The sequence below is a fragment of the Mesoplodon bidens genome, assembly GCF_964165515.1.
Source record: "Mesoplodon bidens genome assembly, chromosome: 10".
Classification (NCBI taxonomy): domain Eukaryota; kingdom Metazoa; phylum Chordata; class Mammalia; order Artiodactyla; family Ziphiidae; genus Mesoplodon; species Mesoplodon bidens.
In genome coordinates, this window is record NC_138172.1 from 41,396,100 (window position 1) to 41,538,183 (window position 142,084).

Consider the following 142,084-nt stretch of genomic DNA (forward strand, 5'->3'; position numbering starts at 1 on the left):
AATTATCCCAATCTTATTCTACGTAAACATGTTTTTGAATAAGCCTATTAAATTCATGTCAAGAAAAATAATATTAGATCAGTTAATTTGCAATCCTTATTTTAAGGACTATTTACAATATTTTTATTTCTGCAGATAGGTGCATTTCTCTTCTCATAAAAAGAAAACAAGAGAAAGGATTACATGGTGCTGTTTCCTAGGAGAAATGTGGAGCAAAACTAATGTGCACTGTTTAAAGTATGACCGTGAAAATCATTTCCCCTCATGTGCTTAGAATTTCAAATATTGGGATTTCAAAATTAGAAGATAATTATATGGAAATAAAGTATGCTGCATGGAGCTTTGCTGTTAGATAATCTCATCTTTAGACACATTGGGGATAATATTCTGGTCCCCATGCAGAGAGGACTGCCTTGGCTGATAATTCCTACGCAGCAGTGGGGAAGGATTCACAGGTAAATCCCCACAGGATTTACAGGTGGGGGAAACAGTAGTATGGGATCTGTATGGGGTAGCAAAGGGACTCAGGGATTTGCACTGGCTTGTCCTGGCAGAGTGAGCTCAGTGCTTTGTATCCTCTTGTGTCAGTGAAGCTCTTGGCCAACATTGGCCCTCTTTTCTGTCTCATCTGAATTGTTCCGTAGTCTCAGCTTTGTTTCCAGTTTCTGCTTCCATTCTTCTCTGAGCCTGAAAATAGAAACAAGATATATACAAACGGAGTATTCATCTCCATGGCTTTTGGTTCAGGGAAGCTTCCTTCCTTTTTATTCTGAAGGAGTCTGTGTATGCATGTGTGTGCATGCATGTGTTCAGGTTTTAAAAGGTATGCAGAAGACGTGCAAATTTAAATATATACATATTTGAGCTCTCACTTCTGTTTGAGCACTATTCTAGTCTTAATTCTATGAAATTTCCCTTGAAAGTGCAATATCTTTAAAGTACAGGAAGGGGAAAAAAAACTTCAATCTAGAATTATTTACCCAGCAAAGCTATCTTTCAAAAACAGAGGTGAGATAAAGTTGTTTTCAGATATGCAAAAACTGGAAGAATTCACTACCAGCAGACTGTCACATATGACATGTTAAAGGAGGTCCTTCAAGCAGATGGAAAAATGACACCACATGGAAATCTGCACAGTGGAATGAAGAGCACCTGGAAGGACATCTGTGTGTGTGCGTATTAATACTTTTTTTTTCTTACTATTTAAATCTCTTTAAAAGATAGTCAGTGGGTCATGGGAATTCCCTGGTGGTCCAGTGGTTGGGACTCTGTGCTTCCACTGCAGGGGGCACGAGTTCTATCCCTGGTCAGTGAACTAGGATCCCTCAAGCCGCACGGCACAGCCAAAAAAAAAAAAAAAAAAAAAAAAAGATAATCATTTCAAAGCAAAACTGTTAATGATGTAATATGGCATTTATAACATATGTGGAAGTCAAACTGTACTCTGTATAATAACACAAAGACCAGGAGCGGAGAGATGGGACTATATGATTGTAAGGTTCTTACCCTCTACAGGAAATAATGTATCACTTGAAGGTAGACAGTAATAAGTTAAAGATGTATATGTAAATGTTAAAGCAACCACTAAAATAACACACAGAGATATAGTTAAAAAGCCAAAAGAGGAGATAAAATGGAATCATAAAAAATACTTAATTCAAAAGTAGGTAGAAAAAGAAAGGGAATAAATAACTGTTGAGAGAAAAAGGTGACAAATAACAAGATGGTAGATTTAAACCCAATCATACCAATTAATGTTAATGACATAAGTAATCCAATTGAAATGCAAAGGTTGACAGATTGCATTAAAAAATATCCAAATATATGTTGCCTATAAGAAACTCATTTTAAATATGAAGACACAAATAGGTTAAAAGTAAAAAGATGGAAAAATATCCCATCTTAACCCTAATCAATGAAGGCTGGAGTGGTTATACTAACAGCAGACAAGGTAGAGTTCATAGCAAAGAATATTACCAAAGAGAAAGAGGGTTGTTTTGTAATAAAAGGTTTAATTCATCAAGAGTATATAATAAGGCTTCCCTGGTGGCGCAGTGGTTGAGAGTCCGCCTGCCGATGCGGGGGACACGGGTTTGTGCCTCGGTCCAGGAAGATCCCATATGCTGTGGAGCGGCTGGGCCCGTGAGCCATGGCCGCTGAGCCTGCGCATCCGGAGCCTGTGCTCCGCAACGGGAGAGGCCACAACAGTGAGAGGCCCGAGTACCGCAAAAAAAAAAAAAAAAAAAAAGTATATAATAATCCTAAACATTTATATACCTAATACAGAGCTTCAAAATACATGAAACAATGTGATAGATCTGTAAGGAGAAATAGATCTGCAAATCTTCAGTACCCATATTTCAACCATCAGTAAAACAGATAAGGAAGTCAGTAAGGATATAGTTGAACAACACTATCAACCTACTGCTCCCCACTAATTAAAGGCAGTAACTCCCCAACATCCTTCTTCTGTCAGTGTTTGTTTCTCTATGATAAAAATAACAAGGAGGAAACTGAGGCACAGGGAGACTTGCTACTCATCCGGAGGGCTCTTCCTTCGGCATCTTGCTGCTGCTATATTCAATCCTGGGTTAAGTGGGAGTGTGGAGGAGGCAGGGGACCTGACATTTGTGAGCCCTGACCTTGGGCCCTGCTCCATGCTGGGTGCTTTCTTTTTTTTTTTTTTAAGATTTTTTTGATGTGGACCTTTTTTTTTTTTTTTTTTTTTTTTGTGGTACGCGGGCCTCTCACTGTTGTGGCCTCTCCCATTGTGGAGCACAGGCTCCAGACGCACGGGCTCAGTGGCCGTGGCTCATGGGCCCAGCTGCTCCGTGACATGTGGGATCTTCCCGGACCGGGGCACGAACCCGTGTACCCTGCATCGGCAGGCGGACTCTCAACCACTGCGCCACCAGGGAAGCCCTGATGTGGACCATTTTTAAAGTCTTTATTGAATTTGTTACAATATTTCTTTTGTTTTATGTTTTTGTTTTTTGCCCACGAGGCATGTGGGATCTTAGCTCCCAGACTAGGGATCAAACCTGCACCCCCTGCATTGGAAGGCAAAGTCTTAACCAGTGGACCATCAGGGAAGTCTCTAGGCACATTTTCTTATTCAAGCCTCAGAACGACCTAATGAACCAGAACTGTCTTCTACAATTTATGAAGGGACAACATGGAGTAGTGGTGAGGAGCAGAGAGTCTCTGGAGCCAGACTGCCGAGGTTCAGATTAGAAGAGGCAGGAGAAGGATAAATAAGAAGTTAGAGTTTTGTGACCCCACCAACCGTAAGTGTCTTTCCTGCAGTCTTATTTATGTGCGTGGAGAGATCCTGCACACATATATTTTAATGTTTTAATAAACCACAGTTTGTTTCAGAGCTTATTTTATTCACCCCTTGGCTTACTCCTTGCTTAGAGACAAGGTTTTTGCATCTTCCGCAGGTCAGTTTCACTCCACCTGAGGCCTTCTGTGTACTGCCCCGGGGGACACACACGTGGCACAGGCCTCAGTGTGGCCTCTGGTGTGCAGCATGCTGAGTGGTCTGGCCTCGAGGGAGGAAGATGGCAGGGACTCCCCAGATGACTGGCCACCTGACTCAGCTTCTCTGAGAATCCCTGGACAAGATGCCCTAACACAACGCCTCAGCAGGTAGGACAGCCTGCTTTTTCTTGCCTGTGGCCAGGAATATGGCTGAGCAGGTCTCTGCATGTGGAAGAGGTTGGGTTCGCCTCTAGGGCTCAGGACGGGGTTTTGGAAGGTAACAGTGAATATAACTCTTGTGAGTTCATGCATGTTCTCAGCCCGGCAACCATGGACTGACAGTATGGAGTCATGGGCCCTGCCATTGGGCCAGCACACACCTGCCCCACCAGCAACTGGCTACACACTAGCTGTGGTCTTAGTGAACAGACAGCGGCTGAGCTGTTCCCTATGAGGGGGTAGACAACCCGACCTGTCCTTCCCTGTGTCCTGTGAGTGACCCCCTGGAGTCATCGAGAGGCAGTAGGTGTGAGTGTGGTGAGATGCCACTGTTTCCAGAGACAGCAGCCCTGGTCTGCTCATGTGACTTACTGCTCTCCACTCAACTTGCTTGATTAGAATAGGGGTGCACACCAGAGGGCTGAGAGGCCATTGGCCTTCTTCCTAGAACCACGCAGGACATCCTATGTCTTTACCCAAACGAGCACTGAGAATTAATTGGTCATTGTCTCCTTTGCTCGATTGCTCTTCACGGATACATCTGCTGATCTGCTCCCCAAATTTACTGTAACCCTCACACACTAGAAATGGTGACAGAGAGGAGAGATTTTTCTGTTTATACAGATAAGAACTAGAGTGTACATTTGTTAGCTTAGAAGAATTTATTATTATTATTTATTTATTTATTTTTTGCCAGCGTGCGGCATGTGGGATCTCAATTCCCCCACCAGGGATTGAACCTGCATCCCCTGCAGTGGAAACACGGAGTCACCGGGGAAGTCCTAAAGAATTTTTAAAATTACTGCCCATAACCATAGATGGTGACAGGACCATATGCATGGAAAATCAAAATAATTATGTCCTCTAGGATGCCCATCTAGCATTCCTCTGTGGAAATCAATTTTGCTTTTAAAAAACAGACAAGTAAGTGTGGGTATGATGTATCAATGTGGGTTCATGGACTGTAACAGATGCACCTCTCTGGTGGGGCATGTTGCTGGTAGGGGAGGCTGTGTATGGCGGGGGAGGGGCTGTACGAAAGCTCTCTACTTTCTGCTCAGTTTTGCTGTGAACCTAAAACTGCCCTAAAAATTAAAGTCTATTTTTAAAAATTAATTATCAATAATAAAAAAGAGACAAGCCACATACTTTCCCAGTGCACTTCTTCCCAGGCGATGCTCTTCTGATTCTCGGTAGTAAGTCTGTTTGCCAATTTCTCTTTCCCAGAAGCGTTTGAGCTCGTGACAGGTGTTCCGGCAGAAGACCTCCCGGCGGACGTACTGATTGTTCATCCCCTGAAAAAGAAAATATCAGCCGAAACCCTGTAGAACACGCTCTCTTGGACTCTGGAAGGTACAGACCCTGCTATTTACCTGAGGGAGACCCAGGTCAAGCACAGGACCTCACGGGGGGATACACTGGTTTGTTGACAGGATCCAGGGATGTGAAGCAGATGCTCCCTGCTGGAGCCTGGCGTGTCACAGGCACCTAGCAAATAGCTCTGTCCTTCCTTCCTCCTTACAGATGAATGGCCCCTCGGCTTTTTATCAGCAAGTAGTGTGTGACAGGCATTTTATGTCTTTAGTTATCACCACATCCCCATGAGTCAACATTCCCTTCCTCATTTTAAAGGTGAGACATTTGAGGAGTGATAGAATTTGCTTGTGGTCCCACAACTGTAACTGGCAGAAGGCAGGCTGCACACTTCTGAATGTTTTCAAGCCCTTTACTAAAGAGGTTTGTCACAGAAAATGGTCCCAACATCTGACACAACCGAGCAAGCAGCTTTGAGGTGTGTGCGTGCCTGTGTGCGTGCACACGCTTGTGTGTGAAATCATACATATCAGATACTCAAAAATGGTCACTTTTTTACATGAAGAACCCCCTGCCCAACTCCGAGACCTTGGTTGGTCTAGCAGACAAGTCAAAAGCAGGGGCTGGAGGGTGAGAGAGGGTGCGGGAAAGGAGTTAGTGGGCTACTGGAAATGTCCAGGGAGGAGCTATGACCAGGTGGTCAAGGCAAGGGTAATGAAGGCATTCTGGAGGTGGTCAGCGCCACGTCGTAAACAAAGGTGAGGGATGTCAGTGGAGCTGCACTGGCTGTGCCTGTGCAAAGATGGGCAACCAGAGGAGGAGGGCCATGCAGAGTGACCTTGAGCAGTGCTGGACAGAGTTTGAGTTGCCTGGTCGCTAACATCCAAGGGGAAGTACTGAAGGGGCGTCTGGACACCTGGGTCTGGAATCAGCATGAAGGTCTGGATCACAGCTCTCCCAGAGGGACTGACAAGGGCAGTGGGGCAGGGTGGAAGCGGAGAGGGGTTTGAAGCCAGACATTCACTGCAGACCTATTTGTCCATTAACTTGATGCACCTTCTGTTTGACAATAAGTTCTCCAGGCCTCAGACTCCTCATCTTTAAAATTTCTCTGAAGATTAAATTTGATCATGAATATTCAGTTGTTTCACAGTTTACCAAGTTCTGAATAAATATAACTTTTGTAGTTCTAAAATCTCAAACTGTATAGGACATAGTGTAATAATTAACAATAAGTAATCAACACAACCTCTCCCAACTTTCTTTCTATAGACATGAAATAATTCTACTTCTCTTTTCTTTCTGGATCAGTATCTATTGACCTTGGCTGACCTTGGAATCACTTGGAGAGCTTTACAAAAAAACGAATGCCAGTCCCCAGGGAGTCTGATTTCATCAGCCTGGGATGTGGCCTGGGTGTCAGGATTTTTAAAAGCGCCCCCTGTGATTCTAATGTGCAGCCAAGGTGAGAACTCGGTCTTTGATCCTGTCCTCTTATGTGATGGTCACATCTGGGTCAGAGCTGGCCCCAGGGATGCTGAGGTAGTGAGGGCTGAGCATAGGGATGTCACAGCAACAGCCATCTTGAAAGGTAAGCATTATTCTGCAGGTAAGAAAGTTGAGTAGCAATTTGGCTTTATCGAGGTCATACAGCTGGTAAGTGGGGCAGCTGTCATACTCAGGGCCTAGGCCCCACCCACTGCCCCCAGCTGTCCCCTAGGGAGGAGGAAAGTGACTTTCTTATCCCCTGGAAGTGCTCAGTGATCTCATACTTTCCTGGCAAAAGAGCAGAGATCCAACTGACCTTGCAGTAAGCCCCCAGAGTTTTTAGGAAATGTGATTATCCTATGTTTTATTTAAATATATTAAAACATGTACTGGGGCTCAATAAATATTTGTTGAATTGAATAAATGCCCCCCATCTCCAAGTTGTCTTTATCCTGAAGAGCTGGCCTGGAAGTGGCAGTGGTCCCTGTGGCAGTGCTTGAGGCATTGAGGGAAAGTCTGTGGGGCCAGTGAGGGGAACCTTGAAATCACCGGCTTGGTCTGAGGGCTTCGGGGTGCTTCCTAGGGGCAGGGACACGCAGGATGAATGGGTGGGTAGGAGCACCCAGAATGCAGGAAGTGGACTGTGCAGAGGCCTGTGGTGAGAGCCCTGCAGAACCAGAGTGACAGAAGCAGATGGGGTGGCCTGGGGTTGAGGTGAGGGAGGGGACTGACTGCAAAGGGGCCTGGGGAACCTTTTAAGGTTGTGGAAATGTTCTGTATCTTGCTTCTCATGATGGTTAAAAAACTGTATACAATTGCCAAAACTTATCAAACTGTACATCTAAAGCAGGTGGATTTTATTACACACAAGTTATGCCTAAATAAACGTAGAAAGGGACTTCCCTGGTGGTCCAGTGGGTAAGGCTGCACGCTCCCAATGCAGGGGACCTGGGTTCAATACCTGGTAGGGGAACTAGATCCTGCATGCATGCTGCAACTAAGAAGTCCTCATGCTGCAACAAAAAGATCCCATGTGCTGCAACTAAGACCTGGCGCAGCAAAAATAAAAGAAATAAAATAAATAAATATTTTAAAAATAAAATAAAATAAGCGGGGAGAAAAATTGTCTTCTGTCTTTGGACTGGAGATTCATCCAAGCTCCCCAGCTCTAACCTCCTGGGAGATCCAGCATCTCATTGTTAGGGTTTAGCCCATTCCTTCACGGGTAATACATGTTTCTGGGAGCATTTGTGTTTTGGTTTTCTGGCTTCTAAAATGTGGACAACTTCTCTACCTTGCAGAAATGTGTTGAGAAAGATATCAATAGTTGGAAAGCCCTTCGGAAACAAAGGGGATTGTCCTTGATAAATAAATGGCTCTATTCATCTGTATCTGCTCAGCTAAGAATATCATCCACCAGACCACACTCCTCTCAAGAGAATCAATAGTATTCCTTCCAGTCAATCACCACCAACCCAGAAAAGCCATAACTTCAAGACAGTTATGAACTTTACTTCACAAAATTAATGAGTGCTTAAAGAGAACGACAGTGTGTAACACCTTCACAGAATTCAGTTAAACAAAGTGTGTTGAACTTGTCACCATCTGTCAGGCATTCGTGCTGCACAAAGTGCCAAATGATGTTAGTGAGTCAACTGAAACAAAGGCACATTTGTCCATTGTGAGCGCTAATTGCTGTGCCAACCATTTAATCTCCTAAGTCTCTGGTTACTCAGAGTATTAAACCCAAACTGAGGAATGTGAGAGTTATTTTAAGAAGAATTTTGACGTATCAATTATTCCTGTGACTCTCGGCTAGTGTGGCTCACTGCATACCAGCCGACTATGTGTGCCTCCAACGTACTTCTTGCATACCCAGCACCTCATAAGAGCAACTATTTCATGGTTCTTTTTTTTTTTTTTAACAACATTTAGAAAAGCTTCATAAAGATCATGGTTTGAAACAGGGTTCCAGTTCCAGATAAAATGGAGGAAGCACATTCTACCCGTCTCTCCAAAGAACGCAGCTCCAAAGCCTGGACAGAATACTCAGTGCAACTGCTTGTGGACTCCAAGAAGTAAACCGTAGCAGGTGGATTGGAGAAGAAGGCCAGAATTCCGATTACCATTGAATGGCGATACGTTTTCTATTTTTATTCTGGTATCCCCAGTTTAGACTCAAGTCAACAGGTAACTCAGAAGTGGGAATGTGGACAGAGAGAGCTCCAAGCAGTCCTCTGATTCTAGGAAGAAAGGAGACTCCTGATGCTCAGAGAATGAGGGAAATCACTAGTTTTCCTTTTCCCTATTCTTGCAGGTCTCCAGGAAATTCCAAGGCGAGGGAGCTTGGCAGCAGCATGGAATTGACCAGCAGCAGGGCCTGCAGAGACGCAAAACCCACCTGCTCTGATAGGAGGAGCTGTTGTCCTACTGGATGGAGCAGACCCTCGCTGCTTTTCTCTCTCTCTCTCTCTCTCTCTCTGTCCTCTCAGCACATAACCCAGGTGTGGGTGCAGCCTCCAGAAGTGCACAGCAGAGCAGGTAACTAAAGCCCTAAGTTTCTGGCCAGAGGATTGAAAAAGGGGGGTCCAGGGAATTGGAAATTACCAGGGATACCACAGAGGTGGGTATCCTTAAAAATTGCTCATGAGTGCCTAGGCTGGCCTGTGGGCTGCACATGTGTGGATCTGATCCCAAACAGCAGAACTTAGTAGAGAGGAAATCACCAATGTAGAAAAATTGGGCAGCAGCAGCAGCCAACTAGATCTAAGTGTAATTTATAGATCTCTATTCAGTGACGACAGAATACAGATTCTATTCAAGTGCCCATGAAACAAATCACAAAAAATAAATTCCTGGAACTAGTAAGTGAGTTTAGCAAAGATGCAGGATATGAGTTTAATGCATAGAAATGAGTATATGCTACCAGTGGACAATTGGAAATTGAAATTAAAAAGATAATACCATTTACAATAACTCCCCCCAAATTAAATACTTAGATATAAATCTAACAAAACGTGTGCAAAATATGGTTGCTAGAAACTGCAAAATGCTGATGAATGAAATAAAAGAAAACTTAAATAAATGCAGAGACATATCATGTTAATAGATTGGAAGACAACATAGCAGAGATATCAACTCTCCCAAAATTAATCTGTAGATTTTTGCAATTCTAATAAAAATCCAAATTGGATTTTTAAAAATAGATAAAGACAAACTGATTATAAAACTTATGGAAATGCAAAAGGACTAGAGTAACTAAAGCCCATTTGAAAATGAAGAATGAAGTTGAAGGAATTACACTACCTGATTTTGTCTTACTATAAAGCTACAATAATGAAGATGTGTGATATCGGCAAAAAAAAAAAAAAAGAGACATCAGAGATATGTCTCAACAAATAGTGTTGGAACAATAAGATACCAATATGCAAAAAAACCCAAACCAAAAACCCCCTAAACCCCACACCTTATATAAAAATTAACTCAAATGGATTATAGATCGAATATAAAATGTAAAGCTATAAAACGTTTAAGAGAAAATATAGGAGACATCTTTTTTTGTGGCTTGAGGCTAGGCAAAGAATTCTTAGACATGACAAAAAGCACACTTCATGAAAGAAAAATTAATAAATTGGGCTTCACCAAAATTAGAAAATTCTGCTCTCCAAAAGGAATGAAAAGACAAGATACAAACTGAAAAAAAAAATATTTGCAAATCATGTATATGATAAAGGATTTGCGTCCAGAATATATGAAGAACTTTCAAAACTCAACAATTTGAAAGCAAGCAACCCAGTTAAAAGATGGGCAAAACACTTTAGCAGACACTTCACCAAAGAGGATGCACAGATATCAATTAAGCATGTTAAAAGATGTTGAACATCATTAGCCACTAGGGAAATACCAATTAAATGAAAAGTGCAGAGATACTGCTACATCCTTATAAGAATGGCCAAAATAAAAATTTATATATTGACAATATCAAGTGCTAGAGGGGAGAGGTATGGAGCAATTGGAACTCTCATACGTTATAACTTATAAAGTTAAACATATTCCCACCATATGACCCAGCAATCCCGTTGCTAGTTATTTAGCTTAGAGAAATGCAAACTTACGTTCTAGCAAAAACCTATACACCCACACACAGTTCTATCTGTCATTGCCAAAATGTGGAGACAACCAATAGTCATTGAATGTGTGAATAACCGTTGAACATCCATAGAATGGAATACCGTGCAGTAATAAAAAGGAACAAACTGTTGCTACTTTCAATAACTTAGATGAACCTCAAAGGCATTCATGCTGAGTGGAAGAAGCCAATCTCAGTAGACTATATACCCTCTATGATTCCATTTATATGACATTCTCAAAAAGACAAGGCTATAATAATTGCCTGGGGTTAGAGGTAGGGGGAGAGTATAACTTCAAAGCCATAGCATGAGGAAACTGGTGTGTGGTGGGGGAGGGGGTGATGTAATTGTTCTGTATCCTGATTGTGATGGTGGTTACACAGAGCTGAATGTGTAGCAAATTCTTAGAACTGAGAACACACAGAAGAGTCATTTTGCTCTATGTTAATATAAAAATCAAAATTTAAAAACAGAACAGAACTACTTTTGACTTTTTGCTATTTGATAAGATTCAGTCATTGCAAAGTCTAAAGATTATTTACCATCCCTGAAACACCACTGAACCCTGCTTCTCATTTGTCGCATGGACCAGCAGCACTGGCATCACCTAGGAGTTGTTATGAATGCAAAGTTTATCAAGACCAAAATCTGAATCAAAATTTGCATTTTAACCTGATCCCTAGATGATTCACGTGCATAGGAAAGTTTAAGAAGCTCTGCTTCAGAATTACAAAGACCAGAATTTAGCACATCCTCTTAAGCATCAGTCTTCTGAGGAGCCCACTGTGGTTGAGAGTCTCTATCTGAACATTCCTTGAGGATGTTGGTTCCTCTGGGGATTTTAGCATCTCTCCCTCCATACGCACTGTTTTCATTTACAAGATTTCATCTTATCAGTGCCGTGTTAAATGAACACTGGTACTGATTTCTGGTGCTCTCACAGAGTTTAGCTTGTTTTGAATGCATCACTTAAATATATAAATTAGATATGGAAAAGCCCCATTAAGATTTCTAAGTCATTCCCAAGCAGATGCGAGGTGAGCGTTCAGAGGGAAAGATGAACCCCAGTGGCTGAAAAAGACAGGGTTACAAGGAGTCTATCCATTTGCTTCCCCCAAGAAATGCAAGACGAACTTCCATCCCAGGCACACTCAAGTTCAAAATCCTTTACCTTTGAGATGAATCTGCTGCTGTCTTGATACAGTGTCAAGGAGGGTGAGTATTGCAGCTCTAGGGTTTGCAAAGTCCACAGCCTGTACTGAAACCTCAGGCCCTCAACCCTTTATATGCCGAGTGGAGGTGTTTCAGAAATGCCTCAGCCTTTCAAGGTTACAGGCACCAGATTAGTAGCAGAATCACAGAGGTCTTATTCCAGGGACATGGTGACCTGCTTCCTGGTGAAAAATACCTCCCATTGCCTGTTCCCCCTACCCACCCAAGGGCAGGCGAGCTTCTGCCCTGGCAGGCCCTGCAGGGACCATGACTTGGCTGGAACCAGTTATTGTTCAGAACATGCTCTGGATTATCCGTGAGCTTAAACCTGCTGTGCATCAGGCAAAGCGGCCCTCTGCCCTTCAGAGGGTAAATGAGCCCAGGATGATGTGACAAGTCACACTTTGGGGTCACTTTACAGGACGACTTAGAGATGTGTGTTGCCCTTTGGAGCTGCTAATCCACTCAGGGAGCTTGGTGATGACATTTCGCAGTTTGCTTAGTTGTCCCCCAGCAGGAGCAAGAACTGGACACCCATGACCATCTTCCAGCAAAGGCATTAAACCGAGAAGGGCTTCTCAATTGAAAGGGGCCTTCAAGCCATTTCAAGGAGCTGCTTGTGTTCTTGGGTTAAACATCTGGGATGGTCCCTGTCTGAGAAGTCAGGTCACCATCAAACCCTGCTAGGGTACTAGTAAGCATGCTTATAACTTAGTTACATGAGTTTCGGTGTCAAAGGTCAAACCTCCACAGCAAAATCTGAGGGCAGTGAAGCAAGTGGAATTGCTGATGTTGAATCTGCAGAGGTATGCTAATAAGTCTTTTCTCTCCGAATATGAATGCCTAATGGAGCAGCAGAACCAGATAGTGCAGTGGAGGTTTTCTCACTGGGGAAAGAGGGAGGTAGATTTGGAAGCAACCCCTCAAAGCATCACCTATTCAAAATGATAGCAAGAGCAACGCTGATATCACTGGATTATATGTAAAGTAAAAATACCCATTTTGCTTTTAGTGTTTTTCTCTTGATACATGTTATATGCAAACAGAGAGGATAGGATAAAAAAGCTAGTAAAATATTTCTACTGTAAGTTTTTAATACCCTTTTCCTCTTTAAAAGAAATCCACAGTGGAACAATATTTAATAGGTGAAAGATTAACTTGAAAGTTTTGTTGTTGTTGTTGTTTTTACAGACATGTTATATGCTGGGAAAACCTTTTTGGTTACATGAGCTTCTTCAAGTTTTAGTGAAGCCATTAGCAAGTACTTTAAGAAAAAACTTATCAAACTAAGCTTCTGAAGTGTTGCTATTTCCTCTGTGCTCAAAAGTGATCTGAAAACCTACTTAATGCGCTGGCATGGAATTTCACAGCCTCTGTAATTTGTTTACTCCAAAGGACAAACATTTATGATTTCCCTAATTTGACTGAATTTTGAATTGACAACACAGAGTCGAAAGATAGACCCATATGATCCATGACTTTGCTGAGCCACTGAATTCACCAACCCTAGAGGCTCCCTACCTTAGGAACTCATAATAGTGGGAACGTAAATTTCCTTTATAGTGTAAGTCAGTTGAGATGTTCTTTCACATCTTTTTTCCTAGAATATAATCTATTCTTTCTCCTTTTCTCTGCTTTCTGAATTTTTCCCCTCCTCCTCTTTCTGGTAAGGCTTCCACACACACTGACTCAGACAGACATATTGGAAAGGGCATGCACTTGGAGGCTCTGGATTTGGATCTCAGCTCTGTCACTAGTCGATCTACACTAGCTAATTAGTTTTGCTAAGTCCCAGCTTCTTCATTGTAAAGTAGGAATGATTAAACCTGTAGAGAGATATAATAATGGTAAACAATTGTTTTTATTTGTATTATAAATAACAACTAACATTTATTAACTCTTTCTAGGTGTCTGGTACTGATCTAAGATTTATAGGTACAAACACAGTATGATATACATCATATACCTGTGATCAGGGACTATCATCACTCCCACTTCATAGATAAGAAAACTGTGGCACAAAAGGGTAAGCATCTTATCTGGGGCCTTATGGATAGCAAGAGACAGATTGGGATTTGAACCCAAGCAGCCTGACTTCAAAGCCCTTAATCCAGTGTGAGCTCCAGTATTGTTAAAGGTCATACCCAGATTTCTCTAGGTCTCTGCCCTGTGCTTCCATCATCTGTTCCCCAGCGATAGGTTACATAGTGAAGGGGGTTGAGACTTCATGCAAAGCTGTGGGGCTGCCAGATAAAGTGAGAAGAAAGGACACCACTCAGGCCAGACTCCCCAAGGGACATCTCTTAGAAGCAGAGGTCATGGCAGTGTCAGCAGGGCAGCCCATACAAGCTCTGTCGGGGGCTTGCTGTTTTCTTGGTTTGAACTTTTTATTTTGGAATAATTATAGATTCACAGAAAGTTGCAAAGAAATGTACGGGGTGGTACTGCACATCCTTCACCCAGTTTCCCCCAGAGTTAGCACCTTTCCTAACTATGGTACAATAGCAAAACCAGGAAACTGTCATTGGTACCATCCACACAGCTTCTTCAAGTTTCACCCATTTCACACGCACTTGTGTGTGTGTGTGTGTGTGTGTGTGTGTGTGTGTGTGTGTGTGTGTGTAGCCCTGTGCAGTTTTATCATATGTGCAGATTATGTGTCCACCATCGCGGTCAAGATACAGACTTGTTCCATCGTAAGGATCCCTTGTGTTGTCCTTTTATACTCACAGCCACTTCCTTCTTTCCCTCCACCCACAACCTCTGGCAACCACTAATTTGTTCTTCATCTCTGCAATTTTGTCATTTCGATAATGCTATATAAATGGAAATCATGTAGTGCGTACATTTTTGACATTGACTTTCTGCACTCAGCCTGATTTCCTTGAGAGCCATTTAAACTGTTGTGTGGATCAGTAGTTTGTTCCTTTGCTGAGTAGTACTCCATGATGTGACTGCATCAGCTCCTTTGATTTTTTACCCATTGAAGGATGTTTTGGTGCTTTTTCCAGTTGGGGGCTATTATACACAAAGCTTCTATGAACATCTGTGTACAGGCTTTTTATGAACAGAAGTTTTCTTTCTCTGGAATAAATACCCAAGAGTTCAATTGCTGGGTCATATGGTAAGTACATGTTTAGGTTTTTAGGAAACTGCCAAACTACTTTCTGGAGTGGCTGTACCACTTTATATTCCCATCCTGCATATATTTTTTTAGTATCTTCCTTTTCACTTGTCATGTTTTGCTTTGTTTTTTTTTTTAAACTTCTTGTTTTAAAATAATTTCACACTTAATAGAAACTTTGTAAGAATAGTACAGAGAATTCCGTATCATCACCAAGATTAACCAAATGTTCATTTTGCCACATTTGCTGTAGCATTTCCTACATCTGTCTCTCTCTCTATACCTATCATCTCTATCCATCCATCCATCCATACATCATCTCCTTTCTGAACTGTTTAAAAGTGACTTGCAGACATCATGCCCCTTTACTCTTAAGTACTTCGTACTTCAGTGTGTATTTCCTAAGAACAAGGACATTCACTTACATAACCACCATATAGTGGTCAAAATGAGGAAATTTAAAATTATCTTACATACAAATGTTTTTCAGATTTTCTCAAGGCAACTGATAGCAATTTGGAATCCAATCCCAGATCATGTGTATACTGCATTCATTTGTCCCATCTCCATTAATCTGGAACACTTCCTCAACCTTTTTTTTTTTTTTTTTTTTTTTTTTTAAAGGTGTCACATTTTTTTATTTATTATCTTTGGCTGTGTTGGGTCTTCGTTTCCGCGTGAGGGCTTTCTCTAGTTGTGGCGAGTGGGGTCCACTCCTCATCACAGTGTGCAGGCCTCTCAGTGTTGTGGCCTCTCCTGTTGCGGAGCACAGGCTCCAGACGCACAGGCTTAGTAGTTGTGGCTCACGGGTCCAGCCGCTCCGCGGCATGTGGGATCCTCCCAGACCAGGGCTCGAACCCGCGTCCCCTGCACTAGCAGGCAGACTCTCAACCACTGCGCCACCAGGGAAGCCCCCTCAACCTTTTAATTAATTTGTTTATTTGGGTCTTTCGTCACACTGACAGTTTTTAATTCTATAGGTCAGTATTTTGTAGAATACCCCTCAACTTGGTTTTGTTTGCTCTCCTGTCATTGTTAGAATCAGGTTATGGGTTTTTGGCATAAGTACCACTGGAGTGATGTTTCCTGCTCAGGGCACCCTAGCAGGACGCACAGATAGCCATTTGTTTCTATGTTGGTGGTGTCTCTGTTGATCATTGATTAACGTAGTGTCTGCCAGTTTTATCCACTGTAAAGTTATTATTTCTCCCTTAATTAATAAGTATTCTGTGGGGAACAAGTAGGAGACTGTAAATATCCTGTTGCTCATCAAACTTTCAGCCTCCAGGTTTAGCACCCACTGATGACTCCTGCCTGAAACATTTTTTGTTATAATGGTTGCAACTGTAATTTTCTAATACCATCTTTCCTTCTACATGTGTTAGTTGGCATTCTACAGTAGAGTTTGCTCTTCTCAACTATCTCTCAGTCTATTGGTCTGTCTATATATTGTCAGTATGGATTCATAAATTATTATTTTATTCAATGGATTATAATCCATACTACCATTTAAAAGTTTAAAAGTTTGATGCCCAGATTGTTGCAGATTTGGCCAGGGGGAGCCTCTTCAAGCTGGCTTCTGTGTCTTTTGACATGTCCCCATCCTTCTTTGAGGACCTCCTTACTTTTTGTCTCATCTTGTACCTTTCCTGCCCCTGCACTGGAATCAGCCATTTCTCTTTGCAGACCTGGCTCCTTTTCTGGAGAAAGGTGTTGATGCACCAAGACCTGGGTGCTGGGTGTGCTTGCAGTGGAAGAGTCACAGCTTCCGAGCCCTCTCAGCACCCAGGTTTCAGGCTTTCTGAAGCGAGTCATGGGGACGCTGCAGAGCCTGATGCTGCTTGGTTGGTTTCTAGTTGCATTTATTCCTAAGACAGCCCAATACAGTGGAAATGGGACATTTTCTGAGTTGAAGGTTTGAACAGCTCCCTCCTTGAACTTGGCCTGACCTAGTAGGGCAGCTGCAAGAGCCGTGTGGCTGAAGCAGTCCTTGGAGGACAGGAGGGAAGCAGGGGCGACAGTCCTAGAAGACTGCCACCAGGCAGAGCATTTGGAAAATGCAGCTGCTTTGCTCCTCACGTAGCTCTTGTCCCAGAGGAGACCCTGATAGATGGAGATGTTTTTGCTTCCGCTATTGTTGCTGTTGTCATCGCACACAATCTTTCTCCTTCCTTGGAAACAAGGGATTTGCACTGATTCAGTTTTTGATATGGGTTGTCCCAAAATGGTGAAGGAGAATTCCAGGGGTTGCCAGGGCCCAACTGAATCTTGAGATGTTTGCATTCAGCACAGCATATACTCTTGGCTCTGAGAAATGTGTTATTAGATGTGGTGGGGATGGTCAGGGAGAGAGCGAAATAAATAGCATGAAAACATGCCTTTCCTGCAGGAGATAACAACCCGGCTTAAAAAACCCTCCTTTCAAACAGTCCAAGGGAAACCCAGTTAGAGAGACCAGCCTGCACACCAGGAACCCTAACCATCAAGAGCCATTCAGCTGCAGGCAAGTGGGGACCTGGTCCAGCCATCAGGTTCACAAATGAGACTTTGTGAGACACCCCATTTATAAGGAAGGGGGCTGCTTTACTAAGCTTGGAGGCTGAGTGGAAGCAAAGAAGTTATGAGTCATTGGTCAGAAGAGGGCTGGCAGGAAACACACTTGCAGCCCAGACTGAGGAAGTGGCAGAGCCCCCAGGAAGGGCCATCTCTGTCCTTTGCGATGGGGCTCTAAGAAGCCCCTCGTTAGAGGAAGGTGCTTTCATTCAACGCTGAGCTGCAAGTACTGCCCCTCAACAATGTTAGGCCTTTTACAGGCAAGTTCAAGGTCAATAAGGCAGAAATTGGGGAGCCAATACATTTCTTTAGCTGATCCCAACCTCTAACTAACCTGGGTTTTGCAACACTGGAAGTATTTATGTGGGTTGCATGATGTTTCTAGCCCTTATTTGGCTGCTTTTCTGGGTTAAGCTGACTGGACCAGGAAAGGCCTTCCCAGGGCTGGTAGCCCCGAACTTTTCTGTTAACGTAATGATGGTCTCTCTTCCTAATGTTCCATGGAGTGAGTTCCATTCCCTGCAAAAGCTCACAATGCTTTACACATGACATATTAGTTATCCCATTGTTTCCTATTTGGAAGGAATGTAAAATTAGTAAGAAGATAGAATGTTTGAATTTAAGTAGAGGAGACTAATTTTCTATGAGAGAGGGTAGGGGAAGATGAAACTAATATTTATGTATGTTATATTGTGAAGTATTTGATGTTATATTGTGGTTCTTCACTGACGGTCCTCACATGAGGTTCTTGTCCCTGTTTTATAGACATGAAAACTGAGTCTGGGAAAGACTGAACAACATGACCATGATCCCACAGCTGTAAGTGGCAGAGCTGAGGCTCAAACCTATGTCAGTCTGACCTCAAAGCCTGCAGGTGCTCTTAAAGCTGGTATGTTTGTATCTGGTTCAAATTGGCCCATGTATTAGGCACACAGAATATAAATAGTAACTAGCCTTATAAAACACGATTAACATTGTGTCATTTGAGCCATACTTGACTAAGACATGTCAACATCCCTGGTCATCTTCACAGGAAGGAGGGTAGGGGATTCAAAGTTAAATCTTTGATACTTAAATAGAAAATGACTATAGCCAATGTGGTCAATTAAAAAAACAGATGACCAAATAAGTGTCCAAATAGAGTGGGATTGTTGGGGTTTGATCAACAGAAAGTGAGGGCTTGGAGTCTAACACTGTGGGTTCTGGAATCCAGTTTTTTCCAAGTGATTCCTGACAGCTCAACTTCATTAGTGGTGCAATCTCTGTTAGTATGTGGCCAAGCATTGAATGGGAAACAAGAAACTCTGATGACTGTACAGCCCAAAGACCATACCACCAAGCACAGACAGTTAAAATGGGTGCACATGGCCAAGATTACAAAGGTATGATGACTTTCCCACACAGCATCTTGAGGAAAGTCCTGACTGCAAATATTCCAGCCTATTATCCCTTGAGGTTGATGCTACTTAAAGATTATGGTCTGTCCTTTTTCGGTTTGTGAAATATGGTCACCAGAAGCAAAGAGGTCTCTGTATGGCTGGGCCAAATCCAAGAGAAGTCTGGAGGTTGTGTTAGGAGTCTACTGCAGGGCTCTGTCCCTGACTCTGCCATCTCTGGGTGGCTTTAACCTTAAACCTGTGCTCCTTCACCAGGACCCATGGGTTGTTAAATAGGAAGCAGCTGAACATCTTTCATCTCCCTCTATCTTCTCTCAGCAATTCCTTTCCCAGGCCTGATTCCTTACTTCCAGGCTCCACTTGACCTAGTGGAGCGGTCAGGAGCCCTGAGTCATGATTGTGATCCTGCATAGCTAAGCATTTAATACTGGTTTTGTAGGACATTTTTTAATTCACAAAGTGCTTTCAATCACATTGTCTAATGAGTTATCAACAAGGGTGAGGAGAAGTGATAAGAAGTGCGACAAAGATGACAAAAGGCGTAAGATGAGCTTGGGAAGTGACCTAAATGATGCCGCTCCTCTGGTGAAGGATGATAATGTTTGTGAGCCGGCCCCTGAGTGCCAGGCAGCCTGGGCAGAAGCAGAACAGGACTTGACAATCACTGACCCATAGGTCAGTGATTTTCCAAGACCCTTGCCCACAGCAGACCCCAAGTGATACAGAGCCGGGAACTGGAATTTCTCTAAGAGACATCCACGGCAAATGCTGACAGAAGCTTCTGTCTGAGGCTTCAATTGCCTTCATGTGGTCAGGACCACAGGCCCGCTTAGTGATGCATTTATCTGTCCTCCTGGAGGTTTACCTTTAAGAACCTCATTTAGAAACATGCCTTGCAGAAGATAAGAGTTGTGAAATTGACAGGGCCTGGGCTTGTGTCTTTCTTGGCCTGACCTTTTCCACCCCTTTATGCATCTGATCCATATTCCATTACCTTTGGAGAAGCTGTTCTTACTTGGCAGGGAGGGGGTGCCAGTGAGTGAGCTGCCCGGATTACACCAGCATTTTCACCAGTCTTCCCCGTCATTCTCTAAAGAAAAATGAGAGTAGGGGAAGATTTTCTGGCAGTGGCATGGGGAAGATTATTTTGGGCAAGGACTTTCTGAGGTCTTTCCAGACACTAAAAATGAGGCTGCTGAGTCCAGGCACCTCTGGCCAAGCACGTCCTTACTGTTTCAAGGGTACAGCTCGGGAAAGGTGGAGGCGGCCCGCAGAGCAGCAGCTCTCTGGCCAGCCCCTAGGCTGGCTGCATGGAGAGGGGGTCGGGCTGGTAACAGTGTGATGGAACTCCTCCTCCACTCCCCACCCAGGATGTGGGTGAGTGAGAACGTGTGCGGGGAGCGGCGTGCTGATGTGCTCTGTCAGGAGTGCAGCTGGTGATCCGTGAGCCAGCACCCAGCCAGGGCTGCCTCTGCACAGTGGTGATGCCAGCAGTTGGACCTGAGGACCTCTCTCCACCCACAGTCAGGACCCTGTGCTCTCCAGGATTTCCTGTCAATGGTCTGCTCACTGTAGTGATGAGATGTGACCTGCTGCATAAAATGGGGCTTTATACCCCACAGAGCGATAATACTATTGTTTCAGATTTGAATGGTGAACTTGACTATTTCCAGTTGCTCCATACTCAGCACCTCCTGCTCTGTGCTTCTTCCCTTTGTGTAGTTGTCTCTTCACACCCCAGGCTACGGGCACCATGGTCTGGGGGGGTTATGTCCTGTGTGTCCTGGTGTGTTTGCCCCAGGCACCTAGGACAATGCTTTGCATATAGTGAGCATGTTTTTTTTCCCCCCGTACTAAATGTTTTTTAGCTTAAAGAAAATCAGTAACAGTAGATTTACTTTGATCCAAGCCCACATGTTTGGGATGAGAATGGGGCTGGGGATGAAGAGTTATAATGTAGTATGGGATTTAAGGGCCTAGAATGTGGAATCAGTGTTGGAATCTATCTTCACCTACCAGCTGTGTGGTCTTGGGCAGGTTAGTCACCCTCTCTGAGTTTTAGTTTTTTTTTCTGTGAAATAGAGGTAGTAATAGTTACCCAACATTATCATTGAAAGCATCAAATGGGATCATGTGTGTACAAGTTTTCTAGCAAAGTTCCTGGCAGAGTAAGCCCACAATAGATGGATGAGTATTAGAAGCAACTATGAGAACATTAAGAACCAGACGGGTTAAATGAATTGCCCCAGTGAGTGGTATTTGTTCTATTACACTACATTGTGGGGATAAAAAGCCAATAGAAAAGCAGCACAGGCCTGGAGGCTACATACACACAGATAGAAGGTTAATGTAAATCCTTAAGAGATAATCTAATACAAAATTAGGCAAAGGACATGAAGGAGAAATATGGGTAGTCAATAAACACACAAAAAGACGCTCAGCCTCATTTTCAAACAATGCTAATGACAATAATAATGTAGGGCTTCCCTGGTGGAGCAGTGGTTGAGAGTCCTCCTGCCGATGCAGGGGACACGGGTTCGTGCCCCGGTCCGGGAAGATCCCACATGCCGCGGAGCGGCTGGGCCCATGAGCCATGGCCGCTGAGCCTGCGCGTCCAGAGCCTGTGCTCCACAACGGGAGAGGCCACAACAGTGAGAGGCCTGCATACCAAAAAAAAAATAATAATAATAATAGTAATGTAATATTAGGCTAAAGTATTTGCTGAAGATTAAAAGGGCTGATGCCCAATGTTGAGATGTGGGAAAACAGGCACTTTCAGAGTCATTTGGTGGAAAAGTAAGCTTAAAAACATACTATTACATCAATTTATTAGGGTTAATGAGTTGCTTTATTTTTTTAATAAGTAATATATGCGTGCTGTTTTTGTTTGTTTTTTGTTTTGTTGTGTTGGTATAAAATGTTGAAAGAACACAGAGATACCTAGAATTAGACATGAATGCCCCCCTTCACCACCACATCCTTTTGCCTCAACTCAATCCCTCTTTCCTTTTCAGGTACAACCACTCCTGAATTTGATGTGTCTCCTGGTCCTTTTTCTAGGTATATGTACAAATATATGTAGAAATAAGACATGTGGCTTTTTAAATATAAGTGCAATGTTATACATGCATGTTTTACCCTTAAGTTCTTTCCAAGTCTATACATATAGATTCACGCTCTCTTTCTAACCAGTACATGTTAAGATGTACCATATACCTTGTTATGGATACACGATCCCTGTTTAATCGTTCCCTTATTTATAAGCATTTAGGTTATTCCTAGAATTTTATACATACATGTGCAATTCTTTTGGGGGGGGATAAATTCACAGTGTAGCCCATGTAAATTGGGGGCAGTCCCACCAGGTTGTCCTAACAAAGGCTCTAGGAACTTATTTTCACTACAGACTTATAAGAAGGCCTACTTTTATAAGCAAAAAAATATTTTTAAGGATAATTTGGTAGTTCGTGTCCAACTTTTACAACTCCACTAAAGCAATTACACAAGTGTACAAATATACAGGCATAAGGATGATCTTTGCAGAGACAGTGAAGAGCTGGAAACCAACCAAACACCCCACAAAAGATAAAAATTCTGGGAGCCTCTGTCCTGTGTACAGGGTAAGGATGGTTAAATGTGTCAGGAGAGCCCCAGGGTAGGGAGGGGGTGTTTAAGCCCATGCACCTTACCCTCGCTGCACTCAGCTTCACAGAATCCCAGCACCTCTGGGTCTCTCCCTGAACACACCCAGCACCCTCTATGCTGAGATGGGGGCAGGGGGCCAACCCAGTGTAGATCCCACACCAGCCATCAGGGGCCACAGTTTGGTGACTTGTTGGGTGGGCTCAGGACTGGGCAGATGAAGCCTGGGCAGGGGTTCAATCCAGCTCTGGGAACTGCGGATTCGCAGAGCTGCAGAGGCCCCTGTGGTGTGTGAACAAACAGAGGGTCAGGCTCACCTGTGGTAGGAGCACCACCTGTCCTATTTCCACGGTCCCTTCCTCGGGATTTGCTGCAGCAACACGGCAGGGGAAGTGGTGAAAGCACTCTGCAAACCCAAATCCACTAGGAGTAGAGTCCATGCAGCTTGCGGAAGCCTCCCCACTCTGCCTTGCACGTCCTGCCTCGCGTACAGCCATGCACTGCAAATAGTGTTGGGCAGGCACAAGTTTTTTTGTAATTTTAAAAAAGAAGGGAAGTAGGAAAAATGCAGCAGGCACATAAAGAAAGCCCTGACCCTAAGAATAAATAGATGAAGAACACTCTCATTAGTTAGTCTATGAAGTTCTACCTTAAAATATCTGGGGAGAGAGGGTGTTAGGAACTTAAATAATTTGTCTTTATCTCCCATCACAGTGCAAGGCCTAGAGGAGGAGCAAACCAGGACTTCCTCAGGTACCTGGGCCTCACCTGTCCCAGAGAATGAAGAGACCAGTCTCACCGTGCAGTCTGGGCAAGACACCAGGGTGGTAAGTTAGGTGGGTGGTCAGTTTGCCCTGAAGAATACAGATGGCAGCCCTGGATTCTGGGAAGATGGTGACACACGTGTTTGTCCTGCCTTCCTTGTCCTCTCTGCACTTTTTTTGGGTAACACCGCTACCTCGAAGGCTATCTGAGCATCATGTTCTCCTTAGATGCACAGGGAAGGGAGTGGATCTAGGCTTCATTCTCTAAACTTCCAGGTGAAGGCAGTTGACCAGAAGCCATGGAGGGGGGGCTTGCCTCTCCTGTAGGTGTGGGACAAAGTCCAAGCTGGTCAGACCCTGTCTCTCCCTGACAGGTGACAAACTATCTGCTGCCCAGAGGGGCCTTGGTGACCCTGGGGGACCTGGAGGGGCCTGCGGGGCTGGACTGACTTGCTCCAGGACCTCACTGCTAGGACAGCAGCCCCTGGTCCTCACCACCAGGGTGCTCCTTCTGGTCCTCCGGCAGAGGTCCCAGTTTGCCAGGCCATGTTCAGCAAACCTACAGAAAACTGACTGGGAGAATTACAGACCACAGAAGGAAAAGGAAACCGCAAAACCCACTCGCCAGCTGATCCCCTTCTAGTTCATATTTTACGGCACATCTTAAAGGAGTCGGCAGGAACCAGAGACTCCTAGAATGTGGTTCAAACACCAGGCACTTCAAGTGAGGAGCAGTCGAAGAGCTGAAACAGAATCTCGAGGGTGAGAACAGCATCTTGATCTCACTCTGAAAAAGAGGGGGGGAAAGTGTAATGTGGATGGAAAACTCCAATGAGAGGAGTTGGGGCCATGAAGGTGCTAACATGAGAGTTTGGTAAAAGCACATCAAGTAGGAAAAGTGAGCAGCCAAAGAAGTCAGGAAGGAAACAGAAAGAAAAAAAAAAAAAAGCCTTGGGAAGCAGTGAGAAAGCTTGTCAGGTTCAGGAACTTGGGGAGAAGGCAGAAAGGGGTCTGTGAAGGTCACTTGGGGTCACTTGGCATTAGCTTTGGGCTCTTGGGTGACAAATCAGAAACCATCTTGCACTTAGTTCCAAACACTTTGAGAAATGCAAAAAGTCAGAGCCACAGAGATTTTGGAGCCCGTGTGTCAGCTGGTCTCAACTCACTCTTAAGAAATTGAGAAGTGATGTGATGTGCCCCGGGGCCTCATGGCCAGGGAGGGACAGAGGGGTCGTGAACTGGTTTTTGGTTTTGAGTCACTTCCTCCCACCCCCATGCTTCTTGCATCGGAGGCGGATCCTGGGCATTGCTGCGCATGAAGTCCCTTCCCTGCACTGTCCTGAGTCCTGACTCTGAATGAGGCATTGTGTCCTTACTGGGTGCAGGACTCAGTCTAGTGGGGCCCCTGCTTGCTCTTGCTCTCACGTCATCCTCACAATAATCCTTCGATTGTGGATATTGGTATCATCCCCAGTATAGACACAAGGAAAGTGAGATCTAGAGAACTAACGTCTGCCCACAGTCACGGAGCCACTGGGTTTTCTCCACAGCGAACCCATCACTGTTCAGAGTTTCTAGAGGTGGTTTGCCTTGTTAAGAAAGTTTCCATACAAGGCAGTACAGACTCGAAACTCTGATCAGTCACCACTGCCTGGCCCCTTGGTGACCGAATGCCTCCTTGGCTGTACGCCTGGTTATATATTTGTAATACCACACATTTTATCCAAGGCATTTGCCTAATAAAGACTGGTTTTATGTGCAATGAAGATAAAGACAAGGACAGCTGGTTTACCGATGACCGATGGGAACCCCAGGCACTTTCCCTGCTGGGCACATCTCATCTTCCCTCTGCAGGTGACAGCAGCAGCTCCAGCAGTTACCTTGATCCACTCAGCTCAGAAGCAGCGGGCAGTACCGAGCCCTGGAGGCCAGGCGGGCTCCGGATCTGGCCAACTTCTTTACTCCTCACCTGTGCCTGGTCCAGGCCTCTCCTGGGTCCCAGGGGACTTGGTGGATGCTCAGTCACTGCTGTACCATTGTCATGACAGCAGCTGGAGGAAAGGTAATGTGTGACTCTGCGTATGACCTTAGGCCACCTGCCTTGCCCCTTCAGCTGGCTGGGGGCTCTAGTGGGGCCTAACACTGTTTTATAAGGTAGCTGAATAAACAGCTGAAACCCCGATTAAAGAAGTAAAAGTCCCAAACACAAAACCTTTCAAGATAACAATATAGGACAGGGCTCCTTCACTTACTCTTTCAAAGATTTGTTTGTCACCTACTGTTACTGAACCAAACTTGGGTCCACTTGCCCTTGCACGATAAAGCCAATCTACTGACACTGGTCTGTGATGAAGGAAAGTGCAGCGTTTATTGCAGGGTGCCAAACAAGGAGTCTAGGCAGCTAGTGCTTAAAAAACCCAAACTCCCCAAAGGCTTTCAGGGAAAGGTTTTTAAAGACAGGGTGAGGGAGAGGGTTGAGGGGTGTGTGGTTAGCTCATGGACATTCTTCTGATTGGTTGGTGGTGAGGTAGTTGGGAGTCAACATTATCAACCTTCTGGTTCCTACGGGTCTAGGGTCTATGTGCTGGTGGTCAGCATAGAGTTAACTTCTTCCCTCTGGTGAGGTTTTCAGTGTCTGCAAAACAGTTCAAAGGACATGGCTCAGAATACTATCTATAGCCCTTGAGAAGGGACTAAAGTTCCCTGACTGTTTAATGGCTAAACTATTACTATTTTGTCTTGCTTGACTGTTTTCCTTTGTTTCTGCATTTTCTTACTTCTCTGATTAAATTTATTCTTTGGAACTCGGGGAGGGCCTGGGAGCCTAAAATTTTACTACAAACAAGAGGCAGGTGGAGGACATGGCGGGGTCTGTACTGGGAAGACCCCATAGGGTACTGCTTGGTTACATTACTATGTGCTAAGCATTTTTCTAGATACAGCAGTGAACAAAGCACAAGAGACCTCAGCCTCATGGAATTCAAATCCCTGTCCTTGTGGAGTGACACAGACAACACACAAGTAAGTATGATGACAATGAACCAACACTAGGATGAAAAAGACCTTGTGATGGAAGGTGTTGGGAGGGGTGCCCTTAGAGAGGCCAGGGATCTCTGAAAAGAAAACCTCTCAGTGGGGCCCCAAATGGTGAGGGTGAGCCCTCATTGAGGGGATCCCCATTCATGTCAAAATGGGGGAGCCCACAGTCGGGGTGCTGAGTTCAGGGAGGGAATGCCTGGGCTTTCAGACTCTGGGACACAGGGCTGCTATCCTGGTGGGTCAGAAGAGGCGAGCTGGGGCAGAGAGTGGAGTCCCAGGCAGCTGCTGTTCCTCCTGCCTCCAGCCTGAGAGCCAGGAGGTGGGCCTGGTCTTTGCCCTCACCTTGGGGAAGGATAAACCCCTCTACCTGCTGGGGCCACCACCTTGGGCAGGTGCAAATATTGTTTTCAGGCAAGAGCAACAAAGAATGAGCTGCCCCTGACATATTCAGGGAAATCAGCTATTGGATTTTAATCCAAATATCTCCCGAGGTGGAGGCGGGGCACAGAAAGGCTTGGGTGAGCCTGGCCACCTCCTGCCACGCCACGTGTCCGGCTCAGGAGTGGAGCAGAAGGGCGCTGGGAGCTGAATGAGTTGCCCTGAGTGTGAACTCAAGTTACTCAGCACTGCTCTGTGCGGGTTGAACTCAAATGTTTTGCCAAAACAACTGCAGAAGAATAAACAAAAGGAAGGAAAGTAGACCAGGGATACAACCCTCTCAATAATCCAATTAAAATGAGAACCTAATCTGCCTACTTTCTTTCTTTTGAATTTTATTTTATTATTTTTTTATATAGCAGGTTCTTACTAGTTATCCATTTTATAAATATTAGTGTATATATGTCAATCCCAATCTCCCAGTTCATCCCACCACCACCCCCCTGCCACTTTCCCCCCTTTAATCTGCCTACTTTCTAAAGCCATTGCTTTAGAACCGGGCCACGTGCTCAGCACTGCCCTGTGGTTTGGCAAGGAGTGTTCAGCACACGCTGCAGCAAGGCAGCCCAGGGGAAATATTTGGAAGAGACTCATAGGAAGAGAGGTGGTTACTGGGAAGCATGGTGGTAGGACCTCCCCCACTCCCTTCCAAAACATTTCTTGAGCACCACTTACATGCTGGCACAAGTACCACGGGGACAACGATGAACAGACTGCCCGGGCTCTCATTCTGCCCACAGCACGTGGAGGCACAGGCCTTTAGGGTGACTTGCTAGCAATGGGCGGGGCTGAGACTTGCTTCTAGGCTGTCAGAGTCCAAACCCACTGTGTTGGGAAAAAGACCAAGGTTTGGATGGCCAGCCCTTGGCAGCCTGAAAAGATGTGTCTGCGGTTTCCTGCTCTTCTCCATCCTGTTTAAAGGCCCTTCTTACTCACCACTCCTCCTCTTCCCAACAGAGGCCCCACCCAAGAAGGAGGCTTTTCTCCCTGTGTGCCAGGAAAGGGCTCACTTGATTTCTTCCAGTTCCAAAGGGGAAACTGGCCCTTCAAAAAAATTATCCAAGCCGCTACATGATCTCCAGGAGCACGCTTGAATGGGTGTATGTATGTATCTATTGAGCTACCTATGGCTCTGAACCTCCTTTTGGCCATTTTTCAATGGGCGTTTGGAACAACTTGCTTCCCAGTGAGAGCACCTGCCCCAGTGATTGACAGACGCCAAGGGAAGGGCCACATCCATCTCAAAGAACATCAGTCAGGTCTGCCCTCCTAGCAGTTTCAAGTTGGAAGGAGGCTGGGGACTGGTAACATGGCCATATGGGGAGAAGGGGCAGTCTTTCCAACTCTGCACACTAGGTGTGCTTGCTTGCCCTGCAGACCAGCGCACACCGGGCAGCTGTTATTCTCTCTCCTAAGAAGTGAGATGAGGCACAGCTGAATTCAGAACTAGCTCCAAAGAGCTGCTCTGAGTGACTCTTGCAGAGAAAAGAATAAGCTTCCATGCATTTCCCAGGCTGGAGGGCACATCACCAGTTGCAATCACCTGATGCTTCTCACTTGGGGCTTTTAGGGGCTCATGGAGTTACAAAGCAGTTAGTCTTATCTCCCTTTGTGGACTTCCCTCCTCCTTCCCCTGCCCAGAGACGGAGGAGTCTTGGACTTGGGGGTGACACTGACCTTTGGCTAGGCTGTGCCTGTGCTGACAGAGATGGAGCCAAGACTCAGCAACCGTGAGTGGAGAGAGAGCCGAAGCTTCAAGGCAAGGGTCTTACGCAAAGGATCTAACCATCTTTTGTCTGGTGAGACTGTCGACATTTCTGTTTATAACTGATGCATTTGTACAACTGGGACACACTTTAGAGGGGGAAACACCCTTTATCCAAATATCCAAGTACTATAGAAAAATGAACATCTTACTTTTCACAATACCAAACAAGATTTGATTTTCTTTTCATAGCACATGGGTTTTATTTTGACGGGCTAGTCTGGTAAATCCTATGATAATGTCAGTTTTTCTGATTGACTTTGATTACATGATTTATCATGGCTTTTTTTTTTTCTTTTTCCAAATAAAAACAAACTGGAGTGATTTGGAATTACAATAGATAATCTCTCCCTTGTCTTTTTCTTTTCTTTTTTTTTTTTTTTGCGGTACACGGGCCTCTCACTGTTGTGGCCTCTCCCGTTGTGGAACACAGGCTCCGGACACACAGGCTCAGCAGCCATGGTTCACAGGCCCAGCCGCTCTGCGGCATGTGGGATCCTCCAGGACCGGGGCATGAACCCGTGTCCCCTGCATCGGCAGGTGGACTCTCAACCGCTGCGCCACCAGGGAAGCCCCTCTCCCTTGTCTTTTTTTTTTTTTTTTTTTGCGGTACGCGGGACTCTCACTGTTGTGGCCTCTCCCGTTGCGGAGCACAGGCTCCGGACGCGCAGGCTCAGCGGCCATGGCTCACAGGCCCAGCCGCTCCGCGGCATGTGGGATCTTCCCGGACCGGGGCACGAACCCGTGTGCCCTGCATCGGCAGGCGGACTCTCAACCACTGCGCCACCAGGGAAGCCCCTCCCTTGTCTTTTGATTCCTAGTGCATGGATGGCTCCCTATGCAACTGGGACTAATCTGTGACGGGTTCATTTACATCACACATTGAACATAAGACATAATTGTGTGGCTTAGTAGTGCTGTATCACTTAGGAGAAGAATTGTGAGCTCCCTCTTCTGCTTTCATTTCTCCTTATTTATTTATTTATTTCCTGATCAGAGTTGACATAGTGGGTACAGTTGCCCAAGTCTGCTGGGAGATGCCAAGGCTCCTGGAAGCAACCAGAACTGGAGAGGACCCTCTCCTCTGAAGGAGCCCCAGACCATGCTGATGACAGTTTTGTCAAACAGCAGGCTGCCTTGTTCTTCCTCTCTTTATCATCTTCCCTCTATGTGGGGATGTAGGAGATGGTCTCAAGAAGTGTTAATTGTCTTTAACACAGCCATTAATGAGAAATGAGAAGATAAGGAACCAGCTCCCTTCCTGCCTTCCTCTCCCTCTTCTTCCCTCCTTCCCTCCCTCCTCCTCCTCCCTCCCTTCCTCTCCTGTCCTCCCTCCTCCATCTACAGCATCCACAGACCAGCTCTAGGGTCCCTGGAGGTTGGCATCCAGGGGCTGAGGATGCTGACAGACCAGTGGGGAAGACAGACATGAAAACAAATCAGGGTGTTGGAGTATTATGGGATCTATGAGAGACGTGTGAGGGGATTCAGCTCACAGAGTGGTCCTTCCCCCACAGTAGTTGGAGTGGGGGTGGGGAGATAGGAAAAGTGGGAGGTGGAGGAGGGGTGGAGGCACAGATTGTGTTCATCACCACCCCCCATGCAAGATACTTGTATTATACAGGCACAGCTCTATCTCTGCCAAGGTGGGTGTTACATTTTTTTTTCTTTTCCATCATGGATTATTACAGGATATTGAATATAGTTCTGTGTGCTATACAGTAGGACCTTGTTGTTTATCCATTCTATGTATAACAGTTTGCATCTGCTAATCCCAACTCCCAATCCATCCCTCCCCCACCCCGCCCCCTTGGCAACCACGAGTCTATTCTCTACATCTGTGAGCCGGTTTCTGTTTCGTAGATAAGTTCATGTCATATTTTAAATTCCATATATAAGAGATATCATATGGTATTTGTCTTTCTCTTTCTGACTTACTTCACTTAATATGATCATCTCTAGGTCCATCCATGTTGCTGCAAATAGCATTGTTCCGTTCTTTTTTATGAGTAGTATTCCATTGTTTATATGTACCACATCTTCTTTATCCATCCATCTGTCGATGGACATTTAGGTTGTTTCCATGTCTTGGCTATTGTAAATAGTGCTGCTGTGAACATAGGGGTGCATGTGTATTTTTGAAGTATGGTTTACTCAGGATATATGCCCAAGAGTGGAATTGCTGGATCATATGGCAACTCTATTTTTAGTTTTTTGAGGAACCTCCATACTGACTTGTTGACTCAGGAGTCCAAAGGCCCAGCCCCTTGCTTCAACTGGGAATGGCTCTGAAGGGTCAACCAGCCCTGGGGCTCCCATGGCATCAGCTGAGGCCTCCGTTACACGTAGTATCGCTGCTGCACTGCAACATCGCAATTAACTTCTCCTTCCCGGAGGCAGCTCCCTTCAAGTGTTATTCCTAGGAGCTCCCCCCAGGAATCCCCTCCTGCACACCAACAGCTCAGCTTCCTGGGAACCTGACCTAAGACTCATCCCAGAGCAACCATTTTCCCCTACACTGTTTCCTTTTATTTATTGACATCATCATAGCATAATTCTGTCATCATTTTCACTGAAAAAGAGACAACTCTTCTCCATCTAGCCATTCACCTTGAAGTTGATTTTCTTTCCTTGTAATTTCATAGTTGTCCCTGGCTAACTGCCTCACTCTCCCATGAATGCCTCCATGGACCTCACTAGGATTATTTGTAACCTCACAAATTCAAACATCATAAAGAAAGCTTGCCTTTAGTCTTTACAAAACCTTAATTTTCCAGTTATAAAATCAATTATATGCAATTGTAGATAGCTTAGAAAATAGGATGAAAAGTTACTCATAATCCCCCTACTTGGAAATGACCACTTCAGTATTTCCATGTTTCCTACCTTTTAAGAATTCTGGTTAAGGCCACACTGTGCCCTGCCTTTCTCACCTGACATTGTGTTTTATACATTTCATGTCATGAAAAACTCTTTCTAAAGATGGTATTTTAAAGGTGGTCGTATTCCAAGGTTAAGGTTGAGTCCTTGTGCAATAAACCCTTCTCCGATGTCAGGCCTCTAGGTCAGCAACAGTGATTTGAGTGACCCAGGGCAAGTCCACGCACATGGAGTAACAGGGTCAAAGGCCAAAGTGCTTTCCAGTCGGTGTGGACCCAGGTGTGTCTTTATTGGTTCCCATGTGGACACTTTGCTTTGAGAAGTCTGTAAGTTTTTTTTTTTGCCATACGCGGGCCTCTCACTGTTGTGGCCTCTCCCATTGCGGAGCACAGGCTCTGGACGCGCAGGCTCAGCGGCTGTGGCTCACGGGCCCAGCCGCTCCGCGGCATGTGGGATCTTCCCAGACCGAGGCACGAACCCGTGTCCCCTGCATCGGCAGGCGGACTCTCAACCACTGTGCCACCAGAGAATCCCCTGTAAGGCTTTTGAGGGTAGAATCTAGAGTCTTTTGCATCCCCTTGCACACCATTTCCCAAAATGTACCTCTGGTTCATGATTTTAGATGGCATACAGGTGAATGTTATTATTATTATTATTTTTTAATTTAAAGACTGGTATAAATTATCCAGGACTTCACAAATGCTATTGTTTGGGACGAGTAAAAAGCACTTAAGTGGATAGATGTTCAACGTCACCAGTCATTAGGGAAATGCAAATCAAAACCATGTAAGATAGTACTCTACACCCACTATGATAGCTGTTTTGAAAGAATAAAAGCAAAGCCCAGAAAGCAGTGAGTGTTGGTGAGGATGTGTGGGGAAATTGGAACCCTTGGGCACTGCTGGTGGGAATGCAAAGTGGTGCAGCTGTTATGAGAAACAGATGGTGGTTCTTCACAAAATTAAAACATAGAATTACCATTTGATCCAACAATTCCACTTCTGAGTATATAGATCAAAGAACTGAAAGCAATGACTGGAAGAGATATTTATACACCAATGTTCATAGCGCATTACTTACAATAGCCAAAAGGTGGAAACAACCCAAATGCCATTAATGGATGTATAACAAAATGTGGCATATACATACAATGGAATATTATTTAGCCTTTAAAAGGAAAGAAGTTCTGACACATGCTACAACATGGATGAACCTGAAGACAGTATGCTAAGTGAAATATACCAGTCACAAAAGGATATACATGACTCTACTTATGTGAAGTGTCTAGAATAAATTCATGGACCCAGAAAGTAGACTAATGGTTGCCAGGGGTTGTGGGGAGGAGGAATGGGGAGTTAGTGTTTGAGTTTCAGTTCGAAAAGATGAAAAAGTTGTGGAAATGGATGGTGGTGATGGTTGCCCAGCAATGTGAATGTACATAATGCCACTGAACTTAATACTTAAAAATGGTTGAAACGATAGGTTTTATGTTATGTATATTTTACTGCAATACACAAATGAGTTGATGTAAAGAAAACAATTAAGCACAGGTGATGTGGCCCGTATAAGGTAGAGTGTGAATGCCCAACTTTGGAAAACACGGTCCAGCCTTGCCCACAGTGTGGTTAGGGATTACAGTAGTTGCATGCAAATGAGAAGCCTTCTTTTAATACTCCATTTTTTTTTTTGGTTAAAAAAATTTTTCCATTTCTGGGCTAAAAAATGTTTTACACTACTTTGTGGGAAATAGGAAGGTAGAAAGAGAAGAAATGTGACATTTGTTGAGAAACTTTTTGTGCTAGCGTTTTATTTTGTTCACTTCATTCTAACAACACTGGTGTAGGGACTAACCTGGTTCAAACTGGGAAACTGGGCCCCACTGCCAGTAAGTGGACAGAACAGCTCTCCCCACTGGGTGGCCCACCCTCATGCTCTGAGCTCTCTGGGGTATCCCTCACTGCTTCCCTGCCTATCCCATTTTCACCTTCTGTCATTGGACATTGAAAAAAAAAATTCCACTCATTTGGAATTTTCCATCTGCAGGGCATTAATTTGGAAAAACATGAATTGTGGATCCAGCAGTACATAAATAACGGAAGCAAATATTGTCCCTCACAGCAGAACACACACACTAAAGCCAGAAACAAAACTGGGCACCACTCTGAGCTCTTGGCGCTTCCAGTTTCCTCAGTTTTAAGCCTGTTGTAGTCATCTCGTTCCATATGAAAACAAAAATACGCCCTCACCGTGGAAAACAGAGAAGTGCAGAGGAAAAAATCCCACCACCTAGAAATAACCACAGTTCACACATTGATCAACGTACTTCCCACTTTTACTGGGCAGACCAGATACACCAGATACATATTTACAAAATGGGCTTTACAATGTATAGTTTTATCATCTGGCTTACAACTAAATATATTGTGAACATTTTCTCTTTTACCACTGTTAAAACAATTGCATAGTATGGAGAAATCATAATGTATTAAGCACTCTTAATACATTGAGGGAATTTAGATATAATTTTTTTTCAAGGAAACTATTCTCTTTCCAAATCCTTGAGAAAACAGGTGTCCTTGTCTTACACAGCTTCCTACTGATGACAGAAACTTGCCCTTCAACTTAGCTTTTTAATCTGCTTCTCTGTACCATCTGATCAACCAAGTATTGCATTTTATTTTCTCAAATCTCTCATTTGCTCCCACTTTTCTACCTAGTCTCTCAGGGATACACAATTTCCATTACTCCAGCATCCTGTCTCTCACCTCTGATGTCTGCCCCCTCCCTTCTCCTTTGCTCCCCTTACAAATGCTTCCTTTCCTTTCATTTTCAGGATACTTTTAAAAAAATTAATTTATTTTATTTTGTTTATTTTGGGCTGCATTGGGTCTTTGTTGAGGTGCGCAGGCCTCTCATTGAGGTGGCTTCTCTTGTTGCGGAGCCCAGGTGCTAGGTGTGCGGGCTTCAGTACTTGTGGCACCTGGGCTCAGTAGTTGTGGCGCACAGGCTTAGTTGCTCTGCGGCACGTGGCATCTTCCAGGACCAGGGCTTGAACCTGTGTCGCCTGCATTGGCAGGCGGATTCTTAACCACTGCGCCACCAGGGAAACCCTTAAGATACTATCTTAATTGATTCTGATCACAACTCTATTCAATGCTTTATGCTCAGTTCCACATTGGGAGTAACCTTTAATAATCTGAAGATAGAATTCAATTATTTAAAAGAAACTATTAATAAGCCCTTGGTAGAGTTACATGTATCGAGAAACACAGGGCTTGGGAACAAGATATGGCATTTTTTTTTTTTTTAAGTAGTTTTTTGGAGAGGGCAGGGAAGAGGAAAGTAGTTGGTACTTTAAGGAAATGTTAGGGACCATAGGGAAATCTATTCACCATATCAAGGCTACCAACAAATGATCATCTCTCAGTTGGGACATTGGAGAGACAGCCTTTAAAGGTCATGAAACCTGCATGGCAAATGCTGCACATAAATGTGGGTTAATAATAACTTTGTATAGCAAGGCAGATGCCAGGTAGCATAAAAGCACATGCAGACAGTGTTAATTCTGGAGTCCCGGAAGCTGTGAGGTGCTCATCCATCACATGGCCATCTGGAAGGTAGAGACCCTTGGTCATTAAAGGAAATCCCTCTGGCACTTTATCCTGTGGCCCACACACGTGGCACATCTACACGAACCCAGAAGCAGTTAGGGCCGAAGATTTGATGAGTACAATGTGCTTATGGGATCAACAGTACCGATTATGTGTGATTAGACTCCCCTGAGAAAATATTTCGACAAACTGTTAACTTGATCTTCCCTGGATACATGCTCTCATACCTGGTAACCTACCCCAGCCGGTGACGCCTATAATTGCTGGCGTGTGGCAGAACTTGGTTAGGCTCTGATGCTAAGGAGACAGCACATTTTGCGTCCCGAATTCCAGGGAGAAAATATGGTCCCCACCTATCCAGCCATTGCACCCACACCTTCCAGTCACCTATCCTGGGCCTGATACCCAATGCAAAAGGAAAAGACAATTCCTGCCTAGATTGGGGTCCCATGTTGTACTCAAGGAAGCATTTGTTTTCATTTTCAATTTGTTGAACATTTTCAGTTTCTGACATCTGCAGGGTCAGAAGTAGGAGAGGCCTCTAAACTAAGGTGGCCCTAGAAATCTGGCTCAGGTTGGGGTAGGGAGCAAACCCTCTCCTCTTGTTCTCTTCTAGGTCCCTGCCCTTGTCATTGTTTTCCTCAAATCAGTAAAAATCAATGAGGTGAAAGAGTTATGAGACCAATCACCAGGGGGTGCCCTAGAGGGGCCTTTTAGGATCCCTGAAGAAGTTCCTAAGAAAGGAGAGTGGGGTCAGTTCCTCTGGTGGAATTTAAGGGCAATAATTGGAGTTGGGTACCCCCAACCCTGCTGTGGGGTGGGCACTGAGCTGCCCCCTGGAGCCTGTCTGGGTCTCCCTGCCCAAAGAAAGGAATGCCAGAGAGTGTCTCTTCGTGTTTAAGAGGCCAAGCCTTTTCTTGTTTATTTGCCTCTATAGAATTTCACATACTGTAGAACGTCAAATAGACTTGAAATTTCAACTCTCCACCTGAAAGGCAGCACAACTGGCCACATATTGAGGAAGTAAATATCAAGGACACCAGGGCGACCATCCCATCTGGAGTCCTCGATGCTCTTACAGGGAGAGCTTTGGCTGCCAGTCTTCAGCAAGCCATGAGGTAAGAGGAGAGACCCTGTTAATTAAGTGTCCACAGGCAACTAACTAACCTGAGAGGGCAAAAGAGGCAACCCTTTGCTTACCACAACCAGGTAGGAACGGCTGAGGAAAGCAGCGGAACTGGCCGTGCCAGCATTTACACATGGAACACTTCCTGGGCAGCCAGGTGTCATGGGGCACAGACCCACAGTTCCTGAGGGTGAACGGACATGCGGAGTTTAAATCCCCACCTCTCCTTCCCTCTCCTCTCCACCCCCAGCCCGTTTCAGTGGCTTACTGTTTGCGCATGTCATGCTCACAGTTCCGTCCATAGAAAGAGGGGGGGCAGGCACAAAAGGACCCCAGCATGCAGGTTCCCCCATTCAGACAGCAGGTTCTGTTTAGCTCCTTACCTGAAATGTAAGAAAGGGTGGCTGAGAGGGTGGAAGGATTGAAAAGCTGAGTTCCCGTAAGCCAAGGTTAATATGGCGGTAAGGACTTAATCTCCCCAAGTGTTGACAGATGTCTATAAACATTGTAAACCTAACAGAATAAGACTGTCCTTTTTAGTGTTCCTTTGGCTACCTGTGCTTTTGATCAGAGAAATCTTTTTCCATGCATAAGCCAGTGGTGGTACCTGGAGTCCCCAGCATGAAGTGGGATCAGGTGAGGGAAACTGCAATCTGCGGAAGTGAAGTACACAATGCCTGTCTGGCCCCCAGAATCAAAACCAGTCCAACTAATCATCTGCCCAGCTCCAGAATCAGGTGCCCGCTCTCTTAGGTGAAAGAGGGTCTAAAAGATACCCAGGAAACATGTGAAGGACCAGGATAGCAATACCGCACTGTAGATCTAAGGCAGGTATGTCTTACTGTTCTGGATTCCCGTGGATGGTACAAAGTGGGAAGGCCGATGACGAATTGCAGGCTCCTCCTGGGACTGAAGGCCGTCGTCTCTGAAGGCCAGGTCTCCCTGTGATGGACGGGCAAGTTCACAGTGGCCCAATCCTGAATGACAAAATTAACTCCTTGCATCTGTATTTCAGGCCACGTGAAAATTGCTAGTGATCAAAAAAGCAAAGTCTCTTACCAGTGACTAATCCCAGTTCAAATGCTCTGGAAAAGGCCAGGATCAAAATCATACTAGGAAGAGAAAATCAGACCTCCATTAGCAAAACAAAGCAAATAAAATCCCTTTGAATTAACACCTGGGTCTTCTCATCACAGGACCACAGACCACTAGGGAGAAATTGTAGAACACCACTTTCCTTTTTTTCTTTTTCCTTTCCTTTAAAATGGCTGACTAATTCATGTAACAACACAAAGAAAGATGATGAGAATAAAGCCCACCTAATCTCCAACTCTTTCCAATTACGTATTATTACTTCTTAGGCTCTGTCCTCATATGCACATAATTTTAAGTAGGTATAAATCTTTTATCTTCTATTTCACATGTTTTTTCTCCTGCATATAGTTTTCATATAGGAATTTTAAATGCCTGGATGACATTCTATGTAATTTATGAATCACATTTTACAAACTATTTCGTTTAAACCAGTCATTTAAAAGATGTTCAAGGTTTAAAACAATTTCCCATTATTCTTAACGGTTCCCAAATATTGAAAATCTGCCTAAACCTTTAACCTTGTCAGAAGCAGATTCTTAATTTTGTTGTAATATTGACCTTTTCTAACAAAAGAGTAGGAAAACAGTAGTCATTTCAGAGGCAGAGCCAGTAACCTGTGTGAAGATGTTAAAAGCCAATAGCAAAGGTGGATGCAACTTTAAGTTCCAGGTCTTTTGGAAAAGCAGCAGCACTGTTGGCAGCTCTTTAAGGTTTGAACGAGATGAAATCAAACAACAGAGAGGCGTAGGACATGTTTCCTAAGCTGGGAAACTAGTAATCAAAAGCTCACACTCAAGATTGGTTCATACCTGGAAGAAAAGCGCTCCATCTTTCTCTGGTCCATGGCTCCTAACAATTTAGAAAGAAAAAGATATTAGGCTGGCTTTAATTCACAGTCATTGCCAAAACACCCAAAGGAAAACGTTAATTTCTTGAAGTGAAAATGGGCATTTAAAGAGAAAAATATCCCAGATGAGAAATATGGTCTCCCCAGAAGGTCTCAGAAGCAGGAGCCAGGATGTCGGAAGAAACTGGGGGGTTCCTCAGACAGGTCGGTCCTAATAAACGCTTTGAATAAAACCTTCAGGGAGATTCTCCTTCCTCAGCCACAAGCCCCAGGGTGGCGGGGACAGCCCTCTGGTGGGCGGGGAGGCGGAGGCCCGTGTGCATTACAATGCTTAAACACTCGGGGGTGGAGGTGAGAGGTGGTGAAGCCAAACAAAGAGAGAATGGAAAAGGCCATTCTTGTAAAACTGTTGTTAATTAGCCCTAATGTCTCTATCATTAGTTTCGAGTTAAAAAGATCAGATTTACTCTTTGAAAGAAAGAAAGAAGAAAGAAAAAAAAAGAGCAAACCAATTACTCTTAACGGGGTGGTGATTCCAAGTTGGAGGAGTGGTGGCAAGTATTGCTGTAATCGGGAAAACCTGAACACCATGTATGGGTCTCCCAAGGCGTTTGATATTTTATTGAAAAGTTTTATTTCCCGAAATTTGCTTTCATCTTTGGTTTTCCAAGAAAGGTGTGTTGAGCCCCTGCTCCGCCCCAGGCAGACTCAGGTGGTCGAGAAGGGTGTGTCTCAGCGGGCAGGAGAGAAAGGCAAGGAAGCAGGTAGTCCAAACAGAAGTTCAGGGTCAGGAGGGGGTTCCTGCCCTCGCAGGAGTGAGTGGGTGTAAATTCCAGGCGCACCTGAATTTGCAAGCGAGACTGGAAGGAAGCGGAGCCGGCGCCAGGGGTGGGGTGTGGGGCGAGGGGAGGCGGGCAGCGAGGTGCGAGTGTGCGTCCAGGGCCTGCGCCTTCTTGGTGGCCTGCGCATCGGGGTGCCAGGCCTGCTCTAGGAAAAAGTTCTGGAAACATGGCAGTCCAGCCTGGGAAGCCATTTCAGCCTTGCTACTGGGTTTCACTGCATTTTAACAGTCTCCCAGCACCCGCAGTGTGGCCTCTTCCATCCCTTCTCCGCCCTGCCCCCAACAACACGGGAATTAACACCAGATTCAGCTGTGTCCCCTGTTACCCTGTAAGCATTTATTTGGTGGTTCCCTGAAGCCCCAGACACTGCTGCTGGAGAGGCATGTCACTTAGCCCATGGCCTCTTGAAACCAAGCAGAACCCTGAGGGGCCCTCCCAGGTACAAAAAGCCCCTCCATGTCCCTTGTCTCCTGTTGAGTCACAAAGGAGCAGGCTCAAGCAGTTAATGATTAGGACAATATAGCCACAGAATCTTCAGTTCCTCCCTGAAGGACGCAGTGTCTGATGCACATTCCTGAGCTGTGTTGCAGATACTGTAACTGCCACCAGAGGGAAAAAGCTAACCGCATGATGACCAGACCGTAGCCATGACATAAGCTGCTCCATCTTGAGCAGCACTGAATCTATGGCTAGCACAATTCCAAGAACTGGCCTCAAGAGAATGGGAAAAAACTGACCCTGGAGTTGAAGATTAACTGTGCTTAAAACAATCAAGATGACGCTGACACAACAGGCCACCTGGCTCCAACAGATCTTAGCCCACCATATTCCCCTATTTCAAGGTGGATGGGATTGGTTTATGAACCTATTTTCTTGGATTTCCTCTGGGATTAGGTCAATGCTTGAAGGAATCCTTAAGTTGGGATTTTATCTTCTAGTCATGGGATCATAATTGGCACGCCAACTCTTTGCAAAACAGTTACTTAAAACATTAGTAATGAGATGCCTCTTTTGGAATCTCAACAGGCACGTAAGGGAACCAAAGAATATTTCTTACACCATGTCAGATCCTTCCACTCTAAGAATCCTTCGTCGCCTGTGCTCAGCTTGAAGTTACAGAAGATGTCTTCACCCCTTTTCCCTAGACATGGAAGGAAAATCTGGCAGTGGGAATTGTAACTGAGGAAATGAGACTGTAACTAGGGACTGTCAGCAACTCAGCATTGTTCCAAATCTATTTCTTTCTCTTTTTTTGCCACACCACAAGGCTGGTGGGATCTTAGTTCCCCGACCAGGGATCAAACCCATGACTCCAACAGTGGAACCATGTAGTCCTAACCACTGGACTGCCAGGGAATTCCCCCCAATATAATTCTTAATTATTACTATGCCTGACTTCTACCATTAGCTTAGCTTAGCTTGCTGCTGATGGAGAAACTGCTTGCTGCTTGATGTGTATCGAGATTGAGGATTGGTTTTTCTATAGGCTTCACTCTTCTTCCTTATTCTCCAGGACTAAGTGACCAAAGATTTATGGGTCATATAATGTTCCAACCACAAGTGAGACCTTACGGCTACTTGGAACCGCGTGATGGAGACAATCATCTCTGAAAATAGAAGACTCACCCCTCCCCTGCACGTAACCCCTTTCCTTCTTTTCCCAAGCAAAACCTGGGGGTTTGGGTCTTTGTGACATGAGTCTACCATCTCCCCAGGGTTGCTGGCTTCCTCAATAAGGCTATCTTTCCTTTTACCCAACACTTGTCTTTCAGTACTGGACTCTTGAGCAAAGAGTCTCTTGGGGAAGAGGCAGGGATTTCCAGGAGCTGGGCCACCGCCCACATTTTGGCCTTTTATGGTCAGCCTTGGAACTGTCATGGCGCCTGTGGGTGTCATTTAGCATATGCTAATGTATTACAATGAGTGCATAATGAGCTCAAGGTCTACTGGGAGTCAAATCTTCCGCCATCTTGGGCCTGGTCCGCTCTAACCAGTTTTTTTTTTTTTTTAACATCTTTATTGGAGTATAATTGCTTTATAATGTTGTGTTAGTTTCTGCTGCATAACAAAGTGAATCAGCTATACATATACATATATCCCCATATCCCCTCCCTCTTGCGTCTCCCTCCCACCCCTCTAGGTGGTCACGAAGCACTGAGCTGATTTCTCTGTGCTCTGCAGCTGCTTCCCACTAGCTAGCTATTTCACATTTGGTAGTGTAGATAGAGAGAGTCCATGCCACTCTCTCACCTCGTCCCAGCTTACCCTTCCCCCTCCCCGTGACCTCAAGTCCATTCTCTACATCTGCGTCTTTATCTAACCAGTTTTTGTCGTCTCCAGTTTTTCTCAACCACTGTGTTATTCTTGAAGGGTTGTGCCCTGCCCCCTTCCCCCCTGTTTCAGTTCTCTTGTCACCCATCTCTGTCCATTGGATTTACACCGTGGCAAAACGAACTGGCAGCAGCATCTGAAGCCATTTCAGCATCAGTGTCTACCTCTGTGGAGGCAACAGGTCCACAGGTGCTAAAGAAGAGCCGTTATTTGCTTCTACACCTGCATCTTGGGAGAATTAAACTTTAAATTATTTTTAGTGGGAAGTAGGTCCCCATCAAAGCAATGGTGGGATGCGATGCAGCCCATTTACTTATAGCTGGTAGCATTTTTACTCCACAGCAGCTCACTAATTCCTGCTGTGCTTCAACTCCCTGTGTGGCCTTTCAACTTGTTAAAAAGCTTCAAGTGTCACGCTGAGATTCAGAGAGAATGGGGAGCTTGGCCTGAAGCTCTAGAAGCTGGATATGGGGAAGGCCAGTGCAGAGGAGAAAGCTAATCACCCAACCCCAGGAGTTGCACGGAGGCTTAAAGAAAGTACAGTACATTCTTAGTACACTTGGTGCTTCACAGTCCTCAACAATCCGGTGTGCTAAGTAGATAACAGCATTGGCCATATTCGTCTCATTTTATGGATGAAACAAAGAATCCCGTCTGTGGACTTAAATGTCTTTTTCCACAGAGGCTGGGCAGGTCTGTGGCAGAACTGGCAGCAGGACACCACCCCTGCATTGACACTTCCTTATTTAAAGGGGCTCTTGTGGAACTTTTAGGACTTGAATTAGGATCCCTGGAAATCACCTCCCCACTTTCAGGAGGGAACCAAGGCCCTGAGTCTGCATGGCTGGTATGTTCAGCCTGCAGCCCACACAGAATCTCTGTGTACCCAAAGACCGGAACTCACTGAAAAGATCTGCATTCCCCACGGGTACAGAGGGCAAAGAAAGTCAAGTGCATGCACTAGACAGAATCTGGGCAAAGTTTTGAGTTAGGAAGAAGATAAGGGGGAGGGGAGGGCAGAGGTGCCTGAATGGCCAGACATTTGCTATCGGGCTGGCAGCCCGCAGACTGTTTATTCAACAAGTATTTAATGAGTCTACTATGTTACCGGTCAAGGGCTGGGCTCTGGGGACACAGTGGTGAGAGGTGACCCCACCGTGTAGTGGGGGGATAAGGGACGATAATCAGCGATAGTAGTTGTGCGGCTGTGTCTGGGTGGGGAGTTGATTGGTGACTCTAGGATGGCCACTGGACACCTCTGCTCAGTCACTGCTGACTGACAGATGCCACCCAGCATCTGGCCAGTGAGTACTGTGTTAGAGACCCACGGAGGGCCTGGGGATGGGAGACCCTGGAATGGGGGTTCTCCAGTTACCGGCAGCCCACCTCCTCACTTATGGAGGGCACTGACAAACAAATGGTCTTGGTTTCAGGACGGTTCAGTATCGCCCTCTTGTTGTCAAACCCAAGTTTGTGTGCCAACGCACAAAGGGGCCAAACAGACCGAAACATGCATTGGGCACACGAACTTGGCTTCGACAACTCTGAGCTGTCCTGTGTTAAACACTGGGGCACGAGAGACAGAGTTGTGCGTGTTTAAAATATACAAGTAAGAATTTGCCTTAAAACCATCCAACCAACCAAGAATAGTCGAAACAAAAAAACATCATAATCAAAAGAGAAACTTCCAGTGTCTGTCTCAAATTCAAGGAAGAAAACACATTTGGAGGTAGGATAGTTTTAAAAAGCCAATTCGAACATTTCAGTGGTCGACACCATTTAGAATTAAACCCCCACTGAATAGTTAATAAACAGAGCAGCCATTTCTGCAGCACAATGAGGAGGTTTTAAGGTCAAAGCCTACTTTTATCATAGGATTCCTAGGGGCACGTTGTGTCTTACTTCTGTCATTGTCCCCTCAGGCCAGAAGATGGGGGAGAGCGGCAAGCCAGGCCGGGGAATTTCTCCAACTGAGGAATGCGATGCCTCTTATCCCACCAAGCTCAGCGCCTGACAGCTTCTGATAAAACTCAAGTAACACTCTGTCAGAAGTGGATCCCTCGCCCGTTCATCAAGTAAATGGCTTTCTGTTTTCACCAGTTAACAAACAGCCACTGGAAAACTATTCTGTATTTGCTACAGACCTCTGTGTGGGGTTTAGAAGAATAGATTCTTGCTCTCAAACGTCTTCAATCTCAGTAGGGAAGACTGCTCAAACGAGCCATTTTAGAGCTATCCTGTTACAGAAATTGAGTAAGAGGGACAGAGAAGGGCTTAAGAGGGGACTCCATTTGTGTATGTGTGTGCAGGGGGTGGGGATTATATCATGAATTTCTATGTAGACGTATCATAAACTATCTTATCAGGAATCACTTGGTGTGTTTCTGTGTTCTGCAGTGAACTCCCTTATGTGTATATCCTGGTGATTGCTTGGGAATATATCTAGCCGATAAACTTCTGGCACTGGAACTGCTTGGTTAAAGGGGGGACATTTCCAAATTATTTTCCAAGAAGGAAGCACCGGTCTCCTGTCCCTCCCTTCTCCTCCCTTCCCCACAGATCCTGCAGGTCCTTAACTGCTGGCTGCAGCAAGCATCTTAATTTTTGCCAATTCTATATGTGAAGATAGTATCCTGTTGTTGTTTGGATTTGCACTGTTATGTTTATTGGATGCTTGTATTTCTTTTTCTAGGGACTGGCAGGTGGTTCTTAGAGGGAACTTGAACTGGCGTTTCCCTCATTTTGTCAACACTGCGGTAAATTGCTGGTTTTCTTGTCTTTCACCAGCCCCTCCCCCTATGCCTTATCCCTCAGACTAGGAGATCCAGAAACCTGGTCTTCTGGAAATCTCGCTTCCTCAGCCTCTAGTGCAGTGTCTGCCTGTGCTGGTTTCCTTTTGGCTAAATCTTATTCCATCTGCCACATTTGTGGCTGACTCAGCGTTACATTTCAGCCTTACTTTCTAAAAAGGAAGCTGGGGCGGGCGTGGACTAGGTCTTTGAGAAGCTCCAAAGGAAAACAAATTGCGCCTCCTAGCCTGAGCCAGGAAATACAACAAAGAATACTTCCCCGCAACAGTAAAGGGGAAAAAAAATCAATCCTAAGTACTCCAAGCAGTGCCAAATTCTGGGCAACTTATTCAAGAGAGTTCACCATATACAAGATGAGATAGTCCTGATGTATCTACTGGAAACCATGTTAGGGTAGGGGATTTTGATTTAGACTTTTATTTATTTATTTTTTATTTATTTTTTATTTTTTTTCGGTATGTGGGCCTCTCACTGTCGTGGCCTCTCCCGTTGCGGAGCACAGGCTCTGGACGCGCAGGCTCAACGGCCATGGCTCACGGGCCCAGCCGCTCCGCGGCACGTGGGATCTTCCCAGACCAGGGCACGAACCCGTGTCCCCTGCATCGGCAGGCGGACTCTCAACCACTGCGCCACCAGGGAAGCCCCTTGATTTAGACTTTTAGACATGACTATAGTTTAGAATTCTCACCAAAATTTTTTTCCTTCCAACCTAATTCAGATATTTACTGACCAGCTATGTGTGCTGAGCATATTGGGGGAGACAGTGATCTCCAAGACTGGGCTTCTGCTCCCTTTCCCCTTCCCCCTAGATAAGATGAGCCCAGTAATCTATGCCAAGCGCCATTTTAGTGTTATGAAAAAACTGTTGATGGGGAAGGAGCAGTCACTTCCTGATGCCTGCTGACCAGGTCAAGGTCAGTGGCCTGGGCAGACAGACTTCTTAGAGTGAGACTTGGGAAGGCAAGCCGGGGTTCCACTTGGTTTCACAAGACCTGGAGGATCTCATTTTAAAGCGCTTCTTAAGTGGATTTTGTATCTGATTGCATTCAGGCATTCTTCACAGCTCTTAATGGTTTTGAAATGGATGAAATGCAAGTGGAGGGAGGAGGGAGGCCAAAGTGCAAAACCCAAGCTGTGTCAGAGATGGGTTAAGGTGCTCCAGGGAGAAGATTTCCTGTATGCAAATGACCCTGGGCCCTTTGAAGTGCACCCCACTCTGGAAACTCTGGAAACGAGGTATTTACTTGGAAGAAAGCTTCGTGGTGGTGCGTGTGACTCAATGTTCCAACAGGAATCCTAGACTCAGAGTGGCTGTGAGAAAGCATTCAGTCCCCTGTGGGTATCTGGGTGAGCTTGTGTGTGGAACCCCTTTGGATGTGAGGCAAACATATACACCTCCCCTTGGAGAAGCTGGAGCTGTGGTCTTTGGACTGTGTTTCATGAGTTTACAAGCCCAGCTGGAGCTGAATTGCATAAAAAAAGTGTTGAGCTCTGAGAAAGTGGCCAGGGTTGATAATAATAAGGCTGTTAGGAGTTGGACTGCTTCCAGCTGTAAGGGGACACTGGGATGTGAAGACCGCAGGGTACAATCCTATCTGCTGCCCTTTGGGAGCTCAGAAACTGGAAGGTCTTTCTGGACACACTTAGCTCAGCGATACAACAATCTGCACAGAGTGAGTTTAATGCAATAATAATAATTCCTTGCATGAACATGATACCTTTTGTATTTTAAAATATTTCCTGGTTCACATCCCTGCCTGTGAATCAGAAACAACAACTCCTGTGGAGCATGCTGAAAATATCGACCCCTGGACCCCTGTCCCAGACTTACTGAGTCAGAACTGAGGGGCAGAGGGGTCTATCCAGGCCATGCCAATGAGAATCCAGTACTGGGTATCACTGCACCAGATATGCTATGCTAATTCTAGATCCTTGCCACTCACAATATGGTCTCTGGACCAGCAACTTCCACATCACCTGGAACTTTTTAGAGATACAGACTCTCAGCCCTTCTCTGGCCTCTTGAATCAGACTCAGCATTTTAGTAAGGTCCTGGGTGGTTTGGGTGGAGGGTTGCCATGTAAAATACAGGCCACTCACTTATATTTAAATTTCAGAGAAACGACAAATAATTTTTTAGTATGACTCATGTAGTATTTGAGACACATATTAAAAAATTATTTGTTATTTATCTGAAATTCAAATGTAACTGAAAGTTATTTTCATTTGCTAAATTTCTCGATCCTGTTGAGTGCACATCTGAGGAGTCTGCACTATACAATGGCCTGTTCCTCCCATCAGCATCATAAAGGCATCCCATTGTATTTTTTTAAATTTTTATTTTTATTTATTTATTTTTGGCTGTGTTGGGTCTTCATTGCTGCACGTGGGCTTTCTCTAGTTGCGGCGAGCGGGGGCTGCTCTTCATTGTGGTGCGCGGGCTTCTCATTGCGTTGGCTTCTCTTGTTGCGGAGCACGGGCTCTAGGCGCGCGGGCTTCAGTAGTTGTGGTTTATGGGCTCAGTAGTTGTGGCTTGCGGGCTCTAGAGCGCAGGGTCAGTAGTTGTGGCACACAGGCTTAGTTGCTCCACGGCATGTGGGATCTTCCCGAACCAGGGCTCGAACCTGTGTCCCCTGCATTGGCAGGTGGATTCTTAACCACTGCACCACCAGGGAAGCCCAATCCCATTGTATTCTGAATGCATTTGTGGGAAAAAAAATTTTCCACTTAAATATGATTAAGCTTTTGAATGTTTCTGTCTCTTATAGATTGAAATGGTATTCAAGTAGAATCTGAACTGAAACTGCTTTTTCAATTTATATTCTTTAGTTCAGGATACCAGAAAAAAAAAGAAAACAAAATGCAAACTAAACATTAATTACCAAATAGGTAACTTACATTATTTATCAAAAGAGAAACATAATATGAAAATTCTATCCTAAGTAATAAAAAGCACATCTAACATTTTAGAGGTATGATTCAATATAGTCACAAAGATTTACTTGAGCCCCACTAACTTAGTATACAATTTAAATGGTAATTTAATTAAAATGTCAACAAACAGAAAATGTTCCATTATAGAAAATAGTCCTTCAGAAATCAAACTATTTTGTAATTAGAGTTATTATGTATATATTAGACAAAAGGTGTTTTTCTGTTTTAGGGTGAAGGTGTATGAGGAACTGGTGCCGTGAAGGGGCACCAAGGGGTTGTGTAGGCACGATTGCTGCTTATTAACTGTCATTTTGTCCCACTGTTGGATATCAGGAAAACATATTTGCCAAAATAGTAAAATCTCTAAAGAGAACCTAAACTCACATATGTTTTAGGAAATTAATTTCTCAAATTAAATTAAATTAAGAAAAAAATGTAAGGATGAAATCAAGACCTTGGACATCTGCTTCAAATACTGAAAAAAAAATTACATTTCCTTGGTCATATGGCTTTCTCATCCTGCTTTCAGTTTGGTTTCCAGCTTAGCGGGCTAAGAATATGTCACCCTTTGCCTTCTCTGACCTGTTTTTTTTTTAGCACACTTCAGGATGTCCAACGTTGAAAGCGCCCCCCCCCGCCCCCCCCCCCCCCCCCCCCCCCGCCATCTGCAGGGAGGTGCAGATAATCCCGGGTTATATGGCTCAGATTGGCCGGCACATCGTTTTTACGCTGTGACAAGCCCTCCCCGCCCAAGTCTGTTTTGTCTCATGCTGGGCTGAGTCACATAGAATAGATAGATAGTTTATCAGCACATGTCCTACAGATCATATTATCAGCTTACAAACATAGCCCGTTAGCGCACAAGCCGGGAAGCTGGGGCAGTTGGAGCGCTTCCGGCCCCGGTGTGTCACTGCTGCGGAGTAAACAGGCTCGGATTCCACTCGGCAGGCAGCGGCAGGGGCTCAAGGCTGCAGCACATTCACGGGTAGGTGGGCGTGGGGGGTGAGTGCGCGGCTGCTCCTGAAACTGGGGGATTGTGGGGAAGGCGAGGGTAGGGGCATGGGGCACCTGTGGAGGGGGCAGGGGACAGTGCTTCCTTGTTTATGTCTGTCCCTGCTGTGCTGAGGCTTGACAGGGGTGAACCTCCCAAACGAACACGGATTGAGGATTATGCTGGGCCTGGAATTGAATGGGGAAGGAGAGCCTGTGAGAGGGCAGGTCTGGGTAGCCGGGCTGCTGCTGCGGCCAGGTCTCCACACTCCGGCTCTTGTTAGTGGGTTACTCCCAGCATCACCCTTATTCCCAAGGCTGAGCTCAAAACTTTCTGGTCCACAGTGCTGTCCAGGGGTGATAAATCAACTCTGTTTGTGCTTCTTCAGTGCCCTGAAAGGGATGATTGACATCTGGCCGGGGAAGTCTGTCCTCCAGGAGAGGCGTGGGGCTGAGGGTGGGAAAGTGTTTAGAAACCTGGAAGAGAATTGTCTAGTTTGGTAAGCAGTTTGACTGTGCTGGCGGCCCTTCTTTTATATATATATATATATATATATATATATTTTTTTTTTTTTTTTTGGCTGCATTGGGTCTTCGTTGCTGCGCATGGACTTTCTCTAGTTGCCACGAGCAGGTGCTACTCTTTTTTGCTGTGCATGGGCTTCTCATTGCGGTGGCTTCTCTTTGTTGCAGAGCACGGGCTCTAGACGTGCGGGCTTCAGTAGTTGTGGCTCGTGGGCTCTAGAACGCAGGCTCAGTGATTGTGGTGCACGGGCTTAGTTGCTCTGCCGCAGGCAGGATCTTCCCGGACCAGGGCTCGAACCCGTGTCCCCTGCATTGGCAGGTGGATTCTTAACCACCGCGTGGCGGCTCTTCTGATGGACCAAATCCTCCCCCATAACTTAGGAGCTGGGTGTTCTCCCCAAGAGCCTCTGTAACCATACCTGATAGAGAAGAATCCCCAGATGCTCATGTACCTTTTGTTCTTATCTTATATATAACTGGGAACAATGTCTGTCTTAATTTCTTTTTTTTCTTTAAATAACTGACATTTTTTGAGGTTTACTAGGAGCCAGGTGCTGCCTTCAGCACGTGACACAAATTATCGCGTGTGATCCTTCCACTAATCCTGTGAGTTCAGCGCTGCTGCCACACCGTGTCCAGATGAGGACACCGAGGTTCAGAGAGCTGAGGTAGCCATCTCGGGGACATGCAGCAGTAGGCGGGGGAGGCAGGACTCTAGCCCTGAGACTGTCCTCTTAATCCTGTCTGGAGCCTCTGCCGCCCTTGGCCAGATTTTCTAGTTTAACAAATTACCGTAAAATAATGGGTGTCCCCAGGGGAACTCTGATCAGGTGACATAAAACGTAATTTAATTTAGAATTTGGCTGAAATATTGTGACTACTGTGAATGATCTCACTTGACTATTTACCCTCTATTTCCCCCACTGTTTCTATCAGAAAACTCACTCTGCGTTCCAACTCTGGGGTCCAGGCAGTGGCCTTACGTGAGGATAGAAAGGAATCTGTGGGCCGTTAAAGCCCCTGGTCTGTCATATTATTGCCTCCACTGTACCTTGGTGTCACCAGAAGTTCCCATTGGTTACAGTCATTCCCCTGGATCCAGCAAGGCTGATGATAGGTGTCTTCTGCACCTGGCGGATACACCTGGAAAATGCTGTGGAAGGCCTGGAGCTGGTCAGTCCAAAGGGAAGACGGATCTGGGGGGCTCTAAGGGGCAGGTGGAGAGGAGGGGAGCCAGGCCTCTCTCCCCATGGCTGGTCCAGGTGACCCCCCGGCACCAGCTCCATGCCCTTCTCCCCTCACCCTCTCTGCTGCTGTCCCCCTCCCAGCCTTGCAGAGGGAGCACCAAGGATGGCTTGGCACCTGTATTGTGGACTTTGTTGAGTCTCCTCCCAGACTCTCCCAGAGCCTTCACACCTCAAATTCTCTGAGATATAAGCCCTGTACCCCACCCCCGCCCTCTTCCAGCCCAGCCTGTCATTTGACAAGAAGTGAGAGGACTAGGTGACCGGAAGGTCCCCCCTCCCACCTGGAACCCTGGCATATGATTCTAAGTGGAGACTAGGGTTCTGCTGCCAAAGGATGTGTTTTCCAGTCATGTCCTCTGGCTCGGGATCACAGATGGTTCTGTAAAGTGATTCTGATATACCTGGCTTGGGGTGGGAGCATGGAAAACTATTCGATCAAACCCAGAAGAGTGGTCCTTTCGCCTTCCTCACAGTCCCTGCAGGACTCTCCCTGACCCCCTACTCCCACCCCCCATCACACACTGGAGGGCATCTCTCCTCTTCTGGCTCGCACAGCAGCTCCTTCAGTCTCTGTTGTCGAATCCACGTGCTGCATTGAAATGTATCCCTTTAAATGTCTGTTCTCCCCTCCAGATTGAGAGCTCAGAGGCAAGGACATTCATCTTTCTGCATTTAATGAGTGTCCCCAGATGTCAGTTATTTGGGGTTCCTGGGAATCAAAGAACAAAAATACACACCAAGTAAACTGGCTCCATACCCAGGGTTTCTGGGTTGAGGCTCAGAAGTGGGAGCCTGGCATCTGTTACTGCGTGACCTAGTGTCGGTGGCTGACTTGAGGGGCCAGGCTCTGAGCCCAAGTCTGGGGCCCCTCAGGTGGTTGCTACCGTCAGGAAACCGTGGTTCCGTCCATGGACAGATAAAGTATAATTAAACAAATGGTCAAATGATTCAGCTTGTATTATATGCTGTGAAGTAAGTAAGCAACAGTCTGAGAGAGAGAATAGCAGGGGGCTCTACCTTAGATGAAGAGGTAGGGGAGGCCACGCTGAGGAGGGAATGCAGAAGTTGAATTCAGGGGTGTCAGGGCAGGGAGAGTCGTGTGAATGGGGGGAACATCTAGGCAGAGGGAGCAGCGTTTGCAGGGTCTGAGGTGGGAAGAAGCAGGTGGTGGACGGGCTCGGAGGAGGAGAGCAGTGGGGGTGAGTGGGAGGGGCTGTCTGAGGGCAGGTCGTGCCAGGGTCTTACTGGGCCCTGTGAGGAGCTGCGATCTCCCTCTCATTCCAGAGGGAAGTCTCTGGAGGACTTGGGCCAGGTGGTAGCATGATCTAGTTCTCTTTGGTGATGGTGTTGCTCACTATCGTGTAGCAAATGGATTGGATGTGGGTGAGTGGGAATTCAGGAGACCAGCTGAGAGGCTTTTGCACAACTGAGGCCAGATGTGGCAGAAATTGGTGGTAAGAAACACATGCCCCTACAGAATAAATTAGATGTGTGAATGAGTGTGTGTTTGTGTGTGTGTGTGTGTGTGCATGTCCATATATTGGGTGGTCAGGGTGAGGAAACAGAAAGCATAAAGGAGTGACCTCCAGATAAATATGGAGTCATTGTCGAGATGGGGAATTAAGGCAGACAGGGATGGATAGATTCTAAATGAGTAAGTTTGGAGGGAATCATGTTTCTTTTGAGATATGCGTGAGATATCCAAGTGGGTATGTCAAGGAAGCAGCTGGATATAGACACCAGATGTCACTGTAAATTAAGACTGGTTTTTATAAGTGCCTCTTATTTTCCTGTTCACTTTATTAGTTATTTATTGCTGCATAAAAATTACCCCAGCACTTAACATCTTCAAATGATAAACATTTGTTATCCCACAGCTTCTAAGGGTCAGAAACCTGGTTTCTGGCTCAGGTTCTGGCTCAGGGTCTTTCATGAGGTCTAGATTTTGGCCAGGGCTACAGTCATCCGAAGGCTTGACTGGGGCTTTAGGATCTGCTAAGACAGCGTCCACCCACACGGCTGTTGGCAGGAGGCCGCAGTTTCTCTCCACAGGAAGCTTCTCCATAGAGCTGCTTGAGCATCCTCAGGACATGGTGGCTGGCTTTCCCCAGAGTGAGTAATCCGAGAGAGAGAGCAATACCTTATGGGACTGAGTCTCAGAAGTCACACACCATCACTTTCACCACGTTATATTCATTAGAAGTGAGTCACTAAGTCCAGCCCAAGCTCAAGGAGAGAGGAATTAAGCTCTACCTTTTTAGAGGGAAGAATGTCAAAGAATTTGTGCATATAATTTATTTTATTTTATTTTTTTGCGGTATGCGGGCCTCTCACTGTTGCGGCCTCTCCTGTTGCGGAGCACAGGCTCCGGACGCACAGGCTCAGCGGCCATGGCTCACGGGCCCAGCCGCTCTGTGGCATGTGGGATCCTCCCGGACCGGGGCACGAACCCGTGTCCCCTGTGTCTGCAGGCGGACCCTCAACCACTGCGCCACCAGGGAAGCCCTGTGCATATAATTTAAAGCCATCACATCCACCAAAGCTTTTTTTCCAGGAAAAAAAAAGGCATTTTAGGGAGCAGAGGAGAGGCAAATTCAGGGACAGATGCAGTTGCCACTCACTCAGCACCTTGGGGGAATGAAAGCTGCTGCCATTTATTGTTCACTAAAGCTGGGATTAGCAAGTGATCACTCTCAGGCCTGGCACTGCCAGAGCAGGCTAGCACTGTGAGCCATGGAGACCAAACTGGAGTAACCCCCTCCGTCCCATTCCCCCAGACTCTCAGCACCTGTCTACCTGGCCAGCTGTATCTCACTGCTGCCCAAGGCCCACGCTGGTTGCCATTCACATATTGGAGACTCTACTGTTGGCAACTGCCAGGCACCAAGCAGTCGAATCTCTGTGCAAGAGCTGGTGACTTACCAGCTGCCCAACTTGAGGTGAGTGGGAGGAGAGGACACACATGCACCTGGGTGTCACTGGGGCAGAGAGCGAAGCTGACTGTAGCAGGTCCCCCGTCGCCTGCTCTGTGCTCATGGCCTGCCAGGCCTTTCCCTCTTGGGCCAGTCGCTCTTGTCCTGAGAATGTCTCCAGTAGGCGGCAATTGGGCAGAAGCATGGACGCAGGGTCAGTGCTCAGGCAGGCCCACCCCAGGCAAGCAGGGAGGCCAAGCGTTTTCTCTTTTGTTATGTAAGTATTATACTTACATAAAACATTTACTATCTTGCCCTTTACTAAAAAAAGTTTGCTGACCCTTGCAATAAAGCAAACAGTTTTTCCAGGAAAAAAAATTTTTTTTTCCTCTGTGAATCCAACCTTTGAGAGTCTCTGATTGTTGACATTTCGTTCAGAACCTGAAACACTCGGCACTGGAGGGGAATGAACCTGACCACACTCTGTGCCAGTGTCCTTTCTGTTGCAGTGAGGGACACCGCGGTTCCCTCCTTTCTCATAGTCCCAAGTGTTTTCTTCTCTTGAAGATGCTCTGTGGCTGTGGACAGTACAGCCAAATCTAGGGAGGCTTGTTCTCGTGATTCTGCACTCACCATGGGAAGCCAGATCTCTAGCAAAGAACTGGAATGAGAGTCCTGGAACCATGCATATTTGCTGTCAAGTTCAGTGCAGGCCCAGGCTAAAGCTCTGCGTTCTTATGTTGCCTCAGAAGAGTCTCCTTAGTTGTAAACATTTTCTCTGAGAGGTTATTGTTTTCTTTGTGTTGAGGGCTTCCAGACTGGATCCTGGAGAGGGTAATTTTTCTCTCTTCTGCTTTGGTATAGCATACCATGGTGATATTTCTATAGCTCTGCAGAAAGTTAATGCTTAGAAAATTACATCTTATGTAATTGCCTGAAAGACTGGGTTGAATGGAGTTCATGCTATGAAGAAGAGATTAGCTTTGTTAATTTGCCAGGGGAATCTCCTTCCCCCAAGCTGCTAAGTGACTGGCATCTGCATCTGTCCCTGAATCTGCCTCCTCTCTGCTCCCCAAAGGGGCTTTTTTTCCTGGATGGAATGACTCACGGGCTCTTGTCATAAAACCGCTTTCCCAATCTCAGCACCTGCCCATGGGGCTACTATCTCCTGGGTTAAGGTCCATCCTGTCCAGTTGTCTAGGGAGGCCTGGACTCAGCCCTGTCCTGCACAGGATGCCAGCAGCTGGGCTGGACCTGGGATTTAGGAGATGGTATTTCTTAGCTTCGCAGGATCTCTGGAGGTTACAATGTAGATCCCCAGCATACATGGTCATCACTTACCATTCTTAGAGTCTCTAGTTTTCATTACACACATTTGTAAATAGAACATCTGATAGGCAAAACCCTGATTTAAATCCTAGCACTTTCAAAACCCCCTTAGTTGAAGGATAGTACCTCTTTCTCTGCTTGGCAAAAATACAGAGAAAGTAGTGAACGTGGTTAGATGACAGACAGGATAGACTCTTTTCCACCAAAATACTGAGACTAATGTTGGTTTACAAATATTTAAAAGTAGAACACAAAGGCATCAAGAATAGACCATTTCTCTAATATAGGGACTTGAATTATATTTCTCTAAATTAATGCATAGAAATTAACGTACATATTAATGTACAGATCTGGTTACTTTTCAAGGATTTATTGGCCTAAGAAAATAAAGGAAACTCCACAAAAGAATCAGAGCCATGACTGGCTGATCTAGAACACACACACCCTGGACAGCAGGTGGGTCTTCCAGCTTCAGGTACTCTTGGATGACTGACTGTCCACACTGTTCAAAAGCAGTTCATTTTACTTTGGCTTTTTGGTTTGCTTTTATGTGTAGACTTGGATTTTTGGTTTGCTTTTATGTGTAGACTTGGATTATGTGCAGAGATTTCCTCAAAGGAGCTAGGCTGCTTAATTCTTTCTCTTTAAAAAAATTTTCTCCATTAATGGCTAAAGTCTTTAATCTCTTATTTTCAGGCTGATGCTTGGCATTCCTTTATGGAGACTTTTATGTCAAAAGTCAAAGCCTTAAGACCTTTGCAGCTTAGGTGCTCCTGAGCTGAAGGTAACAGAGTAAGGAAAGTGGTAAAAGAAAAATTAAATGCAGAGATTTATGGTTTGGGGTAAGATGGAGTAGGCATACTTCACCTCGTCTCTCCCACTAAATGTAGCTATAACACCTGGACTTATTACACAGAACAGCAATGTGAAGACCCTGAAAAGTAAGCAGTTGCAAGAGAAGAAGGGAAGGACACCCTAATTCAAAGTAGAACAGAACCTGTGGTCTGTTTCCCATTTTTCCCCTCCAGTATTCCCCAGCCTGGACTCAAGGCAGCCTGAAACCCAGAATTGAGCACAAAGCACCTAATTTTGTTCCAGGAGTGAGAAACAGGCTCCTAATGCTCAGAGAGTGGGGGTAAATCCCTGTCTTTTTTCTTTTTCTTTTCTCCACCCTCTAATGCCTTAGGCCCCCGTGGGATTGTGTAGTAGTAGCAGCAGTGAGGAGCAACGGGGCGAAGGTTGGTAATGGAGGACCTCAGTCACCCATCCTTTGGGGTAAGGGATCCTTCCTTTCTGAGCAGAGGACCTGTGGTCCCCAGAGGGTGGAGGAAACTCTCATTGCTTTTTTCCTTGCACTGTCCTCCCACTGTTTGGCCCAACACAGTGCAGTTGTAGGACATGCACAGCAAAGCAGGGTAGCTAAAGCACCAGGTCTCTGGCCGGAGGACTGAAAAGCAAGCCCCAGGAATCTAGAAGGATCAGAGAGATCACCGAGAGGAAGAAGCTCTGGAGAACAACCCCAAAAGGTTGCTTATGAACTGCTGGGCTTATTCCCGAGCGGCACCTGCATGGATCTGACCCTAACCAGCGTTGGCAGTCTGGTAGAACCCCTGTCCCAGATGGCCACTAGGTGGCGCCCACAGAACAGCTGAAGAGCACTGCAAAGTCAGAAGACTGATCTGACGTGGGAATCACAACCTCAGAGGGCAGGTTGGAATGTGAGGTCTGAACCCAACCAAATTGATCACTTACTGTGTTAGTTATCAACTTATTGCCTCTCAACCTGGAATGCACTCTTCAGTGTGTGTATTCTGTGATATATAATGGAATTCCTTTAAGTATTCGTCCTTTGAAGTGAACGCCATTGTTAACCTTTCTCAGTAAAGGACACTGGAGTGACAGTGTCGTAGGAAGAGGTTTCCTGCCTTTCCCAGGGTAGGATCAGCATTGTGGGACATCTACTGGAGCCTGCCCCAGTCATGGGCACAGAATATGGTCCCTTTGCAACCTGGCAGCCTTGGCTAGCAATAACTTTCTGCAGCTCTCTTGACACGGAAAACAGAGCCTTGTGTGGCCCATTTGCTCTGTGGGCCTCCTGCCCTCCTTCAGAAGGAAAATGGAGAATTTGCCAGTAGACCTCCTTTAAAAGAATTGTTAAGGGAAGTTTTTTTTTTTGCGGTACGTGGGCCTCTCACTGTTGTGGCCTCTCCCGTTGTGGAGCACAGGCTCCAGACGCGCAGGCTCAGTGGCCATGGCTCACGGGTCCAGCTGCTCTGCGGCATGTGGGATCCTCCCAGACTGGGGCACGAACCCGTGTCCCCTGCATCGGCAGGCGGACTCTCAACCACTGCACCACCAGGGAAGCCCCAAGGGAAGTTTTTTAGACAGAAAGCAAATGATACCAGAGGGGAACTTGGAACAATAGGACTGAAGGAAGAACAACAGATATGGTAAATATCAGGGTAGATATGACAGGCCAGCTTCCTCCTCATGAGTTCTTTGAAATAAGTTTGATGATCTGAAGCCATAAATCTAACACTGACTGATATAATACATAGCACAACTACAACATAAAGGTGAGAGCATAAGGGGACCTATATGGCAATAAGGTTTCTTTTTTATTTTAATAAATTTATTTATTTTATTTATTTATTTTTGGCTGAGTTGGGTCTTCGTTGCTGCTTGCGGGCTTTCTCTAGTTATGGCGAGTGGGGGCTACTCTTCTTTGCGTTGTGCGGGCCTCTCACTGCAGTGGCTTCTCTTGTTGTGGAGCACGGGCTCTAGGCATGCGGGCTTCAGTAACTGTAGCACTCAGGCTCAGTAGTTGCGGCTCAAGGGCTCTAGAGCGCAGGCTCAGTAGTTGTGGCGCACGGGCTTAGTTGCTCTGCGGCATGTAGGATCTTCCCAGACCAGGGCTCAAACCCACGTCCCCTGCATCGGTAGGTGGGCTCTCAACCACTGCGCCACCAGGGAAGCCCAGGTAATAAGCTTTCTGTATCTCACTTGAAGTGGTTAAAATACTGTTTCTAAGTAGACCATGATAAGTTAAGCATGTATCTTATACTCCCTAGGGCAACCGTGAAAAAGAAAAGACGAAGAAGCATAGTCAAAAACACAATAGAGAAAATAAGATGGAATAGTAAAAAATGTTCAGATAACACAAAAGAAGGCAGGAAAATATAAAAGAGGAAAACAAAATAGGGCTCAAACAGAAAATGCATAATAAAATGGTAGACCTGAATCTAAATATATCCTTAATTGTACTAAATGTGAATTGCCTAACCATACCAATTAAAAGACAGAAATTGTCCAAATGAGTTAAATAAGCGAATCAACAAGATTCTGTCTATAAAATCTCATATAGATTATAACCATATATTTAGGTTAAAAGTAAAAGGATGGAATCAAGAAAGTGAAAAGACAGCTCACAATATGGGAAGAAATTTTTGCAAATCATATATCTGGCATATAGGACTAGTATCTAGACTATATAAAGAACTATTATAACTCAACACTAAAAAGACAAATAGCCCAATTAAAAAATGGGTAAAGAATCTGAATAGACATTTCTCCCAAGAAGGTATACACATAAAAAGTTGCTCAACATCATTAGCTATCAGGGAAATGCTAAGAAAAGACAACCTTCACACTCACTGGGATGGCTACAATACAAAGAGAGATAATAACAAGTGTCAGTGGGGATGTGGAGATATTGGAACCCTCATACACTGCAGGTGAGAATGTAAAATGGTGCAGCTGCTTTGTAAAACAGTCTGGCAGTTCCTGAAAGGGTTAAACGTAGAGTTAACATATGACCCTCCAATTCTACTCATATGTATTTACCCAAGAGAATTGAAAACTTATGTCCACACAAAACTTGCACCATTTGCATCTTTGTCAAAAATCTCCTTTAGGTAAAAGAGTTTTAAGGGAGACAAAAGACAGTCCCAGATGTCAGAAATTAAAGGAAAGAGGGAAATCAACTGGGGTCAGTGATTTCAGCTCTTTAGACTAAACTTATTTTTTTTTTAAGAGACTTTTTTTTTTCCCAACAGGATGGAAATTTTATCTTATTTTATTTTATTTTTATTTATTTATTTTTGGCTGCATTGGGTCTTTGTTGCTGCACATGGGCTTTCTCTAGTTGTGTCAAGTGGGGGCTACTCTTCGTTGCAGTGCATGGGCTTCTCATTGCGGTGGCTTCTCTTGTTGTGGAGCACGGGCTCTAGCTGCGTGGGCTTCAGTAGTAGTGGCACGTGGACTTAGTTGTTCCACAGCATGTGGGATCTTCCTAGACCAGTGACTGAACCCGTGTCCCCTGCATTGGCAGGCGGATTCTTAACCACCGAGCCACCAGGGAAGTCCCTAGACTAAACTTATTGACCTCAAATGTTCTGCTGCATAAACATAAGCCAGTTCTGCCACTCATATTGGCAAGCCATTTGTGGAGAGCACAAACTTGAGTCAGAAGATTTAAATATTTGGTTTTGTATCCCCACTGACTGCTATTTAGAAGTGTCTGGAATTGGAACAGAGAATATTCAACAGCCTTACTGTTTGCCAACTGACACTCCGTGTATCTGTGCACATCAGGAAATGGATTTAGCCAGATTTTGATGCTGTAGGTAGGGGAAGTTTAAAACAATATATAGAAACTTATTTTACTTCGATAAGGGAGATAAGTATATCTTAGTGGAATAAATGTTGAAGTGCACTTTTATGTACTGATAATTTTTTTTTTGCAGTGAGCAAATAATGACTTAAAACAAATAGTAAATATGAGGTGGGAAAATAAAGAGAAGAGAGAAAGTTCACTGAGTGGGCTGAGAGTGAAGCAACCTGGATGCAAATCTTTTATTCACTTTCATTCATTCATTTACTCACTTAGTCTTTCAACAAATATTTATGGAGGGTCCACTATGTGCCACACACTGTGCTAGTTCTCACTAAGAGGTGATGACCAAGATGTACCTGAGTCTGACTTTCCTTGTGTTTGAGAAACCATATAAACAGAGATCAGCAGCTGTGAGGGTTCATGTCGCAGGGGAAACCTACAGGACAAGTGCCCAGGCTGTGTGGTCAGTCCCAGGAGGAAAAGTGCTCAGTGGGGTTTGGTACAATGCTTGGTGCACTTAATGGTGGCTGGTGTTTAGCCTCAGATAACTGGTGTGTGTGTGTGTGTGTGTGTGTATCTTCTAATTAACTAATCAAACTTACCTCTGAGTATGTTACAACCTACTGAGAAGATCAGATGCCAGTAAATTCAATAGAATGGGGAACCACAAAGCTTGAGGGGGGCTTTGGGAACCCATGTGTCAGCTGAGGGGTAGAGAGACAAGTGTGACATTCTAGAGGAGAGGACCCCAGTTGAGTGCTGAACTTTAACTTACAAACAAGAGTACTCTCAGACCCTAAGAACATTAGCAACTGCCATCCTGGAAGAAACAAGGCATTTCATCATTATTGATGAAATTGATTCACTCATATTTTATTTTAAAGTTCAAGTTAAAACTATTTTCTTCTGTGTGTGTATGAAGCTGACATATATATATATATAATTTTTTAATAGGTAACTTCATGCTCTTAAAATGGGGCATAAAGTGGTCGTATTCGACATTTCTGTCATCAGAGCCTTGTGGGAAACTCGTGTCAAGAAGCACAAAGCCTGGCAGAAGCAGGAGGCAGAAAGGCTCGAGAAAAGCGCATTGGAAAAGTATGTGTTCTCTGTACTTGTTCTGTAGCTCTTTAGCGAATAAGACAGGCTGCATTTGTGTTGTGGCGGGGGATGCCTTTCCTCCGAGATTTCTTCCTGTCCATGACACTTGCTCATTGGACTTCAGAATCTTCACGCTGTTGCCTACAATGAACATTCGATTACTATAACAGTAACACTCATAGCTATAAGGACCCACATACATTCCAGGTACTGTGCTAGGCATGGAAAAGACAGCAATGACACGACAAATTCCTCTACAGGAAATTCTGAAAGACCGCCTAGCTGCCCTCAGCAGGCTGATGCTGTCCACCCACGTGACAACATGAGGCTGCTCTATGTCCTGCACTCAGCTCTCACCTGTTGAGCTGAACGTTAGATAAGATTCATTGTGTTGATGCAATTTTTGTTTGGATTGGAATGATGTGGTTTGACTCCTGTCATACACTCATGAAGTATGAGTAAAAGAGAGTTACTGTGTATATGAAAACTAAGTTGAGGGCTTCGGAAAAACTATGTGTGTGATCAGTATGAACCACCCAATTGAATTAACACTGTACAAGACGGATAAAAGTACAATGAGCTAGAAAGGTTGCACATTCAGGTGGCTTTGCACGTCTGTAATTTTTATGCCCTGTGAGGAAACCCAAACTGGAAGTCTTGGATGATGTGTTATGGGTGTGGTTTATATTAGAAAGGCAGAGTGGGATTCTAATTGGCAGACCCATTCTCAAAGGCGGTCCATGACCCTACATCAAATTGGCAAATTGTGACATATGTCTATGCTTTAGGTTAAAAACAAAATGTGTAGGATATGAATGTCTCTTTATTCTTGGTTCTCCACTTCTATGAACTATTTTGATCAAACAAATACCTATTCTGATCATGCTTGATAATTAAGCTGCTACTGTAATTATTATGCTACTGTAATTAAGCATCACAGCTGTTCCAGGTGGTTATAATTATCCCCAGTCTGAAGACGAAGTTAGGACCTAAGTAACTTGCCCAAATTGACAGGGCTGGTAAATGGAGGATTTGGCCAAACCTTTCCCCCTATATAATGCTGTAATCACAGATAGCTGGACTGTCTTTTCACTTGCCACTAATATGAGATTATCCACTATGACATGAATCTTAAATTTAAGAATTGGAACCCTCAGACCAGGCAACACCCATGGCAGAGGATCTTAGGGATCTACATGAGCATGAATTACACAAGGTCCCAGGACCCTATGAGCCCAAAGTGGTTCTCAGCCCTGCTCCAGCTTCCTCCCACCCCCAGGATCTGGGGTTACTCTAGGGTGGGACAACTTGCTGAATGGGGACCCAAGCCCTGGGAGGTTTATGGAGGTGTCTGTAGCTGAGGTAACCCCCTGTGGGTTCTGGGAACAGCAGCCACCTGCAGGAGCTTCGGTCTGAGAACCGTGCCCTGGAAGCCACTTTGCAGTCGCGCTTGACTCTTGATCTCTGTCTTCCATCGTGGTGCCAAATGGCTTTGTGTCCACATTCACACGTCTCATGTACACAGGGTTGGTCCTGCATTAGGCTCAGTGCCATAGGGCTTGTGCTGTGCCTTATCTTAACCTAAGACAGAAAACTTCTTGGGAATTTGTTAGTGTTTTCTAGCTCAAGATATGAAAAACAGCCACCAAACTGGCTGGGTGGTGAGGAGGAACTGGGAGGGTGGCTGGAGGAATGTGATGTTCAGGAAGAAGCATTAATTTCCCAGGACCTGCAAAAATGAATGTAGTGAATTTACCTTTTTCTGGCAGGTATTTCTGAAGTTTCATAATATGATTTATACTGTTGTTGTTAGGGCCATTTGAAGGTTACCCTTTAGTTTCTCAAAATTTGTTTCCTGGGCTTCCCTGGTGGCACAGTGGTTGAGAGTCCGCCTGCCTATGCAGGGGACACGGTTCGTGCCCCGCTCTGGGAAGATCCCACATGCCGCGGAGCGGCTGGGCCCGTGAGCCGTGGCCGCTGATCCTGCGCGTCCGGAGCCTGTACTCCACAACGGGAGAGGCCACAGCAGTGAGAGGCCCGCGTACTGCAAAAAAAAAAAAAAAAAAAAAAAAAATTGCTTCCTGTGGGAAAGTTAATATATACATATATATATATATATATATTTTAATTAATTAATTAATTTGGTTGCACCGGGTCTTAGCTGTGGCAGGTGGGCTCCTTAGTTGCAGCATGTGAACTCTTAGTTGAAGCATGCATGTGGGATCTAGTTCCCTGACCAGGGATTGAAACTGGGCCCCCTGCATTGGGAGCACGGAGTCTTAACCACTGGACTATCAGGGAAGTCCTGAAAGTTAATGTACTGATGAGTGCTTTGTATAAAAGGCAGTTATCTGGTTAATTTAAATGTACTAAACCAGGCAAAACTCTTTAGCTTGTTCTGTTACCTCACTTCATGGTATTTCATTTTGTAATACTGTATTTGTTCCATGAGGTATATACCAACACTTAAAAGTTTTGAGTACAGAACATCACTCTACTTGAATGAAACTCAGTCATTTAGATGGAGAGATAGAGATGCTTTCGTTAGGCTCTAAGTGAGGAATTTTTCATCCAGTGAGGCTATTTGCCATCTAGACTAAGATTGTGGGCTCATTTCCTAAGGAAAGAGTATTTTATTTGCACACTTACTGATTTAATTAATAGAGCTCTAATGGCATTGTTTTGTATGTTTATCTTGTATTTGAAATACTACTAAAATTGACTTAAGGGGATGATTATTCAATTATATGGGCGATAAAGTATAAAGACAATGACATTTTATTTATGTTAATTACTCTCAAGGAAGAGACTGGATTTGTAAAAATAGTTTATATTCTCATTGTGACTTTCTCTAGGTTTCAAAGGGACTAAGACATCAAACATTTAAAACAGAAATCCAAAAAAGATTTGGTATTTAACTATTTTTTAAGTAGTGCATCTAATTTCCTTTTTCCCTCCACTTACGTTGGCTGTACCAAGATATGTGAAATAGTTACATCAATTTGTAATTTGTGATACAGGAAAGATGTGTTGGGTAGGGCTTAACCGGTATCATTTCATTACCTTGCTAGACTCTACCTTCAGGTTCAGTTTAAGAAATGAAGAAAGAAAATTTAGAGACATTAATCTGAAAAGTGCTCACTGAATACAAGAACTCGCTGTGGCTGTGCTGCTGGTTGTGAAAATTCTGGGAGGATTTCTTTTATTATTTCAATCAGTGTCTTGGATCTAGGGTCTGCCCTGTATCCCTGACTGCTACAGTCAGAGCTAGAGTTACAGGTAGATATTTAAACTTATTTTTATCATATGGTATTAAAAATATTTAAATTACACAGAAGAGCTAATAATGAAAAGCAAATCACCCCAAGCCCCTGCTAGTATTTCCCAGAGGAGCTCACTTCTAACTCTTCCAGCACTTTCTCCTGGTATTAAATTCCTATTTCTCCATATGCTAGTATTTTAACATTTGTCTGTTTTATTACATTATTTGTAGACTTCATATGTAGATCCTGAAGCCCCAGGTAGTTGATTACCCAGTGCTTTTCCCCAGCTCAGCAACCTGTGACTAGGACCTAGGTAGGGTAGTAGCTGTGCTAGCTAATGCCATCAGCAAGATAGTCTTTTTCAAGTGCTCCTGTTCTCTTAGATTAATGGCAAGCACGAAACTCCACTGGTACCTGAAGTGGTGTCTGAAGAGCAAAAAGTCTGATTAAGGGGGAATCATTTGCACATAGTCCTGGGGAACCAGCCCTGCAGAAATCTGGGATCAAGAACTCCAGGTAGACATAACAGCAAGTGCAAATACCCTGAGGCAGGGGTTTGCCTGGGTGGTTCAGGGAAGAACCAGGAGGCTAGAGTGACTAGGCCAGAAAAAGTAAGTGAGGGTGCAGTAGTGGATGAGGTCAGACAGGCAAGGGGAGCGCACAGATCCGCAGGGCCTTGTAGGCCATCGTGAGACATTTGCTTTTATTGGGTGAAATGAGAAACCAATGAGAGGTATGGGCAGAGGCATGACATGGTGTGACTGACACTGTCACAAGCTCACTCAAAATGCTAGATGAGTTTAGACTGTAGGGAGGCAAGAGTGGTGCCTACATGAAGATGCTGGTGACTTGGACCAGGATGGGAGCAGTGAAGGTGGTGAGAAATGGTCAGATTCTGGTAGAAATGACCCTATTTGTTGATGGATTTGATGTGAGATATGAAAGAAAGCACAGAGTCAAAGATGACCCTGAGGTTTTTGACCAGAGCAACTGGCAGGCTTTTTCTAAGATGGAGGAAAAAGCAAGTTTTGCAGGTGAAGATCAGGAGTTTGGGTTGGAACATGTAAATTTGGGGGATGCCTTTTAGATATTCAGGTGGAGATGCTGGGAGGCATGGAGGCTGGATTCATTGAGGACGTCTTGGCTGGAGACATATAATTGCACGTCATCAGCATATAGATGTATTTAACACCAAGAGACAAGAATGTCTGTAGACAAGAATGATTTGTATTACTATCAATTTTCTACAAGTTAACTTCAATCTCTGCCGAGTTGTAAAATAGCTTAGTCAACGACAAAGGTGCATACCCCTACAGGATCAGATAAAATCCACCAAGTCTCCAGTATTCCAGAAAAAGGATATCCACCCGTCTCTTGCTTTTTTCAGCCTTACATTTCTTCTTACAATTGACAGTGCCTGGTAGTCCAGGCCAGGACTTTCCACATGCCCAGTCCTCAAAGATGTTTCTGCCCCAGACTCTTTCCTCTGTTCCTGCCCCTCCTGACCACTTGGCTCCTGGGCTTTCCTGCGACAACAGAGCCACTGTGATTCTAGTGCACTTTTCCTTCAGGTACCACCTGAGAGTTTCCATACAAGGACTGACCCTCTACTACAGGGTTTTTTGTTTTGTGTTGTTTTGTTTTATTCAGCATTTGTATTGCTTCAGGCCCTGTAAAGACCAAGGCTGCATCTGCAGCCTGTTTCTAAAAGAGTCCTCTTTTAGAAGCCTGGGATCCTGCCTGTCACCAAGTCCCTGAGTTGGGCTGAGTAGGGCCCAGATGCCTTCCTGAGTGTGGAATGCTCCAAGTTCCTATCCAAGGCAGGCTACCTTATTTTGAGACAATGTCTCTGTGTGATAGATTTGAAGGAAAACCACAACAAACCTTGTTTTTGTACCACATAGGATGTTAACCTGTTAAAGGCTCCAAGCAGATATCAAATCTCTACATGGAGAAAGGCCCCCAGGTGCAAAACACTGTTCTAATGACTGCGTGAGCATCTGGAGGGCAGCAAGACGTGGTCCATCATGATGGAGCTTATGACCAAGCTGGGGGGATAAGACAACTATAAAATAATATGTCAGAGAAGTAGCAACAGGAAGGTGCTGGGAGTGATGGGGAGGCTGAGGAGTCCTGGGCCAGCTCCAGTGTCAGATTGGAACTGGAGTTTATGAATAACAGGTTCATCTGTAGGAGTGAAGTTTCCCAAGGTGGCTGATGGATGACCTTCTAAAGTCTAATTCTATAAACTGGGGCTGCCTGTATATTTCTATCCATATGCTCCTGAAAGATCATCAGATTCCTGTGGCCTTGCATTTTTAAAAAATTTGGGTGTCACCTCATAATATCAAGGGATATTGTAATTAATCAAAGGCATAGGTAATTTTGGTAAAAATTTTAGCCATGTTAACTCACCTCCTCTACTTTTAAAGTCAGATTTGCTAATACTTCACAACTCTGAGGGTTTAAGATTCCCCCGCACCCCATATCCACCACAGCAGAGGAAACAAGAAAGGAGGGGCGGGAGAGGGGGCGGCAGTGGAGGGGAGGGCTTGTCTTCTGCTGGGAAACTGCAGGTGATGAGAAGGACTGCGCTTGCGCTTGCGCCCAGGTGGCCCGCCTGACTTCTCCAGGCAGGTGATGGCGATTCCCCAGGAGATAACCGAGACCTCTGCTGCCCGTTTTAGGATAAAGGAGGAGTGGAACTTCGTGGCCGAGTGCAGAAGGAAGGGCATCCCGCAGGCTGCGTACTGCAGGAATGGCTTCATAGACACCAGCGTGAGGCTTCTGGACAAGATTGAAAGGAACTCCCTTGCAAAGCAGAGTGCAGTTTCCAAGGAGAGAGACAAACGGAGCAGTGAGTTTGTGCTTGAACTTACGGGGGAGCACTGGAAGGTGAGTCCATGCGTTTCGGTCCCTACAGCACGCCGAGGCTCTTTGCAGCGCTGCGGCCGACGTCTGCTGCTAGGCTGAGCTCAGGCCGTTGCCCTTGGCCCAGTGCGCGCTGTTGCTGTTGTCTTTAGAGAGCTTTCGTCTGGATGCGGAGGAGCCATTGCCGGCTCTGAACCAGGTTCTCGCGTCTTTTCCGCGGTGAAAGACTGTGCAGTCTTGAAAAGAGCAGCGGGATCCCCTTGGATCCTTCCGATGCTGCGAGGGACTGGGACCCCAGCGGCTCCTCAGGATGGCACAGCCTTTACAATGCTTGATTCTGGGAATTCCCTGGCGGTCCAGGGGTTGGGACTCCACGCTTCCATCGCCGAGAACGCGGGTTCAATCCCTGGTTGGGGAGCTAAGATTCTGCCAAGCCGCGGAGTGCGGCCAAATAAAAAAACAAAAAAAACCCACGTTCGATTCTGCCGCCTCCTCACCACCCCTCCCTGCCCACTGAAAAGAACTCCTTGCCTTCTTTTTTTTTTTTTTTTTAATGCTCCGAGCACTTGACTTGCCTAACACCCCTCTGTGGGCCGTGACTTTGCTGACTTGTCACAGAGTGTAGAGCCGCAAAGGAATTTCGCAGACCCTTCAGCCAGTTTTCCTCCGAGTTTCTGAGGCCAGGACAAAGATGTGCCCTCTTTCTTGCCTCAGGTGTGTACAGGTGCTTCCTGCTCGCACTCCCCCAGGTTGCTGCTGGCTTGGAGAGGCATCTCAGGGTTGCTTGTGCTCTGATGTTTCTTGGTTGAAGCAGCACATGGTGTGTGTGCGCTGGGTAGCGGCACAAATGAGCTCGGGCTATCATTCCGTTCAGTGGGACAGAGTTGTCTGGGACCTGCCCTCCATCTCTTTTTATCCCACCATTTTGTGGCTGAAAGGACTCTGGACTAGGAGACCATATATTTTGGGTGATCCTTTCTTGGCCGTGTGACCTGAGGCTGTTTGCTCCATTTGTATACGTTTTATCTCCTTCCCTGTTCAGTGGTGCTAATGCTTGCCTTGACCCCCTCTGAGGGCTGTTGTGAGGATTAAACGAGCGGATATTCTGTGACACTGTCTTGTTAGCGACACAGCCCTATAAAACTGGGAGAGACTATGACTGAAACCTCTTTGGTGGTCTTTCTCCCGCATCCGCATCGTTGAGATCAGTGGATACTGATCATGGATACTGCCTTTTCTGGGGCAAGAAGGAGGGCCTGTCTGGATTTCTAATTAAATACTGCTGGTAAATCATTCTCGTGTGCCGTGGTCAAACACGATCCCAGCCCGCTTGGGGAACCTGTTGAGTCCTCTCCTCTCACAGCACCTCTGGAAAACCACTTTAAAGGGCATTTAGTGAGTGCCTAGTGTGGTCGGGGGATAGGAAGAGGGTTATGAGTCAGCAGGCTAGGGAGACCCCAGGGTGAACTATGTGGATGTTGTCTTCATTACTTACAGCCTTCTTGTCCCTTGCATTCGGTTCCCTGAGCTGGTACCTTATCCTCATGGGTACCCACCGAAGGCAAGATTCTGGGGCCTCAGGCATTCATTAGTATGAATTTCAGTTGCTGTTTTCCTTCCCCAGAGAGATTTGTGTTTCGGTCTTGCCTCTACTTAAGGAGTGAAAAGCTCCATTAAAGGATGTTCGCCGTCTTAGAGTGCTCACGGCAGCGAGGGAGTTCTGGCCTCTAACATCACACCAGGCAGCAGGTCTGGCCTCTGCAGGAGGTCAGCAAGAGGTGGACAGGGTGGTGGACCTTCTGGGGCCTTGGGAACTGGGCGGGGAGAGCTCCCCTGGGGTTCCTTGGAGCAGCTGTGGGGCTGTGACCTATGACTTGGGTACCCGATTAGGATGGGGGTGTCGGGGGTCAGGCATTCTTTGTGAGCTGGAAGCCCCCAGGCCCTGGGCACTGCTCTTTCAGGGAGATTTCTCTAATTTTACTGAACAACTTTTCAATAGAAAATTTCACTTCTACTGTCAAGTTTTTAATTTCCAAGAGCTGTCTGTTTGTTTTGTGAATGAATGAGTCCTGTAATGTGGCTTTATATTTCTACTTTTATGGATGAGTCTTAAATTTTCCTTTAAAAATTTTGTCCTGTTTTCATTTCATGGGGGCTGTTCTTACTTATCTTGGGATTGATAGCTTTTTTTGGAGGAAGTTTCCATCTTTCAGAGTCTCCTTTTTCTTTTTGGGGTGTTTGTGTTGGTCTTGTATGTTGGGACTCTCTGGGAGGTCTGGAGACATGGGGTGTCGGGAGCACTGAGAATCTGGAAGCTCCAAGTGTGTGTCAGGTGAGGGCTTCGTTTTTGGAGGGCGTTGCTATGGAGCCCCATGTCTCCAGCACGTTCCCCCCACCCCCCGCCCCAGGAGTGCATATTTATGATTTGCCTGCAGCTGGTGAGTGCCCACAGAGGATCCTCTCACATCCTGCAGGCAGGGTCAGGCCTGGCAGTCAGTGCTCTGGACAGAGAGGAGGGCTGGGTGGGGAAGTCTCAGCATCCATCACTCATCCTGTGGTTGCTGCCTCCCTCCCTAGATGTGCTTGATGGTCCCCAATCCAGACACTCTGTTTAATCCTTCAAGTGGATAAGCCTCAGTCTTCTACAGGGGCAGTAGTTCTGTGACATGGATGGGGAGGCAGAGATCTGGCCCTAGACTTTGAATTTGACCTCCTTCTTTTAGCCCTGCCTTCCGCTCTCACCTCCAGACATGCCTGGCTCTTCCACTTCCTGAGCCTCAGGAGCCTCTGGTGAGAAGTTCAGGTTGTGTCTCATTGTTCCTGCTGCTGCTGGTCTAAGGTTGAGCAGATCAAGGGAGGTGGGTTACCATCTTCCAGTTTTCCAGCTACCAACATTTTCCGGCTGTTGCCTCCCTTCTCTTTCTCTTTGCCCTCTGTAAGGTTTATATCTTCAAAAAATAATTCCTTTACTGTCATCTTTCATGGAATTTTAGAGAGGAGCAAAAGTGTATGTGTTGTGTTCAATCTGCCATCTTTACCCTGTTCCTTTTATGTTTATTTAACACGCTATCTTAAGATTTTCCCATGTTATTAAAAATAGTTATGGATATAATTTTAGAAGACATAATAACCTTTCCAAGTGTGCCATTATTGGAAGAGCAATATGAGAGAAGTTATTTATGAGACACGATAATTGCAAGCTTCAAAAGAGAGAGTGTTTTCATGCCGCGGAGCGGCTGGGTCCGTGAGCCATGGCCACTGATCCTGCGCGTCCGGGGCCTGTGCTCCGCAACGGGAGAGCCCACGACAGTGAGAGGCCCGCGTACCGCAAAAAAAAAAAAAAAAAAAAAGAGAGAGTGTTTTTATGACTTAGGGTCAGCTCCCTGGTGCCCCAGCTCGTCATCTTGTCTCAGCGGCAGGAAACCCATCTGATCTGGTGTGGGTTGCATTCAGATCAGGATCAGGTGGTGCCGAGATGCGTTTGCCAGGCCCAGGTGCTGGGGGCAGTCACACAGGGCCCTATGCTGGGAGGGACCCTGTGCTTGATGTAATGCTCTGCTGTCACCATCTTGAAATTCTTAATTTTTAGAAGGGGCCTGCATTTTCATTTTGTACTAGTTCCTGAAACTATGTAGCCTGTCCTTACTCTAAGTGACCCATTTAAATGTCTTTGTGTTTCAGTGTCCCTCTTTTAAGTGGGCCTTAATCATGCCCACTCTGCCTATCTTCTGGTACTGTTACGTGAAAGCATGTTTAAGGTGAAAGTACTTTTGCAAGTTAAAAACTTAATCCACATATCCAATAGCAATGATCATAAAGCCCATTACAAGCACTAGGTACCAAGCAAGGGTCACTGTGGACCTTCTGATTGCTACCTCCACCCCACCCGACCTCTCCCCTGTACATTCCTGCCCCACTTTGCTGATGATGTGCTGTGGTCAGCTCCATGAGGTCAGGGGACATGCATGTCCCTCAGTGCTCAACACACCTTGTTGCAGTGGGGACTCGTAATCCTGTGAAGTGAATTTCTTCACCTGGACAAATAGCCCCCTCTAAAGCCTTAAGCACTTCTCAACACCTTTACAATTTTATCCCAGAACACTAGAGCCAGGGGAGACCCTGGATACGGCCGAGTTCCTCTCTGTCACTTCAGAAGTCAGGGCCCAGGGAGGCGGTGCCCCTAGAACATGGCTCGGCATCCAGGTCTCCACACTGTCCTTCTGGGCTCTTTCCCTGTTAAAGATTCATAAAAACATTTAGAAATTTGGCACAGCAAGTATTAGGTGTTTATCAAATATTTTAAAAAGCGATTAGTTTCAGACCTGCCTGATTCCTTCTTGTATCTCTAGTGCCAAACATGAGTCTGCCTGGACATAACATGGCTCAAAAGATGTCTGCTTGATACAAACTACTATATATAAAATAGATAAACAACAAGATCCTACTGTATAGCACAGGGAACTATATTAAATATCTTATAATAAACTATAATGGAAAGGAATATGAAAAGGAATATATATATTCTTTTATGTATAACTGAATCACTTTGCCATACACCTGAAACTAACACAACATTGTAGATTAACTACACTTCAATAAAAAAAAAGATGTCTGCTGAAAAAAAAAAGCAATTAGTACAGAGGAAGGGAAATGCAGCACACATTTTAAAATCTAAGACGTGGCCAGATTTTATTTTTAGAAAATGTTAAATCCATATGTTGTAAATAAATAATACATGTGTGGCTTTGGGTGGGAGCCTGGTTGTCAGTGTTCACTCGGCATTTGACTTTAATAGAATCATGAATTCATGGCCCTTTTGAAATTTGGCTAGTCTGCTAGTGTGAGATTAATGACATCGGCAGCATCTTGCTTTCTTTTTTGGAATGGCTATAGAGCTGGCAGTTAAGCTCTCTCGCCTCTTGTTTTTGAAATAAATGCACATTTTCCTTGGCTCTGTGTGCTCTGCCTCTGAACTCCGACATACGGAGGAGCTAGTTCTGATCGATGGGATCCATTCTATTCCAGGAGCTCCCGGATTCCTTGAAGGAGCAGACGCACCTGAAAGAATGGCACATAAGCAATACCCTGATTCAGATCATTCCTAAGTATATCGAGCTGTTTCAAGCCATGAGGATTCTGGATCTGCCAAAAAACCAAATCTCCTGTCTTCCAGCTGAAATTGGTATGTTGCTTAGCTGGAGCCTTCAGGCCCCTTGTCTGGGAAGCAGGCAATACTGAGAATTCTTCCTCCTCCTGCTGCCGCAGGAAGTTGCTGGGCCGGGCTGTTTTGGGTGTTCCCAGAGCTGCTGGTTCGTGGCGTCCCCTCTGGATGTTGATGCCAGGGTCTCATCTGTGTAACTCAGCAGTACTGACATCTGGCAGTTTCTCAGAAACAAGTGTCATGAGTGAGCGGTGCTGTGTTTAGAAACTTTTTGTTTTTTCTTCCTTTTAGTTTTAGAAATGCAAACATGCAATAGTATATTTATTGTAAACATGAGACACAGTATATTGTTCCCACATATTAGTTTTAGAAATAAACATGCAATAATATATTTATTGTAAACATAAGATAACAGTATATTGTTCCCACATATTAGTCCATTGATAAGTTTAGTTTAGCTTATTGTATTAATTTGATCAAGGTTCTATTATTTTCAATCATTTTGTTGTTCACTTGCTTCACTGTAAGTGAAGTCCACAGCGATCATCATCACTGTTTCTCTTTGTCTTGTGTGTGAGGCACATAGTTGTGCTGGGCATATAGTTGTTATGATTCTTCTAAGACACTCAAGTCTTCTTGGAGACATATCATCCCCATAAACCTCAGTCATGAGCAGGGCAAAATAATTAAACATTCTAGAAAGAAATAAAATGTAAAGTCAACTCTCTCAGTAAGGATTGTTAACAGTTTCCTGGGTGTCAAAATTGTACACACAACCCATGTTCTTCTAGATATCTACATTGTAGCCATATCTATTTATAAATATGTGTTAAAATATATATGCGTGTTAAAAATATTTGTATACACATATGTTAAAGTATATGCACGCTAAACATATTTACATACAAGGGCTTACAGCGTGTTCTCCAGCCTAAGCCTTGTTTCCCCTTATCATACCATGAAGGTGGGGGTGGACTCTAGGGTCAGGCTGCCTGGGTCTTTCACTTACTGGCAGGTCACCTTAGGCAGGTCACTCACTGGTTTTCAGTCTCCCTATCTGTAAAATGGGGATAATAATCGTACCTACTTCACAAGGTTATTGTAAGGATTAAATAGTTAATACAAAGAAAGCATTTAGAGCAGATAAACCCCCAACATTTGCTAGCCACCTCCATCATCATCATCGCCTTTTTCTTAAGTTTTTTTTTAAATTTTACTTTATTTATTTATACAGCAGGTTCTTATTAGTTATCTATTTTATACATGTGAGTGTATATATGTCAATCCCAATCTCCCAATTCATCCCACCACCACTCTATTGTTGTCTTTACATAAATGTTATTTTTCAATATCAGAATATCCAAACTTTTGTCATTCTCCCTAATGGCTAAGTGATGATTACGGCATGATTTATTTAACTTGTTCTTCAAATATTTTAAATTTAAACTAAGTAATTAGATACTAGATCTGAGACTCTGAAGGTACGATTCTAGTCTGACTTTGAGTAACTTGGGCAAATACTTTAAAAAAACTCAGCTACAGGATGAGATAGTCAAGAAAGAGGACCATGGGAATGAAGAGTTTTGAGCTCTTTTCTGTTGGATGGCTGTATTTTGTAAAGGAGGTGGAGTTGGATCTCTTACAGTGCTGTCTTAGAGAACTACTGAGCATTGGCTGAGCAGAGGGGCTGCGGGGAAAGTGGTCACCAAATGGGATGTTCTTTTTCTCATTATCAGGACAATTATTTCTGACATTTGACATCAAGGAATTAAGCATGGCAGTGGGTGGTCCTCTTAACTCCTTTGTGGAACTCCTGAGAAAGTATCATTAAATGGGTTTAAAATAGCTAATTATTGAAATCATTTAATAATGTTTACTCAAATAATTTCAAGTACGTAAATTTCTTAAGGTATTCCTTGGGCTCTAGAAACAAGAAGCCTCTGGACAACAAATTGTGCCTCAGTTGGGTTATATTCCCCTCACTGGAAATTAGGTCTGAGGGCCTTGGGAGAATGAGCTATAAGTAGGGAGATTTCATTTCAGTTGGAAAAGATCCTGGAACATTCTAGGAAGGGATGGACTCATTAGCTATTTAGAAATATAACGTGCTGGAGCTATGACACCTGTCTTAGTCTGTTCAGTCTGCTTTAAAAAAAATACCACAGACTGGGTGGTTCATAAACAAAATAAATTTATTGCTTGCAGTTCTGGAGTACGAGATCAGGGTGCCAGCATGGGGGGCTGAGGACCTTTTTCTGGGTTACAGACTTCTTGGTGAATCCTCACATGGTGGAAGGGGCCAGGGAGCTCTGTGGGATCTTTTTACAAGAGCATGAATCCCATCGTGGGGACTCCACCCTCATGACTTTATCCAAACCTGATTACCTCCCAGAGACCCCACCTACTAACAACGTCACCTTTGGGCATTAGGATTTCAACATACAAATTTTCAGACCATAGCAGTGCCTTAAAAGTTTTATTTTAGTTTTTGTGACATGGGACCCTTGTCACACCAAAAAACTGTTTTTTCCAGAACCTCAAGCTCATGGTGCTTGAAGATAATGCTGTTCACCACGTCTGATGGAGACAATTGAGCCCATCTCAGATGAATAATGCCAAGTTCTTACCAGGATGTTTCTATAATGAGATCAGGCATTGTGGAAATAAGTGGCATGGAGAACAACAATTTGAATACAAACATATATAATTTCTTAGTGTCTATACATTATTAAAATGTTATATTTGAGACAGACTTTCTAAAGCTATTGCTTTTCCTTTGAGCTAGGAAAGTTACTTTTTCTTTGAGCTAGCTAGAAGGAGCTCATATACAGCTTTCTCTCCAGTTACTTCATCTTCTCTTTGCATCCCCTCATGATAAACAAATGCATATACAGTTGGTATAAATGTGTCCCTAATGCAAATGCCTCCATCAACCAGATCAGGTAACTCTTTAATAGATAAGTTTACTCTCCTGTGTCTGGAAACTAGACAGCTTTGAACATTCACACCATCTATGCCAATCTTCTACTTTCCTTATTTAAAGAAGGATTGTGCAATACACTGTCTTACCGAAGCTGGGGCTGTGGTGATCATTAGTCTGATCACATGCTCTCCAGTCCTCCCCAGAAAAGCAGTCTTTCCTTATTTTTTATTAGCCCCCATATCCATCCTGCTATTTTGACACCAATAGCTGACTGTAAGGTTGCAGTGTATACCAGGTGGGTAAGTTAGAGGGGCCACTGATTTCCACAGCATCACCATTATCTTCTAACAGTAAGACCACCAAAGTTGACTCAGAAGTGGCCCTGCCTCCAATATACTGTCTTTGTATGTTTCCCTTTCTCATTCATAAAATGGCAGGAGGGCTTCCCTGGTGGCGCAGTGGTTGAGAGTCCGCCTGCCGATGCAGGGGACACGGGTTCGTGCCCCGGTCCGGGAAGATCCCACGTGCCGCAGAGCGGCTGGGCCCGAGAGCCATGGCCGCTGAGCCTGCGCGTCCGGAACCTGTGCTCCACAACAGGAGAGGCCACAACAGTGAGAAGCCCGCGTACCGCAAAAAAAAAAAAAAAAAAAAAAAAAAAAAAAAAAAAGGCAGGAAATTTGTATTTTGAGTGCCTGCTCTGCAAAAGGAAACAATAATTTTGGTTTTCTAATTCTTAAAATTAGGTTAAGAATGTTAAGGTATTCAATGCCTTAGAACATGCGTGACATGATTTTTGGAATATTAAATATATTTACTCTTGTGCTAGTTTCTGGTTTGGAACTGGTCATGTATTTATTCAATCAAGACAGAATTGGGATTCAGTGTTTCTCCATCAATCCAGTTATTGCCTGATATTCTTAGTGTGTTCGCTTCCTGCCTGTGAAATGGACTTAGGCTTTTTTAAAGCATATTCTTTAGGAAGCACGATACATCATAATTAGTAAATGCAAATCTGAAGCCAAAGATAAATGAATTACATGCAGCCTATAAACAATGACTCCTTGTTTGAGTCATTTAGCACGTACATAGAGGTCCGTGTATATTTCAGTACCTAGCTCACTTCCCATTAGAGTCCACCAATAGGCCATAGCTTGTCACTGTGCTTCCTAGGAACTGGACCATTTCAAAGCCATTACCTGTTACTTCATTCATCATGTGATTTCAAAGGGGTTTGCGCTCTGTGGGTGCTGGGCCCTGACCCAGTCTACATAGGGGACAAATCCCCCACACTCACCTAGCCTGTAGTTTCACAAAGGGTTAAACAGATAAAGAAAAAGCAAAAAATGCTCTGCAAGGACCAAAATGCTCAGGATAAAAGATGAGCAGACATTCAATCAGAGTGCTTAAAAAACAAACACAGAATTATGTTTAATGCCTTTCCCACCATCATTTATACAAATGTTTTACATCTTCGTTTTGCTTTTTGTCCTTAAAAGACCTTAATGGACCTACACCATGCATGTTGTTTTTTTCTGATGACAGGTCGTTTGAAGAACCTGAAGGAACTCAATGTGTGTTTCAACCGTCTGAAGAGCATTCCTCCAGAACTGGGAGACTGTGAAAATCTAGAGAAACTGGATTGTTCTGGAAATCTAGAATTAACTGAGCTCCCCTTTGAAGTAAGAAAGAAAATGTTTGCACTATGATTTACTTTTATTTGGTTTATGACATGGAATGATCTGTAGCATGGGGAAGAATTTTAAAAGATGAAATTCGTTTTTATTTATATCACTTTTCCTGACATTTTAATCACCCTAAACCAGCTATTATCAAGTCTTTAAAAATGTTCTTACACTTGGCCACAACCTGAATTTAAGTTCAAAAAAGCTATCAAAGGAAAACTAGGCAAAAAATCCTATTTTCATGCAATATATTTTTATTTAATGCCTATTTAATATATGATGCCTGTTGTCTGTAATGTAGATCCTGATTTATTTATCCATAATGGAGGAATAAATTGAAAACCGTTGGAAATAAATAAAGGGGATACAATTTAAAAATGTATATACTCGTAACAAAACTTATAGATAACTAAAGCAGTTCTACAGATAGGATTTGAGAAGTCCATTAATTTAAAAATATCCATTAGTTTCTTTTTGTCTGTATTCATTGGGGAAATGATTTTAAATTACTTTTCTGATAAAACAGAACATATGAAAGTGAACAGTTTTTATTGCCAGATAAAACTCAACAAGGTTCTTGTGCTTGAAGAGAGAGAGATGGATCTCACAAATTCTGCTGGTAATGAATAGGCTAAAAATAGTATTGCTGGTGAGGCTCTGACAAGGCCGTGGCCACTGATTCTATCTAGTCCTAGAAGGCGTATTCTTCTCCTTTCCTGAAAACTTCCAGGTGGGAGGAAGACGCCACTTCCACTCTTAGCACCCATGTCACCCAGGAAATCCTGGGCAGTGGTCCCGGTGAGGGTGCACAGCCAGGACTCAGGATTCCCCACACAAGCTGCTTGTTCTCCAGTCCTCCCCATCTGAGAGAGGGGCCCAGTCCTCTCTCAGATGTGCAGGCTGGAAGCAAGCAAACTCACCTTTGACCTCTCTTGCTCCCATGCCCCATGTCCACTCCGTGAGTAAGTCCTGCTGGGCATGCCCTTCAGAGTAACGGGAGATTTCTGATCATTTGCCACATCACTTTACCAGTTCACATGTGAGTCTTCTGAAGATTTGCCAAAACCCATTAAGACAGTCTTCCCCAGGTCATCCTACTCTTTGAGGCTTGCACTTTCTGTCTTCTCTGACTTTGCACATGTTGTTCCCCACCTGGAGTTTCCTCCCCTACCTTTCCATCTGTCAGGGAACCTCAGGACCCAATTCAAATACTCCATTCTCTGTGAAATCTTTCCTGACCCCTGACCCTCACCTCACTGTGATGTTGGGCAGATTAACCACTTCTTTCTTTGTGTTACTGAACATTGCAAATTGGAAACTTCACACTAGTTCTTACTAAATAAAATTGCATTGCTTGTTTATGAAAGTATAAACTCCTCAAGGGCAGCCACTGTGTGCTTTTCATCCTAGCACCCTCAGCGTGTAGCACAGTGAATGACACCTAGTAGATGCTCAACGTACATACTATATTGATCTTATTTGCATATGTTCATAGAAATGCCTTTGGGAAGAGACATCAATCTCAAAATTATTAGTTGAACTTAATTCCCACTCTTAAAAAGTAATTCGAATATTTTGTTATTCCTTCCTAGTTAAGTAATTTGAAGCAAGTTTCATTCATAGATATCTCAGCAAACAAGTTTTCCAGTGTCCCGATCTGTGTCCTGCGGATGTCTAATTTGCAGTGGTTGGATATCAGCAGCAATAACCTGAGTGACCTGCCACAAGACATAGACAGGTAGCTACTTGCATTCTGAAGGTGAGGTATATGAATTAGTCACTAACATTTTAAACACACATAACACGTGAATGTTCTCTGAGATCAGCTAATTTTCCAGAGTTTCTTGTTTCCAGGAAATCAGTTTGATTCTTTATAGAATAAGACAATTCCCAGTCTGCACCATACATATACATGTACAGTTGACCCTTGAACAACGAGGTGGTTAACCTGCATGTAATTTCTAGTCAGCCTCCGTACCTGGGGTTCCTCTGCATCTGTGAATTCAACCAACCATGGACCCATGCAGTACTGTAATGTTTACTACTGAAACATATCTGCATATGAGTGGACCCGCACAGTTCAGACCTGTGTTGGTCAAGGGTCAACTGTGTATATGTATATATATATATATATATATATATATATATATATATATATATATATATATATACACACACACACACATACATATATATATACACACACACACATATATGTGTGTGTGTATACATATGTATGTGTGTGTGTATATATATATATATATATATATATATGTATATATATAGTTTGAACACATCTTTAATTTACTTTAGTTCTCAATAGAATGGAACCATTAACTTTCCTTTCCTCCCCAGAAGTAGAAAAGTAAATTTATTATGTATGGAATCAAAACATATTATTCTATTTGGGATATCAGGATAATTTTTATTAGTTTCATTTACTGTTTTGATTGATATGCTTAGTAATGTCTTCAAATTATATCCTTACAGCTATTTCTTGTTTAAAAAGTAACTATTATACTAAATCATGTAAGATTCCTTCATTCATTCATTCTACCAATATTACTAGGCAGGCCCAGAGAGTGGGCTGGGTTCAAAGTGATAAATGAAACAAACTGTCTGGCTTCTTGGAATCCACAGTCTTCGTTATAAAGTAGCATAAGAGGGCCTCCCTGGTGGCGCAGTGGTTGAGAGTCCGCCTGCCGATGCAGGGGATACGGGTTCGTGCCCCGGTCTGGGAGGATCCCATATGCCGCGGAGCGGCTGGGCCCGTGAGCCATGGCCGCTGGGCCTGCGCGTCCGGAGCCTGTGCTCCGCAACGGGAGAGGCCGCGGCAGTGAGAGGCCCACATACCGCAAAAAGAAAAAAAAAAAAAAAAAAAAAAATAAATAAATAAAGTAGCATAAGTAAGCTATTGGGACATAGGAACTGAAAATGGCTTGGTCCTGAATGCTGTCTCATATGACCTTTCTCTACTCCTGGTACATATGATGTGTATGGATGCTTTCCTGGTTTATGAGGCTAAGTGGGAATTGTTTTAGTTTGAAACACAAGGGGAACTTTGTGGTATATTTTGTGGGATCAGTCAAAATTTTGCAAATGAATGAAAGAAAAAACTAGAGAGAGGGGCACTGAATTAGAACAAAATGGAAAACAGAGTAAAACATATTTGGAGCATATTTTTCTCATTTCCTTTTCACTCTGCAGGTTTATTCCTGTTTTAAAGTTAAAATATGATGAGAGAAGAGTAACTGTTTTCAAGACATACAAAAGGAAATATGTTGCCCAAATTTGTTTATTCTCACTCCAACTCTAATATGATTTCTTTCCCATGACCTGTTAACCCTTGGGAATGCAGTAGACACTTGAATATATTGATTTTTTAAGTTCCATCTTGGCCTACTGTATATTGTGTAATTTGCTTATCCTGCTGCTATATCTCTGCCTTCAACTGTCAATTAAGTCAGTAAAAACTTAAAAAAGAAACCCAAATCATGTCACCCGGCATGACTATTCATTTAAATTGTAAAGTTAGTTTATTCTTATGAGTCACTTAAAAAAATAAACTAACTAGGGATTTCCTACTAGAATTTATTTACAATTCACTTTGGTTTTCTTGCTATGAGGCTAAGTCCTTGTGTTCTAATCCCTTTTACATCTTCTTAGGCTACGAGAACTGCAGACCTTTCTCCTGTATAAGAACAAGCTGACCTACCTTCCCTTTGCCTTGCTTAACTTAAAGAAGCTCACCTTGTTAGTCGTCAGCGGGGACCACTTGGTGGAGGTCCCGACAGCCCTTTGTGACTCATCCACATCTTTAAAGTGAGTAGACAGAGAGCCCAGTAGAGACCCATTCAGACACAAGGGAAGAGCAAGAAGCACCTGGAACCTGGGTGCCTGTCTCAGGAACCAGATTAGATGGTTCTCGTACTCTGAGAACAAGAAGTTCTGGTGCCTTCTTACAGGATTTTGAAGTTTTTGGCCAATGGCATGGGGAGGTAGAGCTCAGAGCATTTCTGGACAAATGCTACCTGCTGGTTGAAGGCACCAGGGCTCCCTGGTTGGATACTCAGCACTCCCATCACTGCTGGCCTGGATGGGTCAGTGACTGTTGAATCTTTCAAAATTGTGAAGAAATTAGATCAAATGCCACTTTGGATTGTCTCCTTTAGCTTCTTTTTTTGTCACAGTAGTCCATCTTTTAAATACCTTCTTGGTGGGGATTTTGTGAGTCCTTTACAATGTAGCCACATCATTTTAGAGTTTGATGTCACTAATTGGGAGTAATACCAAACAAACATAGTAAGACATCATATATGACGGGGAGACTAAATGTTATTGTTCACCTCATGGCTTCCTGCCCGCTGTCCTCTGTGGCTAAGTAACTGTCATTTCCCCATCAAGCCTCTGTACAGTCTCTGCTGTAAACTGACTCCATAATCCTGTTGGATTATTGCACAGTAGAATTCCACTGGTGACACATATTATATGGTTAGCTGTGACTTCTAAGAAGAAGTGAGAACTTAGGATTTAACACCACAGAGGTTGACTTCTTCTGAGAGGATTTTTGCACAATACAAATACATAGGTGAAAATGTGATATTTTCCATACTCTCTTGAATAGATTTGTAAGTTTTATGGACAATCCTATTGAGAATACCCAATGTCAAGATGGTAATGAAACGATGGAAAGTGAACAAGATCGCCAACATTTTGATAAAGAATTTATAAAAGCCTATATTGAAGATCTTAAAGAAAGAGGTAGGTTACTCATATTCAAAATTATTTAAAATGAGTGTATAGTATTCCATTCACTCATGCAACACATTTATTGCTATAAGTCAAACTGACAAAAAGTTAATTGGTTAGGGGCAATAACCAATAAATAAAAATAATTTGTAAATTATTTTTCTATTTACCAAAAAAAGAAAAAAGATACATTGCCTTTCCTTAAATAATGAAATTTTCCTAGTACATTAGCATGCTTAATACATCTACAACCATGTGACAGAGAGGCTGGGAAACAAGCACTTAAAATGTGAAGATTGTGTTACTAACTTTACATGGCTTTTCAATGAAATGATATTGATAAAACAGTATTCTAGTTAATGGGAAAAGAAGATTCCATGTCAAAATCCATTTAAATTCAACTTTAAAAAAAGTCATCTCGTATAAATCAAGGTACACCTATGTAAAAATCACAAAAGGAAAAAACAAGATGGCAGATTAGTAAGTAAATGCACTTAGTTCTGGTTTCCTATAGGATGGTGAAGATACAGAGAAACAGGGCGGTCACAGTACCTCAGGAAAGGGCTGAGAATGAAGTGTTTTCCCCAGTGGCTATTTCCGAAGTGTTTCAGAAGCCTTAGAACCCCTTCCTTCTGTCACATCTAGACACAGGAAAAGGCATAAATCAGCCTTTGTTCTTCTAATCCCCACCTCTTTTCTGGGTGTGGATGCCTGCAAGTTACCCCTTAATTTTTCAGGTCTCTTTTTCTGATAAGCCGGGTGCAGACCTGAAAGAAAGATGTCACACATGTGAGTTTAGGGAGGAAGTAGCCCTAGCCCCCAAGACTTTGAAGACAAGCACCTGGGGGCAGGTTGCATCAGTCACACTCAGAAAACATGCATGTGAGCTAATTCCTCCCTCCTTAGTAGGTGTCCGAAGATGATGAGTCACATTCAGATACTCAGCTGTCTCATGACATTAATGAAAAATACCATTTATTGGCAAATTAAAAATTTTCCAATTAGATTAAGAAAATTTCTATACAGTTACCTCTGATCTGTTTGTCCATCCCTAATTTTGCATGCTGAAATATTATGAAATAAATTAGAAATTTATGTTAAACATGAAACTGAAATAACAACCATTTATTTATCAAAATTTATCTTTGGGTCATATAACTTTCCTCTTGTGAAAAACCTTCTTGTATTTTATTCATTTCTTCATAATTGTATTATAGTGCTATTATGTAAAAATGCAAGAACAAATTAGAGAAAATAAGTATTAATCTTTCGATCTGTGTGGCCAGCAATAAAATAATTTGATTTTCAAAGTTAACTTTAGTAATGATAGATTTTGATTCCATTCATTTATTTCTAAATAATTATCATAACTCTATCTTTCACATATTCATCGTAGGTTGAACTAAATGATATTGCCAATATTCAGCTGGTTTTGACCTACGAAAATGGTGATTTCTTAATAGTTCAACCTATGCTGGACATATGCTTTGAATTTTTTTAAGTTTGTTTCTTTTTTCTTCATCATGTTGTCTTCTCTCTTTTTCCTCCTTCCCCATAAGACTAATGTCTGAGTTAGAGAGTTCATCACTCTAAGGAGAAAAAGTAGATTTAGTGAGTCTACATGGACATCCAACCTGATACGATTCAAGAATGATGAGGAAGTGAAGCCCCTCGCTGGTTCTCAAACTTTAGTGCACATGAGAATCAGCTGCAGGCCCCACTCTCAGAGTTTTTGAGTCATCAGGTCTGGATGGGGCCTGAGAAAGTACATTTCTAACAAGTTCCCAGGTGATACTGATGCCTTGAGTCTGAGAAACACACCTTGAGAACCATTGGTATAGACCATACTTTGACAAAAATTGGCTGTGAAGAGAGAGAGAGAGTGGGGAGTAACCAGTTGGAAGAGTAAGAATGATAAAAGCATTATTAATAAGATGGTGCTTCATTTAGGAATAGCCCAAACTTCTCTTGTAAACATATTCCCTTCCACCTGGCATCCCCAGTCCCAAATCCTTGGCCATCTATTTCTGTTTTGTCAACTTTTATTATTTTAGGATCATACAGTTTCCAGGATGTTGATGTAGCTGTGTGAGTTGGTTGGAAAGATTGCAAAAGAATGAGAGTTAATAATAATGTATTCTTCTTAGATCTAAATATCTCTAACGCCAGACTATACATTCGAGGTGGTTGACTTAGTGGTAATACATGCATTTATCTCTATACTTGAAGTATGTAGTGGCAATAATTTGTGTTTTGACGTAGTTACACTTCATAATAAAATGGGGAATGGTTGAGTATATATTTTCTTTTTGTTACAGAATCTGTTCCCAGCTATGCCACTAAAGTATCTTTCAGCCTTCAGCTTTGATGCTATCCATCAGAAGACTACAGAATTTTCCTGACTTGTGGAGCTCTAAATCTTCCTGTTGTGGGTCATGTCATAGAGGAATAATGGTTTGTGCTTAAAGACAAAGTCTAGAAACCACGGTCATAGTTGTTAGGAAAGATGATTTTCAAATTTCGAATATGTGAGTACCTCTCTCTGTGGACTGGAGAATTGATAAATGGGTTTATATATTGATATTTAAAGGTTCATTTGCATACACTTGTTTCCAAATAATGCACATTTAATATTTTAGAAAATGTGTTATTTAAAAAAAAATTATCACTTAAAGACCAAATTTTGAAGTTGATTGCATTGTTTTCAGGAATCTGGAGATACAGGGGTGGTGAGAAGAGTATTTATACTGGACTAGTCAGATGAGACTTTATTTTATTTTGTTATTTTGAAGGAGTTTTAATGCATTATTTCTTTTACTGAGGACAGTTTTCCTTGGGTTTATACAAATGGCTATTTTCATGTTTTAAGTTATATTTTACAAGTGAAGGCTTTCAGGAAAGACTTTAGGTATAATCTAGACCTTGAGGGCAGAAAGAAGGGCTGGATTGTCTGCCCAGGCATGGGGCTTAGATGGTGTGCTGGTGGCCCTAGTGGAGCAAGTGTGGGCCTGGCTGGTCCTGGGAAGCCTTGCATGGCCTGCATGGGTGGTCAGCCTGCCTTGAGTGGGCCCATTGGGGGTCCTGGGAAGCCTTGTGTGGCCTGCATGGATGGTCAGCCTGCCTTGAGTGGACCCCTTGGGGGTCTTGGGAAGCCTTGCGTGGCCTGCATGGGTGGTCAGCCTGCCTTGAGAAGGCCCCTTGGGGGTCCTGGGAAGCCTTGCATGGCCTGCATGGATGGTCAGCCTGCCTTGAGTGGGCCCCTTGGAGGTCCTGGGAAGCCTTGCGTGGCATGCATGGGTGGTCAGCCTGCCTTGAGTGGGCCCCTTGGGGGTCCTGGGAAGCCTTGCATGGCCTGCATGGGTGGTCAGCCTGCCTTGAGTGGGCCCCTTGGGGGTCCTGGGGTGCCTGCCAGAGCACAGAGCAGAGGCCTTGCCTCCAGGGACCTGTCCTCCAAGGTGGCCATATAAGTAGTGGGAATGACTAGTCCACACTGATGAGGAGTTCTTAGCAAGGCTTCCCTGCAGGTACCACAGGAGAACTCTGCCTGTGGCCAAGACGCTGCAGTCCAGAGTGAGCTCAGGAGACTGGGTTTGCATTGGCAAAGAAGGTATTCATTACAGGGTTTTGAACTTTGATATCACATTGTAGGATTTGGAGAAATTGTACAAATATCTATTTTTATTCTATTATCTTGGGCTAAAATAAACAGGATTGTGAATGTGTTGAAGCTAAGTTTAAACAAGTAGGTTTTGTGACTAAGATGGAAAAAATGCATATCTTCACACATATTTATATATGAATCGACTCCTATATGGTCTAGCCCAGTGGTGTCCAGTAGAACTTTATGCAGTGAAGGAAACGTTCTGCATCTGTGCTGTCTAATTTAGTAACCACCAGATGCATGTGCTTCTTGAGCTCTCGAACAGCGTCTGATATGACTGAAGAACTAAATTTTTAATTACATTTAAATTTAAATAGCCAAATGTAGCTACCATATTGTACAACACGGTCGAGCCATTTGGGTTTTTCAGAAGTTAATCTGGGCTAGAAATGAAGAGTGCTTTTTATTTTCTTATCTGAAGAACCAGTCTACCCCCAGAGGGGTTAATACTGACACCCAATATTTTGTCTTAATAGGTTTAATCATAACTCTAAATATTTTATCCTCAACAGACACAAAGCAGGCAGAGCAGTCTAAAGCCACATAGTAATGCTTCAGTAGAGTACTGCTTCAACTTAAAGACAAACTCTGAGAAGTAGGTTAAGAGATGGAAAGAATAGGAAAATGAGAAATCACTTTAACTGAACCTCAAACAATTGTATTTTTCTTTATAGCACTTTACAAATATAATGCAAGTTTATTAGTTGTACTATGTGAATGATTTTGGAATTTTATTTCATGCTACAATATATATTACGTACAGCCAAATGGAAAATATATCTGAAAAGGGGGGAAATGAGGGCTTTCGCATAAACTGACTGTCCATAGCTCATGGAAAATTTATTTCAATAAAACCAGTCTTTTGTGCAAAAACCTTATCTCGATGTTACATAAAAATAACTGAAAAAGTACTACATTGATATATAATTATTTCATGTTACGTAACATCCCCAAAGAAATATATTTTTTAAATATGAGGCTTGTAGAAATACTATTTACTTTATTCATATTAATGTAAAAATGCAGAAAGATTCTAAAGTAGAATAAGCATCTTAGTGGAAATAATAGAGATTTGAACATTTTGCATGATGCATATGGACTGATTCATAATTTGGAAAAGTAATTTGCATAGTAGAATATATGTATGGACATTAAAGCAATATGAATGAAAGAAAATATAATTCTTAGGAGAAAAATGTTCTGGTTCCGAAAGCTTATTATTATACCCATTTTTCATATGCTGGAAGTTAAGGGGCAAAGACACTTAGGTGAAATCATTGAGTAGAGCATATTAATTAATAGCAAGACCTACACCAGATTTCTTGACTCTAGCTTTCTAGAATGACCATTTGGCATGCTTGCCAAACACCAGTTTAGGGTAACTCATAACGACTGTGAGCAGTAATCTCCAGAAATCAGTTACTGTCTTTCCCTTTCTGTCAATTACTGTCTTTCCCTTTCTGAGTGGGAAGGAAACTTAGATACTTTTAGTTATCTTTTTTTTTAATTGGAGTATAGTCAATTTACAATGTTGTTTTAGTTTCAGGTGTACAGGAAAGTGATTCAGTTATACATATACATATATTCATTCTTTTTCAGATTCTTTACCCATATAGGTTATTAGAGAATATTGAATAGAGTTCCCTGTGCTATATGGTCGGTCCTTGTTGGTTATCTATTTTATAGTGTGTGTATGTTAATCTCAAGATCCTAATTTATCCCTTCCCACAACGTTTCCCCTTTGGTAACCATAAGTTTGTTTTTGAAATCTGTGAGTTTCTGTTTTGTAAATAAGTTCATTTGTGTCATTTAAAAAAATTAGATTCCACATATGAGTGATATCATGTGATATTTGTCTTTCTGTCTGACTTACTACTCTTAGTATGATCATCTCTAGGTCCATCCATGTTGCTGCAAATAGCATTATTTCATTCTTTTTTATGACTGAGTAATATTCCGTTGTATATATGTACCACATCTTTATCCATTCCTCTGTCAATGGACATTTAGGTTGCTTCCATGTCTTGGCTATTGTAAATAGTGCTGCAATGAACATTGGGGTGCATGTATCTTTTTGAAGTATGGTTTTCTCCAGATATACGCCCAGGAGTGGGATTGCTGGGTCATATGGTGGTTCTATTTTTAGTTTTTCAAGGAACCTCCATACTATTTTCCATAGTGGTTGTACCAATTTACATTCTCCCCAACAGTGTAGGATGGTTCCCTTTTATCCATGCCCTCTCTAGCATTTATTGTTTGTAGACTTTTTGATGATGGCCATTCTGACTGGTATGAGGTGATACCTCATTGTAGCTTTGATTTGTATTTCTCTAATAATTAGTGATGTTGAGTATCTTTTCTTGTGCTTTTGGTCATCTGTATGTTTTCTTAGTTATCGTTCTGTGGTGTATGTAGGTGTAAATGCTTATTTTATGGTATATATATTGGATTTATTTCTAAAAATTAGGAAATTAAATCTAAGCTTTAAAACTTGAAATGATGCCAAACTGCAGTGTTAATAGGCAGCTCAAATATCTCTGCTTAGAGTCTCCAGCTGTTTCATCAAATGAAAAATTGCGATGCTTATGTCATTTTATTGCAGCATAATATAAATTACAGATAAAGCAAATTATAGTTGGGTATTGGGCCTTAGCACCACTCATAATTCTTAGGAAAGAAAGCAGCTAAACACTGGTAGTGGGACCAAAGAAGATATGATGTTAAATAGATGAACTTGCCTTGATTGTAAAATTCACCAGGGAGACAAAGAGGACCCAAGGCTGAGCTTGCACCAGTAGAGCTGTGGCTTTGAGGGAAGGATGGACACTGTCTGGGGTTAGGACTTCAGTCTTTAGTAATCAGCTGCTACACTAACAGTCTAATTTCAGTTGTGACTGGTCAACCCCAGGTAGCTCCTGTAACCCCAGGTACGAGCAATGAAGTAGTCCAAAACAAGATCTGGTTCTCACTTTTTTTTTTTTAAATTCCATCACTGATTTTTTTTAAAATTATTTATTTGTTTATTTATTTAACTGCACCAGGTCTTAGTTGCAGCACGCAGGATCTTCAATCTTCATTGCGGCATGTGGGATCTTTAGTTGCAGGATGCGAACTCTTGGTTGCGGCATGTGGGATCTAGTTCCCTAACCAGGGGTCGAACCTGGGCCGCCTGCATTGTGAGTGCAGAGCCTTAGCCACTGGGCCACCGGGGAAGTCCCTTGTTCTCACTTAGAGCATGTTTATTTTTGTGACTTTCTGAACATATTTTGTTACCTCCTGAAGGGGCCGATAGTCAACATTGGAACTCAGGGAGCCAGGATTGCAAGGCCAGCTCTTTCACAAAGGCACTGTATAATCCTGGGAAAAATCACTTCACTTTGGGTGAGCCTCATTTTCCCCACCTGCAAAAAATAGAGCTGGAGAAGACAGTTTCTAAGGCTGATCCCCACTTTAATATTTTATGATTTGCTTTCTACTAAGAACCCCTTTTTGTATTAATGACCCAGCATGCCTTCCCCACCTCACTGGTCACTCAGCTTCCAGCTATTTATGGGCTGCTGGGGCACCCTCTTTTCTCTTAGATGTTTGTTTCTTAGGCATGTGTTTGTTCTGTCTTGTCCCACTATTACATTTTAAGTTCCTGGAGTTTGCCTAATACAGATATGTAGACTGTGCTCAAACGTTTGAACATGAATAGCAAGTCTGTGAAGAATTTAGCTACACATTTCTGTTGTGTTCCCAATAGTTACCTGTGTGCTGAGTTGTACAAATATTATTTTTGATATTGCCTTGAAAGTGTAAACTTACATCATAAAAAATTGCATTTTCTAGAAATGCAGGTCGAAGGCACTATGAGATATCACCTTACACCCACTGATATGACTATTATATTTAAAAAAACAGGAAATAAGTGTTGGTTAGACTGTGAGGAAATTGGAATCCTTGTGGTGGAACTGTAAAATGGTGCAGTTGCTGTAGAAAACATTATGGAAGTTCCTCAAAAAATTAAAGTAGAATGATCATATGATCTTATAATTCCACTTCTGAGTATATAGCCAAAAGAGTTGCAAGCAGAGTCTCAAAGAGGTATTTGCACACCCATGTTCACAGCAGCACTACTCACAACAGCCAAAAGGTGGAAGCAACCCAAGCGTCTATCAATGGATGACTGGATAAACAAAATGTGGTACATATACACAGTGGAATATTATTCAGCCCCCAAAAGGAAGGAAATCCTGTCACATGCTACAACATGGATGAACCTTGAGGACATTATGCTAAGTGAAATAAGCCAGTTACCAGAAGACGAACACTATATAATTCCACATGTATGAGGTATCTAAAGTAGGCAGGTGCATACAAACAGGAAGAAGAATGATAGTTAGCAGGGCCTGGGGGGAGGGAGAAAAGGGGAGTTGTTGTTTAATGGCTACAGAGTTTCAGTTTTACAAAATGAAAAAGTTCTAGAGACTGTCCCAGCAGGAGCAGCCTGAAGGCTAGGGCTCAGCCAGACCAACCCTGTGCTTTCAGGAACCACTGTCATTGATGAGAGAGGCAGGCAGTTGGAGAAGGAGATAAGGATGAGTGAAAAGGAGCATTTGCTGTAAATGACTACTGCTTTCATTTTAGCTACGTATACAGAAGGATTCCTATTTCTAGATAAAAAAGATGTGAGAATGAGTCTTAAAATTATTCTCATTAATCAGAACAGAAAACTTGTATAGAAAGCAACTTGGTTTCAGAATCCTGGTGAGAATCCATGGACAGACTTCCACCCTTGGCCCTTCAGAACAGGGTCCCCCTGTAACGATGTTTTTGATTTTGCAACCCTGTCAATGAGAAACTGAACACCCACTCCAAATGGGTGTGTATTTATTTATCATATCACTGTACCATTCTACTAATATATTAACCTACATGATAAAACATGTGACAAGAAATAGTTAAGTACAAACAAAAATTAAATGGAGTCGTAAGGATATCTCCCCACCTTGGCGGATGGTCCTGCCTCAGCCCTCAGCTGCGTGTAGCTCCTCGGTGGAGACCACTGCTCTAGAACCCGTCTTTTCAGACTAATGCTTTGGCTGGCAAACGCCTCCACAGATTGACATCAGAAGGTCTGTGCAAAATTGTCTGGGGAGAGGGCCACTGGGTTTCCTAAGATTTCCAAACTGTTCTGTGAGCCATAAACGCCTCAGTCTCAGTTCTCTAGAGAATGAATGAAATTGCAGCATTCTTTTTTTTTAAAATTGAGGTGAAATTTACATTAAATTAACCATCTTAAAATGAACAAATAAATGGCATTTTGTGCATTCACAGTGTCATGCAACCATCACCTCTAAAATATTTTCATCACCCCCCCCAAAGAAACCCATACAGATTAAATAGTTGCTCCCCACTTCCCCTCTCCCCCCAGTCCCTTGGTTGGCAGCCACAAATCTACTTGCCATCTCTAGATTTACCTATTCTGAGTATTTTGCATCAATGGGATTATACAATAGGTGACTGTGTGTCTGAGTTTTTAAACTCAACATCATGCTTTCCAGGCTCAGATAGTGGTTTTTACCGCAATGACAATGATGATGATTAGGATGAGACAGCAGCAGCTCACGCCTAAGCTCCTGGTGTGCTGGGCTGTGTGGGAATAGAAAGTGCAATTGTTGAAGCAGTTCTGGTCTCTTCTCTCTGCCTGGACGTTGATGTTTGCTCTCGGGCTCCAGGAAGTGGGGAGGCTTTCAGCTAGTGTGGTCTCAGGAAACGACTGTCTGGGTAATACCTTCTTTTTCTTCACTGCATCCCCTCCAGTGCTACCCCTCGTGGGAGAAGGTATTTCGGTGGTAATCCCGAGGATGGGTGAGCTTATTGTGGGAGGTAATGGGGATATTGGTGACCACATGGCCAGACCGAACTCACTCTGCACACAGAAGCCCTGCAGACATGCCTCGCAATTGTCACTGTCATGTGGCCCTTCAAGAGAGATTTCCTTGATCATAGGAATCTCCACCAACGTAAATCCTTCTCTATAGCATTTCTTCAGAATTCGCAACACCAGGTTGTTCAGGATCCTTGAGATGTTCTCTTCTGTGAACTTGGGAACCTCAAACGAAGGCTGGGAGCACTTCTGACATCTCTGGGCAAAGACCCTCATCTTCACCTGGCCCCTGGATTCCCCCTCACTCCAGTGCATGTGGAAAAGGACCTGAACTTGGGCAGAGGCCCAACTTCGAGAGCATGAGGAGCACTGGAACCTGTGGAGAAAGAAGACAAGACCCTCAGCTTGGCCCAGTATGGCCCAGTTGTGGGCTGTGCCACAGGGACACACAGAAACATGATTTGATCTGGGTCATGGATTAGTGGGGAAGAAATCCTGAGCCCCTTGGTCCTATCTCCACTGTGCCACCCGCATGCTCTGTGACCCACAGCTGTGTCTGCCATGAAAACAGCAAATCACAAGCCATCAGAGCTGGAAGGAATCTTGGGCAAATTCGAAGTCCGGTGTGATCATTTTAGAGATGAGGCACACGCTGGGAACTTGTCACACCCAGAGACCCAGTGAGTGGAAGAGGCAGGACTGGAACTCCAGTCTCTTGACCCCAAATCAAGGCTTCTTCAAATGTAGATTTAAATGGGTCAAAGGCTACAAGTGCAACAGCCCCAAGAACCCTGAACTGAAATCCAAAAATAGATACAAGTGGGTGTGGATAAGTGCTATAGGCTGAATGTTTGTGTCCCCCCTGCAAATTCCCATGTTGGGATCCTAACATTGAAGGTGATGGTGTTAGAAAGTGGAGCCTTGGGGAGGTGATTAGGTTGTGAGGGTGGAGCCCTTGGCTATTATATAGTGCCCTTATAATAGCGACCCCACCGAGCGCCCTGGCTCCTTCTGCCATGTGAGGACACAATGAGAAGCCTGTGGCTCAGAAGAGCAGCTGGCACCTTGATCTTGGACTTCCAGCCTCCAGAACTGGGAAAAATGAGCTGAGACTCTCCTCCCATGCTCTTGGCCTGGGAAAACCATGCGCCACCAGGAGAAGAGAGCTCTGCTTCCTCTGCCCAGACCCTCTCCTGGCGAGGGGTCGCTGGGCAGGCAATGAGCATGGCCCCAGTCCCGGGATAGAGTCCCAGCCTCCCACCCCCAATCCTTGGGGCTCTGCTTTCCCAACTGGAAAAGAGAGGGTGAGACTTTGGATGACTTCTGAGGGTCCTATTTTAAAAAGACTCCATCAGCTTGGAGTAGAGAGGGGTAAGGTTGCTGAGTGTTGCTCAGCTCTCCCTATCCTCCGCCCCCTCCCTGACAGTTCTCCTCAGCACACAGGGCCTCTCCCCACGGACTCTGTGTTGGACCCTAGGTCTCCCAATGCAGGGAGCATGAACCCTGGGTCCTGCTCATCCAACTCTCCTGTGGTTGAGGGAAATAGCCTCCATTCCTCCTCTTCTCCTTTCCTCACTGCTTCTCACCCTTACCCCTTGCAGCCTGTTTTCTCTGTGTCTGGGCATTAGCCCAGTCCTGCTATTGTTTTGGGGTTCAGTGTAAAAAGGAAAAATTTTTAATGAAGTCAAAACGTCTTGGATCAAGGGCACCTTGCTTCTTGTAATCTTCAATTTACAAGCATGAGCAGAACAAGACATGTAACGAGTGTACACCGTAAGAAATAAGCAAGATTTTTCTGGAATATTGCTATCGCATTCCCTACTCACCTGGCAAAGGTCCACTGCTGGTATTGTGCCCACCCTGGCTTCAGGATGTTAGGAAGAAGGCTTTTGTCTAGTGTCAGTTTCCATGTGTGCCATGGTTTCACCTCCCGGATTAATTCCTGGAACACCTGCTTCCACACCTTCATGTCCTGACGCATTGCTGCTGTCCCCGTGAGCTGGGTGCAACAGTCTCCCGGGCTCTGACGGATCTGGAGCAGGACATGAGGTTTCCCACTTTAGAGAACAAGGGTTCAGACCCACTCTCCCTTTATGTCCCTGGACTGGGCTCGTGGACCAGGTCTTTGCCCCAAGGACAAAGGTCAGTTGATGCTGGCTCCAAGTTCCGAGAACAGCACTAGGCTCCACAGGGAGTTTCGAAAGACACGGAATGCATGGCTTCATCCAGTAAAATATTACCAAAGGAGGGCCCTGGACTCCGTGTCAGGACGGGTGGATCTCAGCCTGGCTCTGCTATTTGCCCACCTTTAACTGGGAACACACCTTTTTACCTCCGAAGCACTATAGATGGTGGAGACAGTCTGCAGTTTCCCTTTCTAGAAGTAACATTTGAAAATCCCTGTCCATTGGGCTGCTGTGCTCACGATCCGGGAGGAGAGACGCAAAGAAGGACACGGCCATCCTGGGACCTTGCTCAAATCCCTGCATCCTCGCTCTTGCTCTTCACTTCCTTGCTTGCGCCAAGTCTCTGTGGGACCATGTTTCACAGACACTAAGCTGTCCAAGGCAACTCCCAAGCCCACTCTTCCACCTATTGGAGACCAAAGCTGTTGTAGTTCCCATGCCCCGGAGATGAGGCTACAAAGTCCCCACGTGGGTGGGAGGCCATGGCCACACCCCGAGGTGCTTCATCGTCCCCTACTTCCTCCAGGAGAGGCTAGGGAAAGAGGAAGGAGAGAGGAGCGGGGCTGATGCCGGGGTGGGTGCTAAAGCAGGAGACACTACCTCTCATGAGGAAAGCCCTGCCCTCAGCGAGTCCTCCAGCCTGGCAGCTCCTACCTCAGCTCAGGCCCGCAGAACAGCCTCTGTCCTGGCCTGCCAGCGCCTCCAGGGCTGCTTGAGCCACTTTCCACACTGCAGCTGCGGGTCTTTCCAGAGGCAGAAACCCCCACCTACATGGGGCTATAGCATGGCATTCAGACCCCTCACAGGCCAGCCCTGCCTTTCCACCAGCCTTAGCCCTGCCAGGCTCATGCTCCCCCAAGGCCATATCCGCGCCTCCACCCTAAACCCCAGCCCAGCACTCTGGGCCATCCTCTGAACACTCCTGCCCTCCCTGCCCTCCTGCCTTGTGTGCAGATCCACCCCACCCAGAGCACCCACCTTCCCTCCCTCCTAGGGCTCCTGCTCACCTTCAGGTTGTAGGGCCCGCTCAGTACATGTTCCACTGTCCACTCCCTGGTCCTGCCTGGTGTTAACTAAAGAAATTCCTGTGCCCACCTCCTAACTGCTGCTGAAGAAAGAGATCTCCTGAAGGGGAGAATGGCCTCCTCCTTTTCCCCTGCAGTTGAACAAATGCAAATACCCTTCTGCAGCGTAAAGCTCATTCAGATAACAAGGGGGTGAGCAGAGAATATTTAAACAAAGGATCCGTCTGACTTTGTAGCTGGTGTGAAATATTGTGTGAAACTGTCATATCCTGGGCTTCCCTGGTGGCGCAGTGGTTGAGAGTCCGCCTGCCGATGCAGGGGACACGGGTTCGTGCCCCGGTCTGGGAAGATCCCACATGCCGCGGAGTGGCTGGGCCCGTGAGCCGTGGCCTCTGAGCCTGCGCATCCGGAGCCTGTGCTCCGCAACGGGAGAGGCCACAACAGTGAGAGGCCCGCGTACCGCAAAAAAAAAAAAAAAAAAAAAAAGTCATATCCTGCTCTGTTTCACTAAAACCACCTTTGAAAATAATTATGTTAAGGAAATCTTGAAAGATACCCAGATAGTGTTTCTGGGTCATGTAAAGATTACCTTTAGCCGCTTGCTCTGGTGAGAATATTCTAATTTGAAAACTGTGCGCTTAAATGATATAAATATTTGAACACAAGTATTAAAGAGTGTGAGAGTGTTTGTCGCAATTAAATTAACATAGGCTGAATGGCTTCTTCTCTCTAACTACCATGAGTAACATCACTTACCTGTTTTTCCAGAGAATTCTGGGTTTCTGGGGTAGGGGTGGGGTATGCCAAGGCCTGGGAAAGCTCCGTGGGGCTGAAGAGAAGATAGCGGGATATTCATATTCGTGTCTCACAGGGACACTACTAGTCCCAGCCCCAGAAGTTCTCATTGAGTTGATCTGGGCATCAGCGTTTCTAAACAGCTCCCCAAGTACTTCTGATGCTCGGTTACGGTGGAGACCGCACGAGGAAGCGGAAGGGAAGGGAAACCTGGAGAGATCCTGGTAGCAATCACACGAGAGGGAGACGGAGGTGTCCCTCCTTCCTGCAAGGTTTACAGAGCCTGCTTTTGGGGGAACCAGTCCTAGGACTGCGTGGTGGCATCCACCAGCTGGGTCAGGCACTGGCAGTCTGAGCAGTGGGCTGTAGACGGAAAAGAAAGGTACAGAAGCGGGAGGGAGGGAGGCAGTGGGGGTGGGTGGGGAGGAAAAGAAAGATGGGGGAGGGGGCGGGGCTGGCCATGGCAGCATTTGGCAACCTCACAGGCACCTCTTTCCCGCCCTCTGCTGCAGCACCAGAGTTCAGCTCCTTCAACAGCAGGCCCACCCTGGGCCATCTGAGTCTGCCCTCCTCACCCTCCAGTTTTGTTTCTCTATATTACTTGGCTCGGGTCACAAATTAACCAGATTTGGGGAGCCCGCTTAATCAATTTCTCTCTTTCAAATTCTTTTTCTGTACTCCTCCCACGTACTCTCAACCTCAGGGCAGATTAGGAGAAGATTTAGGAAGAGGGTGAGGGTACAGGGGAGAGTCTGGACTGGAAGTCAGGGGTCTTTGGTCTGTGTGGCAGTGAACAAGTGGCTTCAGGCTTTTGGAGGATGAAATGTGCCTTTTATGTGGAAGGATTCTAGGTGTGCCTGGTACAGAGAAGAGCCCTTAGATGCTGGTCTCATTTAAAAAAAATTTTTTTTTGCGGTACGCGGGCCTCTCACTGTTGTGGCCTCTCCTGTTGTGGAGCACAGGCTCCGGACGCGCAGGCTCACCATTCTGTATTTATCTTTTTGGGGATTTGTTTTTAAATCACGTCCTGACATAGCCTTAGTTTCTAGGAAACAACCAATTTGAAATAGGAGAGCAGGGAATTTTTATCCACCCAGACAGTGCTTGGGTGCTCAAGAATTACTTGAATAAATGTTAAATGAATTCTGTCCAAATTCTGTTGCCGCTCTGTAGAACAATCCCAATCCGGGGCCTGGGGGTGAGGTGAGGGAGGAATGGGCATGGTCCTGCAATTGCTCCTGTCGGTTTTTCCAGGGCAACGGTCCACAGCTTCCCAATCTGCGGCATCATTTCCATTTTCTCTCTAATAATTTGCCTCTTTTTCTGTTGGGTCTTGCTGGGACGTGTAATCATCCCTGATCTATCCATCCCAAAATAATGCCCTCTTTCAGAGTCCCAGCTTTAAGAGCCTTTGGGACAGGACAGGACTCTTTTTCAAATCTGGCCACCTTAGCCTCTAGGATCTTATTCCCCAAGGAAATTGCTCTTTAAGTCAACTTTAACACGAATGTCTTCCACGGTTTTTCTTTCATTTTGCTCCGTCCCTGTCCTGTGCTGAGTGCAAGAAGAAGAAGAAGAAGAAGAAAAAAAGCTTTGTAAACCAATTTAGTTCCTCCTTCAGACTGATAAAACCCTAACCAGTCTCCTAATCAGTAATTAATTCCTAAGAACAGAACTTTCCATCTTTGGGACTTTTAAAAGTTCCATTTGAACTTCCGTTTTTATTATCATTCAACTGAGAATTTTTTTACTTCTCATTAAGACAACTTGCTCTCTATATTATAAAAGTTCTCATTACTGATTATCTGTTTATTGACTGAAATTCACCATCCCTGTGAGTTAAAATTCAGAGCCTGGGCCAGGGCTAATGTAATGAACAATCCAGAATGAATGTGAGACCAAGTGACTGGCCACACGAATGCCTTCCTGAGCACAGCAGTTGAGGCAGCTCAGTGGGACCTACTGACATCTGGATGAGATGTACAGACCAGTGCGGTACTCAGGAGTGCTCTGAGCCCCAAGGTACCTGACTGCAGAGCTCCCAGCCTGCTCTGGCCGTGAAAATGGAGACCCCCGTAGTGGGCAGGGACCCTCACTGCTCAGCCCCTTTGTCTTCTCTTGGAGCATCTTTATTTGTGTTTTGAGTTTTAGTTTTTCATAATTCTGTTGTTAATGGTGCAAAAAAAAGTGAAAACTTAAATGACCATTTTTAAAAAAATAAAAATTATTATTAAAATGTTTAACACAGCCCTCTGTTTCTGTTAAGGTAATTAAACAAGGAGTCCGTTAGACTGAGGTGGTTTTTCTGCCTTGGTAGTCTTTGTAAGCAAACTGAAACCTCAGCCAGAATCAATGCACTGGAATCTGAGAAAACGAAACTTAAGAACAACCTATCACAAATAGCCAACTAGGCTTTCCTAGTAGGCTTTCCAAATTAGGCAACCACGTAAGCTATAGCCAATCAAATAGTATCCTTGTTTAGCTTCTGTGTCTTCTCTAAAAAAGCCTCCCCCAGCCCCTGTCGGCGGAGCATAGCCAGCCAACCTTCAGTTTGGTGCTGCCTGATTCCAGTTGATACATGCTCAATCTCTTGAAAATTTTAATGTGCCTCAGTTTATCTTTTAACATTTCTTTTCCCCAATAGTATGGATGTGAGATTTATCCATGTTGTGCCATGCCGCCATAATTTATTGATTCCTAATCGTGTATATTCCATTGAATGAAAATCGCAATGTATTTATCCACACCAATGTTTGCTTATTACAAATAACGGGACTATGCATATTCTTAAGACATGTCTTCTTATGCACCTTTATATGCCCTTTTTTTGGTGTATGGTCAGGCCACTCAAGATGGCTCTCTGTACCTCCTCTGCCCTACCAGTGTCTGCTTCACCTATATCTTACACACGACTGACCTTCCTAAACTCCTGCCCCCGCCCCAGCTGGTGATTGTTCTTATCAAAGGGGCGGTGAGGGGCGTGCCCCTCCGCTGGTTTCCCTGGTAACTAATGAGCCCACCTGACATCAATTCCCCTGTAACTGGTAATCTCCCCTTCCCCTCCGCCCCCGGAACGAAGACTGCCACCATGTTCCTTTCCCCCCAGTCCACCGCACACAGTGGGGTGTCGCTCCAGGACCTTGCTTCAGATGTGTAAGCTCCCCCATCCATGACACCACTGACGTCTCTGTTGCTGACTCCGGGCTCTTTCTTTGGTCTTGAAGTGGGGCAGGCACAGGCCTTGTAGGTCTGTGGGGTGCAGTCCAACAGTTGGGTAGATAAGCCAGTTTTTTAAAAGTTTATGAGTGTTTCAATTGCTCTAATCCTCACCAGCACTTGGAATTGTCCTGCCACCAGCCCAGAGGTAGGGCCACCAACCTGAGTCTGCATTTCTCATCCCACTGGCCTTGGTCCCAAGGTGTCATAATTGGGCTGCTTTATTAATTTAGGACACATTCCTCTGGGGCCGAGGCTAACCTTCTCTCCCAGAGGGAGTGCTCCTAGGGCAGCAGAAGAGTCAATAAAAAACTAAAATAATCTAAGAGTAACTCTAAGGTATAAGGAAACTTAGGGCTGAGGGAGAATCCTTGAGGGAGGACAAACTTGGAAGGGCTTCGGGTCTCCTTGGAGAAGGTGCGGTCAGCCCAGGGATAGCAGAGACGTTCACTGGGGGCCATGGGGCCAGGAGGCCTTCTGAGTGCCTGAGCCACATGGAGGCTTGCACAGGGGCTGCAGCTCAACGTGTGTCCCTGGACTTGGAGAGGAAGTCCGGGTGCCAGCGCACAGGATGCCACGCAGGCTGCGCGGGGCTCCCGGCTCTGTATGGAGAAGGCTCTGGAAAAGGTCATCACCAGACCCAGGCTGCAAATGGGCAGCCCAGACTGCCTGTCCTTACGCCCACCCTGCCCTCCCCTGGCCCTCACTGGAACTGGCAGGAGGACGCCTTTCTCCTGCAATGTCCTTCCGGCGCCCTCTACTGAGAAAGCTCACCATCACGCTCACTCTGGAATTCCAGCTCAGTGCACATGCTGAAGGGTGCATTCAGAGCTGGGAGGTGGTAAGTTGATGATTGACACAAACTTTATACAAATGCATGACATGACCTCATTGAAGCAGCTGGCGGGAAAAGGGGCTGATCTGAGTCACTTTAGAAAACAGTGTTTTGCCTGGAAATTGTAAGGCTAAAGATGAAAGGAGCTGTAAAGAGCATACTCTAATTGGTAAATTTGTTTCCCAGAGGACTGCAATTCCGAAATTGCTTCACAGGTGTGCTGGGGTAGAACAAAGAAGTAAATGGATGATAGAAGGTTGTATATACCGCAGGGGAGGGAAGTTACACACAAGGAAGGAAGGCTGGAGTGAATCCTGAGGACGGGATAGACTGGAGACATCAGTATGCAGCTCAGTACGTGCACAGCTGGCTAGATACAGAAACAATGTGAGTACATCTGTATACTTTACATGTATGACTTTTACTTATATTACCTCACTCTGCTGAGACAGCCCAGTAGCAACAAGTATACCCGGTGTTAAGGCTTTGATTTCTGACTATCATTGTCCAGTAAAAGGAAGGAAGGCAGGCTTGGTAAAATGGCTGATTCTAGGCCAGGGTCGGGGAACATAAGATGAGCCTGTAGCATCTTGTGGTGTCAGAAAATAAGGAGGTTCTCAAAAAAACAAAAGGATGGGAGCATGCCAAAAGGTTGCGGGAACCAACCTGAAACAGATCCCAACAGCCAAAGCTGTAACCAACATTTTCCTAATGGGCCAGGCACAGTTCCAAGGTTTTTAAAAAATATAAATATTGAATCCTTGCTACAGCCCTGTGAGATTTTTACTCCCATTTTAGAGATGAGAAAACTGAGGTTCGAAGAGGTGAATTAGAAATGCCTCTCCTGTAGCCCAGGTGCACTGTTGGAAGCTGAAGGCTGCCATTCATCTTGTGGCTGGTCTATGTCGTCCCCACGTTCCAGGTGCCTGGCCCGTCTGAGGCCATCCCTTTCCAACCTTGGCATCATTTCTCCCTCGGGCCTTTCCTCCCCCCGCAGCGTGAAAGGGCACTGCTGTGGGTAAGAAAGCAGGAAACCAGGCTGCTTCCTCGTTCCTGCCCAGCCTGAGAGTGGGGATGGGGGTCTGTCAGAGGGGCCACAGGAGGGTGGGCTTTCCCTGCAGAGGACCTCCCCCGAGGTGGAGCACAGCTGCTCCTTGTAGCAGCAGGCTCTCGTCACAGAACCCAAACACCTGTGCTCACTCCTTCTCTCACTTCTAGAGGACAGGCCAGCCCTCTTCCTTGGCTGTGACAGGCCTTAAAAGATTCCGAGGAAGGTTCCCCAGGACATTTTCTCTTCTAAGTTCCTTCCTGAGCCCTTTGCATGGCGGGTGGCAGTTCTGGTTGTATCTCACTGAAGTCCTCCCAGCTTCAATTCAGACCGCTGCCTCAGCCCCAACCTCCCTGGGGAAGAGAGCCCGGGATACCTTGGTTCCCACCTAGCCAATGGTAGCGACAATTAATGCACCACAAATGGCCAGCATCACAGCAATGAACCCTGACCCAAAAGTTTGAGGGAGATGACGTAGGAAGAACCACTTCACAGGTGTGACGGCCAACACCCATGGGAGCAAAGGAGCCAGTCGGCATAAGTGGGTTCTCTAAAGGAGGAGGCGCTGGGCACAGAAGGGGTGTGGCTTGAGGGCTTCCTAGGGGGCAGGTACCTCCTGCAGTCTCTTTCCTCTGAGGAGGACCCCTACTCTCCTTAGGAGCCGCGTGGGTCCTCAGAACCCCACCCCACTCCCACCAGCCTCAGCCTGTGACCTTGGCATCCCTGCTTGGTGATTGACATTAAGCAAGTGGGTGGTCCTCCATTGCCACCAGCAGCTGTCACAGGAACTGTGGGGACATCCTGCCCTGCAGGGCTCCCTGCTTGCCACCAGTTCTCCTTCTTTGCCCCACACCCCATTCCCGCTCTCTCTTTCTCCCCAGCAGAAAGCTCTACTTCCCGCCCCAGTGGACAGTGTCTTGCAGGCCTCATGGCTGGTCTGGGCCCAGAGCACAACCGGAACCCAGGAGAACAAAGCCTGGAGCCCAGCCAGCAGACCTGTCTTCACCTTCCAGGCTGCCTGCCTCTGGCTCAGCCATCTTGCACCCCTGAGCTTTCTTTTCCCAGCTTCCCTGGTCCCCGATCCAGCTGAGCACTGGACTGAGGTCTGACTTGATCCAGAATTTAATCCACAAAAGGAAAGGAAGCAGGCTTGCTCCTCCTGGGGCTGGCAGGGGCTTGGGAGAGCAGGAGGCTGGCCAGGGAGGAAGCACGGCCTTGGAGCCAGACCCAGAGGTCATGGACACTCTTTCCAGTCTGGAGCTAGCTCAGCAGCCCCCAAGGGCATGGAAAAGTTGGCCTCTCTGCCCCAAGGCGGCAGGTTCTTGCCCTGCTTGACTCGAGGTGGGTGGGGCTGGGGGCGAGAGATGAGACAGATTGTGGAACTCGAGGTGTCAGCATTTGCTGGGAACATTTGACTCGATTTTTCATTTGTTTCCTTATTCCTCCTGTGGACCCCTTTGATGTCCCTGCTTCGTCAGCCACAGCTAATTTCGATTAACAGCAATATGCTGGGGGCCCCAGATTAGGAAGGCTCAGTGCCAGTGTGGGAGGGAGGTGAACATTGGCAGAACATTCAGGCCCTTCTTGGCACTGCCTTTGCAGCAGAGACACAAAGTTTCCTAGGGGAGTAATGGGGGTGGGGCAGGGTGAGGAGAGCACAGCTCCCGGGGCCTGAGGCTGCCTAGAGGGCGCTTTGGTGTCACCTCGCCCCTGAGCCTTGGTGTCCTCATCTGTGAGATGGGCAGAGTGATGGCAGGACCTACCTCGCAGGGGTGGCTCAGGATCCAATGTGTTGTGCACACACAGCGTCCAGAGCAGCACCTGTCACTGTGCTCAGGTGTTGGGCAGAGTCTGCCAGACATGCTCATTTCTTTTCCTCTCCCTCCCTCCCTCCTTCTCTCCCTTCTGTCCTTCTCCTGAGCCCAGGCCCAGCTCAAACACCATCCCACTGTGACTTGGGTAACCACAACTTTTGTCCATTTACAAATATCCATCCCCTTCCTCTCCCCTCCCCTTTCTCTCTTCAGCCACTGTCAAGGGTTGACTTTTGAGGGAGGAGGTTGTTTATCAAGGAAAGATTTGCCCTGCAGGTTCCAGAGGGCCTCCCAGCGCAGCATTTTTTTTTTTTTTTTTTTTTTTTTTTTTTTTTTTGCTGTATGCGGGCCTCTCACTGTTGTGGCCTCTCCCGTTGCGGAGCACAGGCTCCGGACGCGCAGGCCCAACGGCCATGGCTCACGGGCCCAACCGCTCCGTGGCATGCGGGATCCTCCCAGACCGGGGCACGAACCCGTGTCCCCTGCATCGGCAGGCGGACTCTCAACCACTGCGCCACCAGGGAAGCCCCCAGCGCAGCATTTTTGACACATCCCCTTTGGGAGATGCAGTTGTTTGCCTTCATGCTGGTGGCATTTAAAAATAAACATTTAATTGATGTACAACCTACGTGTAGAAAAGTGCATGGTTAATACATGTACAGCTAGGTGAGTTATCACAAGATGAACACCCTCATGTAATCACCACTCAAATCAAGAAAAAACCCTAGGGGCTTCCCTGGTGGTGCAGTGGTTGAGAGTCTGCCTGCTGATGCAGGGGACACGGGTTCGTGCCCCGGTCTGGGAAGATCCCACATGCCGCAGAGCGGCTGGGCCTGTGAACCATGGCCACTGAGCCTGCGCGTCCGGAGCCTGTGCTCCGCAACAGGAGAGGCCACAACAGTGAGAGGCCTGCGTACCGCAAAAAAAAAAAGAAAAAACCCTATATTACCAGCACCCTGAAGCCCCACTCCTGCCCCACCGATCACTTTCCCACCCCTTCTGCCTAAAGTTTCCACTCTCCTATCTTGTGACATCATAGGCTCATCTGACGTGTTCTTGAGCTTTATATAAACACAGTCAGAGCTATGCACAAAGGTAGACACACCTTTGTGTCGGACCTCTTTCACTCAGCATTGTATTTTTGAGATTCAGCCCTGTTATAGTGGGTAGCAGCAATTCTTGTTGCTTTATAATTTATTTTTCCTGTCTACCACTAAGAGACATTTTGAATGTTAGGGGTAATGCTCCTGTGAACATTCCTGTTTGTGCTTTTGGTGCCCGTGTGCACACAGTTCTATTAGGTGTACACTTAGGCAGTGCTGCACAGGAGCTGGCTCATCTGGGTTCATGAAAACCAGCTGTTAGATTGCCAGGAGCTTGCAGAATTTTGCCCCACTCTGACCCTTTTCCCTTGCATTCCTGTCGTTCTCGATGTTATTTATGTCTATTGTATCTGTTTGGCAGGAACACTGTGTAACATGATATTACTCATCTCTTCCCGACTCCAGATTCAGTGATGTCCATCCACGTTGGCAATGCGAAATCAGTCACCTTGGAAATTGGCAAATGCTACAAATCAGGGCTTAATAGATTGTTGTTTTTTTATTGATTGTCTAGAGTTAGACTTAAGAAAGTGATAGAGAAAATGTCCACAATGCAGATTAAACTAATAAGTGTGTCATCTCTGTAGCTATAACATCATAAATAGCACAAACAATTGAGAAAATATTTTTCAATTATATAGTACTGGAAAACGATTATGTATCTGATTCAGGAAAGACATTGCTCACATCACCGACAAATAAGTGTTCTGACATGCTTCTAGTCGTTTCTCTTTCATCTTGCTCTTTAACATGAAAAAATACATCAAACAATAGTCATGCTGGAATTACACTCCCAGAACCCGTTATTAAGCACTTAGCAGCCCAGCCCTGGTCATGGGGCTTATTGTGCTTTAGCTGATACTGCCAAATGGTTCTCCAAATGGGTTGTACCCATTCATATGTCTGTTTGTGGGGTTTTAAACAAAATTCAGTTGTACTTTGTAGTCCTATCTCAGGACCAGCAGTTTCCTAGAAACTGAGGCCCTGGCGGAGCAAACTAGCTGACACAGGCTGGGTGATAATTATCCGCAAAAGATTCCATAAGCAAACGCTACTTCCATAGGGCCACTTGCTGACGTGTGATCTGGGCAGGGAGGTGGGCTGCAGGAAGGAAGAGTTCACGCAGGTGCAGCTACTTGGCTTCCTGGAGGGGGCTGCCCTTTGCTGGCTCTGAGAATTTGAGTGAGGAGTGGAGGCACCAGGCGTCAGGGCAGGAACAGCCTGTGAGCACTGCAGGGCAAGGAGTATGGCTGGAGTATCTTCCCATAAACAATGGCAGAGGGCACAGAGCTGGGGACAACTCCACTGGTAGCTGTATCCCTACTGTCCGGGTCTCCTGTCCTTTACGTATCAGCCCCATGGCCCACCTGGAAGGAAGCCTGAACTAGGCTGTCCCTGGGGCAGAAGCCCAGTGTGAGAAAGCTCCGCTCCTTCTCAAGGCTTCTCTCATGGGTTTAATTCTCACATCTTACGGATCACTGCTCAGCTCTGATCTCAGTAAATTCTTTAGTGCACTGAAATCTGTGGCCAACACAAAGTGGCCCATAAAATGATGAATAAACACTGTCCAAAAATGCACACAAGCCCTTCTGAAGCTTGTGAATGCACCCATTGTTCTCCCTGCAGCCAGGGTAGATGTTTCCTTCTCTTTCGCTCAGGGATAAGCCAACAATCAATCACAAAGCAGTGGTCAACAATCAATCACAAAGCAGTGTTAGTCATGAAATTCGCAGAGGCAGGCTCTGTGCTAGATGTGGACCATATAGAGAAACACTTCAGCCCTTCCGGGTCCCTGTGCAAGGAAGGAACCGACATGCATGGAACAGTGCCAATAAGCTGAAGGCTTGAATGGGAGATTGTCTGCACTCCACTGCTGCAGGCATGGGTAGGGCAGAGGCAGAAGGGTCAGAGTGGGGCTTGAGGGGCCATTAGGAAAGTTGTCCCAGGCTCCTAACACGTAAGAATGATCCATCAACATGATACAGAGTGTTTCATGAGGCCCTGGAGTTGGACAGTGTTTTGGATAATTAGACATCAGCATTATCCTGGGGAGAAAATGTATCCATGGCCCCCAAAATAATTTTAAATAAAGCTCCAGACCTCTGCATTTGACTCCTGTAGTACCAGTGCATTCTGAGTGGTGGTGAGTCAGGGAGCTTCCTCTCTCACAAGTCCATCTGGAGGTCCAGGGGTCTGTCAATCTGATGGTGTCCAGAATGGAACTTCTGGTCCACCCCCTCCCAATCTGTTCCATCCACAGTCTTCCAAATCTCAGTTAATGGAAGTCCATCCTTTAGCTTCTCAGGCCAAGCACCTTGGAGTCATCTTCCACTCCTGACCTTCACACCCCATATCCCCTGGTAATGTAAGCAAATCCCATGGTGTCCACCTATCAAATGTGCCTAGAATTCAACCTGTCTTTCCACTTCCCCGCTGCTGCACCCCAGGCGAAGCTGTCTCATCTCTGTCTCTGATTATCGCTGAGCCTCGGCAATTGCCTCTCTGCTCCCTCTCAGTCTATTTTTAGCCCCCCACCCCGCAGTGGCTCCTACCTTCCCAGAGTAAAAGAGGGAGTTCCTCCACTTACCCACAAGGCCCCACAATTCCTGGTCCCTATACTCTCTCTCTCAGTCACTTGGTTCCAGCAAGGCCACCTTGTGGAGGTTGTTGGAAGATGCCAGAGTGAGGGTGTGTGGGGACTTTCCCTGCCCCTTTCAGAGCTGCCACAGGTGGGAGGCAGACTCCCTCTCCCATTTGTAGGGCACTGAGCACAGGCATGGTCTTCCATGCCTTTTCCTGGACATTCTCATCTCCCATCATGGCAACTGCCTGCTCACTTGTTTGTTGCCGTTGGGGGCAGGGACCAGGTCTGGTTCATTTTGGTGACACAGCCCTTGACAAGTGCCTGGACCAGAATAAATGCTCAGTGAGGATGTTTTTAACTGAAAGGAACCCTACTCCTCCCCTAGTGCAAGGAGTCAGGAAGCCAGATTCTACCTAGCCCTCCCTGGGCGAGTCTGGGCAGGCCACATGCCCCCTCTGGGCTTAGAGACCCTACTTGTAAAATAGCATCAAAGGAAACATACAACTGTGAGAGTGTCTGATTTTTTTGGTTCAAGTTATTTCATAGGAACAACCTCAAGCCAGAATATTTCCAAATATCCAGGAAATTGCTCACTTCTCTGACTCTTTCCTCCATTTGCAAATAGCCATCGTGCTCTGCTTCATCTAGCACGTCCCCAGGCTTTGCTACCAGTTCCTCATTCTACGAATCATCTTCTGTCTTTAAACCCTCATCTTGGCCATCTGGCATCCATGTTGCATCCTGCTGCTGCTTCCTCAACAAGGTGAACCATTCCCAATGACTAGGGAATGATGGTTCAGAACAAGCTAGTCCTGGACTCACCCCTCAGTCCGTGGCACTCTCTGCAGCCCCTGCAAAGCACATCACCTGTCCTTAGTCACCAACATAGTGACCCTCAGCTCTTGAGAAAGTGGCCAAGTGACCACATGGGCTCTGGGAAATCGTTCCTTGTAGCCCAGAGAATTTTGGAGGTAGGAGCAGAGGTAGGACCTAAGAGTCAGGAGACAGCTGACTGGAAGACGGATTAGAAAATGCCAAGATGAGCCACTGAGGCTGCTAGGAGGGGCCTTAGAATTAATAAATGAATTTAATGAGGTTGCCAGATATAAGGATAATATCCAAAAATAGATTGCATTTGTAATACTAGCAAGTATTATGAAACAAAATAAAAATCAGAAAATGAAAAAAAAGGATGATCTCATTAACATAATGTTCAATGAAAGGAACCAGATACAAGAAAATACATATTGTATGATTCAATTTACATAAAGTTCAAACAGAGGCAAAAGTAAACTATAGTGTTAAAAATTAGAATAGTAGTTAACTTTGGGGACAGAGAGAGGGTGTTGGTTTGAGTGGAGGTATAAAGAGGCTTCTGAAAATTGGCAATGTTTTCTTTTTAGACCTGAGTGGTGGTTACATAAGTGTTCTTTTTGGGATAATCTATTGAGCTGTACACTTACAGTTTTACACTTTTCTGTATGACAGTCATTTTTTAAAAAGTTAAAAAAAGACTCCTTGGCCAGCTTGAGTAGGTGATCCACAATTTAAGTCAGTTGGCTATAGCCAGATCAAAAGAGCCATGGGATTCAAGAATAGCCCTTTGCAGGACAGTATGGGAGGGGAAAAGGGAGGTGTGAGAGAGGAGAGAGCCAGAAGAAAGTGATCTCATTTCACAGGGGGCTTCTGCAAAGAATAATGGGTTCTCCTTCTCTCTCTCCGTCTCTGTCCCTGTGTGTGTGTCTCCCCTATATCTGAACATTCACACCTGCGTTTCTCAAAATGTTGGCTTGGCTGCTTGTTTTAAAACTACTTAGGTTCTTATTCAAAGTTATGACTTCGTTGTCTTTTGGGAGGAACTCAAGCTCCCCATTTCTGACTCTTTGACCCATTGATTATTTGGAAGCGTGAAGCTTAGTTTCTGAGTGTTTGGAGGTGTTCCTATCTCTGTTCTTGATTTCTAGTTTGATTTAATTGTGATCAAACACATTTTGTACGATTTAAATTCTTTTAAATTTGTTGAAGTTTGTTTTATGTCCCAGGATGTGGTCTATCTTGGTAAATGTTCTATGGACACTTGAGGAGAATGTGTATTCTGCTGTTGTTGGGCAGTGTTCCATAAATGTTGATTAGATCTCTGTTGGTGTTGTTGTTGGATTGGTCCTTACCCTTGCTGATTTGCTGTCTCCCTGTTCTATCAGTTGTTGAGAGAGGAGCTTGATGCTTCCAACTATAATTATAAATTTATCTATTTCTCCTTTTAGTTCTATCAGCTCTGTTTTTTGGTGCATACCCATTTAGGATTGTTATGATCTCTTGGTGGGCTGACTCTTACCATTATGTAATATTCCAAGCTGCCCCTAATAATTTTCTTTGCTCTGAATTTGACTTTATCTGATATTAATACAGTCACTCCTACTTTCTTTTTTATTAACATTTACATGGTATTTATATTTCCATTCTTTTATTTTCAACCTAGATATGTTTTTATATATTTTAGTGAGTTTCTTGTAGACAGCCAACGCAGGGTTGTTTTTTTAAAACACTCTGCCAATCTCAGTCTTTTAATTGGAATAGTTAGACTATTTATAGTTGATATAATTATTGATATATTAGGGTTAAGTCTGTCATTTTATTTTAATTTTTGTTTGTTTTCCCTATTTTTACATTTTCACTGTTTTCTTTTACCTACTGTCTTGTGGGTTACTTAAACATTTTTTAGAATTCCATTTTGATTTATCTATAGTGGTTTTTTTTTGATGTGGACCATTTTTAAAGTCTTTATTGAATTTGTTACATTATTGCTTCTGTTTTATGTTTTGGTTTTTTGGCTGCAAGGATGCGTGATCTTAGCTCCCCAGCTGGAGATCAAACCCGCACCCCCTGCATTGGAAAGTGAAGTCTTAACCACTGGACCACCAGGGAAGTCCCTATCTATAGTGTTTTTGAGTGTATCTCTTTGTATAGTTTATGTAGTGGTTGCTCTAGGTATTACTTCACACACACAATTTATCACAATATACTGGCCTGTTAGGTTGAATATGGACCCCAGAGATATACATGTCCTGATTCCTGGAACCTATAAGTATGTTACCTCACGTGGCAAAAGGGACTTTGCAGATATGATTGGATTACAGATCTTGAAATGGGGAGATTATCCTGGTGGGCCCAATGTAACCACAAGGGTTTTTATAAGAAGGAAGCAGGAGAGTCAGCATGAGAGACTGAGATACGATGATGGAAACAGAAGTGGGAGTGAGGTGGGGCCAAGATGCAAGGAATATGGTGGGCCTCTAGAAGATGGAAAAGGCCAGGAAGTGGGCTCCTCTGGAGTCTCCAGAAGGAGCACAGCCTGGTGTTCTTTAGCCCACTGAGGATAACTTGAACCTCTACCTTTACAACTTTAAGATGATTCATTCATATTGTTTAAACCACTATATCTATCATCTCCAGGGTTTAAGCTGTACTTAGCAGGAGGAACAGGGAGATATGTGCCTATTCAATCTTTGTCCAGCACTGGAAGTTGGGTGTGCTGCTTTGGGGTGCTGGTGGGATTTCAGGCTGAGTTGTCTGGTTCATGGCTGAGCGCACCTCCAAGTAGGCGTGAGATCTGGGTGGGCAATACAGTTCTGGGGGTTTTCACACAGAGTGGGTTGTTTAATCCAAAGGGGGAAAGGGATGAGATTCCTTAGGGACAGAGTGTAGTGGTGGGGGGGAGCAGGGGAGATGACTTGGAACCATTGTTAGCTCTGTGGTTCTGAAAGATTCCCTCGGGGATGGACCGCAGTGGGGGAGCCGTGAGGCAAGGGAGTGGTCAGGAGCCCAGGCAGGAGCCCAGGGCCATCTTGTGACCATGGAGGAGAAAGGAACGTGTGGACATAAGGGCAGAATGAAGAAAGAATGGGTGCATTTGGGCCCTGGATCACACATAGTGGGTGAAGGAGAAAGGGAATCAGAAAGACACACAAGTATCAACCCGGAGAGACTGAGAACATGGGCCCAGCCCTACCAGACTGGAGTGAAGAGAAGACCACAAGGAAGGGCAGGGGTTCCGGGGCACGGGGTGTGGGCACAAGGAGAAAGGGCCGGAAGGACAAGCAGAGAAGCTCTTGATTGCTGAGTTTCCTTTACAAATGGGGCAACATTGGGCAACAGCGCTATTGGTTCAGAGCCCTTGCTCTCCTGTCCCCAAGCCCCCTCCCCTCAGAGTCCCCCACAAACACCACAGCTCCAGGGGGTCAGCTCTCTTTTCAAGAGGGCCAACCAGGTGGCTGAACTTTAAGAATCTTTTCCTGAATGGATTTTTGGAAATTAATTCTCGCTGGAGGAAGATTTTGCTCAGGGTCAAGATCGGCTTGGTAGATCAAGAAAAGGAGGCATCCTGCAACCCCCGTACCCCTCCTCTCACTCTCAATATGAACACACAGGAGGTTAAGGATGAGTGGACAGGATGCCCGGAGGGAACCCTGGGCTAGTGCCTGCTGAGCAACCTTGGGAGAGTGTCATTTCCAGGATAAGACACACTTGTAGGATAAATGCCACAGCTCGCGGTCAAGCACCTCCTGAAGGGCCCTGGGTTTGTGCTATTTTTACTTCTGGTTGCAGCTGAATAGAAGATGCATAGGAATAAAAGGAGGACCGAGTTGGCTAGAATCTAGAGCTGGAAGGGAAGGGAAGGGAAGGAAGGGAGGGGAAGGGAATGGAAAGGGCGTGTCCCCACGGAAGACCCGCCTGGCAGGTGCTAGTGAGAGGCCCTAGGCTGCCAAGGACCCCTCTGGAGATTCCAACAAGCCTTTGACTGCAAACTAACCCACTAAGTTGAAAGCACCTCTGGCCTTGAAAGGGAGGCACATGAGGGTTTGGGGGTGTCTGGAACCCTGCCTCCACGGTTCTCCCAGCTCATCACTGGCATTTCCCTGGTGCTCTCCTGCTGCCCTCTTTTTGTCTTTGGAAGCTGATGTGGGGAGGAAAGAGGCCTTTTGGTAGAAGTAGGTCCTAGCTTCCCTGTAGGAGAGTGCTGGGTGCCGGGGTTGATGGAAGAATCTCCTCTTCAGCCTTTCCCATCCACTCCCTGCTGCCATGTTCTTACTGACCCTACTCAGGACACCAGCAGGCAGGTGCTGCACAGCACAGGGTGGGGGCACTTCTCAACTCTCCTGTGCTTTTGTTCAGGGCCCCTCCTCCTCTGTTCCATTAAATGAGGTCTTGGGTTCTACTCAGCTCTGATGTTCCTGCTCCCTCCTAAGGTCCGAGGCAGGACCAGAATATCCCCCCTGCTGGGAGGCCCCTGCAGGGCACAGGGTAGGGAGGAGGAAGGATGGGTGCAGCCACCCCCCCCCACCCTGTGCTGGGGCTTCTTCCCATCTCCTGGGGGATGAGAAGGGTGCCATCAATTAGAATTGTAATCAAAGGATTTGGTGCCGGGGGGTTTCTTGGCTTCTCACCCCAGCTTTCTCCACACTCACTCAGTCAACAGGCCCTCAGTGAGGCTCTTCCTGGGCCAGAGATGGGTCAGCCACAGACCCTTCCCCCTGGAGCTCAGCACTGGGGGCTGTGGGTGCCGGAGATGGGCCAGTAATGGCAATGACTGTGGTAGGAGGAGGCTGAGTCAGGCTCAGTGCAGACTCCCAGAGGAAGGGCACCCAGGACAACTGCAGACACATGTTTAAGAAGGAGGGAGGGAGAGACAGAGGAGAGATGGAAAAAGAAGCCAAGGAGAGAGAGACAGAAAGTGAGAAGGAGAGGGGAGGAGTCCGGGATTAGAGACAGAGATACGGAGAAGGGGCCGGAGAGCAGGACGGGGTAAGACTGAACACTTTAGAACATGGGGGCACCTGGGGCAACCATGTGTTCTGTGATAAGGAGGGGCACGTGGGAAAACTACCTCTGCCATTGTCTCCACCCCAGGTGCGCTGTTCCTTTCGCTGTCAAAGCTCCCTGCGACACCTCTGTCTGTAAATCTGCACACTGGAAGGCAGCTCTCAGCGCACACAGCCCTTCCCGCTGGACCAGGTGCCCCCGGAGGCCATTTCTGCTCCCCTTGTACCCTTGTGCCCAGCTGAGCCCCACACGGCGAGGACTCATGAGTGTCTGCAAATATGGACAATAGCTAGCCTGTACTGAGCCTGTGTATGCATCTCAAACATCAGGTTTGAACTCTGCCCACTTCACAAGGTGGGTATTATTTGTGTCCCTTTTCTACACCTGGGGAAACTGAGGCTTAGAAAGGTTGAGAGACTGGCCCAGGTCCAGGTGGCTGTTTAGGGCGGAGCAGGTTGAAACCCAGTTGTCCAAACCCACCTCCTGAGCTTCTAACCACATCTCCCCTGGGCCCTCCAGCCTGCCAGACTGTCCAGGGAAGAAGTGAATGGAGGGATGAGGAAGGGAAGCCCACCTGGAGCAGTGGTCTGGGGGCTGAGCACTCCTGGCCCAGAGGAGCTGAAGAGATGGAGCACCAGCCTCACCCAGGGAAATGGTGGTTCCTTGTTCCTCTAAGTACCGATCTCAAGCTCCTCAGCGAAAGCCCATCTGACCTTACCTCGTGGGGTGCAGGCAGCAGACATGGAGGCCTCCGGCCAGCTGAGCTAAGATGCTGAAGGCCACTGGGCAGGACCCCTCCCTCCCAGAATGTGGCCCCAGGAGAGGGGCAGCAAAAGGGCCCCCAGGGCTCAGGTGCTTCCCGCCTGGGCATTTCCCTGGGCAAGGGGCCTCATTCCTTCTGGGAAGAAATTTGCATGGTTGGCCCTGGGCCAGCCTCCACCATGGTCCAGGCTGCCCTTCGCTGACACCTTCCTGGAAAACTCTCCCTGGGCCTGGCCTGCTGCCCACTCTCATCTCAGTGATGTGATGATTAGGTGCTCATGGAATCTGATTTCTGCCAGGGACATGGGGTGCCACCCTGACCAGCAAGACTGAAATCTTGCAATTGGGCCAACCTGGGGTGTTATCACTGCCCCTTCGACTGCTGGGGAGAGTGTCCCTCAGCAGGTCTGCGGGTGCTGGCCCCGGGAGGGCCCGGCCCCGGGAGGAGAGGGTCCCTGCGGGACAAGGGTCCTGACTATGAGGAGGGGTAGGTGAGGAGGAGGAAGAGGAAGAAGTCTGTGCATGGAGATGGAAACTCTTGGTCTCTGTGGGTTCTTTGTAAATTGGGCAACAATTGGCAATAAGACCTACTAGTTCAAAAAAGCACGGTTTTCCTGCCACTGCGCTTCAGCTGAGCTCCCTCCTGGTGGCACCCCAACCCCCACAGACATGTCCGAAGACTCTCGGCTCTATGCAAGGGCCCAGCTCCAGCGAAGGCCTTGTTCCAGAAATCACGGTCATCACACTGGCTGGAAAGCAGGGAGCTCTCCATCCATCTCTTGCTCATTCTTGCTTACTTCCTGATCTCTCTTCAGGGTGGTCAGCACAGGATTGACCAAACCAATAAGAGATCATGGGATAGGAGTCAGGGGTCGGTGACAGATTTCTAGCTGCATGATGGTGGACGAGCTACTTTGCCTGAATCCCCTCGTCTGGAATGAGGTCTAATGAGGCCATCACGGTGCTTCTGTGAAGCCATGGCTGATATGTGAAGGGGCTGGACAGTGCCTGATCCACAGGACGGTCCAATACTGCCGCTGAGATCAAGAGCGGAGGCCATCCCTGGGCCCCAGTCTCTGTATCCGGCGCTCTCAGAGAGTTCTGGGCCCAGTGGAAAAGAGCGCGCCTGGCTGCGGGCCTAACGGGAGACTCGGGGTTAGTCATTTGGTCTCCATATCTCACTCACTGTGTGACCACAGGCAATCCTCAGTTTCCCTCTTTTTAGAGCGGAAACAGCGACTTTCTTACCTCAGAGAGCTGTTGTTAGAGTCACAGGAGACAAAGTGACTGACAGCTCTGTTTGGAGTTGAAAGTGCCATCTAAACACTAAGGATTATTATCTTCTCTCTCCTGGGATACTCCCCACCCCCTCACACACACACACACACACACACACACACACACACACACACACGGGTACTGCATGCCTCCAAATAATGACAAACATAGGCAGAGGTGTGCTGTAAACTGGCTTTCTTGGAGGGAAAAATGACATGATTTATAAAATTTGCTAATTTCCATGGTGTAAATATTCCCACCATGACTGATTCTAAGCTACCAATGGTTTAACAAACCACCACGACATCCCTAAATATTTAACAAGTGGCTCTCTACCAAGCCAGTAACCTCGCACCACTGGCAGGAAACAAGGCCTTCGTCTCCTGTCAGCCAGCCTGGAAGCCCCCATGTGAGTGGATGTCTTGGGAACTCCTTTTTTTTTTTTTTTTGCGGTATGCGGGCCTCTCACTGTTGTGGCCTCTCCCATTGCAGAGCACAGGCTCCAAACACGCAGGCTCAGCGGCCATGGCTCATGGGCCCAGCCGCTCCGCGGCATGTGGGATCTTCCCAGACCGGGGCACAAACCCGTGTCCCCTGCATCGGCAGGCGGACTCTCAACCATTGCGCCACCAGGGAAGCCCATTGGGAACTCCTTTTTTCCTTTACTCCATCTGGAGCCGATTCTGCCCAGATCCCTCATTTCCTTCCAACACTTCTCTTGGGGGTTGAGGCTGGAGGACTCCAGAGAGGGCAGGGTGTGGGGTTTGCTGCCCATTTGTCGGGAGGGCTTAGCTTAGGACCGGCAAAGGGTCACTGTGTGAATCTCGGGAGTGGAGAGAGGGTGGGGTCCTTGGGGAAGAGCCTCCGTCACCTGCCTGTGAAACACCAGCTCCTGCCATTACACTCGGGTTTGTACCACATCCACCTTCTTTGTATTCCTTATATTCATGCCATGCCACTGTCTCAGCATCTAGAAACCTGCGTCCTACTTCCCTGCAGGCTTTTCAAGATCTGGCACATCAGAGGTGCCCCATAGACGGATGTTGAATTAACGGGGAAATTGATGACTCCAGGCACACAGGCTGTGGGGCGACTGGCATAGCCAGACCAGGCTCTTACTGTCTTTCAGATGTGACACACTGCAAGCAGGATCTTTTGCCCTGCTCTGTCCTTCCTCCTCACTCATTCACTCATCCATTCAACCAATATTAACCATTAAGTGCCCGGCACACATGTAGGGCTACCTGGCCAGAGGATTTGAGGATGACTCCGAGGCTCTTTGTCTGGTGGGTTTGGTGGAACATGGTAGGAAATATGGGAGGAGATGCAGGGCTGGAGGGAGCACAGGAGTTCCGTGTTAGATACACTGACTGTCGTGCTTGCAGGAGCTGCAGGAAGAGCCGTCCAGGGGCACAGAGACACCCGTGTGGGGCTGAGGAGGGAGGAGGTGACTTTGTTAATCCTTCTTCAATAAGCGTTCCAGGCCAGAAAGCCCAGAGCGACTTTTTGTTGTTCTTCCAGGTCACCGAATCCACGCTCCGGAGACTTGACTTGGCTATTTCCTCTACCTGAAATTCTCTTTGTAGAAACCCTACCTTTCCTTCAGGTACCCAGATCAAATGCTCTTCTTCAAAGTCTTCTGGGACCCTCATGATGGGAACAGGTCAGTCAGCCCTCCTTTGGCTTCCACCCTCACTCTGTTTATGCTGCCTTGCCTCTTTCCAGGTGGCCTGTGCCTACCCCTGTCCCCCATTGTGCCATGAGCTCCTGAGGGCAAGGACGGACCCCTCTTCTCTGTGTCCCTTATGGCACCCACCAGTTCTGGCATGAAAGAGTGAATGAATGAACATTGATAACAGATCAGTTGAACTTTGTCTTCTGGGCAGGCCCACCCCCTTCATCAGCTTCCCCTGCAGATGGCCTGGGGGCTGCTCTGCAGGTGTTCAGCTGAGCACATCCCTGGCCTGAGGCTGGGCCGTTCCGAAGACACAGCATGCAAACAGTCTGCCCTGTTGCCTGCCGCTGTCCTGCCTCCAGGGCGGCCCTTAAGCTCAGCCTCTCGGTTTTGGCCCCCCCAAAAAACTGGCAGGTTCTCTGTGTTCCTGCCAGCAGACATAAGAGGATCTAGAGGTCTCTGACCTCCCAACACATCCCTTTTCTGATTTGCACTTGGAGATACAGACATGGGTTGTGACATTTCTTAATTCTTTTATAATCATGGAAAGGCAAAGCTAAATTGCTAATTTACGTAAAAAGATGTTTCAGTGCTCCTGAGAACTAGCCAGTTTTGTATTACTTCATTATTTTTGAAACCGCATATTGCAATTATTGATGAAAGCAAGTTTTAATGTTGTGACACTATATTTCCAAACGATGAGAGACCCTGGATCTGTCACCCCAAAGCCTGGCTGGTGATTCTAGTGCTGAACCTTGGACCGCACTCTTGTGCCCATCAAGCAGGATCCCTGGTCAGACAACACTCTCGTGCCTCGGCAGGATCCACACCCAAGACAGAAGGGCCCCACAGCCTCCTTGAGGTCCTCAAAGACTTGGGCTGGCTCTGCTTCTCCATGGCCAAGGGCTGCTCACTACATGCCCGCTCTCCACAGTGCTGTCTCCCTAGGTCTTGCCCCTCTGCTCCAAGAAATGCTTTTTGTACCAAGTAGTCTAAGCAAAGAACCAAGACCAGCTTTTCAGGACAAGCAGATTTCAGAATAACATGTTGTCCAGACTAAACAGTAGAGGGAATGTTTAGATGACCTGCGATTTCCCTCGTTGTTAGTACCTGACGTCTTCACTTAGCATCTCCTGGAGCTAAGTTCACATCAATACATGCAGGGTGGCCTGCTCTTTCTGGGGCCTCCAGTGTGTCCCCCTGTAGGCACAGCACTATGCTCTATGTCAGAGGTCCCCAACCTTTTTGGCACCAGGGACCAGTTTCGTGGAAGACGATTTTTTCATGGAACGGGGCGGGGGGAGGGGGCTGGTGAAGGGATGTTGTTCAGGCGGTAACGCGAGCACTGGGGAGCGATGGGGAGCGGCAGGTGAAGCTTCGCTGGCTCGTCGCCGCTCACCTCCTGCCATGCGGACCAGTACTTGTCCATGGCCCGGGGGTCAGGGAGCCCTGCTCTGTGTGACACCGTCCCCCCACCCCACACACACCGTGATGGACATTTAGTTTGCTTGCAATCAGTGAATGATAAGCAGGGTGCACTGGAGACCCCTGTATGTGAGCCGTTGTGCATCAAGGGAGTGTATTTAAAAGATGTAGAAGCAGAATTCTAGTTTTAGAATTTAAAACCAGCTTCCTGAGATAGGGTCGGCTTGTGTACTGAGGACAAAGTAGGACATTTATCAAAATGAGACCCCATCTCCCATCTCATGCTGCCACAAAACAAAACAAAACAAGTGGTAGGCTATCCTTTACATTGGTAAATGAGGGAACCGGGAGACAGCTGTTGGTCACTGAGGCCTCTGGCTCTGTTTTCTGGGAGTTGTGTTGTGGTCTCAATAGGGCCAGGAGGGCCCCATGGGCAGCCTGGCTCAGACAACGGGCAGCCTCTGTTACCTCTGCTAGCTGTGCCAGCCTGCTGCGGCCCTCGGGCCAGGCAGCAGGTCCTCTTTCGAACGCTGGGCTGGCTGCTGCGTGCAAACAAAGGAGGGGCATCCTTCTGTCCTAACTGGCTCCCAAGCACTTTAGGTACCATCTGTACCGTCAAGATGATCCACAAAGATTCACCTTAGGACCGCTTCTCTGTGTCCCACTCTCTAGGAAGCACTGAGACCAGAGGGAGGGCAAAACTTAGCGGCTGCCACTCCCCAGGGGCTGCAGACTAGTGGGAGAGGAAATACATCCCAAATCCAGGCAGCACCAGGGCAGACTTGAGAGGTGGGTGTGGGCTGGGTATCCTCTCGGGTGTGCCAAGCCCAGCCCAGGCACCATTCCCGCTTCCTCTGTCCTCTTCCCGCTGCTGCTTCCCTTCAAGGAACTAGCAGACCTGGGGAGGGGGGAGGGGGAGGCAGGGAGCGCTTATTGGGCCACAGGGCGTGGCTAACCTCGTGAGGTCACCAAGAGCTGGATAAACGGGTGCAGAGCGAGTGCAGGTGGCAGAGCCTTCGTTCCCGGAGTCGCCTCAAGAGCCTAGACATGAAGCTCTTCTTCCCCGCCCTGCTGTCCCTTGGGGCCCTTGGTGAGTGCGGGTACCTGGGGGCACGCCCCTCCGGGTGGGCGTCCGGGTCCCCTGGCCCCTCAGTGCGGGCATCCCGGTCCCGCGCGCCGCCAGGTTGGCCCCAGCGCCTGCAGCGGGGGAGGAGCCCGGGAGTGGGCCGGCTCCCGCCCACTCGCCTGGGGAGGGGCCCGAGCAGGGCTCCGCGAAGCAGGTTGGGTCTTTTCCCTAGAGCTGGCAGAGCTCCCCGAAGGGTCTTCCGGGTCCCTGTCCCATTTTGTCCTACCCATAGTACTGTTACATGCGTATACATGGGGGGAAAATGAGACTCAGAGAGGGTGAGTGACTTGCCCAAGATACACAGGAGACTGGAGATGGAATCCCAGCTCCTGCAAGGACTATGTAACTTGGGCAAGAGAGAGTCTTTCTGAACCTTAGTTTCATTTAAAAACGGTCCAATCCTCTTCCCACACAGCTGTGAGGAGGGGGCAGGGGCCACCTGCTCTGTGGTAGGCAAAGGTGTACACAAGCCTCCCACTGCAGAAGGTCAGGGGTGCTGGCACAGACCCTGCTGATGGGACCCTTCTGCCAGAGGGTGTGAGAGAAGTGATTGGTTTCTTGTTTTTAATGTGCCAGGACTAGAAGGGGACCAAATAGAAGGGACTAAACAATTGTTAGTTCTGTACCCAAGTATCTGAAATAATTTCTGGGGTGCTCTGAGGACACTCACCTATGAGGGACATTAGTGATGTAAATGTGAGGGCAGGGCTTCCTGCAGTGGAGGGGGAGGGTCCAGGGCAGCAGCGGTAAGGGCTCGCGGGTGTCAGCAACTACGCAGTGTGTGTGCATGGGGCTCAGAGTGAAAGCCCAGGTGTCATCCCCTCCTCCCAGCGGCAGCCCAGTGCAGCCTCCTCCTGTCCTAGGGCATCTACTCCGGGCTGCGAGCTTCCTGGATGAAAAGGGGTGGCTAAAGGATAGCAATGAGCTTATGCCCCCAAACCTGTCCCTGTCTTTTCTGGTCCCCTTCTCCAAATTCCTTCCCATGGGTATTGGTTATTTCTCTCTTCTCTAAGGCAGGATTGGCCTAGCCAGGACCAACTGCTCAGGACCAACTTCCCTTCTGCTCCCTGACACGTGGCCTGCTTGGGCCCACAGCACAGGGTCAGGGCCACCTGGGAGAGGCCTGAGGGGTAGGAAGCCTTGCTTTCCTAGAGGTGTTTACGGGTGGTGGTCTGGATTCTGGCTCAGAGTTGCACCACTGGGTTCCATTTTCACTTGAATCTTTGGTTGTCTTGGCCCCCACAGAGGTCTGCAGTTTAAATCCTGCAGTCCATGGGATGGTGGCCAATGTCCCAAAGTGTCACGGAATCCCTTGTCCTACCCAGTGGAAGGAGTGGCAGCTGCCCTAGGGGATTCCTGCCCTGCTCCTCATGGGTGTCCTGGCTGGCAAAGGCTGGGTGGGGTGGGAAGAGTAACTCCATCCCAGCCCCTGCCTTTGAGACAGGGGCACTACATGTCTGCACAGAAGGAATCTGAGGATTTGTACTTTCAGGAAGATTCCCTCGAGGCTCAGGTGGGCAGCATCTGAGTGGCTGAGACAGATCAGGAGCAGGGCTAGGGATACAGGAGGGGCCAGGCCCAGACCTGCTTCAGGGAGCATTTTGTCTTGAGAGGGACACATAGCTTCAGAGCTGGCTGGTGGGAGCTGTGGAGGGGATGAACAGAATGCTGTGTTCTGCACCCAGCCCTGGTGTTTGGGGGTGCTGGGGACTGTGGATCTCAGAAAACCTCTCAGTGATGCTTTAGTTTCGTGGTTCATCCCCTCCCAGGGGAGCAAACGAGCTCTTCTCCATGTTCCCATTCCTGCCCCTGCTCACGCCCTCCCCCCAGCTTGAGACATGGTCTTCGTTTTGCTCTCTCCCTTCAGGTCCCATCTATTACTAAGCTAACTTTTCACACCAGCTCCTTATTTCTGCCCTGTTCTCCATTCTCGATGCCTTTCTGCCTGGTTCCCAGGTTTCAGTCCACCTGTCCCTGCCCTCCCAATGAGTCACTGCTCCACTGCTTCCCAATAAGACCTTCTTGGGCCAGCACTGGAGGCTCTCCATGATCTGACCCCAAACACTTTACCAGCCCCATCTCCATGGCAGCCCATCTCTAACACAGTTAGCCTAAATAGGCAGGGGGTTTGGTGTCTGACTGCCTAGGTTCAAATCCTAGATCCTAACTTATTAGTTGTGAAACCTTGGGCAAGCCACATAACTAGTTCAAGCCACAGTTTCATCACCTGGAAATTGCGGATATCGGCAAAACCCACAATAAAGAGGGGCTGGGAGGGTTGAAGGAGACAGAACACATGAAGGGCTGAGTAAAGACCTGCGTAGAATGTGCTTACAACCGTCGTTGTGCACGTGACCCATTGTTCCCACTTCTTGGAATGTGCCCCCCCCCCCCGCCCCATTATTGGCTGAGGTCATGGAGACATCACTCCTGGCTTGGTATTTGTTCTCTTCTAGAGCATTCATCATACTTAGCGTCCTCTTTTTGGGCTTTTGCCTCTCCAGGTGGGAGGTGAGAGCTGGTGCTCTCTGCTTGCACGTTCCTCTGCACATCACTCAGTGCTGTGTGTACAGAGGGCATCCAGGAAATGCTATTGGGTCACAAATGGCTGAATCTGATAAGGCTAATTCTCACTTCAGGACGGTTCCAGGAAGGTTTCCAAGGATAGATTACACCCCCAGAGATTTCCCTGGGATGATGGCTGGTGGAGGAAGGGTGTGGCAGCCACACCCTTGGCGGGTGTCTCAATACCCTGGTGGATCTGACTGCTCATGAATAGGAGGTGGCAGAGGGCTGAATGGTCCGCCCAAAGCACATCCTAAAGGGGAGGTGGCTTTTGCAACCAAGAGTTTTTTGTTTTTTGTTTTTGGTACCGACTTTACTGAGGTATATTTTACATATCATAAAATTCACCTATTTAAAGTGTACAATTTAACGATTTTTAGGAATTTACCAAGTGGTGCAACCATCACGGTAAATCAGTTTTAGAACATTTCCATCCCCCCATAAGAGTCCTCTCTCTGATACACTGGTGAATGGTGATAACTCAGGCAAACTGACCCAAACTGACAACACCTACTGCAGCTACTGACAAGGGGTGCGGTGTATTTTCCTTTGTCCCTTTGGCATCCTCTGGGAGATGCTCGTAGCCACAACAATCTAGAGAGACCCAGATTCCAGGTGGGACGTTGCCACTGCTGAGCAGCCATCACTCAGTGTCCTCAAGAGTCAGATTCCACACCAGAAACACAGGAGTAATAATCCCTTCCCTGCCTGCCTCCCAGGTTCCAGGGGGAGAAAGCAGGTGGAAGAACTCCATAAACTGATAGAAGGCAGCATCATTGTTTTTCTCAGGAAATAGGAAGTATGGCAGTCATAGGAGGGCAAAGAATCCAGAGAGACAATCCAGATTGTCTCCTCTGATTCGTTGAGAATTACAGCCCTCTGGCCAGCATGGTGGTGTCATTAGGCTAGCAAGACACCTCCATTTGAGGAGAGTGGCCTGACTTAGCCACAGAATGGAGAGGGAAGGGGAGGACAACTCCATGAGAGGGTGAGGCGGTCTCTTCCATGGGCAGTGGTGGAGCCCTCACTCCTCGGCCTCTTTCTCCCAGGACTGTGTCTGGCTGTCCCTAAGAAAAATGTTCGATGGTGCGCCATATCACAACCAGAGTGGTTAAAATGCTACCGATGGCAATGGACGATGAAAAGACTGGGTACTCCCTCTGTCACCTGTGTGAGGAGGACCTCTCGCTTTGAATGTATCCAGGCCATTGCAGTAAGTCCATGTCATAGGTTGGGTGGGACCAGACTGAAAGGGACAGGATCGGAGCGCAATAGAATATGTGTTCTCCCTGCTCCCTCTGTTCTTCTTCCTGGACACCTGTAAGCTGGGAGCTGTCCTCTCTCATAGGACACAATGCTATTTTGAAAGCAGAAATTAACATTCTGAAGTGGAGAACCACGTGTAGGGAAACTGGGATTGCCACAGAAATTGTGAATAAGCAAAAAATTTGAAAGCACCAGAGTGAATATGCAACAGCTCTGACAAGTGACTGCCATTTACACTTTATAAAGAACTAAGTCAATTGGTAAGAAACGTAGGATCATATAAGAAAAACAATATGAGGAGATGGAGTTCATAATGAATAAAAATACTTATGAAAATGTTCCCCTTAATAGTCAAGAGAAATACAAATCTAAGCAATTTGTTAGCACTTGCATTTCTGAAATAATAACCCTTAATAAAATGAAACCCTGTCCCACTGGTGATTCTATAGTGAAATTGATCCTCATAGTGAGTGGCATTCCAAATTAGAAATGAATCAGCTGGAAAGCAGAATGGCAGTGACAGCCAAGGCCTTGAAGATAAAATGCCTATTGTCTGGGTGATCCCACCCTCAGATGCCTATCCGAAGGCAACAGGTCATCAGAAGGAAAAACAAGCTATGAGGACAAAGCTGTCCATAAAAGTAGAGTTTTAACAGCAAAGAGTTAAAAGGAACCCAGTTGGTGAACATTGAAGGGAATTTTTTAAATTTAGCTTAATAAATTATGGAACAGCCACATTTATAATAAAATATCATGAAGTCAATAAAATCAGTAAAGGCACTACAGAAGTAAGAAAATGTAGTGAGTTTTAGATGAAGAAAACAGTCCGCAAAATATTATCTGTACCAGGTTGCAAATATGAGAAATAGGTAAGCATATGAGGAGTAATGTGCCAAAGAGAATGAACATGGTTTATTATTATGATAAGTTTAAGATATATTAAGAGTTAAAATTTCTATTCAATAAACAAGAACTTAAAAGAAATATAGAGCAAAAAAAGGGGAGAAAGCATCTAGAACAACTTTTTTTTTTACATCTTTATTGGAGTATAATTGCTTTACAATGGTGTGTTAGTTTCTGCTTTATAACAAAGTGAATCAGTTATACATATACATATGTTCCCATTTCCCTTCCCTCTTGCATCTCCCTCCCTCCCACCCTCCCTATCCTACCCCTCCAGGTGGTCACAGAGCACCTATCTGATCTCCCTGTGCTATGCAGCTGCTTCCCACTAGCTATCTATTTTACATTTGGTAGTGTATATAGGTCCATGCCACTCTCTCACTTTGTCCCAGCTTACCATTCCCCCTCCCCATACCCTCAAGTCCATTCTCTAGTAGGTCTGTGTCTTTATTCCTGTCTTACCCCTAGGTTCTTCATGACATTTTTTTTTATTCTTAAATTCCATATATATGTGTTAGCATATGGTATTTGTCCTTCTCTCTCCGACTCACTTCACTCTGCATGACAGACTCTAGGTCCATCCACCTCATTACAAATGGCTCAATTTCATTTCTTTTTACGGCTGAGTAATATTCCATTGTATATATGTGCCACATCTTCTTTATCCATTCATCCAATGATGGACACTTAGGTTGTTTCCATCTCCGGGCTATTGTAAATAGAGCTGCAGTGAACATTTTGGTACATGACTCTTTTTGAATTATGGTTTTCTCAGGGTATATGCCCAGTAGTGGGATTGCTGGGTCATATGGTAGTTCTATTTGTAGCTTTTTAAGGAACCTCCATACTGTTCTCCATAGTGGCTGTACCAATTCACATTCTCATCAACAGTGCAAGAGTGTTCCCTTTTCTCCACACACTCTCCAGCATTTATTGTTTCTAGATTTTTTGATGATGGCCATTCTGACTGGTATGAGATGATATCTCATTGTAGTTTTGATTTGCATTTCTCTAATGATTAATGATGTTGAGCATTCTTTCATGTGTTTGTTGGCAGTCTGTATATCTTCTTTGGAGAAATGTCTATTTAGGTCTTCTGCCCATTTTTGGATTGGGTTGTAGAACAACTTTTAATATAAATGACCGCGAAGGTTGCGATCCGCGGAGAAATCTAAGCCACGTGAAAAAGCGGCCACCCGCCAGCCTCAGGAGTTAAAGCAGTTCCGCTGGGGCGCATTACCCAAAAAGAGGGGCCTTGGGCTTGTGCCACCTCTCATGGCACCTGCGAGGACATGACTGAAAGCTGACCCTTTGGAAGATCCTTCCAGCCATGGAGCCTTCTGACCTTCTGAAATTTGCTTGCGTGGCTTAGGGCGGGTTTTCTCCTGAAGCCGGTCTGGCCTCTGCTTTCAGGCAAAAAAGGCAGATGCTGTGACCCTGGATGGTGGTTTGGTGTTTGAGGCAGGCCTGGACCCCTACAAACTGCGGCCGGTAGCGGCGGAGGTCTACGGGACGGAAAAGCGTGAGCTGTCCCTGGGGACCCAGAAGTTGGGGTGGCCTGGGCCCTGGGCTCCGTGGAGTCAGAGTGGATGAACCACAGAGGTGGTGTCTCGGGCAGCATCACACTTACAGGGAACGGAGTCCCTGGGCTCTTTGGGCCGGTCGCTGACCCACCGGGGAAACAGAGCAGGCTCTGGGCTGCAGTGACCAGAAGAAATGGCAGATCACATTCCCCTTCCCATTGGGGGCTTGGTCAGGGTGGGCTGTTTCTCTCCCTCCGGTCCAGGCTAAGAGCTCTCGATTCTTTCTGCCCTTTTTCAGAGCCCCAAACCCAGTATTATGCCGTGGCTGTAGTGAAGAAGGGCAGCAACTTTCAGCTGAACCAGCTACAAGGCCGGAAGTCCTGCCACACGGGCCTTGGCAGGTCCGCCGGGTGGAACATCCCTATGGGGATACTTCGCCCGTTCTTGAACTGGACAGGGCCACCTGAGCCCCTCCAGAAAGGTAAGATGGCTGGGGGAGGGGTGTTGGGGGTGATCTCAGGCTGGGGTCTCTACTCCAGTGGCACATACACAAGCCACTTCGGGATGGCCCAGGTGGACATGTGGGATGACTCCAAGGCAGGGGTGAAGTTAACTGATGTGAAACCTGCAGGGGCAGGGTCTACCCGCATCAGCAGCCCTGAGAGGTGGCAGCTGAGTCTGTTCTCAGCCACAGTACATCTCTCTGAGCTGCTAGCTTTGCAAAGGCTGACAGGCAGGGGTGGAGGGAGAGCACACTGGGGGATGCCACTGGCTGTGGCCCGGTGCTCACACTCTGGTTCATTTCTCTCTGTTCAACAGCTGTGGCCAAATTCTTCTCTGCCAGCTGTGTTCCCTGCGTGGTTGGAAAAGACTACCCCAACCTCTGTCAACTGTGCACAGGGACAGGGGGAAATAAATGTGCCTGCTCCTCCCAGGAACCATATTTTGGCTATTCTGGTGCCTTCAAGTGAGTGAGACTGTCCTCTTCTCCCCAGTGGCCCACATGTCCTCCGGCTAGGAAGCGCTTTCTCTGGTCCCAAATAGAGCTCAGTCAGCTAGTGGGGACCATCGAGGGGGTCCAGTCCTACTGCTGTGCAGACAGAGAAACTGAGTCCGAAGAGAGTGCCCAGTGCACTTTCCCCTCTAACCCCCCAGGCCCGACATGTGCCCTCTTACCTCTGCACCAGCCCCATGAGCAGCCACCTGGCCAGCGGCCCCTTCTGTCCCCCCAGAGAACCCTGAATCGGGCTTTGTCCCTCTGTTGTCCTGGGTTCCTCCTGCTGACTCTGTCCCCTCCATAACCACAGAGGGACTGAAGGAGTCTTGTCATGAGAAGACCAGTCCCAGGCTCCTGGCCAGGCGGGGCAGCCTGGCCTGTCCCGGAGCCAGGAGGCGGTGGGCTCCGCTTGACTTGCTGGCCCCATCCCCTCTCTGCAAACCCCCCACCCAACTGATGCTGCTCCTATTCCACCATCTGCCTCTCGGACTCAGGCGTTTTGTGCAGGGAGGCCTCCTTGCTTCTCCGCTGGCCAGGGCACATCTGCCACTTAGTCCTGGGAGAAAAAAGCTACATGGCCAAGGACACTACTTTTACCCTCTGGTGTAGAGGCTTCGAAACTCTTTTACATAGAAGGACAAAGTTTGGCCCTCTCAGCCCTTAAAGCAGAAAGCAGGGGTCTCCGGCCAGCACCTGAGCCCTTCCTCCTCAGAATTCACCTGGAGGTGACCCTTGAAGCTTTCCCAGTGGGGAAGCCCCAAAGCCTGAGGGCCGTGCTCTCCACAGATCAGGAGCCCACAGAAGACAAGCCCCAGGACCCTGTTTCACAGGGAGGCACAAGGAAGAAGTCGGGGAGGACCGCTCTGTGCTGACCCTTCTGGTGCTTTCTCATCCCACAGGTGTCTGCAAGACGGGGCTGGAGATGTGGCTTTCGTGAAAGACAGTACAGTGTTTGGTAAGAGAGGAAGAGCCACGGGTACTGCCTCCTTTCCTTTTCTTTCCTTATTTTATTTCATTTCATTTTATTGTAATTCCAAGTAGTGAGCTAATTTGACTCCTCATTCCTGGCCCACGATCATCAAGGTTCCCTACAGAGCATAGCTCTTATTTTATGTTATTTTATATTTTAAACGATCAGTTTTCTTCAACTCTCCCATGCCCGCTGTCTTTCTCTTCCCCCTCAAAGATGCCCATGCCAACGTATTTGACACGTGTCCTCCGAAATATATGTGGTCTTGCAAAATGTGTAGTGCTGGTTTGTGTTTCTGGATTCTAAGCTCACAGAAGCTTTACTGATCATTATCGATCATGATGTGATCAAGGTTTTCCACTCAGCATTTTGTTTTGGAGATTTATCCATGTTGTTGTACTTGTCTGGTTCAGTGGTTCTAACAGACGAGAAATGCTCCATGGAAAGCACACATCACTTTTTTTTTTTTTTTTTTTTTTTTTGGCTGCATTGGGTCTTCGTTGCTGCGTGCGGGATTTCTCTAGTTGCAGCAAGCGGGAGCTACTCTTCGTTGCGGTGCCCGGGCTTCTCATTGTGGTGGCTTCTCTTGTTGTGGAACATGGGCTCTACGCACGTGGGCTTCAGTAGTTGCAGTGTGCGGGCTGAGTAGTTGTGGCTCGCGGGCTCTAGAGCACAGGCTCAGTAGTTGTTGCAGCTAAGTGCATGGGCTTAGTTGCTCTGCAGCATATGGGATCTTCCCGGACCAGGGATCAAACCCGTGTCCCTGCACTGGCAAGCGGTTTCTTACCCACTGCGCCACCAGGGAAGTCCACACACATCACATTTTATTATCTATGGTTGTAAAGCAATAGATATATCATTGTTGGTTTATTTTGCATTTCTCTGACGTCTAGTGAGTTTGATCATCTCAATATACTTGCTAGTAGTTTGGGCTTCCCTTTCTTCTTTTATGATCTTTGACTATTTTCCTCTTCATTTTCATGTCTGTTTCTTCATGATTTTGATTCAAGGCTAGGCATCCCTTCTCTCTAGATATCCAGCCATTGTTGGTTCTAGACTTTAGGGAAGTCTTTTCTCAGTCAAAAAATCTGTCAGTAGCACCTTTGTTGAACAGAAGCCCTTGATATTGATAAGGTCAAATTGGTCACTTTTGCCCTGCTGGTTTGTGTTTTGGGGACTTTTAAAGATGCCCTTCTCCCTCCAAATCATAAAGATTTTCTACAATAAGATTTATAGACTCCCCTCCCTAATACACACTTGTTTGTTCATACGTTCTCTACCTAGGAAATCAGGTATGGATTTAACTTCAGCATTTTCCCCCTTTAGAGTGAGACCATTTTCCTTACATTAACGACTGTAAAAAATTCCACCCTTTTCCTACTGATATGTGGAGCCTCCTATACATCAAGCTTGTTTATAATCATGGATCAGTTTCTGAGCTATTTTGTTTCATTGGTCTATTTGTATTTTTCTGCTTTTATTACTCTGGCTTGTAGTGGTTCTTAATAGCTTGTGGGGGTCTGGGGAGAGAGAGCGTGCACGCAAGCGCCTTCCCCCAACACTTTGCTATTTATTTTCTAACTAAAATTTTAGAATTATTTTGTTGAATTTCTAAAAACATCACACTTTAAGTAGAATTGTATTGAATTTAAATTGATTCATGAAAAATTGACAGATTTATGTCAAACTGTCCAATCCCTTATCATGATACATCTCTCCCTTTTGATCACACCTCTTTTTATGTCCCTTAATAGAACTTATAGAACTTAACATTTTTCTCTTGGTCTCCTGCATTGTTTGTTTTTGTTTTATTTCAGCTGCGCAGCATGGCTTGCGTGATCTCAGTTCTCCAACCAGGGATTGAACCCAGGCCATGGCAGTGAAAGCACCGAATCCTAACCCCTAGGCCCCTAGGGAACTCCTTCCTGCATTGTTTAATGAGGCTAATTACCAGCTATTTAATGGTTTTAGTTGCTATTATAGTATCATATTCTGTATTAGTTTCTGTTTTATTATTGCTAATGAGAGTAACACTTGATTTTTGTAGTATTGCCTTGCTGGACTCTCTTGTTAGTTTTATTAGTTTTTTCTTGGTTTCATTGGCTTTTCTATGTAGGTGAGTACCTCATCTTTAAAAAATCAGAGTTTGTCTTTTTCCCAGTGTTTATATCTCTTATTTCTTTAGTAAATTGTGAAATCCAGGTTGTCTGATATTGTGTTGGCAACGTGACAGCTTACATCTTTGCCTTGTTTCTGATTTTGAAGTGACTGTTTACATTTTCTTCTTTTAATATCATTTTGCTGTAGATATTTTGATAAGTGGCATTTATCAAGTTTAATACCTTTGCCAAGTTCTCTATGTTACTAGTTTTCCAAAACTAAAAAAAAAAACACATATAGATGTTGAACATATAAATGCTTTTTCTGCACCTATTAGGATTAAGATGATCTCATGGTTTTCCTTTAACCCATTCTTGTCATGAATTACTTTAGCTTCTTTGACATTCAGCCATTCTTTTGTAAATGGAATAAACTGATAAACCTTAATCCTGATCTATTAGTTTTAAAATACTCTGTTATATTGAGTTTGCTAATTACTTTAGATTTTTGTGTTTATGTTCATAAGTAAAATAGGTCTGTAATTATTCCCTCCTGTACTTCTTTCTCTGATTTTGTGATCAAGATTATACTAAGCTCATAAAACAACTTGGGTCAGTTTCCGTCACTTTATATATTCTGAAGCAATTTACATGTGATATACATTAACAGTTCCATATTGGGATGAACTCACTCATAAAAATAATCTTTTCTCTTCTTTTGATACACCCAAGTGTTGAGAAGTGGCTCAACTGTATTTCTTGCTTTAAATTTTTTCTTGTTTTTATTCTTGCTAGAGATGTGGGTAAGGCAGCAGCCCCTGGCTGGCCCCCTGGCCTTGTCTCCATCACGTGACCCTTTTCTGGGTGGAGTTGCCGTGGAAACAGATGGGTCTGGTTCAGCCTCCTTGGCTTGCCAGGCAGGAGTTGCAGCAACCCCAGGGCCTGTATGATCCAATCAGAGGAACATGGGCTTGCCCCTAAGGCTTTTTGGGCACTGTCTTTACCTTTCTGGATATTCTGGAGCAATCCACTGACCCCCAGTTTTGTCAACTGTGTAAGATGTCTCCTCCAGCTCAAATTCTATGGGGGAAGGGGAACTACAGCTCATGGCTACTGTCTGGCGTTGCCTCATCTGGGCTCCCCTCTGCCTCCCTCTTTCCCTAGAGAACCTGCCAGAGAAGGCTGACAGGGACCAGTATGAGCTGCTCTGCCCAAACAATACTCGGAAGCCAGTGGATGCATTCAAGGAGTGCCACCTAGCCCAGGTCCCTTCTCACGCTGTTGTGGCCCGAAGTGTGGATGGCAAGGAGGACTTGATCTGGAAGCTTCTCCACAAGGCACAGGTATCCCCACCCAGAGTACCCCTAACCTGCTTGGATTTGGTGGTGGGGAGGTTTCCTTCCTTCCTTCCCTCCCTAACTTCCCGCCACTGTAGAAGTCCTCTGTAGCCTCACTGCACAGATGCAGTGGCTTGCCTGTCTCTAGGCCATACTCCACACAGCAGGAACAATGAAGCCCCTTCTAGCATTACGGACTGGCGGTGTCTCATGGGCTGGAGTAGAAGCAGGGGGAGGACAATGCAATATTCTCAGGACTCTGAGGTGCTTGGAACCCAGCAGCTCTTTAAAGATGAAGCCATAACTGAGCTATGTCACAGGGATGGCATGAGTCCCTCTATGGGAGGAAGTCAACCAAGGTTCCTCCTCTCAGAATCATCCCTAAGTTCCAGATATTCTTTTTCAACATCGTGTTTTTGTTTCCTATTTACCACTGACATCATAATTCTCTTTTCCCTTAATTAGGAGAAGTTTGGAAAAAGCACTCTACAGCGGTTCCAGCTCTTTGGCTCTCCTCGTGGGCAGAAGGACCTGCTGTTCAAAGACTCTGCCCTTGGGTTTTTGAGGATCCCCTCAAGGATAGATTCTGGGCTGTACCTGGGCTTCCACTACCTCACCGCATTGCAGGGCCTGAGGGAAAGTGAGTGAGGACCAGGCAGGCCGCAAGGGCAGGCTGGTGTGGGTGGTGAGCCATGGGTGAGGCCTTCGGGGAGCACCTCACCCCCACCCCATGGGCAGCTTGGCCCTGCTCTGTCGTGGTCACTTGGCCATCTCCCAGCCACTGGAGGTCTTCACCGTGGTAGGTTTGATGTGAGTGTGAGCATCTTCTGTGGACCAAGTCAGGTGAAAAGTGTCTCCAAAGGAATGTGTCGCCTCCTGATAATACTGCCACAGGTCCCTGTGTGTGTCAGGCTCCCCAGCCCTGACAGAACAGTCGGTTTGCCTCCCAGGAAGTGGGAAGTATGAACATGAACCAAGAGAGCCAGGGCTTCTCCTGGGATAAATCCAGAGGCCTGGTGGGACACGGCCCAGTGCCTGGGCCCTGAACTTGGCTGGGATACCACATTGGGCCAGATCAGCCATGGCTCCTTCTCTACTGGAGGCTTCAGATGGAGTCTGGGTGAACTGGGAAGCTGCGCTGTTGTCAGTGGTGGTGACTGCCTGCCTTAGGGGAAGTCAGGACAGGACTCAAGTTCCCCTAGGCCATCTCTTGGGGCTGCCACTGTTTCTGTGTCCTGGAGCTTTTATCCCGTAGGACAGATATTAGGCAGTATCTCGGTATCTCTTTCATTACACTAAAGCTTGAAGGGTGGATTAGAAGCCGGGGAAGCCTCCAAAGGAACAGAAACGAGACACAAGGAGGGCTATGCCTGAAGAAGGGTTTGGGAAGCTGAGAGTGGGGGGCGGGGGGAGAGGAGCACGTGGAAGGGAAGAGGCGCAGGTGTCTGATTCCACTCTTCCCTGGAGGAAGTAGCTCCCGCCCAGCGAGCGTCGGGGCAGGAAGGGCGCTCTGAGTGGAGCCCGCGCTCCAGGGAGGTCGGCGGGCCTGGGTGTCCCTCGCTGGGCTCAGGGCACCTGCCGACCGCCATGTCCCCGGGCAGCTGCAGCGGAGGTGGAGGCGCGGCGCGCGCGGGTCGTGTGGTGCGCGGTGGGACCCGAGGAGCAGCGCAAGTGCCAGCAGTGGAGCCTCCAGAGCAGCCAGAGCGTGGCCTGCGCCACGGCCTCTACCACCGAGGACTGCATCGCCCTGGTGCTGGTAGGTGGCCGGCGGCGGGCCTGCGGGCGGTGCGCGCGGGGCACCGCTCCTAGGAGACCGAGGTCACAGGTATCTGGTCTGAGGCGAGGCGGACCTTAGAGGCGCTCCAGCCCCGGGGGCGGGGTCTGCTCGCGCCTGCGCAGTGTGGGAACAGGTACAGCTTTCCGTCTGCAATGTGTTTACTGTGGGCTTTCCAATCTGATTTTAAGAACAGGTTGCGATGAATGCAGGTAATTTGGAAAATATAGAAAGATGTGATGTAAAAACAAACAAAATACTGGGACCTCACGCAGAGATACCACAGTTAGAGTTTTGCTAACTTCCCACTCCAAGATTTCTCGGTTCATCATAGTTTAGGCTCGGAACAGTACTGGGTCGTTCCAGTTATGTAGATTGAGTCCTTTTCACTTAACAGTGTATCATGGCCATTTTCCCACGTGACATATTCTTTGAAAACACTTTAAAAAGTGATTTCAGGATATCTTTTATATGGTGTGGCACAGTTTAGCCATGACCCTGTTCTTCTTTGTCTCCTTATTTTGTTGTTAACAATAACCGTGTGCTGTGCAGCCTTGAATAGACATCTTTATCCACATCTCCTATTAGCTTTAATAATGTTGTAAAAAAATTATTACTTAGTCAAAGAGAGAGTTTTACAGTCTTGATGAATCCATGTTCCAGTTCTGGAGCGTGGGCTCGTTCATTCTGATGGTGAGCGAATTTCATTGTTTCTGCTCACTTGTTGAATAGCTTCTGTGTAGCACTTTGAGTGTAGTGCTAATGAGCAGAGACTAGACAAGACCAGCTCTTCCCATCTGTCTCCTCAGTGAGGGAGGCTGGTCCAGGAGGGCATCCCAACAGTGCTCCATGTGCAGAAAGGGATTTTGTTCAGAGGACCGGGCTACCTGTACCCGGTCTTTCCAATGGAAGCGACAGCATGAAAGGCACGTAGGACTCTGGTAGAGAATTAATAGTGCACGTGGAGTGTCCTTGGGGTCCTCACTTCAACTCTTGCTGCTTTACTGGGGCACCTGACAGCCATTCTCTTAGAGCTGTAAAGGCAGGCGGGACAGGAAACAGCCTCACTGTGGTGCTGGAGATATGCTTTGTCTTGGCAGAAAGGAGAAGCTGATGCCCTGAGCTTAGATGGAGGATATGTCTACACTGCGGGCAAGTGTGGTTTGGTGCCTGTCCTGGCAGAGAACCAAAGTAAGTGGAGAAGAGTCGTCTCTGGTTTATTCCCTCAGGGCTTCGGGGGTGGGTTAGAGAGGAGTAACCCCACTCGGTGGGTCCAAGTGGAGACATTAAAATGGACAGATACGTTCAAACAGGAGAATCGGGAAAGAATAGATGAAAGGGGCTGTGTTACCCACACAGCCTATTGTAGTGAGAACTGAAACTGACAAAGCCCAGATTGGCTTCCTCTTTTTAATTTTTAAAAAGATTTTAGTAAAGTATAATATATATGCAGAAAAGTGCGCACAAGTGTACAACTCAAGGACATTTCACAAAGTGGTACATCCCCAAGCGCTAGGGCCCAGAGCAGGACACAGCAGGTTCCACAAGTCTCCTTGTGTCCTCCTGTCACCAGCCCCCTTACTCCAGCAAGGGTAATGACTCCTGACTTCAAATGGCACAGATCAGTTGTGCCCGTTTTTGAACTCTATGTAAAAGGAGTTGCACAGCATGTGCTTTTAAAAATGTCTTTTGCTCAGCATTATACCTCATTTTGTAGTATTCTATTGTGTGACTCGACTGCAGTTATTTATTCTACTATGGATGAGCATTTGGGTAATTTCCAGTTGGCTGCTGTGGATAGCGTTGCTATGAACATCTGTGTCCGTGTCTTTTGGTGAGCACATATATGCATTTCTGCTGCATGGAACTGCTGGGACAGTCTCTTTGGATTTGATTCTGCAAAGACAAATACCTTCTGATTTCACTCCTATGTGGAATATTAAAAAAAAAAAGTGAACAAACCAAACCAAATCAAACCAACACACAGATTCAGGGAATAGAGTAGTGGATACCAGAGGGAAAGGGGGAGTGAGGGGAGAGGGAAATGGGTAAAGGGCGTCAGCTGTAGGTGATGGATGGAAACTAAACTTTTGGTAGGTATATAGAAGTCAAAATATAATGCTGTATGCATGAAACTTACATAATGTTATAAACCAATTAAAAATACTTTTCCAATAAAACAACACCTACAGATTCACATTATCCATCCCATGAAACGGGAGTGATGCGACTTTTTCCCAAGGAGAAGCCAGTTACTGAGTCTGAAAGCATGGATCTCCCCATGCTGAAGGGACATAAGAAATGCTACTTTATCCTTAGCCTCTTCAGAGGGAACTAGAGGAGGTCAGGCAGGTGAGACAAGGTGCCTCTCACCTCCAACGGGGGAGGATTAGGTAGGAGTACTTTGGTTGCAAATGACACAATCCCATTGCCAAGTGGCTTAAACAAAAAAGATAGTTGATTGGTTTATGTGGTGATTGAACTGTCCAGATGTTAGTTTCAGCAGTTCCACCCCTGGGTACATCCCCAGACGTGTATGAAGATGTCAGTGACAACATTGGAAGCAGTGAACTTAGGAGCCCTAACTCAGCTCAATGAGTTACAGACAGTAAGGCCGTTTGAACTTAAAAACACAGTATTGGGACAAATACCATATGATATCACTTATATGTGGAATCTAAAATATGGCACAAATAAACCTATCTACAAAACAGACTCACAGACATAGAGATCAAACGTGGTTGCCAAGGGGGAGAGGGAGAGGGAGGGACTGGGAGTTTGGGGTTGGTAGATGCAAACTATTACATTTAGAATGGATAAACAACAAGGCCCTACTGTATAGCGCAGGGAACTATATCCAGTCTCCTGGGATAAACGATAATGGAAAAGAATATAAAAAAATAGAATGTAGGTATGTGTATAACTGAGTCACTTTGCTGTACAGCAGAGACTGGCACAACATTGTAAATCATCTATACTTCAATTAGGGAATTCCCTGGCAGTCCAGTGGGGTTAGGACTCGGTGCTTTCACTGTCGGGGCCCAGGTTCGATCCCTGGTCGGGGAACTAAGATCCTGCAAGCCACATGGCATGGCCAAAAAAAAAAAAAAAAAAAAAAAACTTAAAAACACAGTATTGGGTTGAAAATAAAAAAAGGAGGAAACTTAGTGAAGTCTACAATACAATGCCATTTATTTATATTAAAAACACATATACACAAAACCATGCCAGTATATGTTCTTTGATATGTGTGTACCTTTGAAAAATATATGAACACAATAAAACATGTGTTTAATGACGTTTTGCTTGTCTTTATTCTTTCAGAATCCTCCGAAAGCAGCAGCTCAGGTTGTGTGCACAGACCAACGGAAGGTGAGTTGGAATCGATCACTTTCAGAGTCAAGGGTAAGTTTTTGTATCTGCAGGAGGAGGTGGTGGGAACTTAAAAAAACCTCACAGAGATGCAGCCATAGAAGCTGTAAGTTCTTTTGCAGATGCAAATCATTCAGAGATGAGTAACTATAATTATGTTTCTATGGACCTTCATACATGGCAGAGAAATATCAGAGTTCCTCATTTTGTCCTGACCACGGTGAAGGTGGGGTGTTACACCCCCATCTCATATGGATGTGGAAACAGTGTCCCGGATCTCACTCACAGCCATTGATAATACTGTGGCAGATCCTGGCCTGGAACCAGGTCCCTTGTGCTAAATCCCTCGCCCTGTGCACCAGCCCACCTGCCTGCCAGAGCTGGTGCTTCCGCAACTTCGGCAGAGCTCTGCACTTGCCGGCAGTGGAGTCTGCCAGGTGCGTGCTCTCAGGAGGAGGACTGCACCCCGTTGACCCTCTCTCAGCACAGGGAGGTCCTTGGGGACACACCCCCTGCATCTACACAGCACTTATTCCGGTGGCCATCATTGCTCTGGCCTGATGCATTTGGTATATTGCATGTTGCAGTTGGCGATTTATGCACTCTTGGGGTCATGCTTCTTGGTCAGTGTTTGTGGCTTTAGTAGCCCACATCTAAAATAGAATGAATTGCCAGTTTATAACTCAGGGACAGTATATGGCTGGCCAAGGACTTCAAGGATCAGCTTACTATTTCATTTCTTAATTGATCTTAATTGATCAAATCAGATCAATCTCATCTTAACATAGAGCAGCGGCTTAAACTTTGTTGGTCTATCGGACAGTGGCCAGTCATCCGGGGGAAATCATTGCCTGGTGATGCTTCTTGACCTTTGTTGGCTTGGGTTGCACACAGCTGCAGTAGAGTCCATGGACTGGGCCCTGGGAGGCTAAGACTTGCTCTTCTCTTGTCCAAGGGTATCTTGCCGTGGCAGTTGTCAAGAAGGCAAATGATGAGCTCACATGGAATTCTCTGAGAGGCAAGAAGTCCTGCCACACTGCCGTGGACAGGACTGCAGGCTGGAACATCCCCATGGGCCTGATCGCCAACCAGACAGGCTCCTGCAAATTTGGTAGGAGTCCCGAGGGAGTCGTGGGTCGGCCATCCTGAGGGGCAGCCTGGGGTCCTCTGTAGAACTCAGGGAGGGGAGGTGTGGGGACTTGCAGGCTGACCGTGGCTTACAGGCCTTTTCTGGTGTAAGCAAGATCCCCCTGCGGCTGCCTTCTGCAGCTTCTTCACACAGCACGTCCCACACCCCCTCCACCCCACACAAAGGCACAAAACTGGAGGATCAGTCTGTTTCTCTGCACCCTAAGAATGGATGCAGGTCCTGAGAAGTACAAAAGTCATTTTTTGCTTCCTGGAGCTCCGGATCTAAATTCCTCCCAGGCACTGGCTTCTCAATTTGGGAAAAGCCATCTGCCTTCCTCATGAAAGGCGACTTCTGTTACTAAACAGAACTGACTTCTTACTCCACGCTGTAGAGGAAACTGAGTAAGACCTCCAGGCTTCTGGCTCAGCCTCGCCTCCTGGCTGCACGCCGTGCTCACACCCCACACGTGAGCCACGCCCTACCTGCCGTGGGCCTGGTGACGTGGAGCTGTGTGCCACGGTCTTGTCGTGGCCCACCTCCCGGGCAGGCATCTGCTCAAGTGGGACCCTGTTGCATTTTGAATGGGTCTGTGATCCTGGCTTGGCGGGCTCTCATGTGGCTCTGTTCCTCAGTAGCAGTGCACACTGGTGTCGCTCTCTGTGACCCCATGGCAGCCTCCAGGTTGTGGGCAAGCTGCCAGGACCAAAGTGGGACACTCCCAGCCCTAGCCCGAGCTTAGCACGTGGCGTGGCTCTTCCAGTGGCAGGGGCTGCACGAGTTGGATAATGGGTGCTACTTGCTTGTCGGGGCAGGGCTTTCTTGTCACCTTTATTTCCTCTCTCTTTAATCCGTGTTAATCCATGTTAACTCCTTAATGTGGGTTAAATCACATGGTGGGTTGGTTCGTATTAGGTTCAGCTGCAAGGACAGAAAACCCCCAGTAGAAGTGAATAGAAGTTTATTTCTCTCCCACGTGAGTGAAGTCCAGAGGTGGATTGTCCAGAGCTGGCAGGACAACTACATGGTGTCAGGGGCCCAGGTTTCAAACATCTGGCTATTCTGAAACATATGTGGCTTCTGTGCTCAAGGTCACTCATGGCCCATGTCACATCTGGGGGTCCAGTCCCCACTTCTGCATTCCATGTGCAGAATGAAGGAAGGGAAGGAGAAGGGGCAAAACACATGTGCCAACTGTCTTTTAAGGATGTCAGGACACTGGCACCCAACACTCCTGCTCATATTTCACTGGCGATTCTTAGCCATGGGGCTCACTAGCCACAGAGTAAGGCTTGTCTCTGTTCTAAGGGACTAGGTGCCCAGGTAAAAAGCAGGGTCCCCATTACTGAGGAAAAGGGGAAATCAGATCCTGGACTGGACATTTTGCAGCTTCTGCTGAGATGGCCATCAGGTTCGTCAAGCTGAGTCCCCAGCTCGAGGCTGTGATGATGGAACCCTTTGTACAATTACACACTCTCTTCCCCAGCCCCAGTCAGGTTTCCTGTCTCAAGTACCTACAGCCTCAAGTTTTTCTGAACCTTGGTGGGGCCCGGGTTGGTGGTAACATGTTACTGTGTGTTATAATGACTGTGTTCTATCTGCCGTGGTCAATATGATGAATGGAAACCAAGCCACATCACCTGTTAGGTAAAGACCGCTTATCTTGACTCAGGTAGGAAGAGCTGACTCCTCGTGCTTCTTCTCTGCAGATGAATTCTTTGATCAAAGCTGTGCCCCTGGGGCTGACCCGAGCTCCAGTCTCTGTGCACTGTGTGTTGGCGATGACTGGAACATGGACAAGTGTGTGCCCAACAGTAAGGAGAAGTACTATGGCTACAACGGGGCTTTCAGGTGAGTGCTGGGGGCAGGCTTCACCAGGACGGGGCCTTGCTCCTCATCCTCCAGCATCTTGGCACTGCATTTCTAAGGGGCCCAATGTGGCCCATTACAGCAGAGCCAAGGGGCAGCCTGGGGATCAGCTGATGGGTGGGCTGGGGAGGACTCCTCCCATTGCACCCACCACCCCAAGAGTGGGGACTGGCCCCGGGGCTGTCTGACCTCAGCTCTGCTGGTCTCCCCCTTGTGGCCTGGAGCCAAGGTCAACCTCAGTGGGCCTCAATGTCCTCATCCTCAGCGTCAAATGGGGAGAGGTTGTGGTATCAGTCCTTTCTGCAATTCAGTTTATGGGGAAGAATTCTCTTTCTCACAGGCACTACCCTCTACCCCAACCTAGGTCATTGTTATGTTTCACGTTTTACTTTTCTCTTTGATTTTGGCCTTAGAAATGGCAAAATAGCGCAGTGTTATTCTCCACTAGTGAAAAATAAACCAAAAAATAAGTTTTCAGAATTCACCAATTATAAACACTTAGTAAATCACAGTATCTTTCCACAGTCTTCATTTTACAATCCAGATGTTACTTCTCAGTGGTACAATTAGGGGTTTGAAGGGCAGAGTTCTCCCCCATCCGTTTTTCTGTATTCTCCAAGAATATATTTCACCACCAGGTGGCATCATGTATCTGAGAATGACTGCCCAAACTGGTCTTTGAATTTTTTAATGTAAATTCAGTAGCCTTCTCTCCAGTGATGGCATGATATAAAAGTAGCTTTTGCTATACTCTGAGTGACTTATAAAAAAAAATTACGTGAATGTACAAAAATATCTTTAAGGGGCTAAAGTTTTGCAAATGGAAGAGTTGTGATGTGATTCTACTCAGAAATATTGAATAGACAACATGTCTGATAAAAAACCAAGTGGTTTTCTTTTTCAAACCTATGGTAAGGTGTTATTTCACTGGAATCACCTACACTTTAGTATTCCTATTTATACTAGAAGGAAATGCTTTGTCTTTTGCTCAAATCGAAAGCTGGAACCAGAACCATATTTATCTCTATGTTTCTAACTAACATCCTTATATACTGCTGGTTCTTGATTTTTAAATGTCAGCTATTTTCTGCTGACTTTCCATTATGAAAGAAGAAGATCTAGCCTCTCATACTGCTCCTGTGCTTCTTCCACCCATAACCACAAACTTCACCTCCTTTTAGTATCCAACAAGAGTATGACATATTTAGTGCTTACTTTATTATGAATATGTAAATATTAGTCTCATATTAAATATGTGACATAATAAAATTATATTTCCCTTATTGAACAGAGTTTTTGTTTACTCTGGAGTTGATAGGTGTCTTTTTAAAATTTGCTTAATTTTCTGTACTTCTTTTAAAAAATCACTCATTCATCCCCAAACCTTCTACTAGTAGCACAAATCTAGCAATCCATGCACAAACAGACTGGATGTTGTCCCAGATTCATCATTTACCTGGGAATGTTGCACCTGAAGATCTCCACCCTCCTCCCCAGTCTGGATTGGTCCTCTCGAGGCCCCCTACATATCTATGGTCTGGGGATTCCCCTTAAGCATCATTCTGGGATTTTTCATTGTCTTACTTCCTCTTAAATGACCTCTTTCCTGGATCTCACATTTTTAGTTTTCTTGGTTTTGTTGCAACAGAACACATGTTCTTGAGAAAGGGTGAATAGGAGTTCTGTTTTTTGAGTATTTACGTGTCTAAAAACATCTTTAGTCTACTCTTGAAGTGATTTATAGTTTGGCTGGATAACTAAGTGCAGGCTGGAAAACAATTTCCCTAGGAATTTTGACAGGATTTCCATATCTGGGAAATGGGAGCATTAACTGTTTTGACCAACTGTCCCACTATAAACAAGCAAAAATGTTGGGTTAAGTACACACACACACACACACACACACGTGTGCACACACACCCGTGTTCTTAAGAGCACTGAATAACTGATAAAGTAACAAGGGATTATTAGACTAAAATCTAAGGGAAATAGGAATTCAGAGACCTAGGTGGAGACACTTTGTCCTGACAGTAGCTATTCTGACAAACTTGAACTCAGAGGTTACATACACCTTTAAGGTAGGAGTGAACCAGAAGTAACTTCCACCCCACTCCTAGGAGGCTTCAGGTTGCCTGGATGCGGAGGAAAATACATGCCATCCCTGAAAAATTGAAACCATGGGCCAGCTCTTGCATGGATTTGCAGCTCCAACTTGTGTCCCCTAGGATGGTCCAGAAATTCTCAACTCATAATTTTTTAAAAAATGGTCCCAGACTAGAGGTCCCTTTAGGAATCTCTCTGGAAGACAGCATCTTCAGTTTAAGCCTCAAAGACTGCTCAGAAATACTCTATCAGTAACAATGAGCAGGACACAGTAAAAAGTAATTATAACAATGTGAAACAAACACACAGGGGAAAAGTTGCCAGAAGCAAAAAACAGAAGAATAAACAGGTTAGTATTTTTAAATAGGAATAAATAGAACTTCTAGAAAGGAAAAAAATTACAGCAATTGAAGTTTGCTATATAATTGACCAGTTTAACAGATTAAACATAGCTAAAAAGAGAAGTAGCGATGTGGAAAATATGTGAAAAAAAATTATGCAGAATGTAACATAGAAAATCGAGGAAATACAGAAATTTAAAAGCATTAATACATTGTCTTCTAAAGCTAGAATTTCTGTTGAGAAATCTGGTACTATTTTTCAATCCCTGATTCTTTGTATATGACATTTTTTCTTCTTGAAAAGAATTTTTTTTTGAGTTTTCAGCAATTTATTTTTGGCTTCCTAATTCTGAGAGAGAAGCTTTAGGAAGCTCATGAGGTGTCTTAGACAAACAGGTCTACACAAAGAATATTTTTTTGGGCTTCCCTGGTGGCGCAGTGGTTGAGAGTCCTCCTGCCAATGCAGGGGACATGGGTTCGTGCCCCGGTCCGGGAAGCTCCCACATGCCGTGAAGCGGCTAGGCCCGTGAGCCATGGCCGCTGAGCCCTTGCGTCCGGAGCCTGTGCTCTGCAACGGGAGAGGGCACAACAGTGAGAGGCCCGCGTATCGCAAAAAAAAAAAAAGAATATTTTGTGAAGAGTAAATAAATCAGACACATATGTTTTATATTTCTCTCTAAATTTACAGAGATTTAACTATGAATGAAAAATACTCTTTAGGAAAAAATGAGTTTTGTGTTTCATCCAATGTAAAATGCTTTGAAAACTATTTTTGTGAAAAGTTTTTGATTTAAAAAATAAAATAAAAAATAGTTCTAAAAATTATTTTTAAATCTCCCTCCAGTGTTCTGAAACTTCACAATGGTATTTCTTTAGTGGGTCTTCTTTTAATTCATCCATTGGGCATATATATTTACGCTGCATGTATATAGGCCCTATCTAGTCCTGCTCTTCTCAGCTACTTTCAGTGGTGCCTAGTACTTATAATTGTTGAGTCTTTCTGGAGTTCTGCCATGCACATCAGCTTTCTCCTGGGCGCCCCCCACTTCCAACTTATGTCACAGCTTTCTTTGCTCTTTTGGGTCAATTACTGCTCACCCATTTGATCTCTACCTCCAAACGTTGTCATTATTATCTTCTCTCTTTCCCTCTTGCCTTCCTCTGGCTCATAGATTTATGGCTTTAAAAAAAATCTCATTCATGTCATTTTATTGGAATTTTAGAAGGAGGGAAGGTACCCATATATCTTCAATCTACCATTTTAAACTCTAAGTTCCTGGAAATATTTGTCTTTATGTTTTCTATGTTTAGTTCCATGCTTCAGTTTTTAGAATGTGTATTATGAATATTTATGAAAACTCTAATAGTTTTTCTTCTCTGGCAATTTTTTTTTTTTTTTTTTTTGGCTGTGCTGGGTCTTTGTTGCGGTGCGCGGGCTTCTCACTGCAGTGGCTTCTCTTGCTGCGGAGCACGGGCTTTAGGCTCAGTAGTTGTGGCTCACGGGCCTAGTTGCTCCACGTCACATGGGATCTTCCCAGACCAGGGCTCGAACCCGTGTCCCCTGCATTGGCAGGCAGATTCTCAACCACTGCGCCACCAGGGAAGCCCTGGCAATGTTTTTATTCTCTGAAACATTTTAGGTGCCTGGCTGAGGACGCTGGGGATGTTGCATTTGTGAAAGATGTCACTGTCTTGGAGAATACTAATGGTAGGTAAAGATGTTTCCCTTTCCCCTTCAAAGAAGAATCTTTGCCATCACGACACAGATTACTATTCAAATTTACAATTGGGAAATATTATAACCTTTTCCAGACTTGAATCAAATTAATTCTAAAATACTTTACCTCAGTATGCAACATAGTAACATCTATAGGTGTCACGTTGATTTTGAAACCAAATTTCCTCTCTCTCTCTCTCTCTCTCTCTCACACACACACACACACACACACCAGCCATACTCAGGGGCAACTATCTCCCTGGCTTTGTCTAGTCAGCCACAGAAGCACACCATCTTCCTGTCTCAGCCTATCGGAAACTGAATGTGGATGATACATGAAAAAAAAATTTGGACATATGCAGGTTAAATTTCCCCTTTTAAACAAGGAAGTAGGAGCCTTCATTCAGCCCATGTGAGCCCTCAGTGTGGAAACTCCTTGGGGAGTTAATGAGGACAAAATCATAGGCAGATGCGGATGACAGAAGGTAAAATCTCCCAGCCAATAGAGGAATAGTCACTCTCTCTTCTGACCTCTGGTGAAAATACTAATTACCAAGTTTAAGATTCCCAGCGGTGTGTTGCTTTCCAAACCGCACCTCTCTCCTTACCCGCTGCACTTAGCCCTCCACCCCCCCGCAGAGGACTTGCCACTTCCCCCCTCAAAGGGGCTGCTTCCACTTTCTGCCTCTTCCCTTCAGTGACAGCCACGGCCAGAGCCACTCCTCCAAGTCCCCGGGGAGAGCGATTGAGGCCAGACATGTAAATCTGGGGTGATCTCAGTATCGAATGGACAAAGCCAAGAGAATGCAGGAAGTCTTTTCTTGAGGGGACAGGGCAAAAGGAGAGAAGCAGCCACCTGACCACGAAAGCTACATTTGCACACACACAGGCATACCTGTGTACAATTACATTTCGAATTCAGGAACTGTGAATCTAAGTGATCTCCAGGGATCAGATGGGTGTCAAATTTAGTTTTAAGCTTCTCTGGGATTTCACAACTGTATTTTATCGGAATTGACTGAAAGCACGTTTGGTAAACCCATAGACGTTCCTATCCTTCCTCTGGTTACACTAAGAGCATTGGAATACGAAAGGAAACAATTTCTTCTTCTTCTTCTTCTTTTTTTAAAAATACTTATTTATTTAATTTATTTATTTGGCCGAGCCAGTTCTTAGTTGCAGCACACAGGATCTTCGTTGCAGCATGCAGGATCTAGCTCCCCGACCAGGGATCGAACCCGGGCCCCCTGCCTTGGGAGCTGATAGTCTTACCCACTGGACCACCAGGGAAGTCCCAACAATTTCTTCTTGAACACAAACCAGTACTTCTTTTTCTGGAACTCACTGGAAAATATGGCACACATGGAGGGTTTTCTTTTAAAGAAATGTAACAGCTTTACGGAGATACAATTTACATACTCCAAAATCCACCCATTCAGAGTGTAGATTCAATGGGATTCAGTGATCTCCAGCACATTCAAA

At 45.7% G+C, this 142,084-nt stretch overlaps 5 protein-coding genes and 2 long non-coding RNA genes across 10 annotated transcripts in view; 4 read left to right on the plus strand and 3 right to left on the minus strand.

The window, feature by feature from the left end:
• Positions 1–584: 584 nt before the first annotated feature.
• FAM240A (family with sequence similarity 240 member A) lies at positions 585–5,049 on the minus strand (the record flags this gene model as incomplete). The annotated part of the gene is made up of 2 exons (XM_081246190.1): positions 4,852–5,049; positions 585–687 (listed from the first exon to the last, which is right to left on the minus strand). The coding sequence occupies exons 1-2, from the start codon at positions 4,992–4,994 to the stop codon at positions 585–587; spliced, it is 246 nt and encodes an 81-aa protein (XP_081102316.1). The 5' UTR covers positions 4,995–5,049.
• Positions 5,050–21,774: 16,725 nt separating this feature from the next.
• Positions 21,775–23,606, plus strand: LOC308623592. Its single transcript, XR_014016852.1, has 3 exons — positions 21,775–21,980; positions 23,277–23,389; positions 23,528–23,606. It is a non-coding gene; the product is annotated as an uncharacterized lncRNA (long non-coding RNA).
• Positions 23,607–34,945: 11,339 nt separating this feature from the next.
• Positions 34,946–38,133, minus strand: CRIPTO (cripto, EGF-CFC family member; the record flags this gene model as incomplete). The annotated part of the gene is made up of 6 exons (XM_081246191.1): positions 38,090–38,133; positions 37,245–37,297; positions 37,028–37,162; positions 36,454–36,568; positions 36,260–36,369; positions 34,946–35,058 (listed from the first exon to the last, which is right to left on the minus strand). The coding sequence occupies exons 1-6, from the start codon at positions 38,122–38,124 to the stop codon at positions 34,946–34,948; spliced, it is 561 nt and encodes a 186-aa protein (XP_081102317.1). The 5' UTR covers positions 38,125–38,133.
• A 3,233-nt stretch (positions 38,134–41,366) lies between these two features.
• LOC308623593 lies at positions 41,367–43,665 on the plus strand. The gene is made up of 2 exons (XR_014016853.1): positions 41,367–41,489; positions 43,223–43,665. It is a non-coding gene; the product is annotated as an uncharacterized lncRNA (long non-coding RNA).
• A 4,270-nt stretch (positions 43,666–47,935) lies between these two features.
• On the plus strand, positions 47,936–86,518 carry LRRC2 (leucine rich repeat containing 2). The gene is made up of 9 exons (XM_081245271.1): positions 47,936–48,029; positions 59,617–59,760; positions 65,714–65,921; positions 70,923–71,079; positions 75,524–75,660; positions 77,256–77,401; positions 79,330–79,485; positions 80,288–80,424; positions 82,731–86,518. The coding sequence occupies exons 2-9, from the start codon at positions 59,636–59,638 to the stop codon at positions 82,778–82,780; spliced, it is 1,116 nt and encodes a 371-aa protein (XP_081101397.1). The 5' UTR covers positions 47,936–48,029; positions 59,617–59,635; the 3' UTR covers positions 82,781–86,518.
• Positions 86,519–89,480: 2,962 nt separating this feature from the next.
• On the minus strand, positions 89,481–92,016 carry RTP3 (receptor transporter protein 3). Its single transcript, XM_081245272.1, has 2 exons — positions 91,772–92,016; positions 89,481–90,321 (listed from the first exon to the last, which is right to left on the minus strand). The coding sequence occupies exons 1-2, from the start codon at positions 91,924–91,926 to the stop codon at positions 89,622–89,624; spliced, it is 855 nt and encodes a 284-aa protein (XP_081101398.1). The 5' UTR covers positions 91,927–92,016; the 3' UTR covers positions 89,481–89,621.
• A 6,174-nt stretch (positions 92,017–98,190) lies between these two features.
• The window catches only part of LTF (lactotransferrin), a 47,525-nt gene continuing 3,631 nt past the window's right edge, over positions 98,191–142,084 (plus strand). The window contains exons 1-16 of one of the 4 annotated variants that reach the window (XM_081246385.1): positions 98,191–98,389; positions 110,459–110,725; positions 113,933–114,074; positions 120,252–120,415; positions 122,785–122,893; positions 123,193–123,375; positions 123,714–123,861; positions 124,791–124,846; positions 128,125–128,303; positions 128,763–128,937; positions 129,899–130,053; positions 131,172–131,262; positions 133,396–133,443; positions 134,399–134,554; positions 136,282–136,423; positions 140,526–140,593. In XM_081246385.1, coding sequence (XP_081102511.1) covers positions 114,062–114,074; positions 120,252–120,415; positions 122,785–122,893; positions 123,193–123,375; positions 123,714–123,861; positions 124,791–124,846; positions 128,125–128,303; positions 128,763–128,937; positions 129,899–130,053; positions 131,172–131,262; positions 133,396–133,443; positions 134,399–134,554; positions 136,282–136,423; positions 140,526–140,593 — 1,687 coding nt within the window. In that variant the 5' untranslated portion in view covers positions 98,191–98,389; positions 110,459–110,725; positions 113,933–114,061. Of the gene's footprint in view, positions 98,390–110,458; positions 110,726–113,932; positions 114,075–116,439; positions 116,602–120,251; positions 120,416–122,784; positions 122,894–123,192; positions 123,376–123,713; positions 123,862–124,790; positions 124,847–128,124; positions 128,304–128,762; positions 128,938–129,898; positions 130,054–131,171; positions 131,263–133,395; positions 133,444–134,398; positions 134,555–136,281; positions 136,424–140,525; positions 140,594–142,084 lie in introns of those variants that run through there. The other 3 variants (XM_081246386.1, XM_081246387.1, XM_081246384.1) reach the window with 3 other exon arrangements.

What these genes read in the sequence shown, in the direction of transcription:
- RTP3 (XM_081245272.1), bottom strand. Translation starts at nt 91,926, where the DNA reads ATGCGTCAGGACATGAAGGTGTGGAAGCAGGTGTTCCAGGAATTAATC. An exon ending in CAGCAGTGGACCTTTGCCAG is followed by an intron (nt 90,322 to 91,771) that starts GTGAGTAGGGAA and finishes CTTTCTCCACAG; the next exon opens with GTTCCAGTGCTCCTCATGCT.
- LRRC2 (XM_081245271.1), top strand. Translation starts at nt 59,636, where the DNA reads ATGGGGCATAAAGTGGTCGTATTCGACATTTCTGTCATCAGAGCCTTG. An exon ending in GAGAAAAGCGCATTGGAAAA is followed by an intron (nt 59,761 to 65,713) that starts GTATGTGTTCTC and finishes TGCCCGTTTTAG; the next exon opens with GATAAAGGAGGAGTGGAACT. An exon ending in TGAAGATCTTAAAGAAAGAG is followed by an intron (nt 80,425 to 82,730) that starts GTAGGTTACTCA and finishes TTTTTGTTACAG; the next exon opens with AATCTGTTCCCAGCTATGCC.